The sequence below is a fragment of the Python bivittatus genome, unplaced genomic scaffold (genome assembly GCF_059951505.1).
Source record: "Python bivittatus isolate LINGU-HERP-01145 unplaced genomic scaffold, Pbiv_v1 ctg000310_np1212, whole genome shotgun sequence".
Lineage (NCBI taxonomy): Eukaryota > Metazoa > Chordata > Lepidosauria > Squamata > Pythonidae > Python > Python bivittatus.
The window spans coordinates 8,145,077-8,289,255 of NW_028277054.1; the positions used below are offsets into that span (position 1 = coordinate 8,145,077).

Genomic DNA, 144,179 nt, shown 5'->3' on the forward strand with positions numbered 1-144,179 from the left:
ATCATCATTATCATCCACATGACTATCACAATCTAATCAACTAGGTGTTGATTCCAACAATTGGGGTCCTAGCCTAAAAGCCATGGAAGTATCGCTGTCAAATGTATGCTGTTCCAAGTATGGTAGTATTTTACATAATCAAAGGGATAAAGTCCAATGAGTTTTAAATTTCTAAATATTTGGTGATTATTTTTTTTTTTTTAGGGCACTGCATCAAAGCCTCCACTTTACAATCAGCATGACAGTGTTTTTTTCCTCAATAATCTTTCACAATATTTGTAAATCACAATTTTTGGCTATTTTCTCCCATTATTTTTCATCAGTTTGACTCTCTCCACATATTGCCATGTGAATGAATGATAACATTATAACTTCTTCTTTTCAATAACAGTAATGTTTATGTAAAATTATTATGGTTGGGCACACAGTCAGACAGATGTTTAGACTGGATTTGGCATTTTTATCCACCTTTCGAGTCCTTCCCAAGGACCTGAGATGGGTAGATGTTATTGTTTGATGGTGTTGTTATTATTATTATTGGGTTTTATTCATCAAGGAATAACACAGTACAAAGAACAAACAAAAAGAATCACATCTTTGATTGGTGTTGTTTGGAAGTTTATTTTTTAAATATAATTTTTATTGAGAATTTTTCCACAAGTAAAAGACAAATCTAAAGAAAAAATAAGAAGAGACAGAAAGAAAGAAAGAAAGAAAGAAAGAAAGAAAGAAAGAAAGAAAGAAAGAAAGAAAGAAAGAAAGAAAGAAGAAAGAGAGCAAAAAGGGGAAAGGGAAAAAGAGGAAAAAAGAGGAAAAAAGAGAAAAGAAGGAAGGAAGGAAGGAAATTAAAGAAATAAGAATCAGAAAAAATAAGTGACTTCTGAGCTTCTTTTCCATAGATAAACCAACTCCTTATCCATCCTCCCTCTTTGGCATTACAGAAATCCCTTCAGCTTCTTCATGAATTCTTTTTCAATAATCAAATCCATAAATCATCGCTTCACTTTTTTCTGTTTTCAGCAAAAAGTCCATAAAATGTTTCCAGTTAAAAGTACGTAATTGTTTTGCCATTTCTGCCAATTCTGACATCTTCACATTCCTTTCCTCCATTCTGGGAATTTCAGTATTCAGTGCATTGTTTGGAAATTCAGTTCCGCCCAGCAACCTAGGAATTAACCAAGTAATGTCATAAGATATTATATGTGCCCTGCAAAGTGGGGTTATTTTGCAAATCCACAGTGGATATAGTCAAAATATTTAGTTTCTATAAATATTTTGTTTAATCTGTTTGTTATTCTGCCTAATGCACCAATAATTATAGGGATGACATTGCAAGATCATTTCCATAACCTGTTTTGAACACTGGGTCTCAATATTTTATATATGTTTTCCTAATACTTTTCCTTGATTCTGCTGGCCCCAGGTTTTGCTGTATCTATGAAAATTACTCTTTTCTTTTCAATTATTATTATATCTGGTGTGTTGCATTTTAGGTGGCAACTGGTGTGCATGCAAAAATCCTATAACATTTTAGTGTCATCGTTTTCAACTCCTTTCTCAATGTTGTGATCATACCACATTCAGGAAACTTGGAAATTATCATTTCTGCACAGATGCCAATGTGCAACTAGCAGGTTACTCTGTCATGAGGTTGTTTAAAATCATTTTGCTGCATTATGTGAACCACAGTTTCATCTTTTTCTTTTCAAAGTCTGTGTTTGCAACTGTTTGGTACAGGTGGAATCCTTAATTTCATCATGTTTTATGGATTGTTGTAAGCTGCCTAGGATCATTATATGAGATAGGCAGCCATATATGTCCTATAATTAAATAAATAAAGTTTGTTCTTAACTATTAATGTAATATTAAATAAAGTAGTATTATTTCAGCCCACTGTCTAGCCTGCAGCTTCTAGGCAAGTCCTAACCCTTCCCAATAGCCCATCAGTCATTCTCTCCTCTCACTTTGAGTTGCTGCCTCCACGTTCTACAGAACTCTCCTCTGTTCTGGCACCCTCCACCAACGTCCAACACATCTGGAGAAGGCTTTTCTAAGGAATTCTCACATTCCTTCCTAAGCAAAAAAAAAAAGGAGTTGATTAAAAAAAAAAAGAAATACAGAAGCAAGCAATGCAGACAGTGTTGCGTACTCCTAGGATGGAAGAATTATCAGAATAGCCAAAAAAGCCTGCTTGATTAGACCCAAAGCCCAAGTCATCAAGCATTCTGTGTCCCACATACCAGATTAAAAGAGGAAGTTCACAAATACAGAAGGCTGTTGATTGATTGATTGATTGATTGATCAATTACTTGCCATCAAGTGGGTGTTAACTCTTAATAACCATAGATTATATAGACTACTCCAGGATGATCTGTCCCCATCTTCAGGTCTTCCAATGGTACACCCATCACTGCTATAATCAAGTCCATCCACGTTGCTGCTAATCATCATCTTCTTTTCTTTCATTCCACTTTCCCAGTGTTATGGATTTCTCAAGGGAGCTGGATCTTTGCATGATGAGTCCAAAATAAGGTAATTTGAGCCTGGTCATTTGTACCTCGAGGGAGAACTCTGAATTGATTTGCTCTATTATCTCCTCCAATACAACATTCAGAAGCATCAATACTCTTTCTAACCTGCTTCTTTAGGGTCCAGATGGAAGGTCTTGTCATCCTCATTTGCTCCCCAGCTACTCTGATTTAGGAGACAGAATAAACCTAATATTAGGTTATTAATAAACCACTAAGATTCATAGCGGCTGATAGCTCTGTCGTCCATGAAAACAGAAGACCGGGTGACTATGTCATTTCACTGGGTCTCAACTCTGAGTACTACCCTTGAAAAAAAAAAACCAGATGTATTTGTGTGATTCATTCTATGGATAGAAGGTAGTTACACAGGTAAGCCATCCCTGGGGTAAGTTGGTTCTCCCATCAGACAGCTTTCTTGACCCTGGAAGGGGCTTCCTCATTAGTGGCAGCTTGTTGTAACTAAAGATCTGCTGCTGGTGAGGGAGATTTTAAAAACTGGCATAGCTGAAAAGTACACAAAGCCATGGTTGTTGGGCCCAAGTGGATGCCAGGTACAATTAGCCAGAATCCCATGAAGTTTAATTAGGCATGGGGCAAGGGTTACTGTATTCAAGCTAAGCATTTGCTTCCCACCTCTCTCTTCAAAACACTGTCATCTCCAAGGGACCTCTTGCTTGCTTTGTGCATTCATATGTCCTGGATTTGAGGGTTTGGAATGTAAATCACCCATTTTCTCAGTATAATTGACCAACAGACATCATAAATCCATGCGTCTTCTGGCATTGGCCTGCACACTGAATGGCATGACCTACCCACAGCTAAGCATTCTGGCCCAGCTGAAGTATAATGTTGCTTCTATTTGCCTGCAGACAGATTTTGTGGTATTCAATAATGTTTCCTTCTGAGATTAGAGAAGAGCACAGAAAGGTGCCTTACACAACGTCATACCACGTGAACATCCATCCTTAGAGTGTCTGCTCTTGAGGGAGCATCAAGCAAAGCAAAGTCTTACCTACTTCTTTGATGTAGAAATGCTAAGAAATGAGCTTTGGGCTGTATGTATGAGTGTATATCTTCTACCACAGAGCTGTGGTCCATCGCCAAAGACAGCCATGGAATTACTAGCAGAAAGTCCAACTCTCCCACTGAGATCAGTGGAGGAAACTGCCCAACTTGACTAAATTTGGCCTATATTAGCCTTGTACTGGAGCCAGATTTGTAAAAGAGCTTTAATTCCAGTTTCAGCCAAATTCATATGGATTTGGTATGCCACAACCTCTTTGGGGTATCCTCCATTTGGAAGAACCCCAGTTTCATGAAAGATTCTTGGGTGACTTCCATTATGATTATTCAGGTATGGATATAGATAAGATATAGACAGTATGAGTGTAATCATCTTTGTTCACATTCCAGATGCCGTATGTTGAGGAAGACTTGGTCAGTCTCCAGAGGACAACCACCAGGAAGTCTGTTTGTTTGTTTATTTATTTAAAAATTTGTATAGCTGCCCATCTTATGTTACAAAACCCTTTGAGGTTGAGAGATCTAGTCACCATGTCCCTTAAGGGACAGATGAAAAAGCTGGATGCATTGAGTCTGGAAGGCAACTTGGAAGGAAAGCCGAGATACAGACAGCCCCAATCTTTTCACCCTTCCAGAAGGCTGTGATAGGCACTGGGGCTGGTACTGGGGTTGGAATGTCGATAGAGCTCTGTCATGGGTGTTTTGTTTATATGTTAATAATATGATGGAGGAGGGCTTGACTCAATTTTCTTTGTATTTGATTTCTATAGTTGGGTTATGTTTCTATTCCTGTCTACAACCCAGACTACCCCTAGGTAGATGGCAGCTATATACATTTATTAAATAAATACATAAATAAACCTACAAACATCTGGAAGGCTATCATGCAAATATCAGACTGGTTCTATGTCCTTCAGAGGGCAGGATGATCACAAATGAATGGAAAAGGGAAGGAAGTCCATTTCAGAGAGAGAGAGAGATTTTAAACAAGAACATCTGACCATTGAACAGACCACTTTAGAAAGTAGCAGACTATCTTTCTTTGGAGGAATTTAAGTTATTGGATGGTCATCTGTGTAGTTGCAAGACTTCTGCACAGCGGCTGAGGGTAGATTAATTTTTTTTTTAACTTGTGAAGCTGCCTGGAGTCATTGGGTGACCTAAATATTAATTAAATAATAAATAAATAGATAAATAAAGGTCCCTGAGACTTTTTCAAAAATTATGGCTTTATATAATCAAAATGAAAATGTCTTGCAGAGAAAGGTCAATTTTTTCATTGTTCCTGTGCCACAAGATGGATACTGCAGGGCTGATCTGCCACTGAACATGGATCAACCTTAGAGTTGGGTCTCTCTGTCTCCAGGCTGGGAGACACTCTATCCATAAATCTGCATGCAGTGATTCCACCGTGACTGTGTCTATGCTTTTGATTTACTCAACAATTAAGGGGAAGAAAAGGCATAATTGGGTGGTGACATGATCCTGCCTTTGACCCACAGCAGAATGACACAACGGGGCTAATGAATCTGATCAGAGAAAGACAATAAATCAAGTCAGCCTCCAACTGGGGGTGGGGGTGGGGGACAAAATTATTACCTCTGGCACAGGCATGGCAAAGTGTTTTTTATCCCTGAAGGATTTTAGTTTACAATAGAAGTCAAGTGAGGAATGCATATTTGCTGTGGTCAAAGCTGAAGCCAGAAATGGGTAAAGCTACCATTTTCTTTCCCTCTTGCTCCAAATTCCTGTGGAGGGAACACCTAACCCTTGCAAGAAGTCTGAACTGTTAATTTATAAAGACTTGCTGAAATTAGGCCAAAGACCAAGGATGCAGGACCCCTGCTCTTAATGCTTTTTTAAAAAGCTGAGTAAGATTGCATGATTTCAGGGTAAGAAGAACTTCCCCATTCTTAAGCAGGTAACCTTCAGATGCATTGGACAAAAGGTCCCACCATTTCCAGCTGGTGGCCATTGGCTTCTTGTCTCCGAGATTTTTGTTTCTGAATATGTTGAGCAATCGCTCTTGAGTAATCCCACTTAAAATATTTAATACTCCTCTGTTCTTGCTAATGCAACACTAGTTGGGAAAATGGAGAAGGAGAAGGAGAAGGAGAAGGAGAAGGAGAAGGAGAAGGAGAAGGAGAAGGAGAAGGAGAAGGAGAAGGAGAAGGAGAAGGAGAAGGAGAAGGAGAAGGAGAAGGAGAAAGAGAGGGAAGGACAAAGAAGTATTGTAGTTCAGTAACATCTGGAGGGCTGAGAGTTTCTCACCCCTGACCTCAAGGGTCCTCACTTTTAGGCTTCCATAAACAGTTCACAAAATGGACAAGTCCAAATTTGCCACAACCCTAACTGGCAAGTTCAGCCAAGAGAAAATCACTACCTGAAAGTTGCCCAATATGCTTCTGTGGCTGAAGGTAGATTTGAACCTGAGTCTCCCAATTCCTAGCCCAACATCTTAACCACTGGGTCACACTGGCTCTATAAAATCCAAGGGTTTTTATAGCCCCACATGGTTTGATTTTTAGGGCTGCCCCCATGTGGCAACCTGACTGTATTACTAGAATGATGTCACCATCAGCTCCCACTTTCTATGCTAGGAAGCAACCAATCAGAAGGAAAGTCTGGATTCCATTTATTTCCCATTTAATTTATTATAATCAGCACATAGTATTTCTGAAGTCAAGGAGTGTCCTTTATCTCATTGGCTGGACCCTGGTCACGAAGCCTAGAAAACTGAGACGTTGAGTCCAAGTTCTCACCTAGGAGCCAGGAATGAGGTAGATCAAGACTGGAACGATCAAGTCAGCCAAGGTAGGAGGGAATACATATTATATGCAGGAGAGTGAGGCAACTTCACCCAGGCGTGTAGGCAATGTTTTCCCCCGACCAGTGTCTCTGTCCATTGAAGGTCAGCGTCCGAAAGTTGTATCCTTCTGCTCCATGCTTTGCAGCATGCTTAATTGGGAGGAATATTTGGAGTTCTAAGGTGATAAAAATACTGATGAGTGTCCTGTAAAAGTGATTGAAGCAGAACCAGCATTGGGGCTGGAATCACTGGGCGTGTGCCCAGGCCTGTATTTCTTTAAGGATGTCAGGTTCTAATCTTCAACGCCTCCTAAGCTTAGTTGCAGATCTTTGCTTCTCCTTCTTGTTCACTCTTGGCTTGAACTTTGTCTGTGGTTTGTTGTATATTGAGTCTGAAAGAAAAGGGCAAGTGAAAGCTAGAAAGACATGGATGAGGAAAAAAATGTGCCATGCTGTCAAAAGATTATGAAACTTACTATTCAGCACAATCGGAAGGAACTAGCGTGGGCGCATTAACTGAATAGCTGGTGGGAACCAACCATAACTGGCAAGCAAATCATCACCGTCATCATTGTCATGATCCATTATGATTCCAATGTTCCTCTTTCATCAGGAAGTTGGTTTTTTTAACGAAAGATGACCTACAGTGAATGGGCATTTATCCATTATTCAAGTAATCACTACTATCGAGAAATCATTGAAATATATATTTTAACTAACGTCATCAATATTTCACTAATTGATTGAAAAAAGGCAAATAGGCAGTCAAATATCAGTTCAGAAGTGGCCCTGAAGAATTCATAACTTGATTGTAAAATCCATGCTCTTTTGTTCTCTCTCTTATGTTGGTCAAAACTCTGTTGGGTCCTATCTAAATCATCACCCATTTCTCTCACATCCGTATTACGCTTGAAGCATTTTAGAAGGCTTTTAATGTAAAAATTGTTTTTAATGTGGTAAAGGATTTCTGCAAATTCACATACCTTTAAGAGAATCCTGGTAGTCTTTCAAATATTCATTGTAGGGCTTTCCAATAGATCTTTGTAAAGATATTAGATAAAATGCACTTGCTCTTCTGCAAGTTCAAAGGGTCTTTCTTCCCTACCACGAAATTGAAAAGCTCAGAAGCTGCACTTAGTCAAGAAAAATAGTGGGGGGGGGGGGGGGCTGTTGTTTTCCTTACACCCACTTTTTTCACATGAATATTTAGCTAACAGTCTTTGTGCAGGATTAATGCCACAGTAATGAAAAGAGCGAAATCATTCCTATTATTGTATGGAAATGAATATCAATTGGGCTAGGTTTTTGGGGTTTTTTTTGAACTTACCAACTGTAAATTGCCAACCTACTCTTTATGCAGAAAAATGCACAACAAATATTTACATGTATTGTGGTGCACACATTTTCAAATATAAGTGTTTCTGTATTCTCTTTTCATAGCGTGCCATTTGGGGCAAGGATTTTTTTTTTTCACAGAAAAATGCTTATATTTGTGTGTCTGTAATTCTTGAAAACTTGCCCTTTTTTCCTTAACAATGACTAGGGTGTGATCCATGCAAGGCCATAAAATAATAACTTTATTAAGGTGACTCTTGTTTTTGTTGAAATAAATGAACCACGCAATTGGCCAGAAACGGCAATTTGTGTGTGTGTGTGTGTGTGCAGATCTAACACTGTGAACAAAAATATGCATGGGCAACTCACATCCCAAAATGTTTAAAAAGCAATGTCATTCAGGTGCATTTATATTCTGCATATATTTGGCAGGTCTGAAATTGGTATGTTCTTCTAAAATTCCTGATAAATCAGATTTCTTATCCAGCGCCAACCTGTATGCACCCAAAGACAGCTTCTGCTTATATCTTTCTGTTCCTATTTCCACTGGATATGACTTTAGTCTATAATCTTGAGCACAGAGGGATTTAATTTGTCAAATGAAACAGCTAGCGGAAAGCAATCTTAAGTACATTAATTCAAAAGAAATCCCACTATGTTGTGTGGAAGCTAGGTTTTTTAGCCATGCAGTCTGCTAGAAACTGGTCATTTCTTCTTCGTTTCAAACAATCAGAAGGAAAGGCAACCATATCGTTTATTCAGACATTTCTAATGCACTTTATTGTTGCTTTGCTTTCCAGATTGCAAGACGACCAGAATGTGGCTTCTGAGGACATTGGTTGTTCTGTTGTGTAAGTACAATCTTGCAGGGTTGTAAATTTTTTTGTGAAAGAAGTGGGCTAGTTTCTCAAAATCATAGACCAATGTTTCTCAATCTTGGCAACTTTCAGATGTGTGGCTTTCAGCTCCCAGAATTCCCCAGCCAGCCATGCCATGCCTGTCATAGACTATTTATGTTACTCAGTACAGGTGGTCCTCATTTAACAACCACTCATTCAGTGACCATTCAAACTTGCGATGGTGCTGAATGAATGGTACTTATGACCAGTCCTCAGAGTTCTAGCCATCACAGTGTCCCCAGGGTCTCACGATCACCATTTGCAACCTTCTTTGCCAGCTTCTGACAAGCAAAGTCAATGAGGAAGCCGGAAAGAGGTCACAAATGGTGACCGCATGATGTCGCTTAACGTCAGTGCAGGATTTGCTTAACAACAGTGACCGGGAGTGTCAGGCTTGCTGTTGCTAAGCCGCACGGTCAGGCAACATTGCGCTTTATGACCGTATTGCTTAGTGACAGAAATTCTAGTCCCAATTGCCATTGTTAGCCAAGGACTACCTGTAGGTTTTAATGGAAAACAAGGCAGGCAAAATGTTGAGTCTGTACATTGTGCTAACAATAGACGTGGTTAAGCATACCATAATATATCATGACTTGGGTCACAGACCCAAACATCTCAAGACTGACTATGCTGCCCAAGATCGCATCCCACAATCACAACCAAACTACCACTTTGTTTAAATCCCACATCGATGCATGTGTCTGCATTTTAAACCTCTCCCCTCTGTGTGAAGAGGACTGGCACTGTGGGAAAACCAAGTCTGCAGATTTGGAAATGAAGGCTATAAAACACCAGAGATGCAACCTGTTTTGCATGCTTTGCTGGCACATGGATCTCCTTCATGTAATCTCTTCCCACACCAAGCCTAGTCCTCAGTTCCATGCAAAAGAGATTTTATTGCAACCTAAGAGAAGGGTTCACGAAGAATCCAAGCAAATGCAATTCTAATATTCATAAAGTAATATTGCAAGGTTACTTTCAGGCTACAGCCATTCTCCCACCTAGTTCTCCAACCCAAGGTAGGAACATAACCATGAATTATAGCACAAGGTTGTTACGTGGTCCTATTTCAGCCCTATTGCAATATAAGGATAAAACCAAGCATAACTCTGCAAGTTAGTGTTATTCTCAGCAACACCAGTACCCCACTGGTCAGCTTGGGGTCCTACAAGCATAAGGATGTAGGTTTAATTTTATGACCTAAAGTATGTGACGGACTCAAGTGGTGTCCCTAAGAAATAATGTAGTGCCATAGATTTCAATCAGTTGCTGGCCATGATAGAGCTTCAACTAAGGCTGAGGTGGAGGAGTTAGAACTATCCTCTGAAGTTTGCACTTCAGAATTCTCCTTACTTAGATTTTTGGAGCTTGTAGATGTGGACAGGACACTCTGTGGCATTTGTTGTGCCACTTGTAGGCTAGACCCACGCCCCTGGTTTATTTGATCAGTTGGGTGTAGCATATGCAGCTAAATTTGGAAGTGATAAATGTATCTTTGAAAAGGACCACGGTACCATCTGCAAAAAGGAGACAGTGATTCATCCCCTTCTGAAGAAGCCATCTCTTGATAGAGCCATTTTGGACAATTATTGGCCAATCTCCAATCTTCCCTTTTTGGGAAAGTTTTTGGAGAAGATCTTGAGGTGTCAGCTATAGGGGTACTGGAAGAAATTGAGTTTCTGGATCACTTCAGTCTGGTTATGGGATGGAAACAGAATTGGTTATCACTGGATGACCTCGGTGGAAGTCTGAAAGGAGGGAGTACACCCCTACTGGACCTATTAGACATTTTGACAGCATCTGATGTCATTAACCATGGTATCCTTCTGGATGACCTGCAAGGTTGGATATTGAACGCATTGGTTTTCATTGGTTCCATTCCTATCTAAGCAAGCAGTTCCTGTTGGTGTGCATAGGGGTCGTACATATCCATGGATGATCCAGTGCAAGATATCACATCAATTTGGGACGATGTACGCCAATAATACTCAACTGTATACTGCCAGCCCAGGCTGGATCAGGGATGCTGCTGAATTACTGAGCCAATGACTGGTGGTTGTGAGGCTCTAAATCAGTGTTTCTCAACCTTGGCAACTTGAAGATGTGTGGACCTCAACTCCTAGAATTCCTCAGCCAGCAAGGCTGGCTGGGGAATTCTGGGAGTTGAAGTCCACACATCTTCAAGCTGCCAAGATTGAGAAACACTGCTCTAGATGGGTCAAGACAAGCTTAATTATTTAATTAATTTATTTATTTATTTAATTAATTAATTCCCTGCAAGACAGAGTTGTTGCTTCTTGGTGATCCTGATTCTGGTTCTAACTCTCACTCCGGATGGGGTCTCACTCCCTCTGTAAGAGCAGAACTGCAATTTGGGGATTTTTTGGACTCATGACTCCTGCTAGAACAGCAGATGGAGGCTAAGGCCAAGACGACTTTTGCCCAGCTTTGACTGGTGTGCCAATGATGGGCCTTTTGGGTCCTGGATGCCCTGACAATCATGATTCATACATTCATAACATTATAGTTGGACTACTGCGACATGTCCTACATGGGGCTGCCTTTGAAGATGATTCAAAAACTACATTGGGCCAAAATGTGGTGGCCCATTTGTTAGCTGGTGGGAGCAGATTTAATTGCATGTCACCAATGCTACAGCTGCTGCCCTGATTACTAGTCAACTTCTGCATCCCATTCAAAGTACTAATTATTATCTTTAGTTCCCAGAATTTTCAATCCACCCTATGTGTTTGTTTAGGGAGGGGATACCAAGGTCCCCAGATCTACATGAAATAAAGAGAACACATGTTCAAAGATATTTCCTTTTTGTGCTGGCTCCCACATTCTAAATATCTTGCATCCTAAATTATGGGAGGCCCTTAACCTTTTGGTCTTTAAGAAAGCCCTTAAGACCTATTTATTGCACAGGGCAGTTGGATGCTAATGGTGACTAGCCTGCCTTAATTTATATTTTGTAATTGGATGTTTCTGTATCTTATTTTCACTGTCTTTGAGCTACTTGGTGGTTTTTTGTGTCCTTGAGTATTTAATATACTCAATATTTAATATATTAAATATTTAATATAATTATTTTATATACTGTAAATAAATCAAAAAATTCTTGCTTGAAATCTCATCTGGGGAAATGTGGGACTCCAATTTGAATGTTAGCTTAGTAGTCTTCTTGCACAGACAAGGGCATACTGCACTTAGATTAATATAACAATATATTAATCAGGAGCAAAACCTATAATAAATCTAAGTTTTACCTTTTCCCAAGGCCTTGGTATGCCCTAAAAGTCAATACACTTTGGCTGTACTTAGTTAAAGGGCATAGTCACTGAGAAGGGGTGCTTTCTATGATCCACAGGGGTGGAGGAGTTTCCATACATTATATTTTAGACCTTTAACTAGGAAGTGGCAGGAAGACCCTTATAGCATCTTTTGTTCTCTGCAGCCACCCGCCAACAGGGATTTCTAAATCAAATCCAAGCTACTAAGATAGTTCAGACCTTCTCATCCTCATACTGAGGTCATCCAGGAGTAATCAGACCCTGGATATGAGGTCAGCAAACAAAATTGCAACGAAAGATCTCGCCAGCAAACCTCAGTAATGCTGCTTCAGGCATTCAGCGTGTGAAAATTGCGACCTCCCACGTGTTCCTAACATGTTGCTAGAGTACCCTTATTAGCATCTTGGGCTGATAACAGCCAATGATGAGGGATGCTGTGTATCCTAAATCCACAAATCGTGGAATTTAGGTCTCAGGTTTTCCAGGGCTACACTGTAGTCTCTGCAGCAACGAGAACTAGAATCAGCTAACTAGCATTTCAAACTGCATTCCACCCACAAGAGCCTTCAGACCACTGAGCGTGGGAAAGAAGAAGGAGAATGAAGATACGTACCCTTATAAACTTAAGGCACCCAGCACCCAGGGTTTTATTTTACTGAGTCAATGCGAATAGCATAAAAGCACAAACTATTTGTTCCTTAATGTATTCCAGCAATTCAGTAAATCAAAAATTGCAGCTGTATCCAGTATGCAAATAAGCTTTGTCCCGGTGATGAATGTTGCTTTTTCTCACAACGTTGCCTGCTCCACCACCTGGTGGAGCAGATTCTTTTCTCTACAGCTCTATATAATGGACGCCGTGTAAAGGGAATGAAATAAAATGTTAATTCAGAATTATTTAATTCAGAATCATTTTAATTTGTTTTTCAGTCTGAATTAGATATGAATGGGGTTCACTCCCCCCTCCCCTTTCACATTACACAAATTACATCTGTACTGATTTCTGCTCAGGGCATTAGCATTTTAATCAGCAATGCCATATCTGGCAGTCCAACTAAAACTCAAGGTGTATTGATTTTTTTTAAAAAGCCACATCCTCCATGAACATGAACGATGAATGCTGACGAACATTGCAGTTCTGTGTAATAGCCCATTAGCATCTCTTTACTCTTTGAAACTTCCAAGGCCTTTCTATCCTGGCAGTTTTTTCGTATATCATCTGTAATTTGTTTCTGTTTTCTAGCAATGATGCCTCTGATGAGTTCTCCTCCTGATCCATGCAGTGAAGCAAATTGTGGGAAAGGATATGTTTGCAGAGCTACTCACAATCAGGCACAGTGTTTTCCAGAACCTCAGTCCTGCAATACCATCCAGTGCCAAGGAGGGACACTCTGTGCAATAGTTGACGGTTTGCCCAGATGTGTTCCTTACCCATCATCTTGTCATAATGTCCAATGCCAAGAAGGGACAATTTGTAATCTGGCAGATGGCTTCCCTAAATGTGTTCCAGTGCCACGATCGTGTGCAGCTATTCAGTGCAAAGAAGGAACCATCTGTGCAGTTGTTAACAGTTGGCCTCAGTGTATTCCAGTGCCTGTGTCCTGCCAAAGCATTCGATGCAACCCAGGAATGGGGTGTGAACTCATTAATGGCTGGCCCCAGTGTGTGCCCAACCAACCTTCCTGCCAGGGCATCCATTGCAAAGGTGGAACGAGATGTCAGATTGTTCACGGCCAGGCTCAGTGTATCCCAGCGTCTGCATCGTGCAGTGACATCATCTGTGAAAAAGGAGCCATGTGTGAAATGGTCAATGGCCGAGCAAAGTGTGTCCCGTTGCCACCATCCTGCCTCCATATTGAATGCAAGCAAGGAACTATGTGCGATATGGTTGATGGTTGGCCAAAATGCATTCCAAGGCCAACTTGCAAAGATTTAAATTGTGAAGCTGGTACTGAATGCAAAATTGTGAATCACCTGCCCAGATGCTTTCCTGTCCCACAGTCCTGTGCCCAAATCCACTGCAGGCCTGGGTCTGTATGTGAGCTAGCAGATGGTAAGCCCTTATGTGTGCCTATCCCACCCTCTTGCAACAAGATCCACTGTAAAGAAGGAACAATCTGTGAGATCCTTGATGGGGTACCAAAATGCGTGCCTGCCATCATCTCCTGCAACAATGTACAGTGCCCAGTGGGAACCATCTGTGAAATTGTCAACAATTGGCCCACATGCAGAGCTCTCCCACGCTCCTGTGAGAGCATTGAGTGCAAGACAGGAACAGTCTGTGACATCATCAATGGTTGGCCAACATGTATTCCCACTGCACCAACAACGTGTGCATCCGTCGTTTGCAAAGAGGAAGCTGTGTGTGAAATGGTGAATGGCGTACCAACCTGTATACCCATCCCGCTGTCTTGTGACAGATATAAGTGCAGAGAGGGAACTATTTGTGAAGTTGTCCGTGGATGGCCCACGTGCATACCTTTGCCGTCTACGTGTCAGAAAATACAGTGCCCTCAGCACACTGTCTGTAACATAATTGATGGCTGGCCTAAATGTGTCCCAACCCCGCCCACATGTGACAAGCTTCAGTGCAAAGTGGGAACCACCTGTGAAAAAGTCAATGGCCAGCCTGTGTGCGTTCCACTCCCTCCCTCTTGTGAGCGCATCTATTGCAAACAAGGGACGGTTTGTGAAATTGTGGAAGGATGGCCAAAATGTGTGCCAATCCCCGCATCCTGTGATAAAATCCACTGCAGACAAGGGACCACCTGTAAAATAATTGATCACTGGCCTCGGTGTGTCCCCATCCCACCAACCTGTGACAAACTACGCTGCAAAGACGGCAGCACTTGTGAAATTATTGATGACTGGCCTATGTGTGTGCCTATTCCAGCTTCCTGTGATAAAATCCAGTGCAAAGAGGGAACTATTTGTGAAATGGTTGATGATTGGCCCAAATGTAGTCGACTCTTGAACTCCTGTGAAAAAGTCCAATGCCGTGCAGGGACCAAATGTGAAATATATGATGGACTTCCAAAATGTATTCCCATATCCCCTTCCTGTTACAATTTCCGTTGTAAAGAAGGGTTTATTTGTCAGATCGATAATGGTTGGCCAACGTGTGTTCCTGGTCTCTCTGCTTGTGAAAACCTCAACTGTGGTGCAGGAACAGTATGTGAGACATTTCATGGGCAGCCCAAATGTGTCCCCCTCTCACTCTCTTGTGGGAACTTCAAATGCAATGAAGGGACTGTGTGTGAGATATATGAAGGGCATCCAAAATGTCTCCCCATCTCACTTTCTTGTAATAATTTTCAATGCAACCATGGAACAGTTTGTGAAATCAGCCATGGTTGGCCCAGATGTGTTCCTATCTCACCCTCTTGTGAAAACATCAGGTGCAATGAAGGAACCGTGTGTGAGATATATGAAGGGCAGCCAAAATGCCTTCCTAGCTCCCCCTCTTGCAACAAATTCCATTGTCAGGGTGGGACAGTGTGTCAAATAATTAATGGTTGGCCACAGTGTGTTCCGATGCCCCCTTCTTGTGGAAATGCCAGTTGCAATGTTGGAACTGTATGCCAAATGGTTTCTGGCTTGCCTCAATGTGTTCCCATGTCACTGTCATGTGATCAGTTCACCTGCCAAGAGGGAAGTATTTGTAAAATGGTTGATAACTGGCCAAGATGCCTTCCTATCCCGTCTTCATGTGATAGGTCAAACTGCCAGGAAGGTACCATTTGTGAGATTGTTAATGGACTGCCAACTTGTGTACCAATCCCATCTTCCTGTGACAAAACCATCTGTACACAAGGGATGGTATGCCAAATCATGAACGGCTGGCCAACATGTGTTCCAGCATCGTCAGTGCTCCTATGTGCTTCTATGCATTGTCAAGTGGGAACTGTGTGTCAACTCATTGATGGAAGCCCACAGTGTATGCCCATCACACCTTCCTGTAGCCAAATTCACTGTCCTGCTGGAACTGTCTGTGACATGGCACATGGATGGCCCCGATGCACTCCCATGCCAACCTCATGTGGAAACACCCATTGTCATAGTGGGACTATTTGTCAAATTATAAATGGTTGGCCCAAATGTGTGCTCCCTACGCATTCATGCCAGACAATTCAATGCTGGGAGGGGATGATTTGTAACATTGTGGATGGTTCACCTACATGTGTTCCTGCTATATCTCCCCAAGCAATGTGTTGGGCCTCTGGTCAGCCCCATTATCACACTTTTGATGGACGCAGCTTTGATTTCCAAGGTACTTGCTCTTATACAGTGGTTAAGACCTGCAGCACCAGCACCAACCTGCCATTCTTTCACATCTTCACCAAGAGTCAGAAGAATTCCCCATTCTCTTTCATCAGTCACGTCACCATCACCATCTACAACTCCAGCATCACCATGATCAAGCATGAATATGGCCTTGTCAGAGTAAGAACCATCTTTGTACAGTTTCATTAACACTGAGAAAGTGCTGATGGCTTATGTCAACTGTACCTAACCTGGCACTTTGCAGATGAGGTGAGATGAGACCACAACTTAGTCAACATGGCCAAAAGATTGGTAGTCCCAACTTATTTGGAGAGTGCCAGTTTAGGAAATATTTTACTACACATAATAATACTTCCATCCAAAATGTTGCAATGTGGAAAGCTTTTGTTCATATGCCCAGGCTTTCTATTTCTCCCTTTTAACAGTCCACCACCATTCCATGGGAACTGACTCTCCAGAGTACTTCACTATTTCAGTGTTTCTTTTTCTACAGATGTTTTGCTTTTCTGCCAATATCAAGGTGCCATTTCTAAACTTGCTGATTTATCTTTCTTGTGCATAGACGATGCTGTTTTAGCTCAAAAAACAAACTTGAGCACTGGAACTAGAAGCATTACTGTTTATATGCCAATGCAGAGGAAAATTCCCCACAATCCAATTGACAAGTAGAGATCACACAATCTGCTCGAGCCAGGTTTAATGGACTGCACAGGGTTCTGCCCACTGAATGAGGGTAGATGCGACCTTTATAAAATCATATAATACATGCTGACCGGTAACGATGTCAAATGCCAATCATCTTATTTTTGATAACATGGGTTAGATTTTCTGCATATAGTGAGAATACACAGTTAATAAACCACAAATCAGCTTTTGTGGTTAATTACTTCCTAGTTCCCATTTAAAAATACAAGTGCTGGTTAAGATATCTTGTGCACCAGCATCTGCAAATACCTAACCAAGCTATATGCTTGCTTGAGTTCAGGGCCTGAACTAGTTGGACTAGAAGGACCTATGGTCTAACCCCAAAAACGTCCATCTGCTCTTACATTCTAGAATTCCTATTAAGACAGCATTAGCTTTTTTAAAACCAAAAAATGCTTCTGAAAGTGAAATTGCAACTCACTAAATACTTTGGTGTTTTGTTGAAATCCAGTTCATTTGTAAAATATGTAATCTTAACAACAAACAGTGATCACTGGCCTCTGTCTCTTCTAGGTTAACCAGCTACGCTCTCGTCTGCCTATACGTTTACATGATGGGACAGTCTCCTTATACCATCGGGGGAACCAACTGGTTATCGAAACACAGTTTGGTCTGAAGGTTTACTATGATTGGAACTATTATCTAGTGGTGAAGGTCACGCCAACTTTTCAGAGTCAAATCTGTGGCCTTTGTGGCAACTACAATGGAGATCCCAATGATGACTTTGTTACCCCGTCAGGAAACTTGGCCACCAATGTTGTGGAATTGGGCAAGATCTGGAAAGTGGAAGATGGAGACATTGCTTGCAGGCATGACTGCCATGGCAAATGCCTGCAGTGTTCTGCAGAGTTAGCAGCCCAATACAATGCAGAAACTTTATGTGGTATGATCTCTAAACACAGAGGTGGTCCTTTCCATCGCTGCCATTCCTTGATTGATCCCAAGCCATATTTGAATGACTGTGTAATTGATTTATGTGCCTTTGAGGGTTACAAGCAGATTTTGTGTCGAGCCCTGAAGACTTACGCTGATGCTTGTCAAAGAGAAGGGATGGCAATATCTGCCTGGAGGAAACACGCTGGCTGCCGTGAGTACAGCGGGGAATTTATGGAGATAGGGCTCCAACTAGTTTTACAGTGACAGGCATTTGTAGGAGGGTACTGTCATTCCAGAATGGAATGTGTGTCATAAATCAGGGTTGCATATATGTATGGCCAGACAGATGTTGCAGGTAAATGGAATAGAGATTGACTATAACGTTACATTTTTTTAAAAAAAAATCAGTTCTCTGAAGAGATGAGTTGATGGGCTGCTAAAAAATAATCAGAAAATAAGAACACTGATTATGTTAAGATGGATGGAGAAGAGCAACAATGAAAATATAGCCAGAGAACCAGCCAATCCATATAAATTGGAATGGATGAATTGGGATTTAGACAAGGAATGTCAGAAAGAGTCCATTTGTTTGGTTGCCTAGTAGATGTTCATGAAACAGACAGGGGCATGGTACCCCAGATTACCTTATACTGGGTAATAACTGCCGTATTCTGCACCAGCTGTAATTTCTGAATGGTCAAGAGTAGCCTCTTGTAGAGTAGAGCACTCACAAAAGGTGAGTGACTGAGAAAAGGAACTTCTGGTTTTGGAAAGGATGCATTTGGGACTCAGATAAATCTGTGTGAAGGCTTTCCTGGTGACAGCTACCACTTACTCTCAGAACAGGAGCTGTGAGTCCAGGAGGACCCCAAATTGCACACCTGTTCTATTTGAAGAAGTGCCACACCATTCAAAACCAAATATGCAGAATCTCCAGCAGTGAAAGAACCATGCATTTACTCAGTGTGGTCAGGCTTGAGGTTAAAGCCTGTTCCTCCCCATCCAGACCCTAACAGCCTCCAGACACTAGGACAAGACCTCAGCAGCATCACTTAGTCAACCAGGGCCTAAATATATAGCTGAGTATCATCAGCGTACCAATAATACCTGACCCCATGTTGATGGATGACCTTAACTTAGATATAAACAGGAGGAGCGAGCATCAATTCCTGAAGCACTTCACAAATCAGGAGCTTCAGGATGGACCTATCCTCACCTCAACACTAACTGTAGAGTGAGACAGATTAGAACCAGCCACAGAGAAAGGAGTAGAATTTTTGCAACACCTGGCCTCCCACTCCCAAACCCAGTCCAGAAGGATATCATGACTGATGGTACCAAAAGCCACTGTGAGATCAAGAAGAACCACAATGGTCACACCACCACCTCCCCAGCTCTGCCAAAGGTGACCAACAAGTGTGATCAATGCTGCCTCTGTACTGTATCCCAGCCTGAAACCAAACTGAAATGGATCCAGATAATCTGCTTCTTCCAGGGCCTCCTGAAGCTGCAGTCTGACCACTTACTCAACAACCTTACTCAAAAAGGGAAGGTTGGAGATTGGAGGGAAAATTGTCCACAAGCATTGAGTCCAGCAATGGCTTCTTGAGAAGAGATATATCACCACCTCCTTTCTCAAGGATGACCATCACCGCATGGACCCAACCACATATCACTTCCCAGGAGACCTCAACCAACCAGGAGGAACGTGGATCTAATAAACAAGTAGCTTGATTAGCAGTCTTAGGTTTGTGCCTTAAACTGGGCCCAAAAGTGATCTTAAACATGCATTAGCAGTTCAATCTTTTGAAGAAGGAGCTTCTGTATTCTGCCGAAACCATCTTAGGGTGGTTTTCCCTTTCATTTTGCTTTGTTTTTGTTCTTGTGATGCTTAAGGCAATGTAGAAATACCTATTTAAATACATAGTTTAAAATATACCGACATAAAACTTCTGTGTTTCACAACCTTTTATTATACAGCAAAGATGAGATCTTCTACAAGATAACACCAATAGCTAACCATGTTTGTTCTTCCTTCTACAGCCTTGATTTGTCCAGACCACAGCCAGCACATGGCCTGTGGCACAGCATGTCCTGCCACTTGCAGCAACCCTGATGCTCCAAAGACGTGCCACCTGCCCTGCATGGAGACCTGCCAGTGCAAGCCAGGCTATGTGCTTGATGGTGGTAAATGTATTGCCAAAGACCAATGTGGCTGCATCTATCACGGTCAGATCTATGCCCCCAATGAGCAGTTCTGGGATGATCACCAATGCCATCAGCAGTGTGTATGCATTTCACGAGACAGGAAGGTGGTCTGCCACAGCTCCACTTGCAGGGAAGGAGAGGGGTGCCATGTGGTTAATGGCATAAGGAAGTGTTATCCAACCTTCTATGGGACCTGCACTGCTCTGGGCCAGTTGCATTATATCACCTTTGATGGATTGCACTATGACTTCTATGGAACTTGTGTTTATCGTTTGGCTGAACTCTGCCACACGATAGGAAACCTCACTCAGTTCCAAGTCCTGGTTCAGCACCAAAGACAGGGACTCAAGAACCCAGCTGCCACCAAAGTTCTTGAGGTCCATGTTTACGGGATGGCAGTGCTTGTCAGCGATAGCAAAGTCTTGGTGAGTACAGTATAGCATCTTCCACCCTTCTCCTATTTGTACTTGTGCGATTCTTTGAGTTGATCCATCACTCTTTATTTTGGGAGGGTTTATCATCCTATCAGAAAGGAACGAGCAATCGAAACAGGATGATTGGGAAATTGTTAATTATTGATCAGAAGTTATAAACCTCTTCCATTTACATATTACTTTTTCAGACAAAGGCAGATAACCTGTTGTTCTCCAGATGTTACTTAACGACTATTTCCAACATTCCTCATTTTTGACTGTATTTCCCAGGGATGTTGGGAGATATAGCTTATCAACAGCTGGAGTACCATAGGTTTCCTATTCCTGTTCTAAGGAAATTCTACCGATGCACATTTGCAGCAGGGCAGATAACAAATGTCTGCACCACTGCTCAAATTAAAAAGGAAATTGAGTGAGCCCCTGCCTCCAATTAGGGAACTCTTTCCCCAGAAAAGAACAGCTGGCCCTCGTGCAGTCTTGTTTTAAACAATAATTGAAGACATGCTTGTTCACTCAGGCATATTTAAGATAATTGGCTTGTGCAAGAAGGTTTTGATTTGTTTCAATGAGGCACTTTATGCTGTAAAAGCAACTTGAGTGGCCTTATCAGGGTGAAGAGGCAACATGATTTAACTCAACGAGGTGTTTCTCATCACCTTGCACCCTCCTCTTACTTTCTCTTGCACTTGCAAAAGCCAGCAGAGATGCTTGTAACGGTACTCTGCATGCCCAGAAATCTTTTTACTATGCAACTGTGTTGCTGCTGGAGAGATGAGAAAGGTAAAAAAGCAGGCAGCTCTTAGAAACAGCAGAACCATCTTGGCTTATGAAACAGCTTCAAGGCCTTGTTTTGCTCCAACCATCATCAAAGCAGAACCCCCTTTTGAAGATCTGCATGGCCCTATAGAATCATTTTTACTCCAAGACTCTTTCCTTTTTCAAAGTAGTATTTGTTGTATTTATTTTATTAACTTTAGGGATTTTTTTTTTTTTACTGTTTCTTTCCCCATGGGGCTCCTTCAGAATAATCAGCAGGACCACCTGAGACCCTGCTTTTCCCACCACTACCCCAGGAACAACAACAACAACCTCAACAACCCTACAGTACACGATCAACAGTGAATGAAAGAAGTAGTACAGTAACAATTGAGTCCACCTTCTACCATACTTGGTCACAGAGCTATAAATAAGCTTTTAATCAGAGCTGCAAAGGGCTAGGCAAAATTCTAACAATTCACATTGAGAGTCAAGGTGCAAGAGATGAGACCAGAGCAGTTGTCCGCTCCAGAGGTTGATTAATTACAATAAGTGGAGAACAGACACAAACTGTTGGGTTCTTAAAGTTTTCTGAGCTTAGTTCTCTTCCTGCAGATGTTTCACTGACAGGCTAGGTAACACCACTGGTGCATGGGAGAGTAACATTTGCTGGCTGTTTATATATGGTAGCTTGTCCTCCTAACCTTTCTTCCTTCACTGCCTGCCATCTGATTTTTTTCCCCTTCTTCTTCCTTGATTGTTCCTGTTAATCTGGTGCTAATCCCGCTTATCTGAGTAGTGGTGAATGGATCAAGGAATTCACCCTGGTCGATACAAGATATACAGTTCAGAGGAAAACTGACCCCAAAGTTATTCTAGCCAGAAACCTGCTTTCTGAGTTAATTTTTAATACTCAAGACTTCTGCACTCCCCACCCGGGTACAGATGAAGCTAAGGAGCTTTGAATTTGGTAGAATTTGATTATGCAGAGTTTCAGCTTTCCCCAGCCAAAGGTCATTCTTTCACCTTCTGGTTCTTCAGCCTTTTCCACTGCATATTCAGTCCTGGGTGGTCTTGCCTCCTGATCAGAGTATTCAGGCATAAGTGCAAGTCCTGGGGCTTGCCAGATTCTGGTGCATCTGCAAAGGCAGGTCTATCAGCTTGGTCTTCTTCTAAGGGAGATAACACATCTGGCTGAGCCCTGATAATCTCTGTATTTCCTGGTGGGAAATTGTGTGGCTAGAACTGTTGTACTGCTAATGTCACTTTTATTTTACAATAAGTCATAGGAGGAAGACAAGAACATTATCTTTAAAATTGCTCCCAGTTTTGATGAACTCTCTGTTTGGTCTTCAAACAAGGTGTGCGCTACCCATTTTTTGGATATGTCAATGCAGTTGCACAGGGATAGACAACCTGTTGATAGCTGAAAGCCACATTTAACATTTTTAAGGGGGCAGAGGTCCATACTGTGGAGTGATGATGAAAATATAGGCAGGATGCAATGACTACTTTTCCCCACATTTTTTCAGACAACAGGAACTATTTTATTTTTAAAAAACTATGTTCAGTGTACTTTATAGTATACATTATAGGATGGTTTTTTTAGTTTCTTGTCTCAAAATGGCAGAAAATCCATGCCACCAATTTCCAGGAATCATGTTGGAAAGGGCTATGGGAATGTCAGAAAAAATGAGGTAGCAGGTAAAAGAGGAAACAGCCCCTTTAAAGGGTATGTTGAAAGAAATGTCTGAAAGAGCCCACTGCATTTTCAAGGTGAGTATCTCTGTGCTGTACCAAGTTTAAGATCTGAAGGCTCCTTCCATCCAGATTCACCCTGAGAGATTTGTTTAATGTACCTTGTGAAATGTTCTTCTCTCTCTCTTCTCCCTGCTTTCCAGCTAAATGGCTTACTGATCAACCTGCCCTACAATGTTGACTATAACAAAATTTCCCTCTACCACCTGGGATGGGATATTGTGATCATGACAGATTTTGGCTTAATGGTCACCTTTGACATGAAGAATAATATTCGTATCACAGTACCAGGAAGCTACAGGGAAAGGACCTGTGGCCTATGTGGCAATTTCAATGGAAGAGCAGAAGATGACATGCTACAGCAAACGGGAATTCTCACAACTAATCCAGGGGAGCTTGGCAGAAGCTGGAAGATCCGGGATATCCCAGGATGCCTTGAGAAAGAACAAGAATCCTGTGTAGACATGGTGCATTTGGAGTACACCCAGAGAATGAGTAGGGAGTGTGGCCTCCTACTAGACATCAATGGCCCTTTCAAGATGTGCCATAGCAAGGTGCCACCTCAGCCATACTTCAAAGACTGTGTCTTTGACTATTGTTCCAATAAGGGCAACACGAATGTCATCTGTCATGTTATCTCCTCCTATGCTGCAGCTTGTCAAACATTAGGGATCAAGATTTCAGAGTGGAGGTCCATCAACTTTTGCAGTAAGTAAGGATAAGCAAACATATATTGTGGCTGGTGTGGGTCTTCCGGGCTGTGTGGCCGTGTTCTGGAAGTTTTGTTTCCTAACGTTAGGAAACGAAACTTCCAGAACACGGCCACACAGCCGGGAAGACCCACACCAGCCATCGTATTCCGGCCATGAAAGCCTTAAACATATATTGTCTTCTATAATGTTCACAGTTGTTGTTGCTGTTTGCATGTGCAAATTTATATCCAGCCATTTCCATGGTTATGCAACAAGAAATGTTTTTATGCAAACAAAACATACCTTTATATAGATGTGGCAAATGTATACCTTTTGGACCAAACCACTCTCCTCTTTGTGCAGAGATCTGCATTTTTGATACTTTTCCTTAATGTCCATAATTTTATGTCCTGGAGAACTGCATCACATGAGGTAAGGAAAGGCTTATGAAAACAGATCAGAAATATGAATTAGATTAGTCCCTACTGAAATTTGTGGTGAATGAATTATATTCACATCCATAGCAGGATAAGAAGCTTGTAGAATATTCCTACCAAGAATGATGAGCAAAGCAACAAGCAAGCCATTTTTTTTTTCTGGGTGAAAAAAGATATGGATTATTCATTTTAATGAGAAAGTGGCTAGCCCAGACTAGAAGCTGGGTCAGCCAAAAAAGGCTGGGCTTAATCATTATGAAAAACAGAGTGTTAAGCTAGATCAGGGTGGGGAACATATAGTCAGATAGTCCTAACTACAATTCCCAGCAACCCTAGCTTTCATGTCCAATGGCAAAGGATTTTGGAAGTAGTAGTTCAGTAATATCTGGATGGGCAAAGATTCCATCCCTGGACTGACTTTGTCCTAATAAGCAGGACCATCTTTACATCTTTGTTCCTAACTCAGACTCAGACATTTTATCTAGATGATCTTCCTGATCACCCAGCTAAAACCATCTGGCTTAACATGGTACCGTCAGGTGTACTTGATTTTAACTTTCATAATTCACACATTTAAAGGGCCATAACACATCTGGAGGGTACCTGGAAAGCAGTGCATTGAAACAATGTCTAAGAAGTCAGAAACTAATCTCTCTTCTTTCTTCGATGATAGAATGAGTAAATACTTATGGTGTAAAGATTAAGAAAACTGAACATAAAGCAACAGTAAATAATCTGGGACTCTTTCAATGATCTAAATTACAAATCCCTAATCCTTCATCATCAGCCATGCCATTTGCAATTTATTTCAGTTGTGGAGCCAAATCTTTAGAGGGCAATAGTTTCTAATCGTGATTCAGAGGGAGATTTAAGAAATGGTGATATCATTGCCTTCTGCCAAAATGTCAATGTCTTCTTGTGTTCCTCAGAACCTGACTGCCCCACAAATAGTCATTATAAAGTCTGTGCCAGCAACTGCCCTGTGACATGTCACAGCCTCTTTAATCCAGTTCTCTGCACTGCTAACTGTCATGAGGGATGTGAATGCAACCAAGGTTTTGTTTTAAGCGGCGACCAGTGTGTTCCCATCTCGCAATGCGGCTGTGTCCACCAAGGTCTCTACTACAAGGCGGGTGAGTCTTTCTATGTCAATGGATTCTGCAAGGAGCGTTGTACTTGCCATGTTGGTGGTATCATGGACTGTCATCACTCCTCCTGCGGACCCCATGAAGAGTGTCGTGTGGTGGATGGTATCCAGAAGTGCCATTCATTTGCTCCCAAGAAGAGTGGGACTTGTCATGTGGCTGGAGACCCACATTATATCACCTTCGATGGCTCCACATTTGACCTTCAGAGCAACTGCACCTACACGCTGGCAAGGAGTTGTACACGTCAACATTCCCTTCCGTCTTTCTCTGTCAACATACAAAATGAAAGGCGGTCCAAGGGTAAAGTCTCTGTAACAAAAGTTGTATCTATCACAGCCTACCAAAATACCATTTCCATCTTGCGGGAAAAGAGAGGCATTGTCCTGGTAAGAAAATATAAATTGAAAAATTATGAGTAGGGGGGTGGGAATGTTGCTTTTTATTGGGAGCTTCAATAGCAGATAAGTTAAAGAAGCAATCAGTTGTATCAACCACATGGCAATAAAAATATTGAAGGTGTACATGTTGAGATGGTCAAATGAACATAGTACAATGCGGATGGTGAATGATGCTGGTTATACGAGACAGCAAAAGCCTAGATAAAAATGGCATTGTGTGATTTTTTTTTTTTTAGACAAATCAGAGGTAACTGGTCTTACTTTTTACATTGCCTTCTTGCTTCACTTTTATTCCCTTGTCACCGCCACAGGTGAATGGTGCAACTACCTACTTACCTTTCCGCCTTGAAAGCGATGGTATGTGGGTCTATTATCACGGAGACAACATTGTGCTTCGGACAGACTTTGGCTTGTTTGTCTCTTTTGATCAACTCTACCACCTGATCATCCAGGTGCCTGAGGCTTATCAGAGCCAGATGTGTGGTTTATGTGGTAATTACAATGGGCAACCCCTTGATGACATCTCCCTGCCCACTGGCCACCCAGCCATGAATGTCCAAACCTTTGCAGCTGCTTGGAAAATTGATTCTCCCTCTGCCACCTGCACAGAAGATTGTGCCGCAGGAGTGTGTGGCGCATGTCAAGAGAGCCGGAAGGCCAGCTACATACACAGCACCCAGTGTGGCATTTTGCAGGCTCCCTATGGACCTTTCAGTGCTTGCTATTCCACCATCAACCCAACGGACTTCTACAACAATTGCGTGCATGACCTCTGCAAGGCAAGAGGAAACCCAGTTATTCTCTGCCGAGCTATCCATGGCTACGTTGCCGCTTGTCAAGCAGCTGGCATTCAGATCAAACCCTGGAGGACAGCAAACTTCTGTCGTAAGTGCTCCTATGAAGGCACTTTCCAGGCAGAGTAGAAGCATCTCCTAAGGCAGAGTGGGAGGTACAGTGCACAAAGTGGGCAGAGCCACACTAGGCACATGGATTGTTGGTTTGTTTCTGGGTTGGAAGAAGATTTTTTTTATTTTTTTCCAAAAGAGTTCTGAGATGATTTCAACCCATCTGAAAAACAGGCCCATCTCAAAATGGGAGTCATCAGAACAGTAGTAGTTTTCTGTAGTGTTCGCTTGGAACTAAACAAGCAAACACAGCAGGAAACTATTTCATCCATTTGGGGCAATCCTGCAATTAAAGGAGGCTATGAAAAAGTGGTTTGTAGGCTATATGCAGTCATGGAGCTATCCAGGGGCATCCAGACTAGTGGTTACAGCAGCTAACTGGTAATGCCAAATTGAGACATGCATGGTGATATGTCCAGGATGTACTTGTATGCTGATAGCTGACACGAGTATGTAAGTTGTAGTATTTGCATGATTATATCATCCAGGGGTGTCCGCAAAGTATGGTCAAAAAGATCAAGATGGTATGACTCCCCATGAATAAATTAAAAGTAAATGATTTCATTAGGGCTAAGGCTGAGCAAGAAATATGCACTTACCTTTAATAAGTAAATCATTTACAATGATAGAACCTGGCACTTTTAGAAAATAAAACTTTTTCACTGGAAATGAGCAATAAAACAACCAAATCTTAAACCATTTGTAATGGGAAAGATGAACTTGCTCAGTTTTACATAAATCTTGGGGTTATTTGGGAGACAGCCACCCTCATTTCTTGTTTTATACTGAAGTGGAGTTGAGATGTGTCCTTTACAGCAGCAACTGTAGAAAATCCTGAATTTGTTCCCAGCAAGTCCAGGCAGAATGAGAGCAAATTTTGACACCAGCTTTGAGTTTGCATGTCATGAGGCTCAGGACTTTGCTTGAACAAGCCAGCTCTTGGCTTATCCAGGCAGAGCAGGAGCAAGTTCTGATACCAATTCAGCTTTGGATGTACAAGTCCCCCCACCCCCCCATCCTCCAATTCCTGTCTTCCCTCATTTACACATTATTTGAAGAAGGGCTGTAGCTCAAATGGGAAAAGTACCTGCTTTGCCTGCGAGAGATTATCCGTTCAAGCCCGAGCAGTATCAGATGAAGCTTCAGTCTGGCTATCAAACTAGTCAGTACAGAACCAGAACAATTTCTGTTCTAACAATACAGTTTCTCATAAATTCCTATGAGGCTACTGCCTAAATACACTTTTCTAGTAACCTAATCTTCTTTGATTCTTGCAGCAATGAAATGCCCAGCCAACAGCCGCTATGAACTCTGCACCCGGGCTTGTCCCAGAAGATGCAAAGAGGCAAACAGCATCACAAAGTGCCCCAACTACTGCGCTGAAGGCTGCCAATGCAAAGAGGGCTACTTCATGGCTGGGTACCACTGTGCCCCCATCAGTCAATGTCGCTGCTTCCACAAAGGCGTGTGGTTTAAGGCAAGAGATAGCAGCACACTGAAATTCTTATGATTGCCAAAAGTTTTGTTCTCTTTATTTATGAGATTCTTGTATCCAGCTTTTCTTCAGAGTAAAGGTAGTATACATAACATTCCCTCTTCCTCCCATTTTTCTCACAACAACCCACGGAGTAGGCTGAGCTGAAAGGAAATGACTGATGGATTCAATAAAAGAACAGAGCAGGAGACATCTAGTCACTTCTGGATTTTGGCCCTCTGCCTTTTCCATTTCAGTGATGCATGTTGAATGCTTCTGTAGCATTTGATGATTTAGGAAGCAGGATAACATCTGCATAAGAGCTAACTGTTGATTCTCCAAAGCATAAGAACTATAGCTGTAAGAAAAGGATCTTATGGATGAACCAGTGTTGCCATCAAACAGAAACATGTTGGCATTCTCACTGCTGCATCCCAAAAGAGTAAAATAATAAGGAAGGATAAGGAGGAATGGAAAGAAGAATGGAGGTGAACATAAAAATGGGAATAGTGATAATCCCAGAGAGGCAGTGGAAAAAGAGAGATGATCCAGATTAATAGAAATTAAGGAATCCATCCATCAGTTGCAGTAGAAGTGGAAGACTGTTGATTATATATCTGACAGGAAGATTTCACAAATATGCAATTATGCCAGAATAATTGTGATTATTATATGATGAATATAAGGTATAAACTCATCCTACCATGGCCACTTTTTAGCAGTGCTATCACCCCTCAACCTGTTGTATCTTTATTGTAGGCTGGAACTCCAGTGATCACAGCCAATTGCATGGAGAAATGCATTTGTCAACGTCAAGGTCAACTGACGTGCACTCCATTCCCATGTGCAGCTGGAGAAACTTGTGTACTGAAAAACAGCAAATGGGACTGTGTCCGGAAGGATGGCCACTGCACCATTGCCCATGAACACATCTTCACCTCTTTTGATGGCGTATCTGGAAGGCTTCCAAGTGATGGGTCCTTTGAGATCACAGCACTTGTCAATGCTAAGTCAAAATCATGGTTCCGGGTGGTGGTGCAGGTGAAGAAATGTCCCCAGTGTCCTACACCCAGTGTGGTCTCTGTCACTGTCTATTTCCACAAGCTGATTGTGCTGGTGAATAAGGATAGCTCAGTCTCGGTAAGAAGCAACTACTGGCAGATGATAGGTCTCATGTTTTATTCACTTACTCTACTTGTAGTTCTTTATCTCTTTCTTCCTTCTTTTCCTTCTACATACAAAATGCACATGATTTCTAATCAGCTAATTACCTTTCCTTCTCTCTTTAATTTTCGCCTAGTTATCTCTGTCTGACCTAGACTGCCACAACTAATGAACATTTCAATGGGGTGTAAATTGTGGTAATGAAAGGCACCCGTAGCAACTGAGATCCAGCTCCCATGAAGTTATAGGGTGTATTACTCTTCTAAGACTAGGTTGGAACACAGAGGCCAGATGTTTGTGAGTTAGCATTGCAATTCAGGATGGATGAATTTGGTGCAAATTGAGAAACCAGGGGGATGAAGCTGGTGAGATTTAGAAATACTCTGGAAGAATGTGGAGCAAAATCAAGAAGAGACAGAAGTAGATTGACAGGTAGAAAAATCCAAAGACAGAGACACAGACCTCAGAAAAAAAGCCAAAGGTGTATAGATTTATAACTAACTCTAGAAATTCCAGTTGGGGGCCCAACTGTACCACCAAATGGTACCACCATTTGGATCCAATTGACCTATGGGATCTCATGCAATCCCTAATCCACCTCCCCTGAAGGCTCTGTACCATGAGTTGTACATGAGGAGGATCCATCAGGAGCATCAACAGGTGACATTCTACTTGGAATGTCCCACCTCTTTTCTCTAAAAGTGAAAGTCTGAAGGAAAAGGAAAAGGAAAAGGAAAAGGAAAAGGAAAAGGAAAAGGAAAAGGAAAAGGAAAAGGAAAAGGAAAAGGAAAACATTAATTTGTAAGTGATATTTCTCAGGCAAACATATAGTGTGTGTAGACTTCTAGGCTGCACAGCAGGCTTAACCAGTACAGCCACAGATACTAAGCTTGGTTAGGTTAAACTTTAGTTTGTCGTGGCCTAGTCTTTTGAGTGAAACCAAACTATTTGGTTAATTTATGGTTTCATATATTAGGCAAACTTAGAAAATGGATTAATTCAGTAACCCGATTTTTCTGTATGGGTACAAAATTGGGAGAGAGATGAACAGATTTTGATAGCACCTTTTGATAAAACTGCGTAATGCAAAGTGGCAGAAAATGGAAAGAAGAACTACCGTTCTTGGCAGTGAGGTGCTGAGTTTTAAAAGAGAAATGTGAAATGTGACAGGGAGACAAAGAAGAGGCTGAGCACTACCATGTGGTCATGGCAAGGGAACTGTACATTTACCCAGGATTCCATTATGTGGCTCTAGCGAGTACTCATCTTCTAGAAGAAAGTTGCCCGCTTTCTAGTATTCTTATTCACCTCTGCTCTTCTCACTTATCTTCCAAAACTCAGTACGCAGTGTCTCCATGTGACTTATTATTTGCGTTTTCTAGGTGAATGGCCATCCCGTGCATCTCCCAGCTCAGCCTTCCAAGGAAGTATCAGTAACCTTGGTCCAAGATATGGTGATGGTGGCACATGAATCTGGTGTACAGGTTCTCTATAGTAGTGGTGGTGACTTAACAGTGACAATCAGTGCGACACTGGCCAACAGAGTGTTCAGATCCTGTGGGAACTTCAATGGTAACGGTGCAGATGACCTGAGGCTTCCACATGGTAGGATGGCCCGCACCATTACGGAGGTCGTCAACTATTGGAGAGTCAGAACAGGAGTACAACATGGTATGTCAAGATAGAAACTTCTTTTTTTTTTCCCTAACGTTTACCTGGTTTTGCTCTCTATTTTACCCCATATCTAGACAATGGGATGGAAAACTATAAACCGATCGTGTTTCCATCAGTGTCTAATGGTGCAAACATCTAAGTGTAGCATAGCCTGGCACCTGACTCTTTATGCTTGAGGAAATATATTGGTCCACTTAGCCCACTGACGTCTGCTCCCTCTTAATGTTAAAGGCTTTCCATAACCTGTTTGGATGTGCTAAACATGCATTTATGGCCCTGGGTATTTGGCATGCCGTTGTTTGAGATTCAAAATACCAAATGCCTTTTTACTTCCTTTTTTTTAAAGCTCATTTTAAAATCCACTCCTATACGGAACCTTGATTCAAGATCAGTTTTCATCACACCAACGTTCACAAGAATGCAGTCTTGACTGTATCACGGATGGATGGAGGAGAAATTCTTCGGATCCTACTCTTATACGAACTCACTCAATTAGCACCTCTGGAAATCTGCATTTTACATCATTTGACAGTAGAGTTTACAACTCAAATGGTAAAAGTGTATATATTAAAAATCCATGGAAGCCTGTATATTTGGAGAAAAGAATCCACAAATGCATTGCGTTAAGGGAAATGGATGAGAAATGGATTCCCAAATGTATGCAAATGTTGTGTGAATTTTCATGCATTTTTTAAAAAAAGATGTATATTGAATGCTCGTAAACTCAGCAAATATGATAGATTCACCTGTTCCTACAAGCAGGGATATCTTCTGTTAGAGTGAGTCCCAGGCAACAAGCAAGCAGCTGGTCTTGCAAGCACAACACAGCATCTTTTTCTCCATTGACAACAGCTACCTCCCACCAACTGGATTCACATATCATACGAACATCCTTACTGATCACCCATCATAAGCTCTGGTTTGTTTCAAACCCTGAGCTAAGCCTACATCAAACAAGCAACATTACAGTTCACACTGATGTGTGAATCCAGCTACTGATTCACAAATGCTGAGGCCCCAGCTGTTGAAGATTGTACATAACTTCTGGCTAGGCTCTGCTTTTTAAAAATCAACTTTGATGTTTTACACTAGTTGATCTACCAAATGCAAATTTGAAATGCAAGATCTGCTGGATTGATATGGTTACCTTATTTGAGCTGCAAGAATTCAGCTGACCGCAAGGTCCTGACAAAGATTTCCACCTCTTTGCTGCCATCTAGTGGTTATTCAGATATTTGCGGTTTAAATGTGGTAGTCCTAAACATGAATAGTAGCTGTTCCCTGCAAAGGTCCTAGATATATAGCTCTTTTTTTTCTTGGTGAGGGAGGTTGAATATTTTGAATCATCTTGAACTAACCCTGCTGAATCTGTTAGAAGAATCAATTAAAGCTTTTGATAAAGATTTTGCAGTTTTCTATGCTGTTTACATCCAACCTGTTGCAGGTTTAGCAGAAACATTTGTACTGTATTTGTATAGTTTTATATATAAACCATTCTGAGAAGAAAGAATGGAAGGAATTTAGCAGGCTGTGTAGAATAGTGAGAATTGGGGGGAGGCATCTAGAATTTAATTGGTTGGGATGTCTTCAGTTTGAGTATTAAAACGTTTCCTTTCTTATACACCCACACAGAGACACACAAGTCCACATACGACTTTGCGAAAAGCTGTAGCTGTTTCATTGATTCAGTCCCATAGTTAAGTCAGAGGAGTTCAGTAAGCATATTCTCTCATCCAAACCTCACCTCCATCACCTGTCTCTTTCATTCAAAGAACCCAATAACCCATTTGAATAAACTATGATCTTTCATCAAAATCGAAGCCTCGTGTTAGAGAAGAAAGTTCAGCCAAGATCTAGCTGTCATGGGGAAAAAAGCAATCCAAACAACGGAGATCTGAAGCAAAGGTTCTTTAATAAAATATCCCATGAGAAAGAGAATAGACGGAGAAAGGATTTTATAGGAGAGAGAAAAGGTGTATTGGCAGTCATGAATAATTAAGTACATAGACAGGAAAAGCCTCCAACTCTATACGGGCAATGAGATAGTTAGCCAGACTTAGCCTGGAGAATGGCACCCTGGTCTCCGTGTCCCCCTTAATCTGCATTCCTGTTATGATGATGATCAGATGAGCCTTTTTCACACTCCTCAAAATACAAGTCTGTGTCTTGTTATCTGCCTTTTGTTCCCTTCCCCAGGATCACCCTAAACTAAATCATTATGGCCAAGGGTACCCTAGGTCCTCAAAGGTTCCTTGATTTTTACCTAGTTCCATTTCTACTGCCAATACAGAAACATGACTTTAAGCAGAACAAATTGATTTTTAAGCAAGAGAATCTACTTTTACAGAGTTTAAACTTTTACATTCCACATCGCTTAACTTCATTTGAGCAATTCCTATGGAAACTCAGACCTCTAAAAGTTCTGTTTCCCATGTCAATTTCCTTTGATGGCGAGGCTTGCCAAAGACATTCTTCTTGATTTCAATCCAGTGTCAGATTCGCATCATCCGATCACCCTGTTCAATCTTATCCCAAGGCACACTAAGAAGTAAGAGAGAGACAAAGTATAAGAGAAAGGAAGGGTGTGTGAGAAAATGGTATCCACTATGAACCCAAGAGAAGATAGGAGTTTTTAGGGAGCAACCCTGCTCAGCACGAAAACTCAGGGTACCAAGTTCCCAATCAAACAGACCTCACTATTGGGATCTTGGTGTTCTTTTTGATTGGAGTATCTGGCTTGGTTAGCTGTACTATTTCATCATCAGTTGTTCCTATATATTATGTGGGTTCTCCCTTATCGATGTGTTGATTGCTAGGTGTGTGATAAGGGAAGATACTGAGCCAAGTAGGTCCATCAGAAACAGGAACACAAACTACACAAAATATGGTCAAGGCTGGTAGGATGAGCAGCCATGCGTAAGAAGTCAGCAACCCTCTCTACCTTGTGCCAAAGCACAGATGATACCTTGTTTGGTGGTGTCACGTTTGGTGTAAAACCAAGCTCAACAAACACCAATTTCCCAACATTTCAACCCTGATCTACACATATTTGAAGAGCGAGTGGCAGGTAGCTAGGAGGGCCTTTGCACAACTTTGTCTTGAGCTGGATGTGCCTTGCCCTGGATCAGAAGGCCCTGCTCACTGTCATGTATGCTCTAGTCTCCTCCCAGCTGGACTACTACAAACACACTCAACATGGGGCTGCCCTTGAAAACCACCCAGAAGCTACAATTGATCCAAAGTGCAGCAATGCAGGTAGTGAAGGGTGCACCTAGGTATGCCCATGTAACACCACTAGTCCGCAAGCTACAATGGCTTCCTAAAGGTTTCCAGGTGCAATTCCAGGTTTACCACCTATAAAGCCCTACATTGCACAGGACCAGGTTATTTGCAAATATCCCTACTGATACGTACCCATCCCACACACCCCAATAGGGTGAGCATGCTTCACGTTTCTTCCCTGACTCAATGCCATCTGATGGGACCAGAAGGCATGGCTTTTCAGTTGTGACACCTGCCTTCTGGAATGATCTTCCCCCCTGCAGAGTTCTACGTACGCCACCCAGAGCTTTACTCCATGCAGATTTTCTCGTTCACGTCAACAGAAGAGGAACCCTCAGGAACCCTGATGCTTCCACCAAAATGGATGGAGCAGCTGGGAGAGCTTAAGGTACACACCAGAGCTTTTTCACAGCAAGGGAATATATATAAATTTGATCTTTGTTAAATTTGTCCAGGAGGCCAGACTCCAGTATTTCCAGCCACCCACTGGTACATTTTACAGTTTCATGATTTACAACAGAATAAAATGTTGTATCTATTTCAGAGGGGAATGTTCTGGTGAGTGATAAATGGCTCCCAAATGCAGAAGTCTCCCTTCTCCTGCACTGAGGGCAGCAGAAGCTTCAGCTCTGTCTAAAACATTAATGGCCCCTCATTCCCCTCTTCCAAATACCACTAGGTAATGATGCTATATCAAAGCATCATTTCCCAGAGCATTTTGGAGATGGACTGGAGAAACCATCAGAGGCCATAGCTAAGAGCCACAAGCGCATAAAAATGTTAAATAGAAAAGGACCTCAAAAAACTCCTCCACTGAATTTCAAGGTCAGAAGGAGCCACTGAATTGTCAGTGAATGTTCTTCTCTCGCCCCAAATCTGCTCACCTAGAGTGGTTTCAAGTCAATGGTTCTCTTAGGAAATTGATGGCTCAGCTTGCTGTTTTAATTTGGGTAAAGCCTTGTTATTAGCAGACAGGGAGACAGGGCCAGAAGAATCTGTAGGGAGGAGTGATCAAAACTCATTTACCAGTGCAGCAAAATCTCTAGCCGTCCAAGACAACAAGAGCTCTGGAACGTCACTGACATCCACTCCGCCTGGCCCCTTCAAGTCATCCACCGGTGTGTGGTTGAAGTTTCCACAAGCTCCACACACCTTCCCTGCCAAAGCTGGAATGACCGACACGGCTACTCTTCGATTTGGGCCAAATGTTATTTGAACCTGAGGTGTCTGCAGGGCAATCACATCACCGGTCAGGTCAAACTTCACTGAGTTTGTGATTTGGAGTGGGATTTCAACCGGCAGTCCATTCACCTAGGACATACAAGCAGAGAAAACTAAGTTAGATGGAGATGAAGGGACAATGTCCAGTCACGAAAATTCTCCTCCAGATGCTTGAGTTAAGAATGAAAACTATGCAAGCTTGATGTGATTTCATCTGCAGATCAGGAGCAGGCCACCTGGGACCTTGTGGATGGTTTTGGATAATAACTGCCATAATGGCCCCCTCACTCCTGGCCTTCCGGAGGGCTTTGAAGACCTGGTTCTGCCACTTGTCCTGGGGTGGGGAAGGAATACTTCAAGCGTGGGGATGGCTAGCCCCATAGAGGTCTGCTGTCTTCAGCCCCAGATCCTTCATCTTCTTGGACTCTCTTCCTCTTTTTTAGTAATCTTTGTCAATCTTGGGAAGTTAAGTGGGCACATTTGGGATTTTCAGTGCATGCTGCACCATTCTCACAAAATGGCTGCTATGGGGAGGAGCTTGCCTAGCTACAAATGGCTGCCATGATGGTAGGCAGAACCAGGCACCAGCTATCAGGAGAAAAGAGGGTGAATTTTTTTCCACCAACCATTGTCTAGTCACCCAGGATACTCCCTCCACTACTCATTACATTCTTTCTAGGGAAAGGGGGGAACAAGACATTGAGCTACACCTTCCTACCATTTTATTTTCTGAGGCTCATGGGCAAATGTCAGGCCTCATGTTACCTGACCCTAAGGTTATTTATTTATTTATTTATCATATTTATATAGCCGCCCATCTCACTTAAGGTTGCCATGCTTTCTGTGATAGCAAACTATGTCTTCCCCCTTCCCCACAATGCAAAGATGGGTCTGAGTTGCACAGTACAGAACAACTCAACTGGGTTCCCTGTGACAATGTCTTAGATTACACAACTAGTCTTGCAAGAGTTCCCATAAAGGCCTGAAGGAAAGACGTGGTATTAATAGGTATTTAAGAGAGCCCAGGTCCTTGGTTTGATTTCCACTTACCCAAACCTCTTTCTGGTCATTCACAGTAATAAATAAATTTTTGAAGAAGATGTGCAAGGTGGCAGTAGTCGTTTGGACAGGCAGACATGATGTAACTCGAACTATCAGGCGGAACCAATCGTCAGAGTGGATGTTGCAAAGGGACGCCAACTGGTAGGCTCCAGGAGCAGATATATTCCCAGAAAGGCCATCAAAGGAAGAGAAATGATCTCCTGGTGTCATTATGCAGCGGCCCTCCATGGGAAAGCAGCCGCGCAGCCCATTTCTCAGCCCACAGACTTCACCAGTTCCACAGCTGTGGGGGAGACAGCTCAGCTGGCCAGCGCCTTCGCATCTGCAGCGCATCTTGCAGTCTGGAGAGAGATAGCTCTCTCCTTGCTGGAGGAAGAGAAGAAGTCATCGCATGAAAACAATGTTCCATATTTAGAAATTGAAGTCTCAGATTCTCCAACTAGGAGCATGTATGCAGATTTCTATCACACGGGTTGGGTTGTTTTGTTTTATGTTCTTTTTTTTTTAATAAGGATTGGTTTTGTTTAGGTTTTGTTTTCTAAAATTCAAGAAAGAACATCACACGACAGGGGTAGGAATATAGACCTGGCTCTGCCATCTGGCCTGGGGTGAGGAGGAGGATCATCAAGTGTGGGGTTGGCTAGTCCCTTAGTGGCCTGGCATCACTGCCTTGAACCGTCGGCCTCCTGGATGTTTCCTCTTTTATTTTTGTGAATGTGAATTGTTCTAGGTTTTAATTGTATATTTATTTATTGTTTTAACGTGTGGTGAGCCGCCCAGAGTCCCCCATTGGGGGGAGATGGGCGGGGGACAAATGTAATAAATAAATAAATAAATAAATAAACCTCAATAAATAGAGGGGTGAAGTTCAATATGTTTCAGATGTTACCAAATCACATGGCTGACATTAACAGGAAAACAATTGCAAACATCAAACACCATCTGCAATATGTAATTCAATAAAAGAGAAAGAAAGTTAGAGGCAATTGGGGGGGGGGTTATTATTTTGTGTGTTACTCAAAATTATGGGTTCAGCCAATTTAGAAAGAGACTGAAAACAGAAAGAAAAGGGAAGATATAAGGGCAATGTAGAAAAACCATCATTGTCATTGAATATGCAGATGACTGCAAAGCACCAATGATTTTGGCTGAAAGTCCTATCCAGGGAACAGAATTTTCCATTATATTTTAAGCAAAATGTGTGTGTGTGTGTGTGTGTGTGTGTGTCTGCAAGCACACATCCATAGTTTTTATTCTGTGTGTGAGGGATGCAAATGTGCTTTGCATCGAAAGGCAACCCTAGAAATCAGAGCAAGAGGCTGAATTCCATTTATGGAGTCCATATAGTTTGGCTCTTATGCAGCGTGATCACCACCATCATTCATAGGAGTCGTTTGTGGCTCAGTTCTTTTATTGCTCTGCTATGAAACTGCTCCAAGGGCAATATAAGCAGCAGAGTGTGGTATCATTTCCTAAAATAGCAAATTCAGGTGGTGAGTTACGACAGGAATCCAGCCAAAATGAGGCTACTGTGGTGGTTACATGCTTGGAGGAATCCAGAGCTGAAAAAGCCTATAGTGGAACAAACCCCCTTGCCGTCCCCTCCATCAAAATAAATAAATAAATCTGAATTAACTCAAGCATGCTTAATAGCAAGAAAGGTTGATTGCCAATCAATCAGCAGGCTAAGATGGACAGAGGACTCATGAAATACAGGTTCCTTTCTTAACATAGGCATGGAAATATTTAAATTGCTATGTATTTTAACTGCAGAAACCAAGGGCAAGGAATCCACTAAGGGGGTCTGCGGGGAATGGTGAAAAAGTCAAGATGGGTCACACATAAAAAACAAGTGAACCATTGATCATATGCTGGCCACTAACTTGACTTTTTTTTTACTCTACCCTCCAGACACCCATGGTCAAGGCTGGCCACAGAATATGGCCAAAAATGTCCAGGTGAGGCCACAATAGTGTGATCCTTTTTAAAAATGTGTACTGCACATGTGTTGCACATAAATAACAGGCAAAGCTTCAATTGCCCCATCATGGCTGCCATCTTCACATTTTTTCACCCCATCCCTGGAGCTCTGCATTTAAGGATAGCAGTTGATTTCTGGGGAAGAGCGTAGTCCAATTTTTTTAAAAAAAACCTTCTCACCTGGAAGAGTCTCCCATCATACCAGCATCCACACTGTTCGGCCTTCACACAGGCTGCTCCATTCGCCCAGGTCCCCGCGTTGCAGACACAGCCCTCAACGCACGGATCCACACACAAAAGATCTCCTGCACAGGTGCCCTTGCAGTTTCGAGCACAAAGCTCATAATGGGTGCCAGGGAGGCAGTTCAGAGCAGCTGTAGAGCAGAGTACAATTATATGAGCAAGCTACTTAGAAGAGATCTGAGACCTTAAGCAATTTTTCTATGTGGAGCACATGGATCAGATCAGAAACCAAAAATGAGGAGGGATGAGTTTCTCCAGCTAACTTCTCCTCATTTGCTTTTGCTTGACGACATCATCATCATCATCATCATCATCACCACCACCACCACCACCACCATCACCATCACCATCACCATCACCCAACTGTATAGGCTTCTCGTTCCTTATATTCTTCAGGAATCCCAATTAGGAGATGTCAGTTAGAGTATGTGCGTTTTGGACAGCTCCATAATAGATGTCTGCTTATCCTAAATACTGTAACCATTCATGCAGAACTGGCTGTCTGATCATTTCCCTGTAGTCCCCAATCTGTGCCTCATTCCCCTATCATTCAAGTCAGTAATCTACATTTAGGCAGAGTTCACATACTGTAGTTAATTTTAGTTTGTTCAATAAGCCATACCATCATCCATAAACCATGACTTACAAGCCACAGTGGCTGAATTTACCAGCCATAGTAGAAGGGTTCACATGGCAGGTAAAACCCAAACTGTATTCACTGCCCAGTGAAAAAGGTGAACCTAGGCAAGACAGCATCCTTTATTTTGGATATGCAGTCCTAAAACAGCAACTTGGATTGCTGTGCATATTCTAAGAATTTAAAGAGCAGGTAGGCGTGTACCTATGTGTCCATGTTTAGAACTGTGGCATGCAGTTCTCTCTTTATGCTTGGATGACTATGATCATTCTCTCCCCCAAGGAAATTAGCCAGAGAGGAAGACTGAAAGGAAGCCACCTTTTGATTAGCAAAAAGCTTCTGGAGAACCACCCCCAACATTGCAAGCTCTGCTTTTTTACGCTGTTCCCATAATCTCAGAGCTAGTTATAGGGAGTCAGTTTGGTGCATTGGTGAAGGCATCAGGCTAGAAACGGGGAGATGGTGAGTTCTAGTCCCACCTTAGGCACAAAGCCAGATAGGTGACCTTGGGCCAGTCCCTCTCTCTCAGCTCTAGGAAGATGACAATGGCAAACCACTTTTGAAAAACCTTGTCAAGAAAACTGCAGGGACTAGTCTAGGCAGCTGCCAGGAGTCAGCACTGACTTGAAGGCACAAAATAAAATAAAATAAAATAAAATAAAATAAAATAAAATAAAATAAAATAAAATAAAATAAAATAAAAATTACAGCACGCATACTGTTTGCTGCTTCTCCATGTTCTATTCCCTTATAGCAAGATGACCATTTCTCAGCCCATGTTCCACAGATTGCCTTCAAATCCCCTTTGTATTACCCCGCCCCCACCCTTTCAAACTACATTGCCAAATTTCAGAGACAAACGGCCAGGAAATGGAGTTTAAAAAGTCCTGGCTCTTTACAGCAGAAAACAGCATTAGCAAGGTGTACGAAGCTTCTTTAATCCCTAAAACCCCTGGAAACCACAGTCTTATCCATTCAGTGACATCACCATGTTCAAGAAGATGGAACCACCTCTCCATCTCCATCCACAGTTGCCAAAGGCTATATTCAACTGGTTATTGAATTAACCCAGTTTCTAGATTTATGCAAAATAAAATCATAAATTAATCAATGTGCAGGATTCATACAACATGCTAAGCCTTAAAAAAAACCTTACAAAGTTGCAAAGTAACTTGTATCAAGCTGGGCAAATGAAGCTTCTGGGTCTTTAGCAGATCCTGTTAAACATTAGGGGTAAGCACAGTGTGAAAAGCCTCTGTCTAAACTTACGGCAAGTGGTATATGTTCTCCATGCCTCAGTGGTGGCACCAGCCACTTGACAAGCTGTTGCATAGGCCTGAAGACTTTGGCAGAGAGATTCTATTGCTCCATTAGTAGCACACAGACTGGCCACGCAGTAATTGAAGAAGTGATTTGGGTTAACGGTATTGTGACATCCACTGAATGGACCTGAAACAGCTTGGATCAACCTACAGTGGTTCTTGGCTTGGAGCACTGCTTCCATAGACTCATCACAAACATGGCATTTATCCTTGCAGCCTTCCAAGCAACTGCCACCTTCAACTTTCCAAAAGGTTCCAAATTCAGTCAAATCTTGGACTGGCTTTCCATTGGGCAAGAAGAATTCATCGTTCTTGTCCTTGTTGAAGTTGCCACACAGCCCCTTCAAGAGGCCCTGGAAGGCACCAGGTAAAGATACTGCCACCCAATCATTGAGGTCGTAATAGACCCGCAGGCCAAAATTGGTACGAAGCAGCACAACGATGCCGTCTTGTCTCACTGAGACATTTCCAAGGTTAGCTGGCAAGAGAAGACGCTCTCCATTGACCTGTGCAATGAGATGCAAGAGACAAGACTGAATCCAATGTATCTATTTGAATGTGTGTCTCTTAATGAATATCAAATGAATGGATGAACTGGCTCCATTAAAACTAATGTCAATGTCTCAGAGCTAATATCAAGGAAAGGCAAAGCTTGATTGGGTTAGACTATGATACATGACTTACATATGCAAGCTATCCTTTGCTCCTTTAGAGGGCAAGCCAGCATGGGTAAATCAAATCTGTGTTTACAATGTGGATGTGCTAAGTTCTGAAAGGAGTGTGGAGTGCTTTGCATGAAAGGTTTGCATGAAGCACCCATTTAAAGATGATTTGTGATACAATATGCTATCTCCCCTCCCTCCCACATACACACTTCTAAAATGGGAGATGCTTTGGTGTGTTACTTCACTCCAGATTGCTTCCAGGACTCATCCAGCATGCCAGGAGCCAGAAGAAGTCCCAGAAGCAGAAGAAACAGCTTGTTGAAGCAAATGCAACAATCTCCATTCCTCCACAATATGGAACTCAATGACTCCATGAGAAGCACCTCGTCAAGGCAAAGGACAACAGGGTTAATCTACAGTATGTTATGCACCCAGTTAGAAAGAGATATAGAAGTACAGTTCACAAATTAGCTGCATGGAGGTCTAATGCAAGAATAGGAAGATGCCATTCTACATTCATTAAAAGCCTGCTGGGAGAAATAAGCTGTTAGTTAGTCTTGTTCCCTCTCATGGTCAGGAACCCAATGGTGCAGATGTTCATGGTCCCATGGAGAAGGTTAGACTAGAACATTCTGTTGCTGGAGATGAAGATGGATCACTTCTTCCTCATTGCTAGGAACAGAGTGTTGAAAGTTACCTTAGAGGTCATCTTAGATCAATCCCCTGCTCAGTGCAGAATCCACTAGCACATCTCTGACACATGAGTATCCAGCCTTTCCTGGAAGGACTCTAGTGAAGGAAAACTCAGCACTTGATGTGGTTGAATACTCATACAGTCAGGACATTCATCCTGATGTCTAGCCTGAACCTACTTCCTTGAAGTTTCAACCCACTGATTCTGGTCCTGCCCTCTGGAGCAAAACAGAATAAGTCCATTCTTTCTTCTGTGGAATGTTTGAAGACTGCTGTTCTATCCCCTCAGAGTTGTCTTTTCTGTGGGCTAAACATACACAGATTCTTTTACCTTTTCTTATAGGTTTTTTCCCCCCATATACAGAAGCTGAGTACACTGAGGGATTCAGTCCAGCCATAGGACAGAACTTTCCATCAGCATCTCCTCACCACAATTTGAATCATACAGAGATCTGTTCTCTGTATGATTCAAATTGTGATCTCATCAGCACTCCTCATCCATTCCTTCAGCAACTGCTTCCTGAAAGAGCTTATCAGGGACTGCCACCACACTCTGCCTTAGAGGTAAGTCTATATTTTTGCAAGGTCAAGGACATGATGGTCTTGGGGGCAAGTTCAACCACTCAATTTCCTATATCCCTTAGTTATGCACGATCCCTTCATGAAGCCAATGTGTAAATAGGGTCCAAAGAGAATAAATTACTCATAAGCAAAAGAGGATTCCCACAACATCTGGCTCTCAACATCTGCCACTGTAAATTGTTGATGTCTGCTCTTCACAGAGTTACAGCTGACAAGAAAATGACAGGTTCTTGACTCCCTATAGTTTAACTTCTCTAGTACACTAAGGATACCTTCATCAAACCCTTCAATTTTAAGCATGATCATGTAATTTTGTGTGTGTGTGTACGCACGCATGCCTTTGAGTCAGTTTTGACTCCTGCCAACTGCCTAGACAAGTCCATGCATTTTTCTTGGCAACATTTTCAGAAGTAGTTTGCTCTTGCTTTCTTCCTGACCAAGGGCTGAGAGAGGGTGATTGGCCCAAAGTCACCCAGTTGGCTTCATGTCTAAGGCAGGACTAGAACACGCAGTTCTAGTCCTGCCTTAGTCTCCGGTTTCTAGCTGGGTGCCTTCACCACTACACCAAAGTGGTTCTTAATTATGTAATTAATTATGTAATTAAATATTGATCCCCACACAGCACCCTGTGAATGGCACACTCTTAAGGAAGTATTCTGTTTCTCAGGATTCCCCTGTGAAGAAAAGCCATAATTCAGGGGTTTCCCATATGTCTACTAATAATGAACCCCTAAAAATATAGAACTTTCAATGTCCCTAATGTCTAGTTTGCAATTACATCACAGTGCAATTCCTATCACTGTTTTAATATCTGCAAATTAATAAGACACAAATCATATCAGAAAAAATGTGCAATTCCTTCAACGGATCATAGTAAAAAATCCAACTTTTCAGGCAAGATTGATGGGGACCCTTTTCTGTATATTTGGCATGAAAGAGACTCACCAGTGTTTCCCAGTTCTTGCCTCTCTGAAAAACTACATGGTATCCAGAAGCCTGAACCTTTACTTTCTCAATGCCATTGCTTCCAGCTGAGATGACAACGGAGAACTTGTGTCGCTCGTCACTTTGAGCAAGTATATATGAGCAAAAAGCTGGCAGTGAGTAATGCACATCATCAAAGGTGACATAATTCCAACCATCCAGTGCATAGCAGGTGCCTGATTCTCTGGGGAAACAAACTGGGACATCATTCACCACTTTGCAGGAATCCTCGTCAGTGCAGAAGTCGTGACACTGAATCGTTCCATCTTCCATACATCGGCAGCGTTTCTGGCAGAAACCGCTGGAGAACTCCTCTCCTTTCTTATAGTATTTGCCCTCGAATTCACAGACACACTCCCTGAGAGGTACACAGTGGTTCCCACTCAAGATGAATCCAGGATCACAGATGCAACCTTCACCACAAGGCGCCTTACACACAAGTGGAAGCTGGGGGTTTTCACAGGTAGCAGCACAACGGGTTCCACAAAGTTCATAGTGAGAGTTAGCTGGACAAGGTTGAGCTAGTTGAGGAAAAATAAGGAGAAGATTAAGGAGAGTCACAGAAAGGTGGAGCTACAATGTGGTCCACAGCAGGAGGGCAACCTGTTAGGCAAACCTAAATTCTTCTGACTGACGTCAAGAGCAAAATTATAAATGGATTGTGCTCAACAGATACAACAAAATTAGGATGAAAGAAATGTTCTTCATTTTGTGACAGGGAATTAAATGTGAAATCTGGAAGCTACAGCCATATGCAGCTCCTGGATCAACATTTAATCCAGCATAGATCAGGTGATTAGATTAGAAATAAAGAACACTCTTCTATCTGGCACTATGGGAGGGATTAATGTTGGCAGAAGATTAATTAATCTTCATATCCATTGCTGCTATGAGATGGTTTTGTATTATAAGTTCCATAAATACGTTTAAGGACAGGAAGAGCACCTGCAACTTTAGCTACTTGGCTTGTGATTCACTGATGAATAGAAATATCACAAAAATAATCTTTGGCATGATTATAGCTCATCATACATGCTAGGTCACATGATCAGGTTTTATAGCAACTACAGTCCAATGCAGTTGAAGTACACCAGCTACACTAACTACTGAAGTTTCACAAGACACACTAGCTTAATTGCTCTTCTTAACTTGTACCCTTCAGCCAAACCCTCCAATAGTTCAAACTCACGGCAGAAGTTATCAGTCCTCCAATTCTGTAAAGCAACACTCTTGACTTGGCATGCTGCTACGTAAGAGGCAATAGCTTCACACCAAACAGGTGTCTGTCCCAGAACTGCACAGGTCTTTTTGATGCACTCATCAAAGAAGGATGCAACAGGGATGGCACTGTAGCAGGAGATGAAGGGCCCATCTGCCCGGCGCAACAACCCACAATACTGATCTTTTTGATAGCTTTCTAGCTCAGCTGATGTGCAGGAAGGACAATCTGGGGAACAGCCTGGAGAACAGCCCACCCACCAGTTTTTCCCATCTTCTATCTTATCATCACTGGGGTCTCCATTGGCATTTCCACACAGCCCACACAAATGTCCTGCAAAGTTCCACGGCACAGTTGTTTCAATGCTGAGATTCCCCTTGAATAGTTTGATCAACAGGCCAAAATGCGTCTTGATGGCAAAATGGCTCTCATCAGAACTAACATGAATTTTCTCTTCGTGGCTAAAAGGCAGATTTTTTGTGTTGCCATTCACCTGAATAAAACAGAGAATTTAATTTTGTTTCTCTTCAAATGAAACTAAACAAAACCCCAAATCCCCAGCTCTTTTGGTGCTGGGAAAAAGAAACACATGGAAACACAAGCTGAACAAAGGCAGATATATTGGAAAGTAGGAGAAACAGATGTTTGAATTTTGACCTTTAGGATCTTCGACTTTCCCCATAATGAATATAGCTAGAATTATCCATGCCAGTGTTTGTTAATCTTGGCAACTTTAAGATATGTGGACTTCAGCTCCCAGGATTCTGGGACCTTAGTGCAGACTAAGAAGCACATAGCAAATTACACAGGTTGAAAAATCCAGCATTTCTTGTTACAGAACCAGAACACTTCAAACATGGACTATGTATATTTCTAAACAGTGCTTAAACACCCTCTGCCATTAAGCAAGAGTAGATATCTAATTGCCTGAAGATCACACGTGCCTCCTCAGATTAAGTGTTGCAGTCCTCAGCAGGCCCGTTAGAATATTATTGTTGAAATTCAATTCTGTAAAATAACAATTTTCAGCAACATAATATGTGACTCATTTTTAAGGAATGAAGACCCCTAATAAGCAAGTTAATATTCTGGGAGGATCAACAGACCACTTTTCTGTTATTAAAAAAAAAACCCTCAAACCAAAGTAAAAATATCACCTGTGCCTACCTGGTGATATAACCATTTCATAACCACGCTGTCTAAAGCCTAATAATAAATAATAATAATATTAATAATAATAGTAGTAGTAGTAGTAGTAGTAGTAGTAGTAAAGTCCCTACTGCAAAATTTGTAAACCCTACAAGGGAAGTCCATTTTCTGTTTAATAATTATTTATCATATTTCTATCCTGCCATTATTTTTGGTCAACTTAAGGTGGCTTACGTATCTAATGATCCTACCTCCAATTTTTCTCTCAACAACACTCCAATGAGGTGGACTGGGCTGACAGAGAGGGACTGGCCCAAAGTCACCTAGCTGGCTTTTCATGCCTAAGGTAGGTCTAGAACTCATGGTTGCCTGGTTTCTAGCCCGGTGCCTTCACCACTAGACCAAACTGGCTCTCCAGTTTATCTCTTTGTCGAATACACCTTGGCTGGTTATAATATGCAACTGATGAACTCACTTCTTTGACTTTCTCTTTCAAAGCCATGGGAGACCCATGTAGTATTCATAGCTGTGTTCCACAACACAGTCAATCTGGTGACTAAATTAACCCATTTTTCTAGATTGGCACAATATGTTGACCTGGAAATTAACCAAATGGTCTGGTTTCACACACTAGATAAACCGGGGGGGGGGGGACCCTATCCAAGGTTAAAACAAACCTAGATTAGCATGTCATGCAAACGCAGCAGGTAGATCTTAACCTGACCTGGTTAAACATATTGAGTAAAGGGATCTTACCTTCACCTGGTCACCCTGATGAGCATGGAGAGTGATGTTTATTCCATACACTCTTAATGTAACAGCACGGCCCACAGGGGCTGGGCTGTTCTGAGCAGAGATGTCAAATGGTGTGAGAGCAGGGTTGGGAAGGCAGACTTCAGCCAGTTGGTAGATGCAGCTGCCCTCAAACTTATATCTTTGCCCATCAAAGGTGGTGTAGTGATAGTCTCCGGCAGAGATGCAGGTAGAGAAGCTGGGATAGCAGCCTCGGACTCCATTGACCACCCTGCATTGCTCCCCAGTTTGGCAAGCAGCTGGGGTGCACACCACTGCACCAAGCTTGGAATCACACCGGCAGCGCAAACCACAGTCCTTGTCCCAGAATTGTTCCTCTGGCTCATAGTAGAAGCCATTATACAAGCAACCACAGCTCTCTATGGGCACACATTTGTTCGTGCTAAGGATGTAGCCATCGTTACACTGGCAGGTTTCCACACATTCCTTTGAGCAAAACAAGGGCGCATTGCGGGAGGAACAGGTCACTGGACACCTACTTCCACAGGCCACATAGTGGCTATTTTCAGGACAAGGGAGAGCTGTGAAAGAAGGAAGAACCTATTGAGTAACTATGATTTTCCCATTCTCCAAACTCCATGCAACCCACAACTTTTTCTGTATATCTTCCATCCTTGGGCCTCATGTTTCTCTGTGCTCTCTTACACTGATATATCCCCATCTGTGCACTTCAACTCTAGAACTTCTTGCTTCAGGAAGCAAGGAGGCCAGGCAAGTGCCCCTCCAGCCTGTTAAGATCTCCTCAAGAAGTTGTTCCTTCCACAGGTAGTGTAAATTTTGCTTAAATATGTTATCCATCATCTCCATTTAATTTAATTAGATTTTTAAAATATTTTTTTACTTTTGTCTTTGTTCCTCTCTTACATCATATCAGTTGTGTACTGCTTTTAATTATTGTTAGTATGGATATTAGAAGTCAGGCTAGAACACTGTAAGGAAGACCGAATGTTCAGCACTTACGGCAATTGATGGGAGTTCTCCAGTCACCAACTTGGTGGCCTTGCTGATGGCAGGCTTGAGCATAAGAGTTCACAGCTTGGCACAGGATGTCATGGTCTCCTCCATTCATACAAACATCCAAAGCACAGTTGTCGAGGAAAACGTTAGGATCCAAAACAGCATGGCAACCCTGGAAGGGTCCAGTTGAGATAGAGATTATCCCACACTGCCCATCTGTTTTGTATTTTGCCAGCTTTTGCTGATCACATATTGGACAAGTTCCACTGCACTCATGGAAACAATGTGGATCCCCATCCTCCACTGCCCAGGCAGTAGCCCAGCTGATCACACTGGGAAACAAAAGGCCATCTGGACCTCTCCTGTCATCCTCTGGCAGCTGATTGAAGTTACCACAGAGTCCACCGGTGTTTCCATAATAGCTACTAGGCAGGTGGACTTCTACACGCCAGTTCCAGTCAAAGGTCACCAGTAGACCAAAGTTGGTCTGCACATTGGCTAAGTTGCCACTTGAGAAGATGCGGACTTGGCCTCCCAGAAGAGATACTGGCAGGTTGAAGATCACGCCATTAACCTGTGTCAGAGGGATTGGAAAAGAAATCCACAGATAAGTGTGCTTTTAGGAAGCAAAGAGAGAGAGAGAGAGAGAGATCAATTTGAATTATATGTACAACTTCCACTTATGGATTTCCCATCAGCAAAGTAAGGAAAGACAGACTGCAGGAAAGATACAACACTCAGATACAGCCTTCAGCTATTCTGTTATTAAGAGAAAAGTATTACTTAAGAATGACAGTTAATATGGTGGAAGCATTGTCCTCCCATCAATTGACTGAGAAAGCTTGGGAGTGGGGGTGGGGATGGAAATGCAAAGTGAATTTCCAACATAGCAATAGATAAAATTGCCCTTACTCGGATTCTGCCATTTTCACCACTACGGATGGTTATCTCCAGCTCATAGGCATGGATGAGGACATCTCGCACGTAGGAGACAGCTGTGTTACCCCCTCGGTTTTCATTCTTTGTCACCACTGAAAAGGGTACGAGGCTTTTATCACTGCCTGTCAACTTAGAGAGCACATAGGAACAAGTGCCTTGGAAGTCGTAGTTGTAGCCATCAAAGGTACCACAATGCGGGTCCCCCCAGCACCAACAGTTTCCCATGTAGTCTGGGACACACACAGCCTGTCCATCCTTGATCTGGCATGTCTCTTTGGGGCGGCAAGTCTTAACTTTGCAAGGATCTGAAAGAGAAAGATAGAAGGCTGCAGAAAGTAGAAGCTAAGTATAGAAGATCAATATGACTTGAAAATTATATTCCTGCAGCTGGGATCACACTATGGTTGGAGTCACACAACATACTTCATCTGGTTGCATAGGTAACCCATTTTCTAGGTTGCACAATATATTGAACCATAAACTAGCCTGGGTTCAAATAGCCAGGGTTTACACCCCATGTTAAGCCAGAAAAAAATCTACCTAAGATTAAAACTAACCAAGTTTACCATGTTGAGCAAATATAGCCATTACATTGGTTAGTGACTTGGTTAAGCGTGTTGAACAAATACACCCTAAGTGGATGTTGTATTAGACCTATGTATAAAATCCTCCCAGGTATATAAATGCCCATAAAGGCATTCTTTGTATTGAGGGGGAAATAGAAAGAATCAAAGTCCCTCCCACAGCAGCTACTTAAATTAAACTACATACATTTCACATTGCATTCAGCTTTAGCCTATACATACAGGATCATTCGCTAGCATGGCTGAACTATTGGTTACTCTCAAGCCCATCCTGTTGGATATAAAATCAAATCCTCCCTCTTCCATCCATCAAGTGCTCACCAGAACGGTGGTGTCACCCATTACCTTTGTTCTGGCACTGCAAAATCCCATTTTTCACCACACAGGCTTCACTGGCCAAGCAAGCATGATCTTCACAGAAGAACCCTCCGGCTGGACTGCAGATACATTTCTGACTGCAATTGTTTTGCAAGACCGGCTCATTGGGCTGGGTGTCAGGAAAAACAACCACAGGTAAGAAGACAGGATCCAAAACCATATTTATAACTATCCCATGGGGAAAAGGTATCTACAGCCAGGCACATCTCATTCAGGAGCCATATTCATGTGCCTCTGCAATTCCTCTACCAGCTTTGTGGAAGAGAAAAGGCTTATCTAGAAGTTGCTTCACAACTATGTGGAAGGCCCCTAGTAGAAGATGAGTAGAAGATCCTCATTGGTTCCTGGAAACACTGTTTGCCTTGAAGGTGTTATTCCTTACGGGGTTGAGGGAGAAGAATGGAATCCCAGGCCAGCTGAGATATATAGCAAGAATTCATACAGGGGTGGGATTAGATCTGAGCAATCAGAGTCCACTTTTCTCTTGGCCTTCCAGGGCTTTCGTGAAATGCTATACTGAGTTTTTCCTTCCATTGCATTAATTCACAATGAAGCCATTCATAAAATGATAATAATCCCCTGAAGACACCTTGAATTGTTTGCTCTTGCTGTGAGGTTCTTGTGTGTCATCTAAGACATGGTGCAGCTTGCCAGCCCTTGGCTTAATTTATCCATATGACCATCATACAAGGAGTGATAATATCAGGAGATTAATAAAACACGCAACAGAAAACAGGAATTAATTAAGGAATACAGTAATTCTCCAATAAGATTGAACTGCACTTAACAGGAAGCTATTATCAGTAGTTACCAAATGAAATTAGCTTCTCATTACAAGAACAGTAACAGTCTACCAAAGATAGGCTACCATTGTATCAATTTTTTATTTTATTTTTTTTTTGAGGGGGACCTCCAAAAATCTGACTCAAACAAAGACACAAGACCTACAACAAGTTAGTAATGATGTGGTCTTGGTTCCTCCCGAAAGTGAGTAAAAAAAGTGATAATGCCAGACTAAGTGGCTGATATAAAGTGATTTTAGATTAGCAGGCCAACTAGAGGAATAAACTCAGCTCCAGTACCGCATCCCTTTTCAACATACCGGGAAGTACATGTTGTTCTCAAAGCAGCCACACTCATCCAAGGAGATGCATTTGATGCCATCTGAGAAGAAGCCATCATCGCATTGACAACCTTCAACACAGGTCTCTGGGCACTTAAGGTGATCCGTAAGCCCAGCACAGGTGACTTCACAGATATTAGAACAGATGGTGTAATGGCTATTGGCTGGGCAGGTCGGAGCTGCAGGAGAAAGGGCAAGGAGAACTTGTCAGCTAGGAAGATATTATAGCCAGTGATCTACGTAGAGCTCTCTGGGCCCCAAGGAAACTCTCACATATTTCCCCCAATGATGAAAAATCCCAGGTATTAAGCTGCGCCACCGATGCAGCAATTGAAAGCAGGTGAGAGAAAGGACATACCATATCTGGACTGCAACCACCGGTAGGTGGCAACAGTTACCATGTCTGTATTTCTTGCAAGCATCTAGTGGTCATCCAGTATTTTGCAGCTGAAATATTGTATGCCTATCATTTCTCCCCTTGTTCCTTTTCAAGCAGGAAGGAGAAGGAGAGCTAAACGAGGAGAAGAGCAACCAAGTTGGATTTCTGGGGCCAAAGGGCTTCCTAGGGCTCCATTTCCAGTCCCTCCTGCTTCTGTTGAGGAGGTGGGTGACTTGGAAATAGCAGTGGAAGAAGAGGTGATAGCAGTGGCAATGTTCCTTCCCTTATTCTCCCCTTCCTTGCCATTGTTCCATTACAACTCCTACTGGACCACACACTTCGCTACCATGTCTTGAAAAAGATGACCACTACGACGTGCCAGCCAAGAGACAGAGAAAACTCTCTTTGGTGCCATCTAATGGTCACCTGGATGCTTGCAGTCCAGATATAGTAGGGCTACCTGGTTCAATCAGGTTCATGGAAGGCATGGGGCAAGAAGTGGACGGAAGGAGATTCCTGGTGGGAGGGTCCTGTGCCTACAGGCCTCAAGGTAGTTCCCTCCTTTGCCTTCACCACATTTATCCCAATGGTTATTGTAGAAGTAGTAGACTGCAATCGTCCCTATTTGGGAGAGCAACATGGGAGAGTGGCCAGAGCAGTGGACCTCCTTGGGTCATGACCAAGTGAAGAGAAGAGGGTATTAAGTGCTGACTACCTTCCAATTATCTACTTCATTCTCTCTCTCTCTTTCTCTCTTCAGAGCTCTTAATTAAGGCTGTGTGAAGCATCAAAGATTCTATTTATAGGCAATATGGTCAAATCATCATTTGAACTGAATCTTCCCATTGAATCTCCTGACCGATGTGTCAGAAAAAATTAGGTACCTTTGAAGATTTGCTGAACTTTTATCCACATGTGCATGTACTTTGATCAGATCAACTTTTCACATTGCACTGACTCTTTAATTTTGCATCAGCTTGCAGAACTGAATCACAGGATCCTAGCTCATTTACACACCCCTATTCTTTATATCAGGGACATACACCTTTTTCAATCTGAGGGTCCCAGTTAGTAATGCTTCTTGATTGCTACTCACGGCAGAGGTCTGGGCTCCTCCAAGGCTGTATGTTGACCTTGGCTTCTTGGCAGGCTGCCACATAGCTCTGGATGCTACGACACAAGATTTGTCTGTCCCCACCACCAATGCACAAATCAAGGATGCAGTGGTTTAGATAGGGAGTGGGGTCCACAATAGCATGGCATGAACTGAAAGGCCCATCGGTGGCTGTGAGGATCCCACAGAAGGTGCGTTGTTTAAACAACTCTTTCTTCTCTTCCTTGCAAATTGGGCAGCTGTTCCCAGAACATCCATCACTACAGGGGATGTCAGGGGTCTGGATTTTCCAGGCAGCAGCAAACACAGCCACATCTGAGACCACCGTGCCATCTGGCAGCTGAAGATCATCTTTTTGCTGTCTGTTGTAGTTTCCACATAAGCCACCCAGCTGACCCTGGTAGGTGCTGGGAACAGTGACTCTCACATGGTAGAAGAGATCATAGGTCACCGTAAAGCCAAAAGAAGCATCGATCCTCTGGTAAAAGCCATGTTGATAGATTCGGACTTGCCCATCCAAAAGATTCACAGGGAGGCGATGGAATACTCCATTTATCTGTCAGAATAAAGAATATATCTTGCTGAAAAGCTGCATCAGACAGGTGAAGAAGAAGGAGATTAGTACATCACTGAAGGTCTCCCAAGTACCTTCAAAACTCCAGGAGATGTTTTTAAAAAGAGGCAGATTTCAGTTCCAAACAATATACACCATGGGTAACAAACAAGGAACTCCCATTTAAAAAAAAAAAAAATGACTTGATCTCAAATTGGAGAACCATCAACAGTTTTTACAAGTGTCCAGTTGAATAGGGTGAATCATTTGTAGTTGAACTCCCTGGGGATTTAGGACTTTGCTATGTAACTAACTTCTCTCAATAATTAGTGTCGGCCCCATTAGGTAGAACAGACCAGGAAATCAACTCCACTGGGAGGCTGAAACTACTTTTATTGAGATTGGCTATAACAACAGAACAAATTGTTCTGTTCCTCCTCCTCCTCCTTATACTTGAATTAGGGAGGCATCTGTATGAACCACTTCTGAATGTTATCTCATTGCTTTGGAGGTAAAAAAAAGTTTCAGCCTCTTTTGCCTAGGGAATAGTTCCTTCATATCTCCATCAAGGTCACCTTCCTTACTCTCTTCAGTTAGTGAACTTCTCATCCCTAACTGTGTATCCACCCCTGAAGTCCAGCCGTGAAATACTAAAGATCATCACTGGGGTCTTCAGGGAGGGGGGCATTTGCCCCTGCCCCTCCACCCCATTTTTATCTCCCGGTGTTTCCAGGCAGATAGATCCTAATGCTACCAGTCAAATGATAGCATAGCTATTCTGCTTTTTCAGAATTTTTTTTTTTTAGTTCCCTAGTAAGAAAAGTGGTAGGGGAATAAGAGGGGAATTATTAATGGGGAATATCATCTTCTGGGATCCCTGTGAAATTGACTGGTTGTATAACAAAGCCCATGTCCAAAAGCACCCTTGATTAGCCATCTTTTTCTACTGATTGCCTGTCAATGGCTATGTTTCTGTTGCCGCAACTATTTTTAATCTTCCCAGTCACATCCCTTTTCTTCCCTCCTCCAAGATGGAGTGAAAGAAATTAAGAAAAAGTCAACTGTGATACAGTTGGGGATATTTTTCAATTCCCCTGACCTAGGGGATGTGAAAATGGAAACAGTCCTAGAAACGGAAGGCCTAGTGATGATTTTGCTCCAGTTTTGGGAGAGGTAAGAGTTCGTCGATCTAAAATTAAGCAGTTCCCAGGACATGCTTGACTAAAGGAAGGGAGCTGAATCCCACACATGGCTGGATTTCTTCAGAATTAAATCTTATCCCCTGGAAGTTAGCGGACTCAGTTAACTGACTCCTTGTTTATGTTCACATGGCACGCTAACACCCTCATTACTGACTCAGTAGAGTGTGTTACAGGAACAGAACCATCTTCTAGTGAGACAAAGTTATCCTCAATCCAAGTCTGATTCCTGCTGATTGCATCCATGCAATTTTCTTATATTTCAAATTTGTCACCGCCCATCTCACTACAGAGCGACTCTGGGCTGTTTACAGTAAAAACAGAATACATATTAATTAAAATAAAATAAGAATTAATTAAAATATACTCTGACAACAAGATTCCTATACAATACTTCCAAGAAGCTGATGTTAATTAGGTGTTAATAAACTCGGGGAGTGTCTTCAAGGCACCAGCCACCCCCAGGGTTGTTTGTGTCTCTTTTCGCCCCATGCAAGTTGGCAGAGACAGGTCTTCAATGTCTTCTGGAAAATTGGGAGGGTACGGACCCACCTCACCTCTGCGGGGACAGTATTCCTTAGGGTGGGGGCTACGGCAGAGAAGGCCCTCCCCGGGACCCGCCAGTCAACATTCTCTCACCGACGGGATCCGTAACAGGCCTTCTCTGCCGGACTGGGTGGGACGGATCGATGTAATGGGGGTAAGACGGGTACCCTCGTCCCATGCCATATAGGGCTTTAAAAATGATAACCAACACCTTGAATTGAACCCGGAAGCCAACTGGCACCCAATTTTGGAAGCGGTTTGCCATTGCTGCCTTCCACAGTGCTTTGTAACTTCCCAGTTAAGCTAACAGCCATCACATTTTCAGGGGTTCCCCCATCCAAGTATTAACCAAGCCCAAGACTGCTTAGCTTTCAAGATCAGCAATACTAGTCCTGTCAGTAGCTAAGACCAACATCTATTATTTAACTTCAAAATGTGCGAAATCAGCCCTGCAACATTTGGAGACCTTTCATCCACACAGAGTAGGCACTGGACACTTACTCCATAAGTCACCTACTGAATTAATTGCGGTTAATATTTTATTCTTCTTCATGGGGATCGATTTTCCCCAGCAGGGAGAGGAAGCCACCACCGTCACTACTCCACATGCACATCCAGTGAACGGATTAAGAAACTCACCTGGACATATCCCCACTTGTTTTGTAACAGAGAAAGCACAAACTCAAAGATCTCCACCGAGACCACCTTGGGCACTGCAATGTTTCCGTTCCCCCAGGCCTCATTGTGCACCACCACAGTAAAAGGTTGCAAGTTCACATTCTTTGTGTGCAGTGTGGTTAGGATATAGGAGCAGGTGCCTTGGAAGTCAATGGGTAGCCCGTCAAAAGAAAGGTAGAGATCTCCGACAAGAGAGCAGGTGGCGTTTCCAGTTGGGTAGCATTTCTGGTGTCCATCCTCTAGTCTGCATTCTTCATTGGGGCCACAAGGGGCCACTACACACACCACATTCCCACCAGCCTGGCAGGTGCAACGTTCTTGGCAGGTTGGATAGAAAACTTCTGAGGCTGGGTAGTAACGCCCCTGATAGAGACAGCCACACTTCGCTATGGGTACACATGCATCGCTGCTCCGCACAAAGCCCTCATTGCAGACACAGTCCTCGCCGCATTTGGTGGGACAAGGAACTGGGAAATAAAGGCTGCTGCACGCCTGGTCACATTCCTTAGCACAAACTTCATAGTGACTATTGGCAGGACAAGGTGCAGCTGAAAATGAAAACAGAATGGATGAGCTGCACAGGCTTCAGAGGTATTCATGCATGGGAATAAAACTCATTCCTTGCCGCAGAAAAGAAAATGGAGCAAAAATACAGTGGCGACTTTTTTTTAATGTGGAGTCCTTGGTGCTCTCCGAGCTTGCTTGTTTGCTTGCTTGTTTGCTAGTCAGGTAATGAAATGTCCACAAGCAAACAACCAAGCTCAGAGAGCACCAAGGACTCCACAGTTCAACCTTGAGCTACATATATTCTATTTTTTTAATGTATTTACTTGGCACACGCAGGCTGGCAATTTATATTTTTTTAAAAAAGAGTCTTACACGGAGCAGCGGGTGGTGATTCCTTTCCTCCTTGTATTTCCTCTCCAAGGATGTAATGGAACAAGTCAAAAGGAGAGCGAACAAAAAAGTTGTGTGGAGTGAGAATTCCTTCCAAAATTCTCTGTCGGAGAGGTTGATGGTGGTTGCGGGAAGGTCTGCCTTTCTGGGTTTTAACGTTAGAAAAAAAACTAAAAACTACCACACTCACAGGTAGTTTCGGCCTCTGCTCTGGGTTGCAGTTTCTTTGTGGAATGAACACCTGGCCAGGGAGTGTTATGCCATGGAGATGAGACTCCATGCATAGCAAGCAAGTGAACCAAAAGATAGACCCACCCTTTCTCTCCCAGTAAGGTGACCTCTACTTCCCTCTTTGCAATTGTTTACGGAAATTACTTCCAGGAAAGAAACTCTTTTCACAGGTAGTAGGGTAATTCCTCAACACGAATGGGGTAGGATTTGGCCCAGTAATACTTGTTCAGCTGCAAACCTCCATAAGAACATGAATCCAAAGGCCTGCTTGATAGAAATCCAATTACGTACATAAGGAATGAGCAGTCAGGCACCTTGAGCTGTCCCAGCCTAGCTGGGTTACAGAGATAGTGATCAAGCTGTCAGCATGGGGGCTGTGTGGACAGGACCTCCCTGGTGTGAAGGGCATTCCTCACAGAAATCATACTTCCTGTTGTGAGGCTGGAGCATGGAAAGCAATGGCCCCACCCTTGCATCTAGAAAGTTAAGCTCTCCTTCGTGCTCCTACTCCAGTACAATTGCAACCTTCAGATGGGTGAAGTGCATGCTCATTTGATCTTCAAAGCTAAGCATTAAGCATTGTTGACATCTCTTATCTACATTGACTCCTTCCTCTCTGGTCAGTTTCCCCAGTCTGACTAGAAATGGACTTGTCTTCCCCCCTTCCCCCACAAAACCCCACTTTAGATCACAGAGCACTCACGGCAAAAGGTTGAAGATCTCCAGGCATATATTGTGATGCCTGCAGCTTGGCAGGCAGACACATAGTTGGCAATTCCTGCACAGACAAAGGCGTAGCGTCCCTTGAGGAAGCAGTAGTCATAAATGCAATCCTGGAAAGCAGCTTCTTGATCAACATGGCCATGGCATTCCCTGAAAGGCCCATTCTTGGCTACAATGAGCCCACAGTCCCGGCCCGAAGCCCGCTGCTGGGCTGCTAAGACGTCAACCCCGGGGCATTTGGGATCTACCACCTCTTTGCAGCTTGGGTCATACGCCTTGGTGCCTTTAGCACCAAACACAGGGATTTTGGGAACAAGGATACCACCGGGCACAAGAGCATCATCTGCAGATCTATTGTTGAAGTTCCCACATAGGCCACAGAGGGTATTTCTATATGTGCCAGGTACAGTGACTGTTACGTCGTGGTCCCAATTAAAGCTAACTGTGAGGCCAAAGTCAGTTTCCATCAGAGCACTTGGGCCTTTCCGATATACCCTGACTCTTCTTCCATCAGAATTATAGGGAATGAAGGTCAACACACCTCCAACCTATGAAGGAGAAATAAGATGCTTAGGTGAAGCAAAGGAAAAGGAGCAATGGTGTAAAAAAAAAAAAAAAATCATACACAAGGCTACCTCCCATCTCTACTGTCCTTCTCAGGGTCTGCACCCCTGAACCAAGACCAACAGAGGAAATAGGGAACATTTTTTGACCAGAGTTCATAGCGTTTTTGACATTTTTTCTGTAGTAGCTAAAGGCAACGATGGTTGAGGCAGAGACTTGGTGAGATCACGGGACTGGAATCTTTTTAATTATTTCTTTATGTGCATTAATGTGCATATGTTGCCTCCGATGCCTGATGGTAGAGCCTTCAAAAAAGGACCTGGAATCTACCTGCAGCCAGAGCCTTAGGACACCCACTAACAGGAGGATAGCCTGTAGCTTAGGAGCAAGGTGTCCATTGTGGGGTCCTACAGAAAACTCTTCCCCATTTTTTAAATGCTCAAATGATATGTATAATCAGACGGCCTACAGATAAAATCATGATGGTATTCTCATTTTATTAATAGGAGAACAGCAACCAGCTGGATTCCTCTCAGAAGCTGATCACCCAATCAGTTGTGTTACAGGTGCTATATTGCAGCAAGAAATCAGAAATGAGTTACTGTCTGGAAGAGGGGTGGGGTGTGTTGATGTGAGTGTACGCACGAGCATGAAATGCTTGCATAGAGGCGTGCATTTGTAGAGGTACATATGAATGTGCACCACTATCTATGTAGGCCATAATGTTGCTTGCCTCCAGCAGACCTGGATCATTTGTGTCCAGTGAAACCCAGTTGCTCATTAATAGCTGGGTAGCCTTGCATGACATCCACTACAGGTTATCATATTGGTTGGACTGAAATACAGAAATGGCAAGTTGGGTCTATTCCAGAGGCCTGATATAAACCTCATGCATCACCAGTCTTTTGTGGACTCTGCTTATGCAGAGAACATCAGAGAGGGCTAAGGATTATAATAAGCAGATACTACCCAAACTTACCAAGATTTTTCCGGGATATTGCCTACTGATTATGATCTCAATACCATAAACATTGACTTGTACGCTCCGGGTCCAGGTCACAGCACGGTTTCCCCGATACTCGTTCTGGACATAGACACCAAACCAGTTCAGATCCGTGGGTTTATCGCAGACTTCAGTGAGGACATAGGCACAGGGCCCTTGGAAATCAAATTTATACTTGTCGAAGGAAATATAGTGGGGATCTCCATGGGCAGTGCAGGTACCGTAGTCAATAGGGTAGCAGTCCCTCACACCTTTCACAACTTGGCATTGTTCTGTGGATTTGCAAGCATGTTGGGTGCACTCAACCCGTTTCGTGGCCGGATTGCACACACACCGCTTCGTGCAGGTATCATCAGCCCAGAAACCCTCATTAGGAGCATAGAGGTAGCCTTCATGCAGACATCCGCAACTGCTCTTGGGAATGCATTTCCCCTGGCTCAGCACGTAACCTTGTAGGCACTGACAACCTTCTACGCACACAGCTGGGCAGAAGATTTGCTTCTGAGTTTGGTCGTCCAGGCAGGTGGCTGGGCAGGCTGTTCCACACAGCTTGTACTCACTGTTGGGAGGACACTCCAGAACTGTGTGAAGAAAAGAAAGAAAGTCGTAAATATGTCCTTCCTTCCTTCCTTCCTTCCTTCCTTCCTTCCTTCCTTCCTTCCTTCCTTCCTTCCTTCCTTCCTTCCTTCCTTCCTTCCTTCCTTCCTTCCTTCCTTCCTTCCTTCCTGTGCCACTGAAGGGGCAAGATAGGGATTGTTGGATAGCACCACTTTAGAGATGTGCTAATACCCAGTGACAAGACTATATTTATCCCAGATTGATAAGTGGCTGCTGCTAAGACAGCACATTACTGTAATAAGATCCTCACCTGTTGAAACTGTTTAAAAATCAAATTAATCCTCATTCTCCATAATTAGACCTAACGCACTCCCAAACGGCCAGCTGTGGAAGGGCTGATGAATTTGGGAAACCACTTCATGTTAGCTCTGACTTCAGCTCTTTGAAAAGGTATCACATTTTATACGTGCGCACATATCTAAATATAACAATCAATTGTCAATCGATCCATTTATATTGATTTGGGGGTTCCGTATGTTTGCAACACTAGGCGCCAATCCACTTTGTGCAAAGGTATCGCACGGTCTATTAGCAAGAGCATTTGTTTCACAAGCTTATCTAGAATTAGTTGGAAATCAGAAGGTCACAGTGTAAAACAAAGCATCGTCCCTACAAAGGATGCACAATTTGAGGCCACCAGGGTGGCATCTGGTCATCTGAAGACTTAATTCCATTCCCAGGGCTCCTTTCAAAAGTAGCTGCCAAATCATAATTTTAATGTGACAGAAGGGGAAGAGATCATTCATTCATTCTAATTTAAGTGCATTCACTCCAGCTTAGAATGTGCTTACCTTGGAGTGCAGACCCCAACTCAAAGGTGAAAGGTGATCCTCAGCCTGCATGAAAAACAGGCTGATCCAAAGGATGGGTATAAACCATGTGGCCAAGGAGCTGCATAAAATCCTCACTGGGGTTTTAATATTGTCCCTAAGCCCGCTTTCAGCTATTTACCAAGTTTTAGTAAATTAAATGTGTTCTTCAAACTGGGTAGGGGTAGGAGAGGTACAGATGGAGGAACTGATATGAAAAAAAAATGGCTGGATTTTAAGAAATAACATTTATTCAGAATATACTGACTTGGTGCTTTGGCTATGCTCTTCCTAGTCACACCCATACTCATCTCTTGATAACTGTACAATACAACATGAGGCCCTTGGTTTCACAAAGTTTTTGCACCCATGTTGATACTAACAGAAATCTAATTCTGCAAGTATTGGTCTTTATGTATAAAGAGGTATCCCCCGGCTTCAGGATGCCCTCAAATTCGCAAATATTCTTTAGAGAAAAGAACTAAAGGAGGAAATATCAGGAAGAGAGAACTCATGAGAGCTGAGCATGATTATAAACATAAAATGCTGACTGACTGACTGACTGACTGACTGACTGACTGACTGACTGACTGACTGACTGACTGACTTTAAGGAATAGATTGGAATCCAATGGAGAATTGAGACGTGCATAGTGTCTTTGGAAGCTGCTCCAAATTGAAAGTAATTATTTCCATTCAAGATTGTCACGGAGGCTTCTTTAACAGGGTTTATTGAGATGAAAGGGATAGACTCACAAGAATTTCAAAAACTGAACTATTTCCCATTTATAACCATTTTATCCATAATACAAAGGGGTGGAGATTGTTTTAGTTTCTTCCTAATAGCTTTTGGGGCGAAGTTCTTTTCACTGAGAACGGAGGAGCTGGCAGGTAGCAGTTTACAAAATTAGCTCCTGAATCCTCATCGGTTTGTGATTGACCACCACAGATAGCCTCAAGGTAATATTTTACACTGTACCTTTGAATTGCTCACTCTGCATCCAGTTCTAAGTCATTTTACTTGGGGTGGGGGTAGGGGACAGCATTCCCACCTGATTTAATCCTCTGCATACTTACAGCATCCAGCCAATTTTCTCCATTCACCAATCTCAACCCCTCTTTCTGGCAGGCATCTGCATAGGACGCCAGGGCATCACACAGAGATTGTTTGTTTCCTTGATTGGCGCAGACATCGTACACACAACCGTCAAAGTAGAACTTGGGGTTCACTTTCGAATGGCAAGGCGTGAAGGGGCCATCTGAAGCCTTGGTTATTAGGCCACAATATTGCTCAGACTGGTATTTTTGGGCCTGGTCAGCCTGGCAAGGCACACAAGGTCCATGGCAATCATCCCAGCATGTGTCTCTGTCGCCAACATCCACCTTCCAGCTCTTGCCAAAAGCGGTAGCATCTGGTGCCGTTGTTCCTGCAGGGGTTTGGAAGTCATCTCCAGGGTCCTGATTATAGTTCCCACAAAGGCCACAGACAGCTCCATAATAAGCACTGCTGATGGTGATCAGCAGGTGGTGATTCCAGTCATAAGATACCTGGAGCTGAAAATTGGTGACCAGCAAGGCAGAAGCCCCGCTTTGCAAGATCTGCAGAGCCCCACCATTTAGGGAGACGGGTAGGTGTGCCCGAAGGCCATTTATCTGCATGGCAAGAAAGGATAGTCACAAGGGTTGCAGCATTTCAACGAGAAACAGAAGCAGTTGTAACTGTAAGAAGGGTTCTCATCGGGAAAGGAAGTGATTGCTCAGATATTTTCCCTACTCCTGGACCAGGGGGTTGGACAGGGGGGCAAGAAAGAAGAAGAGACTGTCAAACTAATAAGGAGGGGCTCTAAGAATCTGAGATTAGATATAGATATCGATGTAGAGATACAGATATAATTTTTATTAAATTATTTTTACAATGTAAAACCAATACAAATTTAAAGAAGAAAGAAAGTAAAGTAAAAGTGATAAGAAAATAGAAAAGAAAGGAGAGAAAAAAGACAAAGAAAGAAAGGATAAGAAACAAAGAAACAAAGAAACGGCTTCCGGTCTTCTTAACAGCAGTTACAAGTATATTCCCATTTCACCCTCTCTCTCCAGGGTTATAACATAATTTCCTTCTTTCCATAGTCTACTCTTACTAATCATCAAACCCATAAATTAGGGTTCCTCAACCTCAGCAACTTTAAGATGGGTGGACTTCAACTCCCAGAATTCCCCAGCCAGTTGAAGTCCACCCATCTTAAAGTTGCTGAGGTTGAGGAACCCTGCCATAAATCACAAGTTCATTTTTTTCTTTTTTCAGCAAAAAGTCCATAAGGGTTTCCAGTCACTAATAAATGTAGCTAATGTCCTTTCTCTAATCAGACAAGTCAATTTTGCCATCTCTGCAAATTCTGTCATCTTCACCAACCAATTCCGCCACTGTGGGTGTTTCAGAGTCTTTCCATTTCTGTGCATATGATAATCTCGCAGCAGTAATCGTATATAAAAATAATCTTCCATGGCTCTTTTCTAATTGGCTGTCCATTAATCCCAGCAAGAAAAGGTCTGGTTTCAACTGAATATTAATCTTTAAGATGGCAAGAAAATATTTTGCAGGGCACTGGGCACTTGGACACGAGAAGATGTTATCCCTAGTAAACCTAGGCTGAGTTTACATAACGCACTACGCTAGGCTAAAATAGGGTGAGGTAGTTAATATTTTAGCACATTGTAAGTGCCCAACTATTGTGTGAACCAGATATTACATTGAGCCATATTCTGATTTATTTGTCCGTATTAGTATTTTATGTGAATACAGCCACTGTGTTTTGTTAAACCAGTGTGTCCTGTGACATCAGCTTAAAAATGCCTTTGTTATCTGAACCTATGTTGTAGTTTTAAATGGATATTTTATCACTCATTATATGTAAAATAAATTTCACCAACAATGGAAAGCTTTTTCATTTTCAGATGGGGCAGTTTTTGCCTTGAAAGTCAGCCTAACATTATTTTAAATAAAGAAATGTGAGCTTTGATTTTTGTTCTGCTTGCTTTGCTCATTCTGCTTTTCCTTTAAAGTTATTTCTATGTATGTATTTATTTGCTATGTTTTATGAGATGCTATCTTTTCCTTCTTTAGCTTCTTTTCTTAACTATTCCTCCAAAAGTTAAACCAACATCTGTAGTTGTTAAGTTAAACCTACCAAAATAGGCCAGTTATCATTGTTTTAACAAGGGATTAAGGCAGTGATGGCGAACCTATGACACGCATGTCAAAGGTGACATGCCATGAGGTTTTGACTGACACACCAGCATTCAACAACACCCGACAACCACTCTTCTCCCTGTTTGAATTACCAAAGAAACTGAGTTTGTTTTACTCGTATGTCATTTTTTGTCATTATTTGACATTTCTTTATATAATGCATAGTACCACACGATTAAACCGTATTTTTTTAAAAATAAATGAATATGTAAAGAATTCTCTTTTGTTTGGGAGGGGTGACATGCCAGCAGAATCAAGTTAGGCGTTTTCCGAATGTTTGACATGCTGAGCCCAAAAGGTTCACCATCACTGGCTAAGGACAAAACAAAGCTGTCTTTGAATTCACCTTCACCAGGCTTCCCGTGAACCAAAATCAGCCTGGGAAACGTTATCAGGTAGGGTTTTCCCAGCGCCCCCTCAACTCTGAATTGGCTTTAGCTCCATCTCTAGATTTCATATTACCTGATGAAATGCACATGCTCTGAATTTTCAAGAACAGTATAAATAAATACAGCATTGCCCCAGAGTGCCATTACAGTCATTTTACAGATTTGAATGGGTGGAGGAAGACCATCTAAAAGGTATTGAGAATCAATTCTTCATGGCAGTTCGGATCAGTTCTGAATCATCTCTTACCTTCACAAAACCGTTTTCCGATCTGGTCATTGTGATAGTGTATCCATAAACCTCAACGGTCACTATCCCAACATAGGAGACACGTTTACTCCCCCTGTTTTCATTCTTGGTAAAGATGTGGAAAGATGGGAGTCCAAAGTTATCACTGCATGTCTTGGCCATCGTATAGGTGCAAGTCCCTTGGAAATCATACTTATGCTGATCAAATGTGTGGTAGTGAGGGTCACCCCATGCCCAGCAGGTAGCGTTTATTGGCACACAACGCGGTTCATTGTTGATGATCTTGCACACAAAGCCGTTTTGGCACAGGACTAGGCTGCAGCTGGCTGCCCCTAAGGATGGGATATACAATTTTAATTATTAATCCTATGTTTATGGAGGAATCAGATTCAGTGCAAAATGTCATACCATTTAAGCAGTGTTCAAACCTGGCTTCAGGTTTTGGAGAGTCCAGGAACATTCAAATATAGCCATTAAATTGGTTAGTGACCTGGTTAAGGGTGTTGAACAAATACACCCTAAGTGGATGTTGTATTAGACCTATGTATAAAATCCTCCCAGGTATATAAATGCCCATAAAGGCATTCTTTGTATTGAGGGGGAAATAGAAAGAATCAAAGTCCCTCCCACAGCAGCTACTTAAATTAAACTACATACATTTCACATTGCATTCAGCTTTAGCCTATACATACAGGATCATTCGCTAGCATGGCTGAACTATTGGTTACTCTCAAGCCCATCCTGTTGGATATAAAATCAAATCCTCCCTCTTCCATCCATCAAATGCTCACCAGAACGGTGGTGTCACCCATTACCTTTGTTCTGGCACTGCAAAATCCCATTTTTCACCACACAGGCTTCACTGGCCAAGCAAGCATGATCTTCACAGAAGAACCCTCCGGCTGGACTGCAGATACATTTCTGACTGCAATTGTTTTGCAAGACCGGCTCATTGGGCTGGGTGTCAGGAAAAACAACCACAGGTAAGAAGACAGGATCCAAAACCATATTTATAACTATCCCATGGGGAAAAGGTATCTACAGCCAGGCACATCTCATTCAGGAGCCATATTCATGTGCCTCTGCAATTCCTCTACCAGCTTTGTGGAAGAGAAAAGGCTTATCTAGAAGTTGCTTCACAACTATGTGGAAGGCCCCTAGTAGAAGATGAGTAGAAGATCCTCATTGGTTCCTGGAAACACTGTTTGCCTTGAAGGTGTTATTCCTTACGGGGTTGAGGGAGAAGAATGGAATCCCAGGCCAGCTGAGATATATAGCAAGAATTCATACAGGGGTGGGATTAGATCTGAGCAATCAGAGTCCACTTTTCTCTTGGCCTTCCAGGGCTTTCGTGAAATGCTATACTGAGTTTTTCCTTCCATTGCATTAATTCACAATGAAGCCATTCATAAAATGATAATAATCCCCTGAAGACACCTTGAATTGTTTGCTCTTGCTGTGAGGTTCTTGTGTGTCATCTAAGACATGGTGCAGCTTGCCAGCCCTTGGCTTAATTTATCCATATGACCATCATACAAGGAGTGATAATATCAGGAGATTAATAAAACACGCAACAGAAAACAGGAATTAATTAAGGAATACAGTAATTCTCCAATAAGATTGAACTGCACTTAACAGGAAGCTATTATCAGTAGTTACCAAATGAAATTAGCTTCTCATTACAAGAACAGTAACAGTCTACCAAAGATAGGCTACCATTGTATCAATTTTTTATTTTATTTTTTTTTTGAGGGGGACCTCCAAAAATCTGACTCAAACAAAGACACAAGACCTACAACAAGTTAGTAATGATGTGGTCTTGGTTCCTCCCGAAAGTGAGTAAAAAAAGTGATAATGCCAGACTAAGTGGCTGATATAAAGTGATTTTAGATTAGCAGGCCAACTAGAGGAATAAACTCAGCTCCAGTACCGCATCCCTTTTCAACATACCGGGAAGTACATGTTGTTCTCAAAGCAGCCACACTCATCCAAGGAGATGCATTTGATGCCATCTGAGAAGAAGCCATCATCGCATTGACAACCTTCAACACAGGTCTCTGGGCACTTAAGGTGATCCGTAAGCCCAGCACAGGTGACTTCACAGATATTAGAACAGATGGTGTAATGGCTATTGGCTGGGCAGGTCGGAGCTGCAGGAGAAAGGGCAAGGAGAACTTGTCAGCTAGGAAGATATTATAGCCAGTGATCTACGTAGAGCTCTCTGGGCCCCAAGGAAACTCTCACATATTTCCCCCAATGATGAAAAATCCCAGGTATTAAGCTGCGCCACCGATGCAGCAATTGAAAGCAGGTGAGAGAAAGGACATACCATATCTGGACTGCAACCACCGGTAGGTGGCAACAGTTACCATGTCTGTATTTCTTGCAAGCATCTAGTGGTCATCCAGTATTTTGCAGCTGAAATATTGTATGCCTATCATTTCTCCCCTTGTTCCTTTTCAAGCAGGAAGGAGAAGGAGAGCTAAACGAGGAGAAGAGCAACCAAGTTGGATTTCTGGGGCCAAAGGGCTTCCTAGGGCTCCATTTCCAGTCCCTCCTGCTTCTGTTGAGGAGGTGGGTGACTTGGAAATAGCAGTGGAAGAAGAGGTGATAGCAGTGGCAATGTTCCTTCCCTTATTCTCCCCTTCCTTGCCATTGTTCCATTACAACTCCTACTGGACCACACACTTCGCTACCATGTCTTGAAAAAAAGATGACCACTACGACGTGCCAGCCAAGAGACAGAGAAAACTCTCTTTGGTGCCATCTAATGGTCACCTGGATGCTTGCAGTCCAGATATAGTAGGGCTACCTGGTTCAATCAGGTTCATGGAAGGCATGGGGCAAGAAGTGGACGGAAGGAGATTCCTGGTGGGAGGGTCCTGTGCCTACAGGCCTCAAGGTAGTTCCCTCCTTTGCCTTCACCACATTTATCCCAATGGTTATTGTAGAAGTAGTAGACTGCAATCGTCCCTATTTGGGAGAGCAACATGGGAGAGTGGCCAGAGCAGTGGACCTCCTTGGGTCATGACCAAGTGAAGAGAAGAGGGTATTAAGTGCTGACTACCTTCCAATTATCTACTTCATTCTCTCTCTCTCTTTCTCTCTTCAGAGCTCTTAATTAAGGCTGTGTGAAGCATCAAAGATTCTATTTATAGGCAATATGGTCAAATCATCATTTGAACTGAATCTTCCCATTGAATCTCCTGACCGATGTGTCAGAAAAAATTAGGTACCTTTGAAGATTTGCTGAACTTTTATCCACATGTGCATGTACTTTGATCAGATCAACTTTTCACATTGCACTGACTCTTTAATTTTGCATCAGCTTGCAGAACTGAATCACAGGATCCTAGCTCATTTACACACCCCTATTCTTTATATCAGGGACATACACCTTTTTCAATCTGAGGGTCCCAGTTAGTAATGCTTCTTGATTGCTACTCACGGCAGAGGTCTGGGCTCCTCCAAGGCTGTATGTTGACCTTGGCTTCTTGGCAGGCTGCCACATAGCTCTGGATGCTACGACACAAGATTTGTCTGTCCCCACCACCAATGCACAAATCAAGGATGCAGTGGTTTAGATAGGGAGTGGGGTCCACAATAGCATGGCATGAACTGAAAGGCCCATCGGTGGCTGTGAGGATCCCACAGAAGGTGCGTTGTTTAAACAACTCTTTCTTCTCTTCCTTGCAAATTGGGCAGCTGTTCCCAGAACATCCATCACTACAGGGGATGTCAGGGGTCTGGATTTTCCAGGCAGCAGCAAACACAGCCACATCTGAGACCACCGTGCCATCTGGCAGCTGAAGATCATCTTTTTGCTGTCTGTTGTAGTTTCCACATAAGCCACCCAGCTGACCCTGGTAGGTGCTGGGAACAGTGACTCTCACATGGTAGAAGAGATCATAGGTCACCGTAAAGCCAAAAGAAGCATCGATCCTCTGGTAAAAGCCATGTTGATAGATTCGGACTTGCCCATCCAAAAGATTCACAGGGAGGCGATGGAATACTCCATTTATCTGTCAGAATAAAGAATATATCTTGCTGAAAAGCTGCATCAGACAGGTGAAGAAGAAGGAGATTGGTACATCACTGAAGGTCTCCCAAGTACCTTCAAAACTCCAGGAGATGTTTTTAAAAAGAGGCAGATTTCAGTTCCAAACAATATACACCATGGGTAACAAACAAGGAACTCCCATTTAAAAAAAAAAAAATGACTTGATCTCAAATTGGAGAACCATCAACAGTTTTTACAAGTGTCCAGTTGAATAGGGTGAATCATTTGTAGTTGAACTCCCTGGGGATTTAGGACTTTGCTATGTAACTAACTTCTCTCAATAATTAGTGTCGGCCCCATTAGGTAGAACAGACCAGGAAATCAACTCCACTGGGAGGCTGAAACTACTTTTATTGAGATTGGCTATAACAACAGAACAAATTGTTCTGTTCCTCCTCCTCCTCCTTATACTTGAATTAGGGAGGCATCTGTATGAACCACTTCTGAATGTTATCTCATTGCTTTGGAGGTAAAAAAAAGTTTCAGCCTCTTTTGCCTAGGGAATAGTTCCTTCATATCTCCATCAAGGTCACCTTCCTTACTCTCTTCAGTTAGTGAACTTCTCATCCCTAACTGTGTATCCACCCCTGAAGTCCAGCCGTGAAATACTAAAGATCATCACTGGGGTCTTCAGGGAGGGGGGCATTTGCCCCCTGCCCCTCCACCCCATTTTTATCTCCCGGTGTTTCCAGGCAGATAGATCCTAATGCTACCAGTCAAATGATAGCATAGCTATTCTGCTTTTTCAGAATTTTTTTTTTTTAGTTCCCTAGTAAGAAAAGTGGTAGGGGAATAAGAGGGGAATTATTAATGGGGAATATCATCTTCTGGGATCCCTGTGAAATTGACTGGTTGTATAACAAAGCCCATGTCCAAAAGCACCCTTGATTAGCCATCTTTTTCTACTGATTGCCTGTCAATGGCTATGTTTCTGTTGCCGCAACTATTTTTAATCTTCCCAGTCACATCCCTTTTCTTCCCTCCTCCAAGATGGAGTGAAAGAAATTAAGAAAAAGTCAACTGTGATACAGTTGGGGATATTTTTTTCAATTCCCCTGACCTAGGGGATGTGAAAATGGAAACAGTCCTAGAAACGGAAGGCCTAGTGATGATTTTGCTCCAGTTTTGGGAGAGGTAAGAGTTCGTCGATCTAAAATTAAGCAGTTCCCAGGACATGCTTGACTAAAGGAAGGGAGCTGAATCCCACACATGGCTGGATTTCTTCAGAATTAAATCTTATCCCCTGGAAGTTAGCGGACTCAGTTAACTGACTCCTTGTTTATGTTCACATGGCACGCTAACACCCTCATTACTGACTCAGTAGAGTGTGTTACAGGAACAGAACCATCTTCTAGTGAGACAAAGTTATCCTCAATCCAAGTCTGATTCCTGCTGATTGCATCCATGCAATTTTCTTATATTTCAAATTTGTCACCGCCCATCTCACTACAGAGCGACTCTGGGCTGTTTACAGTAAAAACAGAATACATATTAATTAAAATAAAATAAGAATTAATTAAAATATACTCTGACAACAAGATTCCTATACAATACTTCCAAGAAGCTGATGTTAATTAGGTGTTAATAAACTCGGGGAGTGTCTTCAAGGCACCAGCCACCCCCAGGGTTGTTTGTGTCTCTTTTCGCCCCATGCAAGTTGGCAGAGACAGGTCTTCAATGTCTTCTGGAAAATTGGGAGGGTACGGACCCACCTCACCTCTGCGGGGACAGTATTCCATAGGGCGGGGGCAACGGCAGAGAAGGCCCTCCCCCGGGACCCGCCAGTCAACATTCTCTCACCGACGGGATCCGTAACAGGCCTTCTCTGCCGGACTGGGTGGGACGGATCGATGTAATGGGGGTAAGACGGGTACCCTCGTCCCATGCCATATAGGGCTTTAAAAATGATAACCAACACCTTGAATTGAACCCGGAAGCCAACTGGCACCCAATTTTGGAAGCGGTTTGCCATTGCTGCCTTCCACAGTGCTTTGTAACTTCCCAGTTAAGCTAACAGCCATCACATTTTCAGGGGTTCCCCCATCCAAGTATTAACCAAGCCCAAGACTGCTTAGCTTTCAAGATCAGCAATACTAGTCCTGTCAGTAGCTAAGACCAACATCTATTATTTAACTTCAAAATGTGCGAAATCAGCCCTGCAACATTTGGAGACCTTTCATCCACACAGAGTAGGCACTGGACACTTACTCCATAAGTCACCTACTGAATTAATTGCGGTTAATATTTTATTCTTCTTCATGGGGATCGATTTTCCCCAGCAGGGAGAGGAAGCCACCACCGTCACTACTCCACATGCACATCCAGTGAACGGATTAAGAAACTCACCTGGACATATCCCCACTTGTTTTGTAACAGAGAAAGCACAAACTCAAAGATCTCCACCGAGACCACCTTGGGCACTGCAATGTTTCCGTTCCCCAGGCCTCATTGTGCACCACCACAGTAAAAGGTTGCAAGTTCACATTCTTTGTGTGCAGTGTGGTTAGGATATAGGAGCAGGTGCCTTGGAAGTCAATGGGTAGCCCGTCAAAAGAAAGGTAGAGATCTCCGACAAGAGAGCAGGTGGCGTTTCCAGTTGGGTAGCATTTCTGGTGTCCATCCTCTAGTCTGCATTCTTCATTGGGGCCACAAGGGGCCACTACACACACCACATTCCCACCAGCCTGGCAGGTGCAACGTTCTTGGCAGGTTGGATAGAAAACTTCTGAGGCTGGGTAGTAACGCCCCTGATAGAGACAGCCACACTTCGCTATGGGTACACATGCATCGCTGCTCCGCACAAAGCCCTCATTGCAGACACAGTCCTCGCCGCATTTGGTGGGACAAGGAACTGGGAAATAAAGGCTGCTGCACGCCTGGTCACATTCCTTAGCACAAACTTCATAGTGACTATTGGCAGGACAAGGTGCAGCTGAAAATGAAAACAGAATGGATGAGCTGCACAGGCTTCAGAGGTATTCATGCATGGGAATAAAACTCATTCCTTGCCGCAGAAAAGAAAATGGAGCAAAAATACAGTGGCGACTTTTTTTTAATGTGGAGTCCTTGGTGCTCTCCGAGCTTGCTTGTTTGCTTGCTTGTTTGCTAGTCAGGTAATGAAATGTCCACAAGCAAACAACCAAGCTCAGAGAGCACCAAGGACTCCACAGTTCAACCTTGAGCTACATATATTCTATTTTTTTAATGTATTTACTTGGCACACGCAGGCTGGCAATTTATATTTTTTTAAAAAAGAGTCTTACACGGAGCAGCGGGTGGTGATTCCTTTCCTCCTTGTATTTCCTCTCCAAGGATGTAATGGAACAAGTCAAAAGGAGAGCGAACAAAAAAGTTGTGTGGAGTGAGAATTCCTTCCAAAATTCTCTGTCGGAGAGGTTGATGGTGGTTGCGGGAAGGTCTGCCTTTCTGGGTTTTAACGTTAGAAAAAAAACTAAAAAACTACCACACTCACAGGTAGTTTCGGCCTCTGCTCTGGGTTGCAGTTTCTTTGTGGAATGAACACCTGGCCAGGGAGTGTTATGCCATGGAGATGAGACTCCATGCATAGCAAGCAAGTGAACCAAAAGATAGACCCACCCTTTCTCTCCCAGTAAGGTGACCTCTACTTCCCTCTTTGCAATTGTTTACGGAAATTACTTCCAGGAAAGAAACTCTTTTCACAGGTAGTAGGGTAATTCCTCAACACGAATGGGGTAGGATTTGGCCCAGTAATACTTGTTCAGCTGCAAACCTCCATAAGAACATGAATCCAAAGGCCTGCTTGATAGAAATCCAATTACGTACATAAGGAATGAGCAGTCAGGCACCTTGAGCTGTCCCAGCCTAGCTGGGTTACAGAGATAGTGATCAAGCTGTCAGCATGGGGGCTGTGTGGACAGGACCTCCCTGGTGTGAAGGGCATTCCTCACAGAAATCATACTTCCTGTTGTGAGGCTGGAGCATGGAAAGCAATGGCCCCACCCTTGCATCTAGAAAGTTAAGCTCTCCTTCGTGCTCCTACTCCAGTACAATTGCAACCTTCAGATGGGTGAAGTGCATGCTCATTTGATCTTCAAAGCTAAGCATTAAGCATTGTTGACATCTCTTATCTACATTGACTCCTTCCTCTCTGGTCAGTTTCCCCAGTCTGACTAGAAATGGACTTGTCTTCCCCCCTTCCCCCACAAAACCCCACTTTAGATCACAGAGCACTCACGGCAAAAGGTTGAAGATCTCCAGGCATATATTGTGATGCCTGCAGCTTGGCAGGCAGACACATAGTTGGCAATTCCTGCACAGACAAAGGCGTAGCGTCCCTTGAGGAAGCAGTAGTCATAAATGCAATCCTGGAAAGCAGCTTCTTGATCAACATGGCCATGGCATTCCCTGAAAGGCCCATTCTTGGCTACAATGAGCCCACAGTCCCGGCCCGAAGCCCGCTGCTGGGCTGCTAAGACGTCAACCCCGGGGCATTTGGGATCTACCACCTCTTTGCAGCTTGGGTCATACGCCTTGGTGCCTTTAGCACCAAACACAGGGATTTTGGGAACAAGGATACCACCGGGCACAAGAGCATCATCTGCAGATCTATTGTTGAAGTTCCCACATAGGCCACAGAGGGTATTTCTATATGTGCCAGGTACAGTGACTGTTACGTCGTGGTCCCAATTAAAGCTAACCGTGAGGCCAAAGTCAGTTTCCATCAGAGCACTTGGGCCTTTCCGATATACCCTGACTCTTCTTCCATCAGAATTATAGGGAATGAAGGTCAACACACCTCCAACCTATGAAGGAGAAATAAGATGCTTAGGTGAAGCAAAGGAAAAGGAGCAATGGTGTAAAAAAAAAAAAAATCATACACAAGGCTACCTCCCATCTCTACTGTCCTTCTCAGGGTCTGCACCCCTGAACCAAGACCAACAGAGGAAATAGGGAACATTTTTTGACCAGAGTTCATAGCGTTTTTGACATTTTTTCTGTAGTAGCTAAAGGCAACGATGGTTGAGGCAGAGACTTGGTGAGATCACGGGACTGGAATCTTTTTAATTATTTCTTTATGTGCATTAATGTGCATATGTTGCCTCCGATGCCTGATGGTAGAGCCTTCAAAAAAGGACCTGGAATCTACCTGCAGCCAGAGCCTTAGGACACCCACTAACAGGAGGATAGCCTGTAGCTTAGGAGCAAGGTGTCCATTGTGGGGTCCTACAGAAAACTCTTCCCCATTTTTTAAATGCTCAAATGATATGTATAATCAGACGGCCTACAGATAAAATCATGATGGTATTCTCATTTTATTAATAGGAGAACAGCAACCAGCTGGATTCCTCTCAGAAGCTGATCACCCAATCAGTTGTGTTACAGGTGCTATATTGCAGCAAGAAATCAGAAATGAGTTACTGTCTGGAAGAGGGGTGGGGTGTGTTGATGTGAGTGTACGCACGAGCATGAAATGCTTGCATAGAGGCGTGCATTTGTAGAGGTACATATGAATGTGCACCACTATCTATGTAGGCCATAATGTTGCTTGCCTCCAGCAGACCTGGATCATTTGTGTCCAGTGAAACCCAGTTGCTCATTAATAGCTGGGTAGCCTTGCATGACATCCACTACAGGTTATCATATTGGTTGGACTGAAATACAGAAATGGCAAGTTGGGTCTATTCCAGAGGCCTGATATAAACCTCATGCATCACCAGTCTTTTGTGGACTCTGCTTATGCAGAGAACATCAGAGAGGGCTAAGGATTATAATAAGCAGATACTACCCAAACTTACCAAGATTTTTCCGGGATATTGCCTACTGATTATGATCTCAATACCATAAACATTGACTTGTACGCTCCGGGTCCAGGTCACAGCACGGTTTCCCCGATACTCGTTCTGGACATAGACACCAAACCAGTTCAGATCCGTGGGTTTATCGCAGACTTCAGTGAGGACATAGGCACAGGGCCCTTGGAAATCAAATTTATACTTGTCGAAGGAAATATAGTGGGGATCTCCATGGGCAGTGCAGGTACCGTAGTCAATAGGGTAGCAGTCCCTCACACCTTTCACAACTTGGCATTGTTCTGTGGATTTGCAAGCATGTTGGGTGCACTCAACCCGTTTCGTGGCCGGATTGCACACACACCGCTTCGTGCAGGTATCATCAGCCCAGAAACCCTCATTAGGAGCATAGAGGTAGCCTTCATGCAGACATCCGCAACTGCTCTTGGGAATGCATTTCCCCTGGCTCAGCACGTAACCTTGTAGGCACTGACAACCTTCTACGCACACAGCTGGGCAGAAGATTTGCTTCTGAGTTTGGTCGTCCAGGCAGGTGGCTGGGCAGGCTGTTCCACACAGCTTGTACTCACTGTTGGGAGGACACTCCAGAACTGTGTGAAGAAAAGAAAGAAAGTCGTAAATATGTCCTTCCTTCCTTCCTTCCTTCCTTCCTTCCTTCCTTCCTTCCTTCCTTCCTTCCTTCCTTCCTTCCTTCCTTCCTTCCTTCCTTCCTTCCTTCCTTCCTGTGCCACTGAAGGGGCAAGATAGGGATTGTTGGATAGCACCACTTTAGAGATGTGCTAATACCCAGTGACAAGACTATATTTATCCCAGATTGATAAGTGGCTGCTGCTAAGACAGCACATTACTGTAATAAGATCCTCACCTGTTGAAACTGTTTAAAAATCAAATTAATCCTCATTCTCCATAATTAGACCTAACGCACTCCCAAACGGCCAGCTGTGGAAGGGCTGATGAATTTGGGAAACCACTTCATGTTAGCTCTGACTTCAGCTCTTTGAAAAGGTATCACATTTTATACGTGCGCACATATCTAAATATAACAATCAATTGTCAATCGATCCATTTATATTGATTTGGGGGTTCCGTATGTTTGCAACACTAGGCGCCAATCCACTTTGTGCAAAGGTATCGCACGGTCTATTAGCAAGAGCATTTGTTTCACAAGCTTATCTAGAATTAGTTGGAAATCAGAAGGTCACAGTGTAAAACAAAGCATCGTCCCTACAAAGGATGCACAATTTGAGGCCACCAGGGTGGCATCTGGTCATCTGAAGACTTAATTCCATTCCCAGGGCTCCTTTCAAAAGTAGCTGCCAAATCATAATTTTAATGTGACAGAAGGGGAAGAGATCATTCATTCATTCTAATTTAAGTGCATTCACTCCAGCTTAGAATGTGCTTACCTTGGAGTGCAGACCCCAACTCAAAGGTGAAAGGTGATCCTCAGCCTGCATGAAAAACAGGCTGATCCAAAGGATGGGTATAAACCATGTGGCCAAGGAGCTGCATAAAATCCTCACTGGGGTTTTAATATTGTCCCTAAGCCCGCTTTCAGCTATTTACCAAGTTTTAGTAAATTAAATGTGTTCTTCAAACTGGGTAGGGGTAGGAGAGGTACAGATGGAGGAACTGATATGAAAAAAAAATGGCTGGATTTTAAGAAATAACATTTATTCAGAATATACTGACTTGGTGCTTTGGCTATGCTCTTCCTAGTCACACCCATACTCATCTCTTGATAACTGTACAATACAACATGAGGCCCTTGGTTTCACAAAGTTTTTGCACCCATGTTGATACTAACAGAAATCTAATTCTGCAAGTATTGGTCTTTATGTATAAAGAGGTATCCCCCGGCTTCAGGATGCCCTCAAATTCGCAAATATTCTTTAGAGAAAAGAACTAAAGGAGGAAATATCAGGAAGAGAGAACTCATGAGAGCTGAGCATGATTATAAACATAAAATGCTGACTGACTGACTGACTGACTGACTGACTGACTGACTGACTGACTGACTGACTGACTTTAAGGAATAGATTGGAATCCAATGGAGAATTGAGACGTGCATAGTGTCTTTGGAAGCTGCTCCAAATTGAAAGTAATTATTTCCATTCAAGATTGTCACGGAGGCTTCTTTAACAGGGTTTATTGAGATGAAAGGGATAGACTCACAAGAATTTCAAAAACTGAACTATTTCCCATTTATAACCATTTTATCCATAATACAAAGGGGTGGAGATTGTTTTAGTTTCTTCCTAATAGCTTTTGGGGCGAAGTTCTTTTCACTGAGAACGGAGGAGCTGGCAGGTAGCAGTTTACAAAATTAGCTCCTGAATCCTCATCGGTTTGTGATTGACCACCACAGATAGCCTCAAGGTAATATTTTACACTGTACCTTTGAATTGCTCACTCTGCATCCAGTTCTAAGTCATTTTACTTGGGGTGGGGGTAGGGGACAGCATTCCCACCTGATTTAATCCTCTGCATACTTACAGCATCCAGCCAATTTTCTCCATTCACCAATCTCAACCCCCTCTTTCTGGCAGGCATCTGCATAGGACGCCAGGGCATCACACAGAGATTGTTTGTTTCCTTGATTGGCGCAGACATCGTACACACAACCGTCAAAGTAGAACTTGGGGTTCACTTTCGAATGGCAAGGCGTGAAGGGGCCATCTGAAGCCTTGGTTATTAGGCCACAATATTGCTCAGACTGGTATTTTTGGGCCTGGTCAGCCTGGCAAGGCACACAAGGTCCATGGCAATCATCCCAGCATGTGTCTCTGTCGCCAACATCCACCTTCCAGCTCTTGCCAAAAGCGGTAGCATCTGGTGCCGTTGTTCCTGCAGGGGTTTGGAAGTCATCTCCAGGGTCCTGATTATAGTTCCCACAAAGGCCACAGACAGCTCCATAATAAGCACTGCTGATGGTGATCAGCAGGTGGTGATTCCAGTCATAAGATACCTGGAGCTGAAAATTGGTGACCAGCAAGGCAGAAGCCCCGCTTTGCAAGATCTGCAGAGCCCCACCATTTAGGGAGACGGGTAGGTGTGCCCGAAGGCCATTTATCTGCATGGCAAGAAAGGATAGTCACAAGGGTTGCAGCATTTCAACGAGAAACAGAAGCAGCTGTAACTGTAAGAAGGGTTCTCATTGGGAAAGGAAGTGATTGCTCAGATATTTTCCCAACTCCTGGACCAGGGGGTTGGACAGGGGGGCAAGAAAGAAGAAGAGACTGTCAAACTAATAAGGAGGGGCTCTAAGAATCTGAGATTAGATATAGATATCGATGTAGAGATACAGATATAATTTTTATTAAATTATTTTTACAATGTAAAACCAATACAAATTTAAAGAAGAAAGAAAGTAAAGTAAAAGTGATAAGAAAATAGAAAAGAAAGGAGAGAAAAAAGACAAAGAAAGAAAGGATAAGAAACAAAGAAACAAAGAAACGGCTTCCGGTCTTCTTAACAACAGTTACAAGTATATTCCCATTTCACCCTCTCTCTCCAGGGTTATAACATAATTTCCTTCTTTCCATAGTCTACTCTTACTAATCATCAAACCCATAAATTAGGGTTCCTCAACCTCAGCAACTTTAAGATGGGTGGACTTCAACTCCCAGAATTCCCCAGCCAGTTGAAGTCCACCCATCTTAAAGTTGCTGAGGTTGAGGAACCCTGCCATAAATCACAAGTTCATTTTTTTCTTTTTTCAGCAAAAAGTCCATAAGGGTTTCCAGTCACTAATAAATGTAGCTAATGTCCTTTCTCTAATCAGACAAGTCAATTTTGCCATCTCTGCAAATTCTGTCATCTTCACCAACCAATCCCGCCACTGTGGGTGTTTCAGAGTCTTTCCATTTCTGTGCATATGATAATCTCGCAGCAGTAATCGTATATAAAAATAATCTTCCATGGCTCTTTTCTAATTGGCTGTCCATTAATCCCAGCAAGAAAAGGTCTGGTTTCAACTGAATATTAATCTTTAAGATGGCAAGAAAATATTTTGCAGGGCACTGGGCACTTGGACACGAGAAGATGTTATCCTAGTAAACCTAGGCTGAGTTTACATAACGCACTACGCTAGGCTAAAATAGGGTGAGGTAGTTAATATTTTAGCACATTGTAAGTGCCCAACTATTGTGTGAACCAGATATTACATTGAGCCATATTCTGATTTATTTGTCCGTATTAGTATTTTATGTGAATACAGCCACTGTGTTTTGTTAAACCAGTGTGTCCTGTGACATCAGCTTAAAAATGCCTTTGTTATCTGAACCTATGTTGTAGTTTTAAATGGATATTTTATCACTCATTATATGTAAAATAAATTTCACCAACAATGGAAAGCTTTTTCATTTTCAGATGGGGCAGTTTTTGCCTTGAAAGTCAGCCTAACATTATTTTAAATAAAGAAATGTGAGCTTTGATTTTTGTTCTGCTTGCTTTGCTCATTCTGCTTTTCCTTTAAAGTTATTTCTATGTATGTATTTATTTGCTATGTTTTATGAGATGCTATCTTTTCCTTCTTTAGCTTCTTTTCTTAACTATTCCTCCAAAAGTTAAACCAACATCTGTAGTTGTTAAGTTAAACCTACCAAAATAGGCCAGTTATCATTGTTTTAACAAGGGATTAAGGCAGTGATGGCGAACCTATGACACGCATGTCAAAGGTGACATGCCATGAGGTTTTGACTGACACACCAGCATTCAACAACACCCGACAACCACTCTTCTCCCTGTTTGAATTACCAAAGAAACTGAGTTTGTTTTACTCGTATGTCATTTTTTGTCATTATTTGACATTTCTTTATATAATGCATAGTACCACACGATTAAACCGTATTTTTTAAAAATAAATGAATATGTAAAGAATTCTCTTTTGTTTGGGAGGGGTGACATGCCAGCAGAATCAAGTTAGGCGTTTTCCGAATGTTTGACATGCTGAGCCCAAAAGGTTCACCATCACTGGCTAAGGACAAAACAAAGCTGTCTTTGAATTCACCTTCACCAGGCTTCCCGTGAACCAAAATCAGCCTGGGAAACGTTATCAGGTAGGGTTTTCCCAGCGCCCTCAACTCTGAATTGGCTTTAGCTCCATCTCTAGATTTCATATTACCTGATGAAATGCACATGCTCTGAATTTTCAAGAACAGTATAAATAAATACAGCATTGCCCCAGAGTGCCATTACAGTCATTTTACAGATTTGAATGGGTGGAGGAAGACCATCTAAAAGGTATTGAGAATCAATTCTTCATGGCAGTTCGGATCAGTTCTGAATCATCTCTTACCTTCACAAAACCGTTTTCCGATCTGGTCATTGTGATAGTGTATCCATAAACCTCAACGGTCACTATCCCAACATAGGAGACACGTTTACTCCCCCTGTTTTCATTCTTGGTAAAGATGTGGAAAGATGGGAGTCCAAAGTTATCACTGCATGTCTTGGCCATCGTATAGGTGCAAGTCCCTTGGAAATCATACTTATGCTGATCAAATGTGTGGTAGTGAGGGTCACCCCATGCCCAGCAGGTAGCGTTTATTGGCACACAACGCGGTTCATTGTTGATGATCTTGCACACAAAGCCGTTTTGGCACAGGACTAGGCTGCAGCTGGCTGCCCCTAAGGATGGGATATACAATTTTAATTATTAATCCTATGTTTATGGAGGAATCAGATTCAGTGCAAAATGTCATACCATTTAAGCAGTGTTCAAACCTGGCTTCAGGTTTTGGAGAGTCCAGGAACATTCATCTTGTTGATGAGCTTCCTTCTTTCTTCCCTCTACACCAGTGTTTCTCAGCCTTGGCAACTTGAAGATATGTGGACTTCAACTCCCAGAATTCCCCAGTCAACCACTGCCTTGCACACATCCCTAAGCAAGCTCACTCATAGTGGTAGTGGTTAGGTCAAAACCATGTTGCTTTTGGTGCTATTTTAATTTACCACAATGCCTCAGGCTGATCCTATCTTAATGGCCATTTAGAAAGGTCAGAAGTTCAACCTTGGGAACCCAGAGTAGGCATAAACTACAAGCTGGGTTTAATAAACATCTAGTTTGTTTATTAAAGTCTACCCATTCCCTAGTTCTCCCAATACATTGAACCATAAATTAACCAAATAGATGGGGTTCAAAGAGCCTACTAAGGCATAAACTCACCAAAGTTAAAGCCAAACAAATTTACCATACTATATAAGTGCCATCATTAGGTCTTTAACTGCCCTGTTAAATATGATTTGCAAACTCAGTCACTGAGTTCCTGACAATTACCCATAGGTGCCATGTTCTGATGTCAGGTCAGATGTTTCTCCTAGCTATATCTAACTTCTGGTTTGCCCTGTTCAAGCGTCCCAGCAGTAATTCAAGGAAAATATGGTAAGTGAATAGAGGGGGAAAGGCTCTCTCTCATAATAGTGGCACATGGAATCTACCCATGAAGTTGAATGGTCGAAGATTAGGACACAGTGCAGAGTAGAAAGTGCAGTCACTAGGCTTGGTGACAGCTATACTTAGAAGGTTTTAAAGGAGGATTAAACCAGTAACGAGAAAAGATTTTCAATGGCTGCTAGTCTTTATGACAATATAATGTATGTTCTTCATCTTAAATGCCATTCAGTGCCATCTGAAGGGAGGCAGGAACAGTGGACAAGTACTGTACTCCTGTACTGTTTTGAGATTTTGGCATTTTGTTAGATATCATGGGAAGACAATGCGAGACTAATCAAATCAAATCTTTATTACAGTCAATGACCAGCATGAGGAGAGTGGGGTACAGTCAATTAAAAAGCATAAAAAATACATCAAAGTCTAATGTGTATGTGTGGGTTTATAAATTATAAAAAGCTAAAAAATATAAAACAGATGCAACAACACAATTCAAGACTAATTTCATTAAGGAGCAGTACCCTCCCTCCTTTGGTTTCCCCACCCTCAGTGATATTGTGGATTTGGTCCAGAAGAAAGGGGCAACTGAATTGGCAACTGTGATGTTATTCAGAGGGATCCCAAGCCCCCATGATCCAAGCCCACACTCAAATTGCTGAAATCTTACCACAGTGTGCTTTGCCATTTCATGAAAAAAAACTTGGAAGAGACAATACTCCTTCCCAAATATCTTCCCATTCCCCCCAACTTGGGTATAAGCCATAGAATATTCTACTCACCTTCCAAACTAGCACCAGCAGTCCCATAGCTGTTCATGCTTGCAACACCCACACTGAAGAGGCCAAATGGTGAGTTAGGATGTTCCACTCTATAGGGCGAAATTGTCAGCGGCAACTGAAAAAAACTCCAAGAGAAATCTGTACCAGGAATCTGATTCCATTCCAACTTAGGTAGGGGCTGGCTGTTCACAACGAGACCATTAATCTCTGAAGTCTTCACCACCAAAAAGGCAAAGTTCTGAAAGTCAGCCTGCCCGACCACACTGTACACCTGGCTGTATTGGCTTGTATCTGGAATCCCCATCCAAAAGGTGTCATATGTAAAGGTCTGGTAAGTAGCACCTGTGCTATAGAAAAATGCTTGCACAGACACATCTGCTGACAGAAGTACTGGGGTTTTAGGCAAGACGTTAATCTGCAGGATTTGCCCATCATTCAGATTTGCCGTCTGTTTTTGTGCACCTATCTGGTACTGTATGACTGTGTTTTGGGATGCTGAAACGAACAGTATATCACTCTTAGTCTGCCAAGGCAATGGTGGGATCATAAATGTCTTCCCCCATCCAGACACTGGCAGGAGCTGCTCAAAGACATGGTTACATTTGGTGTATTTCCATGTACAGACATGACCACATAGGACTGCCACTGGCTTCTGGGAGACAATCTTGGTGCCAGAAAGGTTCCCTGTTCCTTGCAACTGGAGTCCTTGAAACGCCTGCAATGTTACAGTAAGTTTACTTCCAGCCGCGTATATTTTCCCATCAAAGGACAACTGGTCCTTCAGATAGATGTCTATCTGATTAGGCCCTTGGTAAGATAAAATAGCAAACTCTGGGAAAGCCCCTCTAGGGCCTCCAGTTGGAACTACAACACGATATTCGGTTCCTAAGCGACCCAAGGGATAGATCAGAGCGATTTCAGTACTCAGAGGCTTTGAGCTCAACGATACCACTGATATTTCTTTATCTGCAAAGATGCGAACCACTTCGGAGAACACTTTGCTACCTGTGATTTCAACAGAAGGTGGGAGGATGACAATCTCCACCTTTCCTTTATGCACAGTAATTTTCTTCTCGAATTCCTTCTCGCAGTCATTGCATGGGACAGCAACAGTGACGGTGGTGTGGTCAAAGAGACCAGTAATTTGAAGCTCAAAACGGCCTTGGGTCCCAAAATTTTCCAGGTAAGAGGTAATAAATTGTTTTCCTATGCTCTGACTTAGGCACGTGACTGTTAGGGGAAGATGAAAAGAGAATTAAAGAATATGGGGGTGATGGTTATACTGGATCTGCTCAAAATCCAACTTCTGTTTCAGTTGCAGCTTCAACTCCCCCTCAGTTTCTGTTCCAAAAGAGGAATTAGGACCTGTCCCTCATCCCCCATTATTTATCACCCTCATCTAGGATTCAAATGAACCAAGGCAATATCATTTCATTATGTATCCCCAGGACCTGAACTGAATTATGGCTATTCCTGGGCTCAGGAGCTGAGAGAAGGATAGAAATAAACCCTAGAAATTAGGACAAAGGTGGGAGAGTTTTAGCTGAAGAGGCTAGCAATGTTTGGGTTTCATAAAATGATTGTGGGTAGACTTTCTTTAAGCCTTTTTGAAGCCTCAGTTATTACTCTGGCATTCTTCCTGAATATCTGTGGGAAGATACTATTCCTACAGGAGAACATCATAATGCAATATTTTTCTGCAGGCATCCCAGGGAAGTAGAGAGCTGCCACAAAGCATCTATGTTTTTAAAGCAGGCTTCTCTGATCTAGGTCCTGCCAGGTTTTGTTTTTTTCCCCATCCTGGCCATGACGGTTAGGACAAATGGGAGTGGTAGCCTCAGTGCCCCTTAGAAAGGGGAAATTTTAACTGTCACATATTTCCTTTTTATGAAAGGCAAATGAGGGGAGGGAGGGGAGAGGAGAGGAGAGGAGAGGAGAGGAGAGGAGAGGAGAGGAGAGGAGAGGAGAGGAGAGGAGAGAAGAGAAGAGAAGAGAAGAGAAGAGAAGAGAAGAGAAGAGAAGAGAAGAGAAGAGAAGAGAAGAGAAGAGAAGAGAAGAGAAGAGAAGAGAAGAGAAGAGAAGAGGACTTTTCTCTATCATTGGCAGTTAACATTCCATGCTGTCAAATTAAATAATTAACCATTTGCTGTGCTTGTATAGAATCCAAATTTGCTATCTGAGGCAGCTATTTAACTTTGTAAGGGGTACAGTCAACCGTTCAGAGACCTCTACTCCACTGAATATACTTACTTAATTTTTTTATTTATTGACTTGTATGCTGCCTCAGTCATGGTGACTCTAGGCAGCCTACAAAATGGGATTAAAACATTTAGTAAAAAGTAAAAAGGACAACATCAGTGGTAGAATACATGGTGTACATCAGGGAAGGGTAAGTAATCAATTTATTCCCAGCCAACCACCACCATCTCCTGATAGCCAATCATTACACTCTACCCCAGTGCCTGTCAGAAGAGCCAGCTTTTTATGGCTTTATTTATTTATGTATTATTTATTTATGTATTTGTTATTTATGGTTGCGACTATGTGGACCTCAGGAGGAATGCTGTTCCACAGGGCAGATGCAGCTACTGAGAAGGTGCATCTCCTAGGTTCCACAAGATGCCACTGATTTACAGAGGGACCTGAAACATACTAGTTCATTCAGATCTTATTGGCTGGGCAGAAGCAATATGAGAAAGACAGTCCAGGAGATAACCAGATTCTACTGCTCACAATTAGTAACTTTGGATCCCTTCTTCTTCCTAAGCATTTCCACTTATTGAGCCCTTTGTTGATGGTTCAAAACCAAAGGATACCACTGGCCGTCTCTCCCTTGCTGGTTCCTCATCCTAGAATAAGAGGAACTCAGCAATCTTTTTCTCAATAATTAGGATTCAGGGGTATTGGAACAGGTGGGGCAGGGAACAGTTTCTTTTCCTATTCAGTTCTTTAAAAACAAAGGCAATTTTAAAACATTTGTGTTACTACTCACCCCAGAAGGCTGAGCTCCAGACACAGAGGCAGAGGAGGAAGTCTTTTATCCTCCCCATAGCTGCTCGAAAAAAAGAAAGAGAAAGCCTTCAGATAAACGATTCTTGGATGTAATGTCTGAAATGCCAACCAGCTTGAAGCAGATATGAGTATCTGTCATAGTTCCATTGCTGCTGTCTTCCAAAACGTTCTTGAGAACTTAATTTAGAAGAATCTATGGGTATCACCACAGGAAAACAGAACAGTGCTGTGGCTCCTCAAAAATTAACTAGGTGGTCATAAAGCAACCTTATGAGAAAGGAGAAGGCATGAATAATAAAAAAAGAAGAAGGAACAGATTTGTATATTTTCCTACGCTAATTTATATATATAAATGTCCATTTTGAAATAACATCATTTAAATAGGAATACCATAGTTCTCACCATAACAGGAAAGGGAGATCAGGTGACATCTGAATGCCTGGTACTCAGAATCCTATCCAAGTGATGGATAATTTTAAGGCACCTGCTCTCCCTTTGTATGGCTCTTTATTTTTAAACCAGACCTGCAAAGGACACCTTTATCTTAAGCTGAGGATCTTACTTATATGTATGTAGCATACTGAATGAACAGAAGAAGCCATATTTATTCTTTACTCCTTGTAAGAATATAGCCTTTAAACAAACAACTTGTAAAGATCACTCATCACTATCCCAGCTACGCAGGATTTGAATTTTCACCTCCATATTACACATTCACTACACTATCTTTTATACCACTCTGGCTTTGTATTGAGAATCAGAATAACGGGCACATTAAGATATCATGCTAAACCACTGTTTAGCACAGGGGCAAAGGCCATGATCTTTTAACAAACCACAAGCACCCTTTTTGAATCCTTCAGCAAACCTTTTCATAAGATGTTTAAGAAACAAAATAGATGTTTTGGTCTTATAGAGGTTTCAGGCACCCATCTCCCCATAATTGGGCCCATCTTGGATCCTGGCCATACACAGTTTAATACAGTAATGCAATCTTTAGCATGACACGCAAAGCATGGTGCTCCTTATGAACTAATGGAAGTTGTACATTTTGGATTAGCAGGAGTCACAGCTTAGGGCTCTAGTGCTCCCTCTTCTCTCCCCTCCCCTCCAGTGGCCTTAAGGAAGCATTAGCAATTTTGCTTTCATTTACATTAGCAACATTAGCAACTCTTCAGCATTTCATCCTCATCCTTGATTTGGTTCAACAATGGTGCATTCAAAGAAAGCTGTTTCATTGGAAATGCCAAGAAGCCAAAGTTAACATTGGCCATAGTTAGCCAGATTGCATGATCAACTATGTGAAGTAAAACTAGGAGCTTCCAAACTCCTTCTCAAGACTACGCAATTTGAAAAGAGGAAAGCTTTAAGCTCATTGCAACTTGTTATAGCTGTATGCTCTTGGTCTGCTCCATTATGGTCAAGCATAACTTCCAACTTGTTGCCAGAATAATAGCATTACTCAACCCATCTAGAAACACGGCAATCCCACCCAATGGAACAATGATGTGCCTTCTTCTATTGTACCTTCACTCATCTGTCCTCTCACCTGCAGGTAGGTTCTGTGGATCCCACTATTGGATATGTGTCATCTATTTATATAGTTTGAGTAGGGAAATCTAGCTTCTCCTTATCCTCCATCTGGAATTAAATTATTTGCATTCCCCCCTGGTTGGAGAGAAAAGCAGGTTCAACCAGATATCCTACCTTTATTTTAAAAATGCTCACGTCAGTTGTCATATAAACGTCTAGTTAATGTGTTCCTAGTGGAATTTGGGTGGAATGTTTGAAGCTGTCTGCCACATCATACAAAACATCAAAATCCTTAAAGTCTTTGGATTTTAATTGGAATTATTTTAATATGTGATATTCAGAAAAGTCCTGCATTATTTTTTTTATCAGTACCCCGTTAGACCATATGCAATTAATTTGTGTGCCTCTTGCATTCCATGGATCTCCTAGTCATTTCTCAGGCTTTCCAGGACTGAATTCTGATGTCCTATTACCCAAGATTAATGGTACAGGAAGTACCATCAATGCTGTTAGAGCAGGCATAGAAGCATACTGTTGTTTGATCAGCCCGAGGTTCTCTAGAATCTTCAAAGCAACCAACTAACTCTAGGTGTTTTGGTTTGATGGGGGCAGACATCCTGGAGCACATGTTGACCTATATTATCTTGAGACTTAATACAACTAAAGCTGATTTAACTAGTTGTTCAGAATTTCCCTCTAAATGGAGCTGTAGTTTTCATTTCTGAGAAAGGCATAGCCTTCAGGTAGGATCAACCTCACTGTTACATCAAAGTGGCTGATTTAGAAGACAACTCCTCTGGACACAGAAACCCAGCCTGAGCTGAGGTGTCTTGTTTCTGCCAGCTGTTTTAAGTAAACCAAAGCTTTCTACATGCAGAATGGTCCAGCAAGTCCTAGATAGAACTTTAGGCTAGGAGAGTTGTATGGTAAAAAACCACATTGCTTCAACAATGGCTCGGCTGCCTCTGGACAGAAGTGAATGGAGGAGGTCTGGTTCCTCCAATGCTGCATCTTCCTTAGGGGAGTTTTTGGGAGTTGGGTGCCATATAAATTTAATTTAAAAAAATAAAGTAAAATAAAATAAAATAAAAACAAAAACCCTGGATGGTAGCCTGGAAAAGGTTATTTGTAGCCCCAAACCCCCGGACCCATCCACACACATTAAGACTAGCTTGTCATCAAACTCATCTAGGTTTTACATGAATCCTGGCACAGCCTAAATGTGGGGTCTGCAAACGGAACATGCAAGCAGATCTGCGTGCCAGAGTCCCACATGTCAAGCAGGCCTCCTGGAGGTATTCTAAAAATGTCCTATTTCCCCCACCCCAGCCCCAGAAAAACCTCAAAATTTGGTCAGAAGGTCTTATTCAGACAGCAAGTTGCCATTTTTGATAGACCAGTTATCCAGATTAGGGTAGACAAATCATATGGAGGCTAAGAATATGCAGATCAGTAAAAATCTGGTCTATTTCTTGTTTACACAACTAGGGCAGTATCCATATTCTGTCTGGAAACAAATCCCTAGAAAAAAATCGTAACCGGACCATTTATGGTTGCAACTCATCCAACTGAGGGTGTTTTTGTGCAATCTTCTCCATGCACACAGCTATTTGTGTAAATGATTCAAGACCCTTTTCTTTACACACATCTCTCTGGCATCTTTTTTATACAAATTTTCCTAAGGCGGCTTTTTAAACATTCATGTCCCTGATGTAAATTGTTTTCTTATGTTTACTGGTTGGCTGTTGTTTGTTAGGTACACAACTTCCAAACGCATTTGTCCTTTTTCAGGCGTCTTTTTACTGGATTTGTGGCCAAACAGGGTTTATCCCTTGTGGATGTACTACTGTCAATGCCACTGCCAAGTTTGTTGTGAAAGGATCCCACAGATCCACTCGCAGCAAGACCAACCTTTCGTATGAATCCCAGAGACTAGATGACTGATTCTACAGCACACTTCTTAGGATAAATTGAATTAGAAATATGCATCTTCCACATTCTTGAGATACCTGGTCAGGTTTTTGCCAAGGGATGTCAGATGAGGCTCACCATTGCAACTGTAGAGGAATACGTTGGCACGAACTATCCTCCAGTCTTTTCTGCCTCTACTACGGAATGAACACTAGCAGAAACACACATTCAAATATTTTTGCTTGGCTTCTGCAAGACTTTCCTTCAGCACTAGAGGGCACATTAAGCAAAATCCTCCTTCGAGGTGAAAGGTGATTATTACACTGTATTAGACTCACATTTGATTGTCTAAAGCAGGGTTTCTCAACCTCAGCAACTTTAAGATGTGTGGACTTCAACTCCCAGAATTCCCCAGCCAGCATGAGTTGAAGTCCACACATCTTAAAGTTGCTGAGGTTGAGAAACCCCGGTCTAATGAGATTAAAGTTAATTGACTTAACTGGGAAGGAACATGACGGCACTGCTGAAGAACCCCGCTGGCTTCACAATTTTTGCTTCAGGTCCTGCTTCTTTTAACCTATTATTAGGGCCACATCTGGGTTGCAATAATTGGGAGGTCCACTAGCTGGTTGCAAAGAGATGTAGAACACGCTAATTTTTTGCGGCCATCTGGTGGCAGTCTGGATGTTTAAACCTCAGATATAATAAGCCTACTACTATCATCCTTGCGTCTATCTTAGTTTGGGAGTGGCATGCTAATGCCCTCTGGGGCTCATTTACACTCAACTTCACACCCTCATTTGAAAAAGTTCCAATGGATTAGATAAAGGGTCTATACAATCTGAACGAGCCAGCTGGGTGACCTTGGGCCCGTCATTCTCTCTCAGCCCCAGGCAAACCACTTCTGAAAAAACTTGCCAAGAAAACTGCAGGGATCTGTCCAGGCTGTTGCCAGGAGTCAAAACTGACTCAAAGGCACCAAAACAAATTATATAATCCAGGAATAATGGGTACCCACCTAAGATTGGCTTGATAAACTGGACTTGGCTGGTGGGATAATTGATACTGCTCCCCCCCCCACCATCATCATCATTATTATTATTATACATTCAATTTATTCTCCATCCATCTTCCCCAATGGGGAACTCTTGAATTGTATATAGTCTTTTTATATAGAATTGTTTTTCACTAATTTTAATGTGGGTATTTATATTTTCCTTGTTTTTACCGTTTTGGATTTTAATTGTGAGCCACCCAGAGTTGCCTTCTGGGGGAGATGGGTGGCATATAAATTTAATTAATTAATTAATGTCTATGACTGCATTTGAGTTATTCCCTCCAGGCCACCTTCCAGGTTATCACAACTCTTGGGAGGCAAAATGCCACCTTTGGCTTAAAGCCCCTGGTTTCCCACTCTGCAACCAGTCTGGCTAGCTAATAAATCTCCTTGATTGTTGAGCAAGGAAGTAAAAAAAATCAGGGACTTCCCCAAATTGAGAAGACAGTGCAAACTTCAGCTGTCTATATCAAGCCTGGCTTGGAAATAGCAGAAGCGTCCATGAAATAAAGCCTTGCAACACGCCTTGCCCTATATTTTGCAGATAAGGGGTTTCTTTCAATTTTATAACATTCTCAGAGATGACAATATACGTAAGCAATGGGGTAAACCTGTCCTTTTGAATTTCTTTTGTTTTTTCATTTTTGCAAACATGTCAATATGTCACAGTGACTTCGAGACTGTTTGTCTTAACTTGTTTCTATTGGGTTTTATGGCTATTGAAGTAGAAAAGCAATATGGGAAATGAATATTATATACGGTATAACTGGCAAAATTACCGTATGCATAAAGTGGAAGAATAATGAAATACCCACAGTGGAAGATTGGATTATAAAATTGGCAGAACTTGCAGAAATGGCAAAGCTGACCAGTTTGGCCAGGGGAAAAAAACGATAAAGACCTTTTTGAAAGACTGGAAACCTTATACAGACTTTTTGTTGAAAGAAGAAAAGACTGAATTGATGATGTATGGATTTAGGGGTTAAAAGGGGAGGGGAATGGAATTACAAAGTAAGAAGAAGGAGAAAAAGAAGGAGGGGAAGGAGTAAGATGGTAACTACTTGATGGAAAGAAGGGTGGAAGCCATAGTTCTATATTGTCTTTTCTTTTTTCTTTTCTTTTTCTTATCTTTCCTTTGATTCTTCATACTTTTATTGTATTGAAACATCCTAATCAATAAATAAAGAGAATGTTCACACATTGCCCCCCACACATGAACCTTTGCATGAATTTGGCCTAAGGCACACAGCTTTTGCAAACATCTTTCCCTAGTTCCATGTATTTGGGTACATTATTTTTAGGCATAGGTGGCTTTTCCTGCAGATTCTTTAGACATTATCATCAACATCATCAGACTGCACTACAAAGTTCAGAGACACCCCTCCCCCAATGTCAAATGACTAAATAAATTTCAGTTTGTGTACTGATTGGAAATTACAAAATAAGTCAAGTTCATAAATAATTTTTTTTCCTCCATCCATAGCGCCCAGACCAAAGTCTTTCAGTCCTACAGAGAAGACTCTTTTGTATAAACAGTGAATGTGAATTTGCAACAGTGGCTCTTACTTTGTTGTCCAAGAAGGTACTTTTAACTTGCTTGTTGTCTTGATGTGCTTAATTTGCTAGGAACAACAAAAGTGGGCAGGAACTTTAATAAGTTATTTCTGGAAGTGCTTTCCTTCTGCCTACCTTCCAACCCACCTTTAAAATACTTGTCTTCTTAATAACTTCCATAGCCTGCCCTCCCTCCCTCCCTCCCTCCCTCCCTCCCTTCCTTCCTATTCCAATTCAGGAAGATCGCTAATTCTTGCATTCTACCTTTGGCAGTTGTATTTAACAAATGGATCTCACTCTCCTTTGCCCTCCTTTTGCACAACTTGTGTTGTATTAAGACTATGAGTCCGCAAGCTGGTCCTTGCCTACTGTATTGGACATCATTTCCCTCCAGCTTCACCCAATGTGGTCAGTGGCAAAGGACTGTGGGAAATCAGAAATCAAAACCCTGGGAGGGGATTATACACTCATATTCATTCTTTCATATCCATCTCTTTCCATTTCTGAGGTGAAATCAGGGCTGTTGGTTATTTTTATATTTCTATTATTTGCATGGCACTCAATTCAAAAAGAGTTGCTTTTTGTGAGATGGGCGGCCATATAAATCGGACTAATAAATAAATAAATCCATAAAGGCTCTATGTGGTATACAATAACCCAAAAGAGAAATAAAAAGAATTAAAAGGAAAAAAGAAATAAGAGGGAAAGAAAAGCAATGATACACATACAGGAAAAGTGACTGAAGCTGCTTCGGGACCAGAAGCAATGCTGAGATCTCAGCCTCTTCCTTTTAAGATGGACTTACTTCCGGGGGAGTGGGTGGAGCAGAAGGCTTCTTGATGACTTAATCCCATTACGATGCCAGCCTCTTCCCTTTTCTGAGGTTTCCTGCCTAGAGCTATTTCTATTCCTGTTCTCTTGCTCTTCAGCCAGATGTCACCACCGCCCCGCAAGCCCCAGCGCCCTCAGTCTTGGAAGCTGGAATCAGGTGATTCCCAACCAGAAAGACTTCAGGGTCAACGCATCCCCAGCTTGGGAACATCTAATATGGCACAGTTAGGATTCCCAGTCCTCCCCATTCTCCTGGGTTTGACTTGGCCTCAGTTGGGTGAGTTGGATCAAACATTTCTAGTCTCCTCTATCTTGGCCTCCTTTGGATCTTGTGGCCCCCTTTTATCTCCTTTGACTTTCTGCCTTAGAAAGAATCAAGCTTTGACTGACCATCCCTTGATGAATATAGTCGCCAGGCATTTTCTCAAACCATATTTTAAGAGGAAACGTTGTGTTAAAGCACATAGCTCCTTCTTGCCAGTCTTCTGGGGTTGGCTGGGGCCTCCCAAAGCCACATCATGAGATGGATTTTGGAATTCTTTCTTAATTTCGGAAAAAAATCTCTGGGATATATTGGGGTGTCACGACCAAGGAAATGCAACATGAAAATATGAGTAAAAAATGGTTTCTTGGGTCTTTTAAATCTCTTATTTACTGTTCAGCTATCAATAGTGGGCTTTGTATTCTGTTATGTCAAAAATCTATATAATCCTTCATATCTGCTGCAAAGAATCTGATTTGGGGGAAAAGATAGCAAGGCTGGCCCACAACCTGAGCCCTCTGCATGTTATATCACCAATCCTATGATACATTTTTGGAGAGGAAATACTTTATTTACTTATATTTATATTTCAAATTTGGTCACTGCCTATCTCATGAGGAAGTGACTCTGGGCGGTTTAGAATGAAAACAACAAATAAATATTAATTAAAATGCAATAAAAATAACATAACATACATATGGCTTGTTGTGTATAACAGTATAACTACAATCAGCTCAGCAAGTATAAATCCAGCCTTCCCAACATCTTTTATTTTAAGCATTTAAAATCTCATGCCTTTCTCTTGCTCTTTCCCTTCTAAATCACGGAGAGAACTGGGGCGGGGCGGGGGAATAAAATGGGAGATGGACACCCTCCCAAAAGACATCTGAAGTCCTGAAAATATCACTGGTGGCCAGGTTCACATTCGCATAATACCAGACTGAGTAATGATTTAGTGGCTATATTCATACAACTGGCAAAGATTGCCTAGCTTTAATCTCAGTTAGGTTTTTGTGGCTTGTGTGCTGCATGCAATCAACTCACTAGGTTAATATATAACTCAACAGATTGTGTAAACTCAGAAAATTCATTGATTTGGTAACCGAGTTAAGTATGTCGAGTGAAACAGAAGGTTTATACTAACCTGAGCAACCAGCCTCAACCTTGATCAGCACTACACTGGGCTAGACCAATGTAGGATTTCAATTGTGAAAGGGGGAGAAAGGAAAGGGAGACACATTGGTTATGCTGGCTGGGGAATTCTGGGAGTTGAAGTCCACACATCTTAAAGTTGCTGAGCTTGAGAAACACTGATTTAGGCACTGTATGCATCTGATGAGCAGCTTATGAAAGCTGATGCCTTTGAATAAAATTTGTTAATTGGAAAAGGTGCTCCCAGACTGTTTGAAAGTCTGGAATCTCTTCCTATCAAAGTCATCTCGGGTAGAAATGAACTGGGGAGGGGGCTTGTTTAAATAGGCTGTCGACTGAATAACAGACCCAGCTTCCATTTCTTTTTTTCACAGGAGCTGCCCAAGTTGCAAATGGTAAGAGCCATTTCACATCACTCTTGATAAATAGTTGCCTCCTCTGTACATGATGCAGAGAGAAAACAAGGAAGTGTAACAAAAATAAATAAGCCTTCACAAGTCTGCTGCCGTGCAAATGCTTTGAACTACGACTCCCCCTCCAACAACCAGCATATTCATGCTGCCTGGAAGATTATGGGAATGTATTGATCAGATTTTTTCATGGAGAAAATCTATTTATCTATGCGGTCACTAGACGTCAAAGCTGATTTGATGGCACATAATCAATCAATCAATCAATCAGATTTATATCATGCCTTTCATTCAGGAGCTCAAAATGGCAGTGTCTGCTCCCATTTTTGTCCCACAAGAGCAGTCCTGTGAAGTAGGTTGGGTAGTGACTGGCCCCAAGTCCTTGTCCAATACCTTCACTGCTACACCACACTAGATCTGGAGTTGTAGTCCAGACACATCTGTAAGGCATTACATTGGAGAAAGATGATTTAGACCATGCAACTCATCCTCTGGTATCTCCATAGGAGAGCTATTGCTATTTAAAATTTCAATTCTGCACAAATTGTTTCTCCACGCTGCTTCTCTTCTGGGACACTACTATCATTTGTAATGAATATGCTCAAGAGGTACGTATTTCTTAAATGTGCATTCTCTTCTCGCCTATATATTTTCTATAGACTTACCTAGATTGTTGAACAAACCCACACTGGCTTACTTTCAGCAATGGTATAGCCTCTGGTGTTTTCAGTCTAGTCTCCAAGTTCTGCATTCTGTTGCCTGTATTTATAGATTCCTTCTGGCCCTTATTAAAGGAAGAAAGTGCAATCTGCAATTTCTTCATTTCCTGCTCCTAAACTGATATGCCAATTGCAATGCCTCTGTACAATATTTACCCATTTTGAATTTTACCATGCTACTATTTATGGGGAAGTGCCCCCGATGATGAAACTCACATAGAGAAAAGTACATCGTATGTGGGGAAAAGAGCTTGCAAGAAATAGGCATAACTTGAAAAAGATAGCAAGATGGAGAGAACTGTCCACAAAAGAGCTCTTTAAAATGCAGCCAATGCCTAAACCTTACCAATGCTATATAACTGGTCCAGCAGAGAAGCCTGTTACGGGTCCCGTCGGCGAGAGAATGGCAGCTGGCGGGGCCCAGGAGGAGAGCCTTCTCTGCTGTTGCCCCTGCCCTATGAAATACTCTTCCCCAAAGGTGAGGCGGGCCCCTACCCTCCCACTTTTTCAGAAGAAATTGAAGACCTGGCTCTGCCAACTTGCTTGAGGCAAGAAGAGATACAACCAACCCTGAAGGTGGCTGACACCTTGAAGACACTCCCCGAGTTTATTAACTTCTAATTAACTTCAGCTTCTCAGAAGTATTCTATAGGAATCTTGTTATAGTGTATTTTAATTCATTAATCCTTATTTTATTGTAATTGATATGTATTCTGTTTTTACTGTAAACAGCCCAAAGTTGCTCTGTAGCGAGATGGGCAGTGACAATTTTGAAATAGAAATAAATACATTCTATAAAAGTGAAAGAATGCCCTTCCCTACATCCCATCCCTGAAGTTATAAAATTGCAAGGTGAAGAAACAAGCTGCATTTTTAAATCTCCAATTTGGCAATAGGCAAAGCAGACGTGACTTGTTTTTCCTGTTTCTTCCTGATCCTTGATTATAATAAATTAAAATTGAAAATGGTTTCCTCCCCAATCCAATTGTCTGCCCCTTTCCCCGAACCTGCTCAAACATTCTAGGCTCCAAAGGTTTCTCCCAACAGGCAGAAAAGGGAGTCAACAACAGGGCCAGGTAGAAACCAGGTAGGAGATGTGATTGCTGCTGCTAACTCTCCTGCCATTTCTGGAGCTGCACTAAAGACACCAGGATACTCTCTATCCTTGCACCTGGCTGCCCTATTTCTAAATGCTGATTAAGGAAATACATACAGAAAGACCTCAAGTTACGACCACTCATTCAGCGACTGTTCAAAATTACGACAGTGATGAGCAAGGTAGACTTACAACTGGTCTGCAAAGTTGTGGCCATCACAGCATCCCCACGGTCATGTGATTGTGGTCCAGGCTCTCGGGGGCCTGGCTTGTCATTACAATGTTGCAGCGAGCTGCAGTCAAGTGATTGCCATTTGCAACTTTCCCTGCCAGCTTCCCACAAGCAAAGTCAATGGGGAAGCCAGCAGGGAAGGTCACAAGTGGTTCTTATAAGTTGATCCCACCACTTTTTCTCCCAAGGAGCCCCACTATGGAGTGGGCTACACCTATGCAACCCCCCCCCCCATGTTCCTTGCCTGGGACTCCCATCTCTTCCCGTTTAACAACCTGTACGGTCCTGGGATTATGACGTCAACTGGGCCTGCCAGGATTGCTGTCACTAAGTGATGCAGTCATGTGATGTCACCCTTTACAGCCGCATTGCTTAGCAATGGAAATTCCGGTCCCAACTCCCATCATAACCTGAGGACCTCCTGCACAGGATCTCATGCTTACATCATCATTAAGGCAGCAAAGCTGCTGGAAGCAAGAACAATCTTCAGGAACGTAAAAGTCAAAGTTAGAATATTTGGCTATTGGAAAGACAATATTTTAGTGACATAAGTGTCACAAGGCACAAATACATTAACAAAAGTCGTTATTTCTTTTTATTTTCCCCTTCTTTTTTCTTTTCTGACTTTTCCCATTCCTTTTCTTTTCTTTCCTCTCCTCTCTTTCCTCTCTGCCCCTTGCCTTTTCTTTCACTTTCCTTCTCCTGCCAGCCCTTTCATTCCCTGCTTCTTCCTTTTTCCCTTTCTCTCTCCATTCCCTACATCCTGACCTTGACTCAAATGCAAGCCCCAGGACCAGTAAGACATTTGAGACAGATCATTATTGAATGCTGAGAACTATCTCCCAGGACTGGCCTAGAAAGTTCAAATCCTACCTGTAATTATGAATCAGTGTTGGCTAATTCATAGACATGGAGCCCTGAGGAAGAGAAGACAATGCTCTAAATTGAGGATGCTTCTGGACACAAGGTTACTTCTGCTTAATGGTAGTACCAGCCCAATAGAAGAGAATATGTGTAGCTCAGGGTTGAACTGTGGAGTCTTTGCTGTTCTCTGAGCTTGTTTGTTTGCTTACAGACATTTCATTACCCGACTAGGTAACATCATCAATGCATCATCAGTGCACTGATGATGTTACCTAGTCAGGTAATGAAATGTCTGCAAGCAAACAAACAAGCTCAGAGAGCATCAAGGACTCCACAGTTAGGACCAGCTTCTGGTTGCCCAGATGTTAGGGCAGAAAGGCTGTGTGAAGGCCCAGCAACTACATCTCTATGTTTCTCACAATTCTTGGCTTTTTTCTTCCCAGACTGTGGCCATTGCTACCAGATCAATCCAGGTACCATTGCAGGAGTCGTGCTGGGAGATTTGCTCCTGACTTTGCTCATTGCTCTGGGAGTCTACTATGTGGTCAGCTGTGTCTATAAACGACAAGCAACCAGCAATGGTAAGGAAGCATGCTGGCTGGGGAATTCTGGGAGTTGAAGTCCACCCATCTTAAAGTTGCCAAGTTTGAAAAACATTGTCCTAGATTGTAATGCAAGCTTAGGGCATTTGACAAAAGAAGGGGCTATGCTTTTTCTGTTTTTAGCAGACAAAAAGCCAGAAGAGAACGGGTTACTTTTTCATTTGCACCCTCCTAAAGTACCCTTTTTATCACCCCCTCTTAACAGAGGGAAAAGGAAAGGCTTCCCTCAAAATATATCCTTTTTTAAAAAAAGAAGGATTCTAAAAAAAGGATTTGAATGGAATCAGGTGGCAGAGGAACAGGTTAGAATCCTTAATAGAGCCATCTCAGTAAGGAAGTGAGAATATACCAAAAAATGTGGTCACAAGGGCCTCTTTTTATTTTTAAGCCTAGGGAAGGTCAGGTGGCCCTGTGTGAAGATTCAAACTGGGCCATCCTAGCTTTCAGCCATTGCCTTTCAGTCAACCATTAACCACAGTTTCTATGTCACATCCTTTCAGCAAGTGAGATAATGCAAACTCCATTCCCGCCTCTTGATTCTCTTTGGAGGAAAGATAAAAAGACACAGGTTTCTCACACACATACTCTTCTCTTTCTTCTTAACAGACAAGACTCAGCATGAATCTCCCTATGAGGTAAGTGTAATGTGAATATTTACTTTTCTTCCTGATGCCTCTATGAGGTGTGTTAAGTGACAGCTCATCTTCAGTACTAGCCTGAAAGAGAAACAAGGAAATTCTAACATCAAACATTTTGCGTGCACACACAACGCTGGCCCTGTTTTGAGAGGCCAGGTTGCCCTCACACAGTGTGCTATAGTAAGGCTGGGTTAGTCTGTGGGTCAGCTTGTTATGAGACCCCATCCATGATTTGGACAGGTTATTTTGAACACAACAATTGTATTTTGTTAAGTCAGGTTTAGAATTTAGGATGTTGTAGGAATCTAGTCAGAGAGTATGCAAACTACCGTGTGAGTGGTTGGGTTTTGACTTGACACAGTAGGTGAACCCAATCATGATAGTTGGTTAAATGTGTGTCATTGATCAATTGATTGATTAATTGGTTGGTTGATTATGTGCTATCAAGTTGGTGTCAACTGGGCAGCGTTAGGCTTGAGGGTTTAGTGACCATAGTTGGGAGAACAAATTTCCTGACGTTTCGCTGGCAAGTGTCGCTGGCATTGTCAGAGGCAAAGTGGTCTGTGAGGCCTCTGAAGATGCCAGCCACAATTGGCAGTGAAATATCAGGAAATCTGTTCTCTAGACCATGGCCACTAAACTCTGAAGCCCAACACTGCCCAACAGATACTGGCCATGAAAGCCTACACCAGTACAGTGGAACCTCGGGTTACGAACGCTTCTGTTAACGAGCTTTTCGGGTTACGACCAGCTCCGGCTGCAAAACTTTGCTTCGGTTTGCGAACTCCGCCTCGGGGTACGAGCAGGATACACGGCCATTTTCCCTCCCGTGACACGGTCCGCGGCCATTTTTCCGCCCCTGACACATGGTCCGCGGCCATTTTCCACCCCTGACACGTGGTCCGCGGCCGTTTTCCGCCCCTGACACGTGGTCGTAGGGAGGGGGACTCTCCCTCCAAGCAATAGCTGCCTCCCTGTCCTCCACACCAGAACGGATTAACAGTAATTACATTGAACCTTATGGGGAAATTTGCTTCGGGTTGCGACCAATTCGGGTTGTGGCCAGAGTCACGGAACGAATTAAGTTCGTAAACCGAGGTTCCACTGTATATTGGAGTCAATTTTTAGTGATCATATAGATGGGGCTTCTCCAGGATGATTTGTCCCCAACCTGGCCCTTCAGATGTTCTAACAGTGTACCCATCTCTGCTGTACTTGATTCCAGCAACCTTTTCCATAGATGGAGAAAATGTTGCCATTAATGGATCCCCCTCCTCCCTAGAAAAAGCCTTGGGATATTGTTTGATCCTGTATAGAGAGCTGATGAAGATCAGGGCTGATTCCAAAGAAGCCTGCTCCTTTTACAGATGTGTTGGCTGGTGTTTTTGCCCTTGCTTTTATAAAAGGAGAAGTAAGAACAACAGCCCCACAATGGAAAAAATCCATTTTGTGATGAGCTGTGGTAAAACCCCAACATTAATGCTATTCCCATTGATTTACATGGGTTCTTTTCAAAGCACTCTTTCATACCATCGGTGTGAAACCTGTGGTAGTCGGGGCTGCATTCAGCCCTTGTCTTAATCTCAAAAGCTCTTGCAGTGATGACTTTCCATCTTCTGGTAAGAGCTATCTGATGTAGCCATGGATTAAACCGGAAGGGAGAAAACAAGTTCAGAAAGGATAAATAGATGGACTTGCTCAATTTTGTTCTATCACTCATTAGCTTTGGCTCCAATCACTAGCTTTGCTTATGCAGATCTTCACAATTTATCTTGATAAACCTAGGGAGGAAGAGAAAATGATTGCCCATCTCCATAACAAGCTATTTACCAATCCCCCTTTTAAACCAGTCTGTTCATGACTTTCCCCAGAGAATCCAGGAAATTGTAGTTTGGTAAGAATTCTGGGAATACCGCCATAAAATCACAATTGTGATGGCAATATTTGTTTAAGGAATGCTTACGCCAGCCATACTCAAACAAGTCCCTTCCCAATGACTTGGAATTTTAACACAGATTTGCTGGGAAGTCTGAGAGTTGCAGTTCTAGCATACGTGGATGTCACTAAATTGGAGAATGCTGAATGGGGCTAATTCATAAATATGTTTTTTGTCATCTCTTGGCTAAATGGAACCTTTATATATTCTCAGGTAATATACTCTGGAGAGTATAGATTATGGAGAAATATAATAGGAAAATGGGTTGTTGATTTTATGCCTGATTTGCAGATTTCCTGAAGGCACCTGGTCATGGTTCAAAAGAAGATTTTGATCTAGTTACTAATTTATCAGGGCTTAAAATTCTTTGGGAAAAGCAAATGATAATGTACATATACCTTCTTTCTAACCCCACAGGAACTTCAAGGGCGGCGAATGGATATATACAGCGACTTGAAAAATCCAGGTCCCCGAATTCCTTATAGATAATCTTCCTCCATTGCCTTGGCCTTCTAGGCATTAAGCAAGAAATTCTGAAATTGAAGTCATCTTCAGTGGGTCAACTCAACTACTGTGTGCAAGTTTTCCACTGTGAACTTCTGTCTGATTGCTTTCCCTATATAACATCTTGCACTTCAATCATCACTTAGTTTATTTTCAGAACTATTTATGTCCACCACTACCTATACTTGTTTTTATTGTTTTAATATGTTGTATGTCACCTAGAGTTCCTTGGACAATGGAGGTGGCTTATAAATTGAACAAATAAGTAAATAAAAATAGACACATTCATATTACTTGAATCACCATCAGTTTCACCCATTGTTGGTTGAAGAGTTCTTCGGGAAACATGAACTCACTACTCTCCAAACAAAGACATTATTTCAAAGTATATAGATTCTGGTATAGCAATCTAGGTCACGTCCCATCAGGCTCACAGTCCTAACTGAATCTGAGTTGCCCCCATAACCATACATCAAAGAAGGATGTTCTACTACTCAGTTCCTATTACTTTGCTCAGAAACAAATAGGTCGAATCCAGATGCAGTTGTCTTTAGATCAATGGAAGTTACATTAATAGAAATCAATAGGGTCTTAAATCTTAATGAACTTGATTTCAATTAAGTTCATTAAATTCAGTTCCAAACCAATAATTTACACAACTCTTTAGGATGCAGTCTTCTGGAAAGCCCACCTCAACCTGAAATGCATGGTTGTTACGGAAGATACATAAATTGCTTTTACTAGATTTATTTATTTATTAACTTGTTCTGACATATAGTGAGTTTCAGGCCGAGGCATTTCCCATAACCTTCTTTTGATCAGAGAGGCCAGCGATTCAACCTTGAACCCCCAGCATGAAAAGCAGATGTTCTATCACTGTGCTACAACTAGGGAAGGAGAACATCTGAGAGATGCTCATTGCTCTTGCTTTTTTTTAAGTGTATGGCTGAGAGTTAGGCATACTGTTTGTGGATTTGCTACTTCTATTTCTTTTTTTTCTTTTTTTTTGCATATAATTTGTTTATATTTTTTCATCAAGTTATTTTTTTCATTCAATAAAGTTTGCTTTGCCATACTATAGAGAAAATCCGATGCCTCTGATTACTGTAAAGAGAATGGCTGGATTCCCACCTCAAGCTAAACTAGGGATTACCAACACATCTGACCTATGAGTCTCCTAGAGGGCACGTATTGATTTCTCAAATGCAAAATTAAAAATAAAACATAGCTGAAATTCCACAATTTGATTCTCTGATCTCATGAAATTATTCAACAATTATGAGCTAGTTTGGGGCATGGCTGCATTCAATGACCTTTAATTGTCAAGTTTTCAGATTCAATAGGCATCTTCAGTGTGGAAAAAGTGTTAAAAAGTTAAGAAACTCTAAGCAGGTTTACTGGTGATCAAGCCCCACTGTACACAAGACTGTGTCTGCAGAACAGACTTCTCCATCATTTGTAGAATCAATCCATCTCAAAACCCCAGTTCAGTTGGGGTGCAAGCTTAAAATCTCTTCTAGCTTTAGTGAACTCAATCAAGACTGCTGTAGCAATGGGGAAACTATTAATCAAGATCACTTAGGGGTATTGGCTTTAACTTTGCCCCTCCTCAGAGATCAGTTCCCTACTGTCTAGTCAGTGATTAATCAACTGGACAGGGGCAAAAAAATGGACAGGGCATGCAAAGCTCAGTGAAACCCATGTGCCGTCTGCATAATTTTAGCTACCTAGTTAATGTGCACCAGTAGCCAAGTAGACCTCTTCCATGTGTCATAAGACTGATGGTTTTCACAAGCTGTGCCATGATTTCTAGTTCAGCTGCTTCAGTACAAGAAATATTGGGACAGAAATGGTGCAAGATTTCATCTGGAACTGAGTTGGTAGGCAGTTTCTAATCACTGAGAACTCTTGCTTCATCCCACTGGTCAGATCCTCAGAGTTCCTTCTTCCTTCTTGAAACCCAGATACCATGGGCCTTGCAACTCATTTGTTGTAATTTAGAACTGTCCTGAGAAGTCCTTTTGCCACTCTACTACACAGTGGCTCTTTGCTTTGTTTCCTTCACTCCAAAAAACAATGAGGACAGGGTGGTATCTGGCCACCATCTTTTTTTCACCCCACCATAGAATTGTGGAATCAAGCTTCAAAACCCCAGTTCAGTTGGGATGCAACCTTAAAATCTCTTCTAGCTTTAGTGAGCTCAATCAAGACTCCTGTAGCAGTGGGGAAACTATTAATCAAGATCACTTAGGGGTATTGGCTTTAACTTTGCCCCTCTCCAGAGATCAGTTTCCTACTGTCCAGTCAGGGATGCATCAACTGGGCAGAGGCAAAAAGTGGGCAGGGCACGCAAAGTGTAGTGAAATCCATGTGCCATCTGCATGACTTTAGCCACCTAGTTGATTACGAAATGGACCAATCTGTACTCCAGGGTTGGGCAATCATTTGGTATGCGGTCGGGTTTTTTTTAATTAGCCACCTTGCAACATAACCATGCACAGTGCAAAGCCACAGGCTACTTCTAGCTGGCTCACTGCAGAGATGTGTAGCTGAGAACAGAGGATGTTCATTTTTGGTTCCTTCCCAGAGAGGCTGTGTTGTCTTAAGGGCTTTCTGGGATCCTAGAGAGAGGACACCATCCTTATCTCTGGGGGTTTCAGAGGGCGGGGGCCAAAATACAGAAGTCATGCTTCCTTGGCCCCACGAGATGACAATATTTAATGGAGGGGACCTGGAGTGAGAGTTCCCCTCTGCTGGAACACACTGGGTGGGCAGAAATGATTGGAGACAAGCAGTCTCTCAAATTAATCAAACTCCCCTTTTACAAAAGACGAGGTATAAGAAGTTATCTCCAATATGAAAAGTCATAAATCACATTTGCACACTCACAAACCCACCCAGGTGGCTTCACAGCCAAGAAATTCAGAGCCGTAACTACTTCCAAAAATAGTGATTCTTTTAAGCTCTGTCTCAAGAGTTTAAGAATTGTGGACTCATTCCAGACCAGCCATGCTTCTTAAACCCAATATCCATAAAGAACTAGTAGAATCATATTGTTCAGTTGCCCAGCTTAATCAAAAGTTAAAGATTTTTACAGCTTCTTTTGTAAGAAGGCTAAACTCTTTCATCAAGTATTATATAAATCGGACCAAGCAGGTTTTATTAAAGACAGGCAGATTGCAGATCCAATTTGTCACATTCTGAATGGCCTGTATTACTGTAGAAACACTAAAACTCCTTTCACTATCCCCACTTTAGATATTTTAAGGCCTTGGATCAGCTGCAATAGCCTTATTTGATTATACTGGCAAATTATCTGCAGATGGGATCTGGGTTTATTATTCATTCATTTAATTCATTTATTAACAAATTCATAAACAAATTTATGGTAAACCTTTTGCAACAATTTTTGGATTTTTTGGAACACTGAATTATTTGCCAGTGCTGGAAGCCCAAAGCAGGGAGGCCCATTATCTCCCCTTCTATTTGCATTTGCCACTGAACCTTTGGCTGAAACTATTAGACACAACCAGCTTATCAGAGGCCTTTTAATTAACAATACCAAACATAAGATCAGCCTTGATGCAGATAATATTGTCCTAATACTAGTAGACCCTTTTGGCATGGTTCCCACATTACAAGAGGAATTGTCAAAATTTGAGGCTGTGGCCAGCCTAAAAATAAATTTCTTAAAATCTAAATTGTTGTGCTATAGAGTTGGGCTAAAAGTTCAGCACAAACTACTAAAATTCTTTGGTATCCCAAAAATCTCCCCCCAAAAATATATTTGGGAATCATGTTCTTAAATTGGTTCATAGATGGCTTATGACTCCTTATAAATTAGCATGTGTGAACAAGGGAAGATCCTCTATGTTGGGATGGTTGTGAGTAAAAGGGCACATATTTGCACCTGTGGTGGTCTTGCCCCTGTATCTTTGGTCTGAGGTGTTCTCAGAGACTAGTGAAGTTATAAATCAAAGAATGAATATGTGTCCACAGTTTGCTTTGTTGTATACATTTTTAGGGTCCAATGTGGAAAGCCAATCTAGAGCAGTGTTTCTCAACCTTGGCAACCTTAAGCTGTATGGACTTCAACTCCCAGAATTCCCCAGCCAATCATGCTGGCTGGGGAATTCTGGGAGTTGAAATCCACCCATCTTCAAGTTGCCAAGGTTGAGAAACACTGGTCTAAAGAATGAGTGGTATGTTTGTTGACTGCTTATAGCTAAACACTGGAAAGATAAAACTATGATGCTGGAGTTCTGGTTTCAGAACATCTGGCAGACAGCTGTAGCAGAGAAGCTGACTGAAATTCTTCACCTTCATCCTGGTTCAGTTAAATCCTCCTCTAATATAAGGTCTGATTTTATGGTTTATGATCATCAGAGGAATCATGACTATTCAATGCCAGCCAACCACACTAATGAGAGGGAGACATATAAAGGAAATATTAATTTGTGGGGTTATTGATTTGCTTTTTTTAAATCCAACTATAAATGCATGTGGAGTTATTTCTTTTTCTTTTTCTTTTTCTTTTTCTTTTTTTTTTTAACAAACCAAGAAGAGCAGTTTTATATCAGAAAAGTGTCAAGGCATAGGGATAAGGTATCTGAAATTACCACAGGTGCAGCAAGTGCTTACTCAGGAGTAGACCTTTTCAGTGGTAGCTCCCTGATTTAGAAATGCTACCTCAACTGACATACAACCAGCATCTTTATTGTCTTCTCTGTGCCAGGTAAAGGCACTTTAGTCCTCCCAGACCTTTTAATGATGGGCTAATCCCACTGTGTTATTTTTATATTTATACAGCGTTAATTGTGTTTTCGGTATATTTTGTCATTTATTTTATCTTGCATATTTTATACCATGGAGTAGTGAATGCTTTGACCAACATTTTAAGCATCCCTTTGGATTGTTTGAATTTGGCTGTAAACTGCTTTGAAATGAAAATGTCTTTCGAAAAGAAGAAGCAGCAATTGAGATGGAGCTTTCCCGAGGCTTCCTAACATCAGCCACTCTTCAGTTGGCAGTGTTCCATCCTAGAGCCCCTTCCATGTGCCATAAGGTTGATGGTTTTCACAAGCTGTGTTGATTTCTAGTTCATCTGCTGCACTATGGGAAACAGGAAGGCAATTGTGTAAGGTTTCACCTGGAACTGAGTGGTGGGCAGTTTCTCATTAGTGAGAACTCTTACCTCATCCCACCAGTCTCCTCCTCAGAGTTCCTTCCTCCCTCCTGCTAAAACCCAGCTATCATGGGCCTTGCAACTCATTTCTTGTGATTTTGGACTGTCCTGAGAAATGCTTTTGCCACTCTAGTGGCTACTTGTTTTGTTCACTGCAAAAAGCAAAGATGACAAGGAAATGATGAGGACCACCTGACCACCATCTTTCTTTTCTCCCCACCTTGCCCAGCTCAGAGGAAAACAGGACGGATCAAAGGGAACATGGAGCATTGAGTAAATCACCTTGGTGAGGACAATCACATTAACTTATAAAAATCCTGAGGGTTTGTGAGGATGCACCAAAGCCAGTGGTTGTGTGAAAGGGTCCTAGGTTGGACTTCTCTGGTTCGCTAAGTCCGGCTTCAATATTCCACGCAACCCCAGCAAACGGCTTTAATTGTGTAAACCATAATTAAATCAGCAAATCATGTAAGCAGAGCCATAGATAAGTTTATTGTGTCTTGTAGCTGCAATATTACCACATTTCCTGTGTCTTGAAATGCAGTGTCATTGGTTCTGCTCTTCCTGCAAAAATGTCAGCCCGCGATAAGCACATGAGATGAGTCAGGAAGACCATCTGATCTTCAGTTTTCCTCTCCTTCTGAAGTTTCCATTCTCTCTCACACACCACCACCATCAAAAAAGAAAAAAAGAAAGATAGCTATCCAGTTCAAAGTTGCAGATGTTAAAAGAGAGAGAGAGAGAGAGAGAGAGAGATGTAAAGGTCTGCTGGGTACATTCTGTAGCTAATGTTCCTTTTATTTCTCCACTGAAGTCAGCACTCAGGTTAAGCAAATTCCATTACTTAACATTCAGTCTGTTTTAAGATCATGTTTGGTTCAAAATTTGCCTTATTTGTCCCACTGAAGGCCAAAGCTGGACAGAGTTGGGTAAAATGAGTCAGAGTATTCAGGTTTCTTAACAGTCTGTGATCAAACCACAGTTTTTGTTATGAAAGCAGTATGTCGGTGGCTCACGGGAATCCAAGGCTGCTGAAAAATATTTGGGGATCTCGATGTAGTCAGAACTTTTCTCACTCTGGCCTCTTCCCATTATGTAGAAGCGTCTATCACTCCTATTAATAAGATTAATAGCAATATCATTTGCTCCTGCAATTTGAATGTCATAGAAAAGAGATTCATATGACCTGTAAGCTACAAATCTAGGAACCGCATTCACAGTTGGCAGAGCCAACTGTAAAAAACTTTCACCAAGCTGAACATGCATGCAAGCAGTTGCTAGGTTTGTAACTTAGAGCCTTTTTTTATGATTCGCTGTATGGTGCAATCCCAGAAATTGTGGATTGTATGAGAAAAGAAACAGGAAAACAGAGAGAACTAAAGACTGCAAAACCAAGAGGGACAAATTCAGTGACTCTCTAGGGTGGAGGTGAGCAATGTGCAACCTTAGGGCCGGGGTGCCACCTTAATGAGGCCTTGATCTCATTTCAAAAGTTCACTGTAAGCGGTCAATATTCACAGTTCTGGCAAGAGCAATGCACATTTTCCCTGGAAATCTGGTTTATGGGAAGGAAGGAGGAGAAAGAATATCAAAGGGAGAGAGATTGGATGGGTGGCCCTATACCCACCAAGGATATCTGTAGGTGGATCAAAAAAATAAAGAAGGCTGCTGCAATTGCAGCACTGAAGACCTGCTTTTTTAACATAAGTCAACACCTTTTAAAAAATGGCAGGGTTTCCATCACATGGTTGAGGAAACTATGCTGACTATTTCTATCCCCACTGCAGATGCCCCAGGTACCCACTCTTCCTCTGGCCCTGCTCACTACTTCTACATACAGGAAATAGGGAATGGCCTTGAAGGGCAGGAGGAAGAGCCGCTACCAAGGCAACGGTCAGATAAGAGGGGCCTGAGCCCAGGCCGAGAAAGCAACTTGAGAAAACGTCTGTCACAAGCCCCTCCCTAGATCACACAAAGATAAAAGGAGGGAGGGAGGAAAGCACATTCAGACTTGCAAAATTCTACAGCTGGAGCCGTTCCAATAAAAGTATATGACATTCTTTCTTAGTCTGGTCTGCCTTGTGGAGCTGACATTCTTTCAGCCCTTCCCATCAACACGCAACTCTCCCCAGATTCTCCTCAACAGAACATGGCCCCAGAAAGTAAAGGAAATCCTTCTAAGGTTTCCACTTGAAACAGAGCTTTGACTGTAGATTGACGGTTGACATTTGTGCAAAAATAAATATAATAATAATGCAACAAACTCTCAGGCTGCCGATTCAGAGCCAAACAGTTGCAATGCGACAAGAAAAAGGAAGGGGGGGACTGAAAAATGGCTTATCCTTGAGCACGGATCATTCATGGCTGCGTGAGCAATTGGAATGGCTACCCAAAAAGACAACTTAGGAGAGGAATTCAGTCCCGCACAGACCTGGCAATGGCACACAGCTCAACGAGCAGAGATTTGTCTAACTCAATTCTCCTCCTGCTGGAGTTAAACAGAACGGCAAGTGCAGTTTATTCGTTCCTCTTTAATATTTCTGCGCTCTTCCTCTGTTAGAAATTAGTCATGGAAATATATCACAGATCCAAAATAAAATAGAACCTTTAGCTTGCATTTGCAAAATGTGATCATTTATAATGTGACTTTTTTCAGTTGAGGTTAGAGCAGAGGTAGAGAGCATGGCTGGCTGGGGAATTCTGGGAGTTGAAGTCCACTTGTCTTAAAGTTGCCCAGGTTGAGGAACCCTGCTTGGCTTGGAAATAAGTGCAATGGGAAAGGCAAATACAATTGTGGGGTTTTTTGGTTGTTTTGTTTTTTTCAGTTGCGAAATACTGGACAGATTCTCCCAAAAAAGGCAATAGCAACCCATTTCTATATTGTAGCCAGGGGAATTCTGGGAGTTGAAGTCCACGCATCTTTAAGTTGCCAAGGTTGAGAAACACTGGTCTTGAATGTAATCTTCTGGATAGGCATAAGCGGAGACGCTGTCAGAAGGAGAGAGCTAATCTTTTTCATCTCCTTTTCACTTTTGAGGCTTCTAAGGAGAAGAACAAGGGAAAATGACCTCTAGAAGGCAAACCATTTTTACTTCTTCCATAAAAACCTTTTCCAATCCAGGCCATCCGTTGAATAGGCCTTTAAAAGTGGTAGCCAATTATTTCCGTGTTTTTCATTTCTACCATGTCTACCATCACACCAACAAAAGTTGGCACTTTTGCTACCAAATGTTGATAGTATTATCGCCCTGGAGCCCAGGCCACAATGGGATGTCGGGTTGCGGGTTGTCTGGCCTGCGACTTTTTGCATCTGAAGTTCTGCTTTCACTGCAAAACAGAGTGTCGCTCTTCACCCATGACTTACTGCAACTTTGTTTGGACCACCCGTGCCTTACCCTGGAAGTAGCATTTATTTTATTACACATAATTAACATTTCTGTGCCCCTCCATTCTCCATGTGCAGAGCAGTGTATGCAGGGAAAAAAGAGAACATGAAAAGCAAGACCACAATAATAAACCATAAATATTATAATGGCACTGATCAACAGGGATAGAGATCAGATTTTAATATTTCCCTCAAACCAGAGCTTTCCCAGAGCTAACCTTTCTCTTCTTTGTGAAAAGAGATTGGAGAAGAGGTGGTTCTTATCTATGAGGGCAAGGTGTTCCGTATAAGGGGTAGCACCAGTGAGACAGCTCGCTATGGTGTCTCTGTAGATGGGACTCTTCCAGAGATGGGACACTCAACAAGGTCTGTGTCTTACCAGAAGAACTAATTCACTTCAGAGTAAGCAGTCTTGGAGACACCCAGGCCCTCAGCTTTAAAGGTGATAGCCAACACATTGAATTGTACCCATAACTGCTATCTGTCTGTCTGTCTGTCTGTCTGTCTGTCTGTCTGTCTGTCTATCTATCTATCTAATTTATATAGCCGGCCATCTCACAACAAGTGACTCTGGGCAGCGTACAACTAAGTGTTTATTGGCCTGACCAATACAGTTATATTCTAGTGTAGAGGTGTAGGCTAGGAAATCTGAAAAGCCAATGAACTTCAGACTGATTTAGAGAAGCATTTTTTTAATTGATTCCATAGCAGAATTGACACAGGTCAGGTGTCTCCCCTGACAGGCTAGACTGGAACCTATGAAACAAGTATACAGGTATCCAGGAACTTCTGGTAAGTACGTTTTATTGTAGAAAGCCTAAGATGCCGTTACAGAAAAATTCCAACTATTCCTGTGTATCAAATTCAAGATATAGGAGTTCAGATCTATAAGCCTCTTTCTCCCATATGGATGGTGCAGCAAGCTGGACAGCCCTCTTTTTGGGGCAGAATCCCTGATTTCCATCTGTCACTTGATTCGGTAAGACAGCTCTAGCAATAAGGTGAGAACTCTACAGCACATTTTCCAAGTATCCTCTCCTACCTCCATCCTCCCAAGCAACATCCAGAGACCCCAACATATTTTAAAACAGAAATTTTCTAACCACCCAGATCCTTCAATCATCCCCACGTCGGAAACAGGGATGAAAATCTCCCATTGTGGAATGTTCAGATATCAAAACAGCCAATTTCGAATGTTCTGGAAGCAGCTCGTGGTTAATCGCTTCCAATATGCTCGGAATGGACAGCTTTGACAGGAGAACATCTTATGATGTTACCTTCTGCATATTTATTTTCAGAAGCATAACTTTAGAACCTGATGTGGGTAGAACCATGTTCTAGATCAAGAGTCACCTTTAATAGTAAACAGAGAAATTCTCATTGGACAATTTGAGTATTGAGTGAAACTTGGGATATTCCAAACCTTTGGTCTGAATTTTGGGATGGGATGGGTCAATGGAAAGTGAAAAAACGGGGGTGGGGGGACTGAAAATATCAATTATCTCTACCTCAGTGATTTTACTGCATCACCAACAGTTCTCAAGAAGACAAAAAGGAAATGTTTCTTAGAAATTATGTTAGGTTGCAAAACTCCGAGCTGCTCCTGACATCCTATGAATCCTATATTGGTGCATGTTAGGCAGAATGGACAAAAAAACTAAGCAGTTCAGTGCCAGTTCCAACCATTTGCCCAGCAGCTCCATGGTCATTGAGCTGGTGTTTCCAATTATCACCACCACCACCATCAGCCATCTTTCTGTGTTGTAGGAAATGGGAGCCAGTTTGGTGTAGTGGTTAAAGGTTGTACAATTGGGTTAAAGTGGTTTTTCTTTGGGTAATGACACACGAACCCATTCACAACAGGGACATTTAAATTGACTTAAAGTTTGCCACATGTACTAATATACATTTGAAAATCACCCAAAGTATTCCTGTTGGGCTGGAAATCAGTGAAATTACCAATGGTAATTTGTTGAAATGACATAAAGATCATGCAACGATATTGTTTTTATAATACAGGTAGTCCTCGGGTTACAACCATTCATTCAACAACCATGTGAAGTTACAATGGTGCTGAAGGAAGGGACTTACGACTGGTCCTCAAAGTTATGGCCATTGCAGCACCCCTGTAGTCATATGAACAAAATTCAGGTGCTTGGCAACCAGCTTGCACTTACAACCGGTTGCAGTGTCCTGCACTCACATCATCACCATTTGAAACCTTCCCTGCCAGCTTCCCAGAAGCAAAGTCAATGGGGAAGCTGGCAAGGGAAGTAACTAGTTGCTTGGGTAAGTCTCCCCCACCCACCCCGGTCTTTCTTCACTTGCACACACCATACCTCCTTCCCCCTTGAGTGTGAGTAATGAAAGAAAAGTTTGGGAAGCACTGGATTAAGGCATCAGGCTAGAGACCATGAGGTCTAATCCCACGTTAGGCACAAAGCCAGCTGGATGACCTTGGGTCAGTCACTCTCTCTCAGCCCTAGGAAGGAGGCAAGGGGAAACCATTTCTGAAAAGAACTTGCCAAGAAAACTGCAGGGACTTGTCCAGGCAGTTGCCAGGAGTCAACACTGACTTGAAGGCACCAAAAAAAAAAAAAAAGGAAATCTTTACTGTGGTTGTGTCTGGTACAAACAGCCAATGCTGTTCCAAATGCCAGTCCTTGCCAGCCAGATGTGGAATCTAATGAGGGGTCACCTCACCTCTGGCTTTGGGGTTCCCAGTTGAACTGTTATGCCAAGACAGAAGAGGGCAAAAAGGGAGAAAACATTGCACCAGAGTATTTGCAACCTGTATCTGACAGGCAAGGCAGACAAGAGACTTAGGAAGACTCAAGAGAGTTAGCTGTAGAGAAAATTCCAGGTTTCATTCTCAGACACAATCCTGGTGACCAGTTTTCTGCCTCCAGATATTTGATTCTGCAGAAGCACAGATCTGGCCAGATCTGATGCAGATGGCACAATTACAGTTCCAACAGGAAGGGTTGTTATTTACGCACTCCAATCATGTTCACGTAGTTTCTTCGTTCTTCTGTGGAAAGATGGAAAGATGTTCAATTAGATTTGAGAGTTGTTGTTTTTTTTAATATTCTGGCTTTAATTAGAAAAACACCACAATACAAAGGACAGTGTCACAACCACCTGTGCTTAAATTAATTGAAAATCGTTTTGAAAAAAACTAGAAGGGTTGGCCTTGTCTTGCCAAAGACACGTAACCGTACGATAGGCAAGAGTTAGGGTTTAGGAAAGGAATGACAATAAAAACTTGCAAGCCTATTCATGCTTGCGGTAAAATCAATAGCTGCTAGGCCAATTTCACAGACAGAGCATTCAAGTCAGGAGCTCTGGAAATGCCCACATATGCTCACAGAATATGTGATGAAATAGAGGGCATCCTCAACGGGAGGAAAAAATGGTGGCTACAAGGCGGTGGCTACAACCACGCAATTGAAGAACTGCCCTTTTTTTTACACACACCAAAAAAGAGGCGGGGCTTCTCTCAGATGGTCACAGCCGCCATCTTGATCTGCCTCAGACCCTCCTGACTTTATTGTATTTTTATGTATTCATATTTCAAATTTGTCACCGCCCATCTCACTACAGAGCAACTCTGGGCAGTTTACAGTACAAACAGAATAAATATTAATTGAAATAAAATAGATATTAATTAATCCATTGAAATACACTACAACAACGAGATTCCTGGGTAATAGTTCCAAGAGGCTGATGGTATTAGTTTCTCGGGGTCTGCTTTGCGAAAGACTTGCCAGGTCACACTTTATGTGAGTGATCAAATCAGGGTCACATGTCCTTTAACATCACCTAAAGGAGGAAGGCATGGTTGGAGATGTTGGGACTTATAATCTCACACATTTGGAGGTCACCAGGTTGACAAAGGCTGGGTTAGACTGACAGGAAGAGTCCTAGGGTCCAGTTGGCCATTCTCCTCATTATTTCTTCTTCATTTCCTTTCTTGTTGTCTCCATGGAGGACACCTTCTCAGGCATCACTCACTTACCCTTTTTCCTCTCTTTCAAACTCTTTTGATGAACGCAGTAGTAAACAGGGAGGAGGAGGAGGAGGGTGAGAAGAAGATCTCCAACTACAATCACAGTCATGATGCCTGTGTTAATATGGTAGCAGTCTCCATAATTCCCTGCATAAAAGAAAGAGCAGCTGGTTTCCTTGGTTTGATACAAGTCAAGGATGAAGTCTAGAGAAGGACATCTTTTCACCATTTCTTACCAGAATGATAGGAGCCTTGAGCAAGGATGTGCAACCTAGTGCTAGTTCCACATGACCCCTGCCATAATTACAACACAGTTGTGCAAGATTTTAGTACAGGCCTCTAGTAAGGGCTTGAACCCTTCTCTGTATCCCTTCTTCTAGGGACAGAGAGAAGAGGATGTCGGAAGAAAATCCATACCTCAATCCCTATTAAGTTCTAGTCCAGGTGCAGCTTGGTTCATCCCTCAGAATTTATTCAATTGTGGAATTGATCTGAAGCTCTGGTGTGATCCTATCTGACAATTGGAATCAATGTGCAATGTTTTGCAAGCCTGAGAAAGCTCAAGCCAGACTCGCATGCTCAAAACTGGATCACTGTCAAAACTTGCTTGCGTAGAGGCTGGGGGAGACATGGCAAAGAGCAGTTTGGTTGGCTCGCTTTCTATAACTGAGCATTTCTGGAACAGTCAGGCCCATCATGGCAGACATTTTCCATAGGTACCACCAGCCCCAAAAACTTATAAATCCTTGATACCTGGCTGAGCTTGTCATGCAAAGCCATCCAACTGTGGCTAATTCAACAAAATACAGTTGAAACAAACTCAGTTTAGCGGAGAGGGGTTCCATTCAGCAGAACTGGAGGGAGCCATTTCCCTGATCCCTGGGTTTTGTGTGTGTGTGTGTCCGTATGTTCTCTGTTTCCCTCACAAGCTTGTCGAAATCTTCCTGCAGGTTCAAATATTTGAAAATGAAAATGAAAACTGGGGCCTTTGTAAAATCCAATGACTCTTTCTCATTGTGTATGGTGATAAACGACCCTGGAATATTTGCTTAAATGCAGATTGGAATGACTCTTCCCAAGTCAGAAGTGTAGACTTGAATGCATATTGGCCAGTGGGCCTTGCATATTACTGAGTGGGAAAATACATGGGTTTTGGAGAGCAAGTTCAGAAACAAATGGAGCTGTTTCATATGCATGGTTAAACAGGCAGATATTTCAATACTCATGAATCATTTGCTAAAAATCATTTTTTAAAAAACAATCCGTTCAAATTTGCATGCCTCACCTGGTTCCTCAGCAACTGTGAATCCTGCAGAGAGAAAACAACAGTTCTGTTACTAACAATGTTCTGAAAGGCTGCCTAAAAATCAGTTTTCTCCAATCTAGCCCCCTTGCAATGTTTCCGGCTGCGTGGCTGCGGAGGTTAGGGGTGATGGGAACTGTAGTCCAACCTATTTGGAGGGCAAGGGTTAGATGATTGAAATTTCTGTGGTTAAGTTTGTATTTGGGGAAGTAGTATTATGGGGGACCCCCAGGCTGAAGTCAGCTAACTGAATCAGCAGGCTCTGTGCTGATGATTCTTAACTTTGGATTTCCCACTCCTCTGCCTTTTGTGATAGATAACCCCTGTGATGATTAGAATATATAGAAATGCACTTTTTAAAATGCAAAAATAGTTTTAGGAACGCATATTTTAAGGGAGGCATTATCAGAGAGTAACTTTATTTAGAAGTGGATGTTATCATTCTGGTTTAAATATGCTCAAAACATTTAAATGCTTCTTTTAAAAAAAAGCAACGTGAAGGCAAGAACTGAATGAAATAGAGTTATAAATGGACACGTGCCAAGCTGATAAGGGATCCCTTAAAAGACATGCATGGCTTTATAACTAAAATCATTTACAAATTCACATTTATTACACATTGCAATACAATCTCTTAAGGGTCCAAATTCTCATAACCACTATTGAACAGCCCTCCCAATGTATTGTCCAGAATTCTCAGGCTACATAATCTTTCGTCATGCTAGCTGAGAATTCTGGGAGCTGCTGTCTAAATGTGTGGGGTGGGCCCCATATGGTAAGTAGCTGTCGCAGTTTTTTAATGCTTTCAATTAAATGACAGACTGAGGTTGTCCAAACGGTACCATCTAATGAGATATCATATACATATATGTATATGTATAGACCTAAAATATCTATTTCTCAATAGATGGCACCATTTGGACAACATTAGGTTCAAAATCTAAGCAGAGCCAAGCCTTGTTTGTACTTGGATAGGAGGCACCAGGAGATTGAAGGGCTATAAACTTGTACAGGGAAGAAGGAATGGCCTGGAAGGACAGGAGGAAGAGCTGCTACCGAGGCAATGGTCAGATAAGAGTGACCTGAGCCAGGCTAAGAATGTAATGTGAGTAAACGTCTCAGACAAGCCCCTCCCTAGTTCACACAAAGATAAAGGGGAGGGGGAACCCATTTAGACTCGCAAGATTCTGTTACTAGAGCTGTTCCAATAAAAGTAATCCTGACCTACATGTCATTGGTTTCTTACTCTGGTCTACCTAGTAGGACTGACAAAACCAGACTGGGTAGGCCGTGGCAAATCATTTCCATATTGTGACAAAAAGCACAAGAACCCTATATGGATGAACCATGAAGTCTTCACCCCCAGCTAAATGGCCGCACCTCAATACATTTGGCTGACCTTGAAAAAGGTTAAGCAAAGGCTGACTGGCTAGTCCTTGGATGGGAGACCACCAGGAAATTGCCTGTTAGCCCTTCAAGGGAGTCCAGACAAGAAGCACAACCATGAGTACTAACTCTATCTTCATTCGAAGGCTTCAGGAACAGAATCTTGCCAGGCTGAAAGTATTGCTCCCCGGTTTCCTTTTACTCTCCAGAAAACGAGAGAAGGTCTCTTCCGAAATGCTTCCCACCCTCGCTCCTGTGAGCTGAGACCTCTTGTGCACTTGACTGGGCGGTCTAGTCTGCATCTCTTCCTCCTGCCTCATTCCCACATACCATTACATCGCCAGATTTCAATTAGACTGGGAAATTAAAAAAAAAAAATCCCAAAAGGCACTCAGAACCCAATTCCATACAGTTATGAAGAGAACGGCATGCACGTGTCCAGGCAGCCACCGAGAGCTCCACTTGACTTGCCCTTTTTTATTCCCGTTTGATAAACGTGAAGGATTTGACGCGAACGCCCAAGAGGAGGGTTTAGGACTCGAAAGGCATACTATAAATTTGAAATAAGAGGGGTTGCCTATGTTTCTACTGAACTTTGCTAAGGCGGGGTGGGGGGAGATTTGTGGTTACAGTATGTACCACAGTAGATAAGTTCGTACCACTAGTTCCTCTTGCACGCCTCCCACTGCTTTTCCTGCCCCCGGACACACGCACTTTGCTGCCTGTATTTTCAGTTCCTCTGAGCCTCGTTCAAACCCCTTCATGTTTTGGAGAAAACAGAAGCCAGATAACTTCCCCCCTTCTTTCAGGCTAAATCTGGGGTTCGCACACACAGGGCCCCACAGAGAGCACATCCACATCGCTGCCCTATAGAATAGCATTCCAGAGTGTTCACTTCAGAGGGCATTCGCCTGGCATTGGCTGGAGAGAATCAGCAGGAATTAAGAGTAAAGGGATTCGGAGTAAATCAAACACTCAGAAATGGGCCAACCAGGTTTTGAATACCCACTCACTCACTGGTGTAAGACCCTTCCCCAGCAATTCGGCAGCCCCCCCACTCCTTTAGCCTTTCGGAAAAGCCATTAAGAGCAGGCTTTTTGCCCAGGCACTGGGATAGGACTGTACAGATAGACAGTATGGCATGAGGGCAACTGAAGTTTGCTGCGGGGCATCCTAAGGGGATGACTAAGGCATAGGGTTTTTTGTTTTATTGTTCTATTGTTGGACCATTTTATGATTGTTTTAGAGTTATGGGTTTTATTGGTGTTGCGAGCCGCCCAGAGTTGCTTAAGTTGGGCAGCCATATACATCTTTTCAATAAATCTAAATAAATAAATGTTTGCATATACTGTTTTTAGCTTTCTTGTATGCCACCCAGAGTCCCTTGTTTGTGAAATGGGTGGCCATATAAATATGATGAATAAAGAAATAATTTTTTAAAAAATCTGGTCACCTTGATTGATCTGGCCAGGCTTCTTCTGCTAAGCCTCCCACACTGGGTTGCCACCTGAATACATGAGGGAGCATTGTGAGGTCCCTGAAGACCACCCAGAATGCAAGTATTAATAATATTTCCAGATTACAGAGAGTCAGAGTGGAGAAAGAGGCACGAAGAAAGCTGAAAGGATAGCAAATTGGTTGGAGTCAACTCAGAAGATAATGGTCCACCTGGGATTTTCTAACTCAGGTGATGTGTGAACTTGAAGTCCCAGAATTCCCCAGCCAGCTATTGATATCAGGTTCAGCCCAAGAACCACCATGAGAGAGTCCAGAAATCAGCTCAGCTTCTTTATTAGCTTGCACCTAATAGGCAGAATCTCACCAGACTAACTCTAATCCCCCAACGACAGCAACTATAACCATCATGCCCTCAGGGAGGGTCCAGTCTCATTCTCTTGACCTTCACACAGTCCAGCTGGGGGCTGAGGAGACGCTTGCCCTGGAAAGTCTCTCCCCCCTCCCTGTAACCTGGAAGCTCCATTCCAGAATCCTCCCTGCTCATGCCTTCCATCACAGTTACTAAGAATTCTGGGAGATGATGTCCACACATCTGGGGAGCACCAAATGGTAGGTTGACTTAGGTAATTATAAAATTGGTCTCTCTTGACATTAGGACACGGGACTTCATGCAGTTCAAAATGTGGTAAGCCAGTCCTATGGCTTTGGTAGCCCCTCTCGTCATCCTCCTCTACTGAACTGTGGACCTCTGCCTTGAAACTTTTCCCTGATGGTGCCACAGCACATAAACAATAAAAGGTAGGGCTGAGATTTGAGCAAGTGGATTTTCCCACACTTTCAGCTACCTCACCTCTGAGATCCCATGTAAACGTATTGATTAAGCGGCTTCTCCTTCATCTCACCAATATCCTAAATAGAAAACAGCCCTTCTCTCAACATCAGAGCTAATTCTTTTGCTGAATATTGACAGATTACATTGAACGCAGAAGAATTAACAGCTCAGTATTATATTGAGAAGTTAATAATACACATAAATGGAAACATGTACACGTTTATTATGTTGACCATATGCCAGGCACTTTCTGTAATGTTTGAAAGGAGCATATGGTTGAAGATTATTCTGTCTTTTATCATTCCAGATTATAACAAAAATGCTCATTTTGAAGACAGGTTGGAATACTAACATCAAAGCAGCTCTCTTATATTTCACCGAACCAGATTGTACTCATTATTCAAAAGGGCCCTATTGAAAACATAAATTGTTCTATGATTAGCAGCAGCAGGACACAAAAATAATACTGATAATTCTGGGTGGTTGCTGGAAGCTCATAACAATGGCCACCAAAATCCCCCTCCATGTGGAAATATACCTCTTTTCTTCCTTTTAGAAAATATGTTACTAAGGATCTTTTTAGGAAACAAACTTAGCTGATGAGAATTGTTTACGAAGCCCATAAGGTCCATTCTTCCTCTTTTATTGGATTTGTTGCTTGAGCCTTACATTTTAGTAGGGTGGTCTTCCAGAGCTAGGAAGCCAAGATGTCCTAAGGTTCATGCAACACAATGGCTACATTGAAATGAGGTTGGATAGTTTGTGGTTCCTCAGTGTTGTGGGACTCAGCCCCTCATATTAGGCCAAGGGTTCTGAAACTATGGGTGAAGACCCCCTGAAGGGTCATGACCAAATGAGAGGGAAGAGTCACAATTTTTTTCTTAAAAAATGGATCAGTTCTGCACCGGCAGAACAGGAGCCCTGTCAAAACTGCCTCCTCCCTTTGTCTTTCAAAGCCCCAGCGGACACTTGCGATACTGAAAAGTTTGCGATATAGATAAAAAATATGATTAATAGGAAGTGGTATATTTAGTTTTTGTCCAAACAGAATCCCAAGAAAAGGATTTGTTTTATGTATGAGGGTCACGCAAATTCATTCATCATTTTAGAGGACTGGTGTTCTTCATGAAAACATAAAAAGGTTGGATTTTTTTATATGTACATTGTCTGTGATGCAAACGCAGCATTGTCATGGTGGAAACATTGGCAACTCTATATACAGTGAAGACAATATGTACGCAAGGAACTTCACCATCACTCCTTGATAACCTTCATTTGATTAGGAGATCAACATATGATTTGGACTAACCTTACTGTAACATCCAGATAAATAAGGTGCTTCTGTTCAAATCTTCTATATCTTCTTTGGTCATAGAAGCTGGGTTCACAACCACACACTTCACCAGGTTACTAACTGAACCCATGTTTTGGGTTTGCACAATGCATCAAACCATATACAGTCTCTATACATTCAAAAACACAACACAGCTTAGTATATTATGTTTGCAGCTGACCTGGTTCACCACGTTGTGTGAATACAGTGACGGTTCACCACATTGTGTGACTACAGTGACTGAGTAACTAACAAAGAATCACCCATGTCATAAATGAAACTGCATTATTAAAGCAAATCAAAAACGTAGCCTCCTTAGACTAGATAAATCAGTCTCTAAAGCATTAACTAAGGTCCTTTCAGATTCTGTTCCCCAGATCCTTCTAATTTATTGAAGTTGTGGGAGTACATTTCCCATGATCATCAACTGGTTTGGACGTTAAGCAAGAATGATGGGAGTTGTAGTCCAATAACATTTGAAGACTCAATATGGGGAGCCAATGCAGAGCTGCTTGTGATCCTATGTGAAAGAATTGGCATAAAGGTATATAGTCAGCCAATGGGCTGCTCACTCCAGTTAAGTGAGTCCCTCTATTTCCCATTATGTGGTAGAGGCTGACACTGGAGAACTAGGTCTTCCAGCCCATCCCTCAAAAAAAAAAGTGCAAGTCAAAGTGGAAAGGGTCTTCAGCTGGAAAGGTCTATAACAGCTTCCCTCCAATCTGACATTCTGGAGAGATGCTGGAACTACAAATCCCATGTTGTCCAGAAAGAATGAAAATCTTAGGCCCAACTCATCTGGAAGATCCCAGATGGAAGCAGCTTTTCTACCGCCATGTGGATGGCACCCTGGGCTGAAGCGAGAGGCAACTTCAGAGTCTTACTCACTAGGTTACTCACTAGTCCTTGAAAAAACCTCTGAAAATACACTTACCAGTGAAGAGGCAGAATACGGATACGGCAAAGCTCCACATGGTTTTTCCCTAGCTTGGCTTCTCAACTCAGCAAACCAATATAAGAACCTTCAGAAGCCAGCCTCCTTCCTCTCAGGGGCCTCAGCAGGATGTGGGATGGTATCTGGAGTCATATGTCATCGTCCCTGGACCAAACTGAGCTCTAGGGCTACATCCCACTGACTTCCCCAAAGCCACGGGGCTCTGTTTCCTGCTAGTTTCCATGTATTTGAATGACAGTGCCCAAAGAACAGTGTCTACTCAGCAACAAGTTGAGAAGACATTGCAAAGAGGGCTGCGTGTGTGCCAGTGGTGCCCACCAACTCGGTGCCTGTGTTTTTCACCACAGCTTGATCTGTATACATCAGCAAGTTGTGGTGTTTATTCTGTGCTGCAAAAGAGTTTGCCTTCTCCTTTACGCAGCTTTTAAGTTGCCGTAGAAGGCAAAAAAGCAAGGCAAGCTGATTTTATTTCTGGTTAACTGGCAGCCCCGTCTGTGAATAAAGAAAAAATATCAGTACTCCAGGACTGTCTTGGACAACTGAACCATCTGACATTACATGACAGAGCTAAAGCTTTGGTCCAGAGCTTCTAGAGTGAGGATTTTTTCAAAGTATCTGTGATGAGATTTGGAGCTGGTTTAATTAAGAGCAGCCCAGATACAACTTGTAGTTCGCTGGTCAGAAAAAAACAGTCTTTCAGAAATCTCAGCCCAGTGACTCAAACTATAATAGAGTCAAGATCAATGAGAGTGCAGAATAGGGTGAACAGATTTATCTTAGCAGACCCTCTAGAGCTCTACTCACACATTACACATGAAATGGCTCACAGTAGTTGGGGTAAACAGAGTTAAACTGACCAGCCACAGAGAGAGTTGGACTTAAACCCAAACAAGCTATATTAGAGGGAGTACAAACAGGAAGATCTTTAGGGGCCAATTTACTGCATGGAAGAAATGTCCAGTGGATTGCACCTCTTTTGGTTCAGGGCACCAGTGGGGTGTCCGTTCAGTTCTCTGCTTCAAAGTAACTGGATGCCAGAAAAACCCACTCTGATGATGCATTCTGCACCCAGACTAAAATTCACTGAAAAAAGAATAGTTTCTTCCCCTAACTTGGGAGTTCGGCGAGGTGAAAAAAATGACTAGCAAGTTTCTGTTTCCAAATCGAATGACCCGTTCCTGCTTTCATGTTCCCTCTACCCAACCCCTTTGCAACACTTTGGTCATTTCGCATCTCTCCCTTCATTTGACATTGCGTCATTCCCCCCACTCTGTGCCCCCACAATCACAATGTGAGAGACCACCAGCACTCACCACTCCCATTTCCTATTCACCTCGCCACTGACGCATCATTTCCCTCTATTTTCTGCATGCACTATAATTATCCCTCATATAAAATTTGACTGATTTCGTTTGGGGCCAGTCGCTCTGCCCCAAGCTGTTTGTGCAGCAGGCAGCGATCATCCAGGGCGTTTTGCTGGGTGAGGCAGAGAGACAGACACTACTGCTGTTCCTCCCCATAAACAGGCATGCTCTTCGAGGGCTGATCACATTTTCTTGGAACCAAGGTAGGCAGTCTCGCGAGTGCCTTTTCCCCCATCCTGTCAATAAAAATGCATAACAGTAATAAACAAAAAAATTCTCGTTTGCCGTGCTCTTATCATACCCAGCCTCCACTGCACGAGAGAGCCCCTCATCCTGCCTCTCAGTATGGCCAGCCATTAAGAAGCCTGAGGCTGTCCAACTGAACATTGTTAAAGCCACACATATAGGAGAATCAGAGCCAGCGTGAACAGTCAGATCCATATACTCAGATGGGACCTGTAGCCAACTCAGGTCTCTGGTTTCCAAAACTGAGTAGAAGATAGAATTACTCTCTGTTTGGGTTTTCCATAACACCTCAGGGCATACATATGCAGAGACAATTATGGTTAATTAAAATGGCATGAAGCTCACAATTCCCTAGCATATATAACAACACGGCTGTTTTCCACCGTTGCCAAGAGAGAACACTGTGGCAGGAGTCTTCTCCAACCTTTCACCAACTGTGCTCCCCCAAAGTTTTGAATGTGGTCACCAGAGATGTTCCAAAGTTGTTACCAGTTTGAAACGTTGAATGTGACAGCATAGAAAAATTCTTAAGGTTGTGACCAGAGAGTGATCAGGTTCAATATATTCAATTTGAATTCATTGTCAACATCATTGAAAGGGAACCAATCCAAGTCTAGCTTTGTCCTTGTCTCGCCCACTACTTTTTTGGAGGGCAGAGTTTCTGGCCCTCTTCTCCAAGGCCAAATATGGCTGTCAGCCCAGAAAAATAGTTGTGCATCCACGTTCTAGAGAAATCCATCAGGATTCCAAGAATACTGTTTTGTAGAGCTCTGCAGACTGTCTGCCATCTGTCTCAGTGAGGTACTTTGCTTTGACAGACGTGTCTTCTCTGTCTCAATGAGGAACAAGGCTAATCTACCTCAACTGGATGCTTGACTTCACTAGCAGAAGCTTCTGTGCAGGCTGTGTGTGTATCCAGATGCCCTTGTTCACAAGTGAAGAGGCTTCTCCCATTCACAAAGGGCCTTTCCCCATCTGAACCTCACCATGATACAAACAGACCTTGGCAACCACTTGCTTCAGCTGGGTTTCCAGGTTGTCTCCATCTCATCCTCCATCTTTAACTGTGGTGTGAGAGCCAGTTTGATGTAGTGGTGAAGGTGCTGGCCTAGAAACCAGGAGGTTGTGAGTTCTAGACCTCCCTTAGGCGTGGAAGCTGGTTGGGTGACTTTGGGGCAGTTCCTCTCTCTCAGCCCAGCCCACCTCACAAGGAATAAATAGGAGGCAGGAGCATTGTGTACACTGCCTCAAGTTACACAAAATAAAGGTGTGGGATATAAATCTAATAATAAATATGCCCAAACCCAGTCCTCAAACAATAACTCATGTCCTGTTGGATTGCCTACTATATCAGAACTGGTGATTTAGATGACTGCACCCATTCCTTGCTAGATGCAGAAGCTGGATCAAGTCAACAACTGTGGGATCTTTACCAGCAGATATGTCCATAGAAACTTCTGAGAAAGTTGCTAGGTTTTGCTTCATTGTAATCAGAGTAACCAAGGCTGTGGGGAGCATAAAATAAGTCTAGTGAGGTGGCTCTATTATTAACATCCCTTTGCTTTTATTTTCATTTTCTGTTTTAATTCTGTTTTTATAGTTTTAACGTTTTCAATAATTACTATATAATGGTTTTACATAATGATTGTTTACCTATTTATTGTTTTACTGGATTGTTGTACACCACCCAGAGTCCCTTCTTGTGAGATGGGCGGCCCTATCAATTTGATCAATCAATCAATAAGTCAAGATGGCAAGTGTAACCAAAGCCCCGTTCCATTTGTTACATGGGTCACAAAACATATGCTTTTCTTCATATGGAATTAGGGCAGTGTCTACGAAGTTCATAATTATAGGCCCAGGGCTTTAACTGTAGAAAATAGAAAAGCAGCCACTCATATTAGAATTTCAAATGCAGTTGCCCTAACCATTTAGGAGAAAGGGGAAAATTCCAGAGTAGGGCAGAGAGAAAAAATGATAACCTCAAACACTTTAAGAGTTACAAATTCTCTGCATGCTCTTCAAGATCAGAATCTCTTTGCTTGTAAGCTGCACGTGTGTTTATCCATGCTTTTATACATGGGAAAGGTGGTAGGGTATTTACATTCGTGGGGACCCAATGAAGTGTACCTGCGGTAGTTCTAAAGGATATTTTCATTTAAAGGTCATGAAAGACAGTGGTAATCTCTCAGATGGTTATGTAGAATCCAGAATCATTCAAGAAAACAGGGTGATTAATTCACCACAGCAGTCACTGGAGATCATTCTGTCTTTCTTGATATGATCATGCAACACTTTACTTTCCCTCATGCAAAATAACAGGCAGGACAAATCTCAGCTTTCCAAGAAACAGAGAAGGCTGGTCCTGTTTTTTTTAAATCACATGTGCTCAACGGCATCATAAATTCTTATGCATTAACAGCATCAGCAGTCACATTAAGGGTTTTAGAAACAGCGTAAGTAGCCCTTTTCTACTCTCTAAGAGGTTACAGTCTAGATCAATGTTTCTCAACCTTGACCCCTTGAAGATGTGTGGACTTCAACTCCCAGAATTCCCCAGCCAGCCATGCTGGCTGGGGAATTCTGGGAGTTGAAGTCCACACATCTTCAAGGGGTCAAGGTTGAGAAACATTGATTTACATGTTTGCATAGAAGTCCTAATTGTGTTGTTGAGGGGGAATATTCACTGGAGGATCAAACATTTTCCCTGTCCTTGAATGTTAGATATAACCAACAGCCCCTAACCATGTCTCTTCTTGAGACCGGCTTCAATCTGCAGACCTCAGGGCTGAAATATTTGTCCTTTGTTCAGTCCCCCTATTTCCCTGGTTCTGGAGAACGCTGACACATTTGTTTGTGACATTTTGCTCAGTTTTAATAAAGGTATTACTCAGCTATGGCATCTAGCTGGTATAGATGAGGCAGAGGGGAGGAAGCAAAGCAGCACATTAATGAGACACAATGGCTTAGGTCATCAGTTTCATAGTAAAGGCGGAGGTCCATTTCTAAATCTGAATATACACCCAGCCCAGTTGTTATTGCCAGAAAAAAAAGTCCAAATGATATTGTTTATTAGAAATTAAAAGCAGGACATGCTTTCGTTGTAGCCCTGAACGTGGCATCGCTTTAGTCAATACTATATGTATCCCTACGAATACCGTAAAGACAAATCCTCTCTTTTCTTTCCTCCCCTACAAGTTCTCAGTTCATTTGCTGAAAGCATTTACTTCCAACATTTATTTCAAAGGAGAAGAGAGCTTTGGGAAAACAATTATGGGCAGATGGAGCGTGGTGTTCTTGCTCGTAGTGAGTGATGAGGTGGGTGAACGGTGTGGGGAGGTGAAAGTTTGGTCCAGTGGGGCTGGTAACAAACTACAAGGATGTGCATCGGGACAGCCAATACAAGCATGTAAGTTGTGGCATTTGCATGAGGATGTAAACACGCATGTATCATTCCACACAAACACACACACCAGATATCCGTGGCCTGTCTTTCAACGTAAATCCTCTCTCTACCAGTCCTCAGCCATAATGGCTTCTCCGGGCAGCTTCGGAGTATTAGAGGGTAACAGAAGACAACTATGCCAGCAGCGATCGCATCATTCCTACCCTTCCAGCAGGGATACTCAGAAGCATCCCCAAGAGAAATTTAAAAGAAATTTTCAAGCACACTGAGAGTAAAGTAAGAAAACAGAAGCCTCTCTGAGATATGGCAGAGAAGATTCCAGCAGGGCATTAATATCTACTGATTTGAATTCTGTAAAAAGTGAACTTCAGTGTCCACAGGGTGACAGTATTGAGCACTGCTTTACTCTTTGGGTTTTGGGTTTTTTGTTTTTTTTAAATCAAGCAGCTCCTTGGTGATTTTTCTGGCCAAGCTAAGCAGAGTCAGGCCTGGTTAGCACCTGGATGGGAAACTAAGGGGGGAAATACTAGGGTTGTCAACCAGAAGGTAGTAATGTAAACCATTTCCACACCAAGAATTGGTAGTAGAGGTGGGAGACCATGAGTTCTAGTCCTCCCTGAGGCACGGAAGCTGGCTGGGTGACTTTGAGCCAATCTCTCTCTCTCTCAGCCCCACCCACCTCACAGGATTGTTGTTGGGGGAAAAATAGGAGGTAGGAGCATTAAGTGCACTGCCTTGAGTTATAAAAAATAAAGATGAGACATAAATCAAATATGTTGCCATATAGCATGGGTCTGACGGTGAAGTCAGTGGGAGCTGAGTGCAACTTTGAGACTCTGTCTTGTAGTTTCCATTCATCATGGCTAACCCCAGAATATTCCTGCAGTCTTTTTTTTTTTAATGAGTGCTTCTTTCAGTCTCCAGTTGTGACATTTGCTAAGCTGTTCTCTAGGGCAGATAAAACAGAATGCTGTTCCGTGTAAGAAGCATCACATTGGAAAGCCTGCCTTAAAAACATTTCTAGTGGACCCCCATATGTGGCAAACGTGAATGCTGGATTAAATGGAGCTTTCATTTCAACAGAAGCCATTAATTCTATGATGCAGCTTTTGCTTCCACCTGATTGACCTTAAAATGCTAACTGGATTTCAGGATCTGCCAGATTCTGATGCCATTTAGTTTGCCAATCACTTGTGAAAATATCCAGTGCGAGGAAAAAAATAAAAATACATCACAGCCAATTTGATGTCCTCATGGTTGGAAGAAAGCATTTCCCAATTCAACTCATTTTATTTCTGAGAGGGACCCCAACATCTTACTTAGTAGGATCCATTCTATACTGACGGGCAGGACGTCTCCAAGGGCTTGGGCAAAAATTTTCCTGATCCTGCCCAGATCTTCAAAAAAACTCTCCACCATCATTTTTTGGAACTTCATGCATCACACAATGTTAGCACTCACAGCAGTGGAAAGGTTTAAGTGCCACGACTCAAAAAGAATAGGCTAATAAGTTGGCCAAAGCAAACAGATCCACAGAAAAATGTCCTCTAATCAAAAGAGTGCTAACAATTATTATATCTACAACAGACTGATGTACCATGAGCCATAGGTATAATTTTTGCAGGGGTTCCCTAAGATCTGAAAATTATTTCAAGGGTTCCTCCAGAGTAAACAGATTAAGAAAGGTTGGACTCACCCAGTGTCTCTCCACCTTAGCAAGATTAAGATGTGTGGAGAAGCTGGCTGGGGAATTCTGGGAGATGAATTCCACACATCTTAATCTTGCTAAGGTGGAGAGACACTGGGCTAAACTGAAAAGAAGTATGTTTCTTTAGGATCATTCCAACAGTCTTCACTAGAAGGGTAGGCCTCATGAAACCTGTAGGCACCAACATGCTCCAGATACCTCCCTTGGTGCCCACCAGACCTCCCAATCCCCAAGAAGACTTATTTATTACAAACTGTGCCATTTTATATCTGTAAAAGCTCTACCTTCCTTGGCAGTTGCCTGGGGCAACGCAAACAGGGAGAAACTAAAACAGGTAGGAGAGATCCTGCAAATAACCCATTCCATCCATCAAGGACAGAGCCTGGGCAGCAAGTAGGGAGCAGGGGTTACGTGTAGCAAGCCCAAACTCTCAGGTGGTTGCAATGAATTATCCGCAGAAGTGGTTGCTCCCTAAGTTAGGTAAGATTCCTGACTCAGCATCAAAAGGTAGTCAGAGGCCAAGCCAAGAGGTAAGGAAATCTCCATAGAACTAGAAAAGAAAATCCTAGAGAGCTTGCCAGGTTGGGTATCTTCACCTCTCTGTCCCTGCATCAGGAGCTGCTTAACCAAAGAGCCAGTGGAATCCTACTTCTGCTAACTTTTAAGTCATTCGCCGTGACTTAATTCCTTGAGCCTTAATAGCTGTCTTTCCTTAAGCCGGGGAGGCTCAGATTCTAACAGCTGTTCTTCTCCAGCTGTTTCTACCTCCAACTCATCCACAACAGGTGGTTGAGATTCTTTAGCCTCCCACTGAGTCCTGCTCCTGCAGTCATCATTTCTTCCTCCCTTCTCATTCCAGGACTTTTGGGAGGCTTCCCTAATACTGGCCAGTCATAAGCACCCATTCACCAGAAATTGAAATAGTTCCAAGGGTATCGGCCACCCTCCCAGTGAGGTCTTTGTCAGGTCCAGAGACATTGCTGAAAATAAATATGATACTACAGTTTGGTCAGGGCTACAAAGCTCTAGGTAGAGGAAAATGAGTATCACTTCACCTCCCCCAGTGCTCATCTAAACTTTTGCAACTCAGCAGTAGCAGCCTAATATAAGATTAGAGATGCTCAAATTGTAATTCATTGGTTCCATTAGGAGGAACCCATTAAAAGGTTCAGAATAGTTGAAAATATCTGTATTTCAATCTGTCCTTGATCTTCTGTTTCCTGAGAAGAAAAGCCATTTCATAACACAGCTCTAGGTTCCTTGATGATATCTCTGCTTAAGAGGAGGAAATAAATATTATTAAAATGAGCTACATTCGGGTGGGTTTCTACCACATGCTAGACTAGGCTAAAATGGGGTTGAGAGATTTATAATTCAAGGGTGTTCTGAGACTTCAGTCATTGTCAAAGCATGTCTAAACCAAGCCCTCTTGATAAGCCATCATAGGTTCTCTTTGTGGAGATTGCATGTTATACAAGCTCAGCTGTGTTTTGTCAACCCAGGTTTAGCTAACTTACATGAACCCATCTGTAGATTCTACAATTTGTCAGATTTAGCTCCAGCACATTAAGGAGGAGTTTGGACTTGCTACAGGTATCCCCTACTCCCTACTTGCTGCCTGGCCTCTGTCCTTGATGGATGGAATGGGTTATTTGCAGGATCTCTCCTACCTGTTTTAGTTTCTCCCTGTTTGCATTGCCCCAGGCAGCTGCCAAGGAAAGTAGAGCTTTTACAGATATAAAACGGGACAGTTTGTAATAAATAAGTCTTCTTGGGGGTTGGGGGGTCTGGTGGGCACCAAGGGAGGTATCTGGAGCATGCTGGTGCCTGCAGGCTTCACGAGGCCTACCCCTCCTAGTGGAGACTGTTGGAATGATCCTAAAGAAACGTACTTTTTTTTCAGTTTAGCCCAGCGTTTCTCCACCTTAGCAAGGTGGAGGGGAATTCTACCTTAGCTGGCTGGGGAATTCTGGGAGATGAACTCCACACATCTTAATCTTGCTAAGGTGGAGAGACACTGGGTTAGTCCAACCTTTCTTAATCTTTTTACTCTGGAGGAACCCTTGAAATAATTTTCAGATCTTAGGGAACCCCTGCAAAAATTATATCTATAGGTCATGGTACATCAGTCTGTTGTAGATATAATTCAGTAATAATTGTCAGCACTCTTTTGATCAGAGGACATTTTTCTGTGGATCTGTTTGCTTTGGCCAACTTATTAGCCTATTCTTTTTGAGTCGTGGCACTTAAACCTTTCCACTGCTGTGAGTGCTAGCGTTGTTCAAAAAATGATGGTGGAGAGTTTTTTTGAAGATCTTTTTTTGAAGACTTGGGGAGGGTCAGGAGAACTGCAACTTTTGTAGACATACAAAGAGGGAGCCAAGAGTTAATTTAGCAGGAGTTCCTTTATTTTTGGTAGCTTTGTTCAGATCCATTCTCCTTATTGCTGAAAAGGCAGCTTCACATCCAGGAGCAGACAGTTTGCTAAAGGGTCATAGATGTATTTATTTGTGAGACCTAAATCCCACCTTTCCTCCAAAAGCTTAGAGCAGTGTTGTCCAAACTTGGCCACTTTAAGATGAGTGGACTTCAACTCCCAGAATTCCCCAGCCAGCATGCTGGCTGGGGAATTCTGGGAGTTGAAGTCCACTCATCTTAAAGTGGCCAAGTTTGGACAACACTGGCTTAGAGAGAGGTACACAATACCCCCTTTTCTATTTTTCCCCCCAGAAGAACAACCTTTTGGGCTGTGAGAGACAAATAGTGAGCTTCCATGGCTGGCCTTGAACCTCAGTCTCTCCAGTCATAATGAAACAAATTAACCACTAACCCACATCGGCTGTTCTTAAACTACATCTCTGTAGGCCCTCTAAACACAAAGAATTAGGTCTAGGGAGCCTCCCAACCATTTTCAATCAATTAAAAGGCTGTGGGACCCAACCCTTGCCGTAGCATGTAGTATGAATCCCACTATCTGATTTTTTTATTCATTTGTGGGAGCAGCAAGGAATTGGCTTCAATATACCAACAAGACCTTTGGTTTATTTTCCCCGCTGTAGAAAAAAGTTTTACAGCTGTTGAATGAGAACATAGCTGGGCATTTCTTGTGCATGCAAACAAAATATCCAGCAGAGCCATTTGGAAAAGAGAGAGTCCAAACAGACCCCCAGTTTATTTCCTCCCAGGAGAGAAAAACATGGGAAAGCTGTTGAATGGGAAAGTAGTTGAAAACCTCCTGTGCATGTGAACAAAATATCCAGCAAAGCCATTTGGAAGAGAGGAGTCCAATGAGACCCTGAGTTTACTGTCCTCATGGGAGAAAAAAAGTTTGAAAACTGTTAAGTGAGAAGATGGTTGAAGATCTCTGTGCGTTGGGAAATATTTAATAGAGCAATTTGGAAGCCACAAAGACCCTGGTGTCACATCCCTCCCAACAAGGAGGAGCAGATCTGCTTTTAGCGTGGTTTGTCATTGACACCACGTACGCCTCAAGCCCACGTCCTCCAGTTACGTTGGGCTAGAATCTCCATCACCTCCAGCCAGTACCATCCACACTGGTGAGAGATTCATCTCAGATGACAACTCAGACTACCAACCCTGACATTACTAACCCTGAAACTACGAAAAGAATGGAAGCAACTTGTTTTGAAATCCTGGAAGTCGAACTTTTAATTCCCCATTGCCCATGCACAGAACTGCTCCCTGCCAAAGACGTCCGGTGATTCACCTGCTCTTGCAGGCGACGGTTCCAAAAGGCTGACTAGTAGAGAGGTGGGAGGGGCGTGGGTCTTCCAAAAGGGTTGTACGATCACTTCCTCTCCCTGGTATAAACCACGGCTCAGCTTCCTCCTGATAAAATTCAAGCGTGCTTTTGCCAGAACAGCACATTGACTTAAGACACAGCAGAGGAAGGTGGCGGAGAACAGTAACAACTCTGGTGCCCCAGGAGGGCTGGAAATGGGAATGAGATTTCAGAAAGGTAGGTGATAGATTTCTTTTTTCTTCCTGAAGTGTTTGCTGAGTTTCTATGCCTCTGTTGGCTGTCCTAAAGGATGGAAGAGTGGGTCAGTTCTCCCTTAGAAAAGAGCAGAGAAAGAACTCAGTTTCTCTCCGAGGTACAGCTCAAGTTCTCTCTGTTATTATATTGTATTTTTCTTTTTCCTGGTGGTGTTTCTGGGTCCCGTTGCAGCTGCCTTAGAAGCAGATTTCTCTAGTATCAGCCAAGAGCCCTTTTTTGCTGACGTCTGGGCCTGTTTTGTAGAAAAGTCATTCCTATGAATGTTTGGTTTGAATCTCGAGTGCAATGTTTCTCCACCTTGGCCACTTGAAGATGTGTGGACTTCAATTCCCAGAATTCCCCAGCCAGCATGCTGGCTGGGGAATTCTGGGAGTTGAAGTCCATACATCTTCAAGTGGCTGAGTTGGAAAAACACTGCACTGGTGAATCCTGGTCTATCGGCAGACTGCAAGAAGTCTCCCAAGGAACGCTTTCGCCAAATTGTGACGGACAGCAGACAAGATGGTCGCTAAACACACGTCTTCGTCCAACGCTTTGGGGGTTTTATGTGATGTTCCAATCTCATCTTTCCTAAAGCGACTCCTGGCCTCCAAAGATAGTTCCAGGGGAGTTTCATCCAGGGTTGCAATATCTTTTTAATGGGTCCAGTCCTCTGCCTTGAATAACACCCTATCAAATATTAATCAACTGGTAAAAAGTTGATTAATATTTCTCCCTCTCTGGCCTGGAGATAAGTGAAACTGCCGCACGGTGTCAAACATATATAACTCCTTGGAGTAAGGCCCATTCTGTGCCAGTTGGACTTGCTTATCCATAAGAGCATTGAACATCGCTGTTTGAATAGGCTAACCTCCTGCGAATGAGAATTTTGTTTAAGGTCAAAGCATAGGACCAAAAAAAATAAGCTGGCAATAGAGTTCTTCAATTTGTGTAGAGGTTCATTGATTTTTGCTCTGGGCAACAGGAACCTAGAATTCTTTCTCCTCTGCCAGCTGTTGCTTAGCTTGGATTCTAGCCCTCTGCATGCCTCCCAACATACATTCATCCCCATCTCCATCATTAATAGCTGTACCCAGTGCACTTGTCAGCCCCAGAGGAACAAAGAAATAATTTGGGAACCACAGCCCACTGCTCTCCAGCAATCAGAAGCAGGAGAAATGTTATTTAGATCTAACTTTTTTTTTTAATGTCACGACGCCACCGAATTTTTTTTAAAAAGGCCATGAGAGAACATTTCAATGCTTGAAAATTTAAACGATCTCATAAGTGCACAATCTCCGGTTATCCTCGCCTAAAAAGATCAGTTGGTCATCGTTGCCCAGTTTTTGACTGGAACCTGGAGCAAAGCAATGTCCCACGGGCTCAAATTGGGATTAATAATATTAATACTCTTACTATGGTTTCCCTTCCATCTTAAAACAGACGTTATTAATTTTATCTCCTCCTTTACCTAGTGCCGCCGTAAGAGTTGATGCGGGGGGGGGGGGGGTGCGCGTCATTTGTCTCGGTAGAAGTCAGGAAATTGAGCAAATCGATTTTTTTCGGTAATAACAACCCGCCTCCGTATCTCACCCCTCCATTCCTAATGCGAGAATTTAGCCGCGTGCCCGTTTGCGAACTGGAAAACTCTGCCTCGCTCGGAGTCTACCGCGCGATGCGTTGCCATTAGCGTCAGGAAAGACCCGCGCAGGAGCATTCCCCCCTTTTTTCCCTTGATCAGTTGGCAACTTTTAGGACAGGGCAAGAGAGAGAGAGGAAAAGGACCGTACCATCAGCAACGGGTGTGTGTGTGTGTGGAAGCAGAGAGTGTGCCGAGGTTCACTGAGGGGAATCACTGATCGCGAAGGGCTGTGGGGGGAGAGGGGTCTTCTCACCGCCCAAGATCCTGAACCTGGTGAGATCCCTCAAGTGGGACTCGAGTGGCCTCTTGGCGAGTGGGGGGGAGGGGGATCCCTCTTGGTCCCAAAGTTTTGTAATCGCCCGGCGACTTCAAGAAAGGAAATGTCCAGGGGGGTTTCCCATTGACGCGTCGCTGGGGATTCCATTCTACGCGCAACACGGCGTGGGCGGGCCACGCTCGGTCTCGCTGGCCTTGCAGACGCCGGCGGGGGGGGGGGGGTGCGCGGCCGTGTGCATCCTCCGTGTCGGGCGAAGGCGAGGGCCAATCGCCGTTCCCCTGGCGGTCGCGGCCCGGTGGTTAACCAGAGTCCAGGAATCCCCACTGCCGGCTTCCCCAGGAATGCCCCGCGCTGCTCTTAGGGGCAACCCTGAGTCTCCGGGGACAGTCTGGGCGGCCCACGCGAGGGGCTCGCAGCGCAGCGCAGCACAGCTTGCGCCGAGTCGCCCGGTGACTTCCATGTGATTTCCGAGGCTGGGGGCCCGCAAGGCGCTAAACCAACTACCGTTGGTTCTACAAGATTCAGCCAACTAACCCTCCGCCATCTGGGAGGGACTTTACGTCCTGAGCTCAGCTTTTCTTATCCCTCTCAATCACCGAGTCCTTTTTTAGTACATCTAATTTGATGTGCTTCAGAGTCCGCCCACCACACACTGCGAAAAATTAATACGGTTGTGACTCTTTTTAATGAAATCAGGCTCAAGGGCAGACGCTGTTCTCCAGTTCCTCCAAAATACCTTTTTCACAATATATTAGAATGAGCACATCTCCTGGTGTTGTCCCTGTTACAACTGCGATTTCTATCGATACAGCATCTTAAGAGATCCGCTTTATTACATTGAGCTCTGCTGTAAGTATGGAACTGGAAAAAGGGTTGCCTTGGCTGATCGAGCCAAGAGCCTGTCGAACTGAGGATATTTTGCTTCAGTAGATTCCAGAAAGGCTTGGTTCCGCTCGCCCATTCAGATATTCTGCCTCTGAACATGGAGGCTCTTCCACTGAGTCACCATGGTTATTTATTTAAAATACTTCTATCCTGTTTTCCATGGGCAATGTCACGGGTTCTTTTTAAACTGTCCCCAATCCAATGGACTCAGACTCCAAAGACCCACCCAAAGCACTGGACCCCAGACCTTGGATTTTCATATCTCCCTATAAAGGTTGGGGAGATGTTTTATTTTGAAGCAAACTATCCAAGATACAAAAGTGAAATATACAAATGGTGTGAGTTCTTTCTATGGCTATTATCTTATCCTACACTCTATTTCTAATGATACTATACCATTTTCTCTATACAGTACTATATTTGACTACTGTTATTCCACTACACTCTATACTGGTGTTTCTCAACCTTGGTGACTTTAAGATGTGTGGACTTCAACTCCCAGAATTCCCCAGCCAGCATTGCTTGGCTGGGGAATTCTGGGAGTTGAAGTCCACACGTCTTAAAGTTGCCAAGGTTGAGAAACACTGCTCTGTACTTCTGCATCTATGCTATATTATACTATTACATACTGTACTATAATACTATTATCTTACATACTATACTACATTATAATACTATTGCTACTACTACTACTACTACTACTATTACTAGCATACAAGAGGGTTTTACTCTTACAGACTCTGGTCTGTCTTTAAATCCTCTCTCTCTCTCCCTGGGATTTCTTCTATTTTTTCTTCTTTCTTAATGGGCTGCAAGTAAAGCTCTTGCACCTTCCCAACGTTGTGCTGGGCCGTGCTCTGCTGGGCCTCTTCTTTCTCCTCCTTCCTTCAGTCTCTGTGAAGCAAAACCCCCTTTTTATTCGGCCGCTGCCTCTGCTTGTTGCTGCTGCAGAGCCTCCAAAACACACAATCTCCTTTCTTCTCCTCCCACCCCTGTGTCAAAGTTGCAGCTTTATCGGGGACTCTGCCGTGCTGACGCTGGGGAGGAGGCTCCAGGGGCCTGCCGTGGTTACTCAACGGCCTGCTGTTCCATAGGCAACAAAGGCACCATCTGTAAAATTATAACTCAGATTTTTGTTTAAAAAAAACTTCATAATTAATGGATTTATTTTTTACCGTGCCTTGGAGGATGGGGGGACAGTTGCCCCAGGCTCTGTCGACGGGAAGCATGGTCGTGTGCTTGAAATGGCCTGAGAGATTGCTTTTCATCCAAGCTCATCAAGTTAAAGTATCGTCCCAAGAGTGATGAAAGGATTTGTGATTTTGTAACCCACTGGCCTTTATTTGGTCCTTGACTTTATTGAGCAAAAAACAACAGAGGAAGAAAAAGGGCATTGGAAATAAGACCTGGTCTTTTAGGAGCCACAGAACTGCTTTTCTTTTTTACTTACCATCATGACATTCAAACTGCTAAAAAGTCCCTCTGGCTTTCTGCAGCTGAGCTCTTTCAGACAGCAATATTTTAAGCCGAAGCTGAAAACAGAACCAAACAAATGCCTTGCAGCTGCAGTCATCCCCCTCCAAGTGTCCTCCTGGCAGATTGGACTACCATCCCCATCATCCTCAGCTAGCGGGGCCAGGGGTTCCCCCTCCTTCCCACTGCCCAATTTAGAATTCCAACTGATCAGATTCCTAAAGTGCTTGAGGAACTTTTAGATTTCGAGCAGGCTCCTAGGATCAGACCATCCACACACATCCGAGATGCTTTGTAAGAACGGTAAAAAACATTGAATCATGGCCTAATTTTCCCCCTTGCAAAAAGTGGGGGGGGAGAGCCATTCCAATGATGCATGGAAGTAAAACATCCCTCAAATGGGGCCTTCCTACAATGCAGGATCCATAAGGCTGGGCCTGCAGAAGATTGTCCTATAATTCCACGTGTTCGTTCTCCCCCGTATGAAATATTTCCAGGTATCTGTCCATGCCTTTCCAATCCATTTCCTTGATGACTCCAAATTCCAGTATCACAGCAGAACATGTTAGCGGAAAAGAATGATGGCCTTACACACCCAGCATGATTTACAGCAAGTTATTACCGGGAATGTAACTCTTGCTCAGATGTCACTTTGATTTCTTGCCATTTGATTATTTATTTATCCCTCAACAGCTCCCAGCTTGCGGTGATCTCCAGAAGCGGTAGAATGTAGCCTTGGGTGCAGGAATGATGTGGCATTGCAAAACATGGATTAAAGAAATGGGGTGGGGTACATGTCGATCTGCAGGTTGAAGGACCTTAGTGCTGAACTCTCTCCTCTGCAAATCATCCTTCTGCTAGGACAATTTTCTACTTGCAAGGAGGAGAGGATAAAATCAAGTTTTCTTCTTGCCGGCAGTTTCTTTTACGGACGTGGGAGAATTCAAAAGGGTATTCCTTCAACTGCAGTTTGAAGTGGGTTTAATATTTGTTTCTATATTGTGCTTTCGTGGATTATTACTGTCCCTTTTCTAAGAAATAATTTTGGGCTGTGCACCATCCTCTTCGCCTTTTAAGGGAAGCGGTAGTACAGAAATGAAATGAAATGCCTACCAAAAGCACTGCATTCTTCTGTGTTGGTAGGTTAGGTATGGGGTGGGGTGGGGTAGTGGAATACATACTATATCTTGTCTATCTGGTTGAAATTTGCACACACGGGTGAAAAAAAGGGTATTGTCAAGGATGTGAAAGTTACAGCTGGGTAGAGAAGCACATGTCTTAAGGCGCTGATGTCCAGGTGATAATATGTGTCTGTTCGTGGAGGCTTGCTTTCAAGCTAATAATGATCAAGGGGGATTTCACCACAAGCTACTCCCTCCCCAAGTCCATACGGTGTTTACTGTCTTATCAACAAAGTTAGCCTGATCAAGGCTTGTTGGCTAGCAACCACCACCAGCAGCTCTCCAAGATTTCAAGCAAACGTTGCAGAAGCTCTGCCTGAAAATGTGGCCCATTCTGACAGCTGAAGCCCTGGTGCATCAGGGAGGTGCCAAGATTGGGGAGTGCTACTGTAAGGAATTTTAGAAAGCCGGGTCAAGAAACAGACACTGCAAGGACTCCAGGAATGTATTGTTTTAGGATATAATAGCAGTACAGGGAGTCCCCGGGTAAAGAATGCCTGGTTTAAGGACGACCCAAAGTTAAGAACAGAGCCTGTTGTAGCAAAATTTGAGTTAAATACACAATGGTTCAAGTTCATTACACGCTACTACTTATACAGTATTATACAATAATACTGTTCTGGTTTACATACAAATTTGACTTAAGGATAGGCCTTGGGAATGGAGCTCGTTCTTAAATTGGGGACTACCTGTAACTTGAAAGCCTGTTCGTGTTTCTCTCTGCCCCATCTTATACCAAAGAGAATTAAGGCAAGACTATTTTGAGTATCTCTCTCATGCTTTTCACTTTCCAGGGACCGAGTTGTTGTTTCAGTTCCCATAACAGTTCTTCTCTTCCAAGGTCATCTCTACGTTCTTTATGATTTTTTTGTTGTTGTTAAAGGTGGGGGGGGGGGAATATTCCAGCACTGCCTTTTTCCTATGCTACTTTATCCTTTTCTGCTTGTCTCTTCATCTACAACTTTTACAACTGCTGCTTCCTTTCCTGTCCCTTCTCCCTTCTCCTCTCTCTCTCTGCCATCCCACCCCATTTCTTCTTCTCTGCCCTTGGAGCAACTGAGGATGGGAGAGATCCCAGTTGGTGCTGAGTCTGGCTTTGCAAGTAAGCCAAGGGATGCGTGCATTCTTGAGGCCACAGCTTGTCACCCCTGATCATGGGGTGGAAGTGTCAGCTCTCCAAGGTAGACCAAACCTGGAAACCAAAGATTCACAAGCTAATACTTTTATTATAGGTTATAATAATAGAATCTTACAAGTCTGCATGTGCTTCACCCTCCCTTCCTTTAGCTTCATGAGAACTAGGGAGACTCAGATCTGAGACGCTTTCTCAAATTACATTTCTGCCCCGGACTCAGATTTCCTTTATCAGACCGTTGTCTTGGTTGCAGCTCTTCCTCCTGTTCCTCAAGGCTCTTCCTTCTTCCCATTACATCAAGCCCCTTGGTAGGAGGGGAACCTGGCCTGAGTAGGTGCTACTACTTCCTTCTGCTTGACACCCGCTTTGCTCTTGAAATGACTTACGTAACATTTGCAATCGGAAATAACCTGAACTTGTGGGTTCGGAAATGTTTGTTTTTAGCGGAGAGATAACCCTGATGACTGCTGAGCTTTTCTTCCCCATCACTTCCTCCAGACGCTGTCATGTCTTCCATCACGGAAGCAATGCCTTGGCTGCTGGGTCGTTTAGCAGAGACAGCCAGGCAACCACAGCGTCGTCCTGTGAGCTGGTTGGCCATGCTCGACCTGCCCTCCTTTCCCTTGTAGTGAGCCAGACTGCTTTTAGGAAAAATAAAGCGGGGTGGGGACTGTTGTCACCTGCTTTGGAAAACGTCCCTTTTTGTGCTGAGATGGAACATTACGGGGATGAGACTAAAAGCCAGGGAGAGGGCAACTATGATTCATGAGCAGAATAAAGAGTACGGTGATTTTTCTTTTCTGCCAACAGGCTTAACTCTGACAGGGGCAGGGAAAAATCTGAACTGGGGGTGGTGGGAGGGGAGGATATGTGCTGGCTCAGGACTTTTGATTGCTGTTAAGATTTGAGCCAGAATGTCTTGGGAAGGGTACTGGTCTACCCATTGCTAGCTAGGCCATTTGCATGGGGGATCTGTGGCCCTTCAGAGGGAGCGGGTGAGACCGTGTTGGGAGGAGACACCCCTGGGCATTTGGAGAAGGTGAAGCCCTCCAGCTGCAGAGCCAGGTGTAGATCTGAGAAACAGAAGCTGGCTGTTTTCTTCAGTGCATGCACAGTGCTTGAGAGAAGCACCAATCAAGAGTTTCTTATATTTATGCGTGCGTGTGTGTGTGTGTGTGTGTGTGTGTGTATAAATTTTATTAAAAGTTTTAAATAGAAGAATAAAACTAACAAAAACCAATATGGGGGGGGGGAAGGAAAAAAGAGAAAGAAAAGAAAGACAAAAGTGCAAAAAGAAAAGATAAACAGAAATAGCTTCTGATTTCCTTTGCAGCAAATACAAATATGGTTACAAAGTTGTATCTTACTCTATGGTTACAAAAAGAAAAGCTCCCTTTTTTCTATTATCTTCTTTTTTCTTTCTAATTATCAAAACCACAAATCATAAATTCATTTTTTTCTGTTTCATGCAAAAGGCCCGTAAGGGGTTTCCAGTCAGCAATAAATGTAGATATCATCTTTTCTCTGATCAACAACGTTAATTTAGCCATCTCTGCAAATTCCATCAACTTCACCAACTGTTCCTCCATTGTGGGTAACGCCAAACCTTTCCACTTCTGAGCATATAATAATCTCACTGCAGTTGCCCATCAAGAGTGTCAAGGTGGAACGGGCTACTCTGGGGGCTAGGATGCCCACTTGTTCTTGCAGAAATGCCTTGGGTTCCCTGCCCTTTCTTTTCAGCTGCTGGAACCTCATTAAAGCTCATGTTTTAAAGACACCATAAACCGCCATAAACAGGGAGACAAACCATATGGAAATAGGAGCCCCAAGACATCTCCAACCCTGGTCTTGGGACTGTAGGAAATGATGAGGTTAAGAAACTGGATGTAGAAGGATCTCTTCTTGAAATAGTAAAAGGAGTGTACAACTTCTATCAGCTCGAGGGCCGTGCCAGGCTTTGCCCACCAAATAAAGGGCCACACCCTTCCCCAAAGTGGGTGGGGTCAGGACCGGAGGGTTCGGGGGAGGGCTGACAGTGTTCAAGGAATGGAATTATGCTGTAAGCCTCTGCAAGAAGGCAAGACGAAAAGCAAGTGCTTGACCTTTTCAGAATCTGATCTCAAACTCCAGAAATGCAAACAAAAGGACTGAAAGGTTTGTGCCTGTATACTTTTTGGGGGGGGGGCAGGGGGAGGCTTTGAGAATTGCACGTGGCCTGGAAGCTATGGTTTTTGCATCCTATATTAAAGCCTATTACAGGGAATCCTCGATTTATGATGGCAATTGGGACCAAGATCACCATTGCTAAGTGATGCAGTCGTAAAGCACGACATCACATGACCTCTTGCTTACCGACAGCAATTGTCATTAAGCAAATTCCACCGGTCATTAGCCGAGGACCCACCCCAATCCAAGCCATTCCGGGCTTGGTCCCTCCCAATCCCAAGCCTTGATAAGGCAAGGGATTGCCTCCTCTTCAACTCCCCCCACCTGCCTATCTCCCCCCACACCTCTCTGCCCTTTAGGCCACCCTGCAACCTGCTTTGTGGGGTAGCAAGCAAGCCCAGAACTGCACAGCTCTGGGGCTGCTTGCCATACTGTGTTTCAGAGGCTTCTTGGTGCGCCATAGCTCTGGGACTGCAAGAAACCCCTGCGGTGCAAAACCATAGCTGCTCCTGGAAGCCTCAACTGTCCCAGCCCAGCAGTGCGGCACGAAGCTGAACCCCGCCCCCGGGAAGCCCCAGTAGCGCGGCGCGAAGATCAGCTAGGGCAGCAGGGGCCGCAGAGTGCAGGGGACCAAAAGGGCATAGATGGGGGGGAGATAGGCAGGTGGGTAGAGTTGAAGCGCCCCTATGGTCGTAAGCGCGGGCAGGCTGCCAATGCCCAAATTTTGATCACATGATTGTGGGGGTACAATCCTGTGATCAAAACTGTGATCACAGCCATAACTTTGGGAACCAGTTATAAGTCCCTTCATTCAGTGCTGCCATAACTTTGAATGGTTGCTGAACAAATGGCCATAAGTTGAAAATTACCTGTATTCACTCCCTTCAAAATATGGCAAGCCAGTCTGCTCATTTAGAGGTCTTCCTTCTCCTGCTGTCACCCTAAATCAGTGTTTTTCAAACTTGTCAACTTTAAGATGGGTGGACTTCAACTCCCAGAATTCCCCAGCCAGCATGCTGGCTAGAGAATTCTGGGAGTTGAAGCCTACCCATCTTAAAGTTGACAAGTTTGAAAAACACTGTCCTAAACCCTTTCCCTCAATATGAAGTATACAGTTTGAGGTCATGCAGCCCCTGAAAACCTGCGATGTGCCCCCAGCTGCCAAACTGCAATTTATCATGGGATACCAGAGGGCAATGATTAAAAACATAAAGGCGGGATTAATACATAATGGAGAAATTAGGATTTAATATTGAATGAAGAAACTATTAAGTGCATACAGATAAATTTAATATCATAATTACTGGGTCTAATTAATTTAATATCTTTCAAATTAGCTATGCATAAAATCACATTGTCTTTTTTGCCCTGGTCTTGTCTACTATTTTGAATGCAACTCCAAGGTTGACATGCAAAGACCAAGAATGGCCCTCAATCTTAAAAAAGAAAGAAAAGAAAAGATTGCACAGCTAAAGCCCATCCTTGATGGTATTACTGGCTGAAGGGAGTGAGGAGGCAAAGTCCCCACTACCTTTCTCCTCCTGCTACTCTGTGTCTTCTCCCCACACGGATCCAAACAAAAGCTCCCTCTGGAAAGTGCTCTTTGTGGAGGAAGAAACAGAGAAAATGCTCTTTGCACAGCACCCAAGATCACCAATATCAACTGTCCTGAAATACTATTACAGTAGCAATTCAGACAAGCCAAGAAGGAATTAAACTTCTAATATCTCCCGCTGTGCCTGGACAAACAAATCCATCCATGTTAATTCCATTAATGATGTTAACCCCAAATGTAGTTGAGTCCTAGATCTGGTAGCATTGCCCCTTCAGATTCTCTGTTTTTGGAGAAGCATTGTGTGCATGGCAATATTAAGTGGGGTGTAAGAAATGGGCAGTGTATGGAACTCTCAAACAATACGTGGAACGAGCATTGCCAGCGATGCACGTGGATTCTGAGGAAGCAGGAGCAATTAAGATCCCATTGCTGTCATTTGATGGCTAATGGAAAAGGGAAAGAAATTCCAAAAATACTCTTCATGCTTCATTGAATACATTAAGGCTTTCGATTGTGTAGACCACAAATGAATGGTGAATAGCCCTTGAAACATGGGGGTACCAGGCCACGTAATCTATCTATTGAAGAATTGGTAGGAGGACCAGGAAGGAACTGTTAGAACAGAATATAGAGCAATTAAATGATTCCAAACTGGGAAAGGAGTACACCAACATTGTGTGTGGTTTGTACAATGCTTGTTTTACTAATCTGCAGAATATATCATGAGAAAGGCTGGACTAGAAGCAATAGGAATCGGAATTAAAATTGCTAGGAGCAACATCAGCAGCCTCAAACATGCTGATGATACCACTTTTCGATGGCTGGAAGCGCAGAAAGAATCTTTTGCTGAAGGCTCAAATACATACAGTGATTCAGAGGATTTTAAAGATTAACATTCAGTTGAAACCAGAACTTTTCCTCCTGGGACTGATGGATAAACAGCTAGAAAAAAGCCACAGAACACTGTTTTATGTATGATACCTGCAGCAAGATTATTGTATGAGTAAAGATGGAAAGATTTGGCAATACCTACAATGGAGGACTGGTTGGTGAAGATGACAGAACTTGCTGAAATGGCTAAATTGATGTATTTGATTTGAGAAGAGACAATATCTACATTTATTGGTACCTGGAAATCCCTTATGGACTTTTTGCATAAAGAAAAAAATGAACTTGTGATTTATGGTTTTGATGATTAGACAGGATAGATTATAGAAAGAAGAGAGTCATGATGTAGCTTGAGAGAGAGAGAGGTTAAAATATAATTGTACCTATAACTGCTTTGAAGATCAGAAGCCACTTCTTTTTATCTTTCTTTATATCTTTTTTTCTTTTTCTCTACTTTTCTTCTACTTTTTTTCTTTTTGCATCTTTAGCTTTTTCTTTTATTTCTTTCCTTCTCTTTCTTCTTCATTCTATTTTAATTTGTATTCTTACTATTGTTAAAACTTTCAATAAAAATTATATACACACACACACACACACACTGTGTGTGTGTGTGTATAAAAAGAATATTTTGCTGAAGAAGAAAGAAGAGAGTGCAAAAGGAGATCTGGTGTTCAATGCTGAAACAAAACCAAACGTAAGAGTATGTCAACAGACAACACCAACCCAATACAACTAGGTAGAAGTTGAACTAGTAACAGACATTATTTTCCTAGGCTCAAAAATCCACAGGGATGGTGACTGAAGCCATGAAATAAAGAGATGTGGGTTATTTGGGAGAAAGTTTGGACAAAATAATTGCGCAAATGCAGCAGCCCCCTTGGTGGTGAGAGAGCTGTAGTTGCAACGGATGGAGTTGGTTGCCAATCAGTTTCCACCTAAAATATAAAGTGCTGGTTATAATTCATAAAGCTCTTTATGGGCAGGCCCTGGTTTACTATATAACTGTCTTCTCCTAACCAACTCTGCTCATATTGTGTTATTGACCTCAGAAAGAATGCTCAGATCCCTTTGGAGGTTGGGGCTACAGGAGCCCAGAAGAGGGCCTTTTGGGTGGGAACCCTGGAGCTTGGTCCATGTGAGGCTAAGAAGGCCCCCACATTGCTTGCTTTGAGGAAGACAGCCAAGACAGTTCTTTTCTGCCATGTGTTTAAGGTCTAAAGCAGTGTTCCTCAACCTTGGCAGCTTGAAGACGTGTGGACTCTAACTCTGAGAATTCCCCAGCCAGCATGGCTGGCTGGGGAATTCTGGAAGTTGAAGTCCACACGTCTTCAAGTTGCCAAAGTTGAGGAACACTGGTCTAAAGTGTTGTTTTGCTGGGCTGTTGATATTTTAGTGTAATTTAAAGTTAATGTCGTTTTATGACTTTTAGTGTTAGTTTACTTTCATTATCTTTAATTGATATCGCTTGGTGGCTGTCTTAAGAGATTGTGTTATTATGTTGCTTAAGATGCCAACTTCCCAGAGTCTTTGGATAAGGATGGGTAGAAATGTGCTGCTGGTGGTGATGGTGGTTGGGAGGAAGGAATGCCCGTTTTTTTGCCAGGGACTGCAGAATCAGCTTCTTTAAATGATACAAAAGTCACATTAGCTGGGTTCTACTGTTTATTTTGTAAAAACCGCTCTGAATAGCAGCTTCTTTTTCAAACTTCTTGCAGAGCTCTCAAGCCTTTCCCCTGGCAAGCTTGTTTACAGGGAAACTTTGCCCCAACTGCTACTCCCAAACAGACAATCTGATATTGGTGCAGTTGCCCGGAAGACTATAGCATACCCTTCAAGGGAAGACTGTGGATGAGCCCCAAAGGGCCAATAGCACCCCCCAATCCTTTAATTCTAATACCCCCATTCACTCTGTCTGTTTGCAGGCTGCAAAGGGCCACGCAGCAGCTTAGCACCTCAGACTGTGCGGAAGTTACTGGAGCAAAGACGACAACACCAAGCTGCTCTGAGCCATAACGCTGGACCCCTGGTGAGTCCTCTGCTGAATATAGCTGGACACCCCTATACATGCATATAGCTGCACACTTCTCTGGAGTACAGCTCAGCTCTAGGTTCTTTGTGGAATCCCTGGACCGTTTGGGGCAGAGTTCTTCTTGGCCCTCAGATGCATTTGAATAGAGATGGTTCATCCAACCTCTTACTGCCTTTCCCAGATTCATTACTTTCTCTCTTTTTCGCTTTCTTCTCCCATTTCAGATCCCTTCAGGAGCTTTAGAAGCCAACTGGCCAGGTGAGTGGATTCAGACAACTGGGAATGTAATTGCTTTACCTCTGTCACAAATGGTCTTTTGAATTTAGCTTTCCATCAGCTTTTCTAAACATGGTACCCTCCAGCTGGTATCTTACAATTCCAGCAATTCCAACAGAGTAGAGATTTTCCAATGCATCTGGTGGTTAACAGATTACGGAAAGCATTTGAGTTATTTAAGGCTCCCCATTTAAATTGCAGCAAGAATAATATATTTTGATCTAGGTCACTTAATAAATTTCCATGCAGTTTCAAATTTAATTCCTATCTATCTATCTATCTATCTATCTATCTATCTATCTATCTATCTATCTATCATCTATCTTATCAAATTTCTGGTCCTTGCTGTTACAAAACTGTTACTCAGTGCTCAAAATTGCATTGCCACTGCCTTCCACTGCTAAGGAAATAGGATCTTGGAGAGCTCCAAGTAAATCTTGTTGGCTTCTTCTCCTTTTAGGACAATAAGGCAGACATTGTTGCAGCAAGTCTTGCTGAACCTGGATGCCTTCCAGCTTGGGTGCCCTCCAACTACCAGAATTTTCAGTAATGCTCATGCTGACTGGGGAACTCTGGGAGTTGCAGCCCACACATCTGGAATGGAAGATGTTCAGATCAAGCACGTAGCTCTGCCCTCTTAAGAAGAGCTGGTTCGACTGTTAAGGTCCCTTGGCAGATGTAACTTCTAGCAGAGATGGATGTTTTGTTGAGGGGGATTTTTCAGTTTGGAGGACAATAACAAGACTGTCTCTGGTGGCTGCCAGAGTTCTGAATACTAAACTGACTATCTTTTATTGGAGAAAGCAATCTGAGTCTCATGTTTGTGAATGCTCCACTGTCCATCAAAAATACTAAGGTCATAAATTTAAGTTAGGCCTGAGTATAGTGATCTGGGCATTTTCTGCTTCTCCAAACAAAGAAATCAACATTGTA

The 144,179-nt window shown here is 42.7% G+C and overlaps 5 protein-coding genes and 1 long non-coding RNA gene across 6 annotated transcripts in view; 3 read left to right on the forward strand and 3 right to left on the reverse strand.

Moving 5' to 3' along the window:
• The first annotated feature begins 13,137 nt into the window (after positions 1–13,137).
• Positions 13,138–33,009, forward strand: LOC107326237 (IgGFc-binding protein-like). The gene is made up of 10 exons (XM_015888867.2): positions 13,138–16,332; positions 17,392–17,965; positions 19,798–20,387; positions 23,054–23,618; positions 24,969–25,573; positions 25,897–26,470; positions 27,768–27,967; positions 28,724–29,104; positions 30,511–30,799; positions 32,999–33,009. The coding sequence occupies exons 1-10, from the start codon at positions 13,138–13,140 to the stop codon at positions 33,007–33,009; spliced, it is 6,984 nt and encodes a 2,327-aa protein (XP_015744353.2).
• LOC103052057 (IgGFc-binding protein) lies at positions 32,709–64,153 on the reverse strand. Its single transcript, XM_088140223.1, has 19 exons — positions 63,832–64,153; positions 61,106–61,601; positions 61,026–61,064; positions 58,499–59,103; positions 56,936–57,503; positions 55,066–55,652; positions 52,111–52,684; positions 50,615–50,814; positions 49,480–49,621; positions 48,524–48,855; positions 47,615–48,185; positions 46,598–47,175; positions 44,663–45,185; positions 43,435–43,994; positions 40,497–41,055; positions 38,528–38,721; positions 36,356–36,733; positions 35,111–35,395; positions 32,709–33,343 (listed from the first exon to the last, which is right to left on the reverse strand). Exons 1-19 carry the CDS (start codon positions 63,991–63,993, stop codon positions 33,329–33,331), a joined length of 7,368 nt encoding a protein of 2,455 aa, XP_087996349.1. The 5' UTR covers positions 63,994–64,153; the 3' UTR covers positions 32,709–33,328.
• Positions 64,154–64,635: 482 nt separating this feature from the next.
• LOC148216129 (IgGFc-binding protein-like) lies at positions 64,636–83,906 on the reverse strand. Its single transcript, XM_088140225.1, is given in 11 exon segments — positions 64,636–64,788; positions 65,782–65,981; positions 67,280–67,853; positions 70,238–70,329; positions 70,332–70,823; positions 72,108–72,675; positions 73,669–74,273; positions 76,180–76,756; positions 78,983–79,314; positions 80,857–82,086; positions 83,849–83,906. Coding segments are annotated over 11 exon segments (4,881 nt in total).
• Positions 83,907–90,816: 6,910 nt separating this feature from the next.
• TYROBP (transmembrane immune signaling adaptor TYROBP) lies at positions 90,817–100,403 on the forward strand. The gene is made up of 5 exons (XM_007440073.3): positions 90,817–91,031; positions 92,543–92,563; positions 95,933–96,070; positions 96,698–96,726; positions 99,083–100,403. Exons 1-5 carry the CDS (start codon positions 90,857–90,859, stop codon positions 99,152–99,154), a joined length of 435 nt encoding a protein of 144 aa, XP_007440135.1. The 5' UTR covers positions 90,817–90,856; the 3' UTR covers positions 99,155–100,403.
• An 8,020-nt stretch (positions 100,404–108,423) lies between these two features.
• On the reverse strand, positions 108,424–119,276 carry LOC148216130 (uncharacterized). The gene is made up of 4 exons (XR_015796003.1): positions 118,995–119,276; positions 113,034–113,057; positions 111,758–111,895; positions 108,424–110,770 (listed from the first exon to the last, which is right to left on the reverse strand). It is a non-coding gene; the product is annotated as an uncharacterized LOC148216130 (long non-coding RNA).
• A 10,383-nt stretch (positions 119,277–129,659) lies between these two features.
• Positions 129,660–144,179, forward strand: part of NFKBID (NFKB inhibitor delta) — a 21,756-nt gene continuing 7,236 nt past the window's right edge. The window contains exons 1-3 of the mRNA XM_088140189.1: positions 129,660–129,718; positions 142,864–142,967; positions 143,195–143,228. Coding sequence (XP_087996315.1) covers positions 129,697–129,718; positions 142,864–142,967; positions 143,195–143,228 — 160 coding nt within the window. The 5' untranslated portion in view covers positions 129,660–129,696. The remainder of the gene's footprint in view (positions 129,719–142,863; positions 142,968–143,194; positions 143,229–144,179) is intronic.

Excerpts from the sequence above, each read along its gene's own strand:
- LOC103052057 (XM_088140223.1), bottom strand. The coding sequence starts at position 63,993 with ATGGCCAAGACATGCAGTGATAACTTTGGACTCCCATCTTTCCACATC. Across the intron at positions 52,685-55,065 it reads ACAAGTGGGGATATGTCCAG|ATAAATGGAGTATTCCATCG; the intron begins GTGAGTTTCTTA and ends TTATTCTGACAG. Across the intron at positions 47,176-47,614 it reads GAGAACTCCCATCAATTGCC|CTCTCCCTTGTCCTGAAAAT; the intron begins GTAAGTGCTGAA and ends CTTCTTTCACAG.
- TYROBP (XM_007440073.3), top strand. The coding sequence starts at position 90,857 with ATGTCACCACCGCCCCGCAAGCCCCAGCGCCCTCAGTCTTGGAAGCTG. Across the intron at positions 92,564-95,932 it reads AGCTGCCCAAGTTGCAAATG|ACTGTGGCCATTGCTACCAG; the intron begins GTAAGAGCCATT and ends TTTTCTTCCCAG. Across the intron at positions 96,727-99,082 it reads AGCATGAATCTCCCTATGAG|GAACTTCAAGGGCGGCGAAT; the intron begins GTAAGTGTAATG and ends CTAACCCCACAG.
- LOC107326237 (XM_015888867.2), top strand. The coding sequence starts at position 13,138 with ATGCCTCTGATGAGTTCTCCTCCTGATCCATGCAGTGAAGCAAATTGT. Across the intron at positions 23,619-24,968 it reads GAGGTCCATCAACTTTTGCA|AACCTGACTGCCCCACAAAT; the intron begins GTAAGTAAGGAT and ends TGTGTTCCTCAG. Across the intron at positions 29,105-30,510 it reads ATAAGGATAGCTCAGTCTCG|GTGAATGGCCATCCCGTGCA; the intron begins GTAAGAAGCAAC and ends TGCGTTTTCTAG.